The sequence below is a fragment of the Chiloscyllium plagiosum genome, unplaced genomic scaffold (assembly GCF_037043375.1).
Source record: "Chiloscyllium plagiosum isolate Xiang-an unplaced genomic scaffold, Cpla_swu_hap1 HiC_scaffold_38, whole genome shotgun sequence".
NCBI lineage: Eukaryota > Metazoa > Chordata > Chondrichthyes > Orectolobiformes > Hemiscylliidae > Chiloscyllium > Chiloscyllium plagiosum.
This window is the reverse complement of record NW_028270176.1, coordinates 34,509,340-34,653,518: the sequence shown is the minus strand read 5'-3', so window position 1 is coordinate 34,653,518 and position 144,179 is coordinate 34,509,340.

Sequence of the window (144,179 nt, the reverse complement as noted above, 5' to 3'; positions counted from 1 at the left end):
TGCTGTTATACACACTGATATAGATGCTATTATAGACACTGATATAGATGCTGTTAAGACACTGATTTCGATGCTGTTACAGACACTGATATAGATTCTGTTACAGACACTGACATAGATTCTGTTACAGACACTGATATAGATGCTGTTATAGACACCGATATAGATGCTGTTATAGACACCGATATAGATGCTGTTACAGACACTGATATAGATTCTGTTACAGACACTGACATAGATGCTGTTATACACACTGATATAGATGCTGTTATACACACTGATATAGATGCTGTTATAGACACCGATATAGATGCTGTTATAGACACTGATATACCTGCTGCTACAGACACCGATATAGATGCTGTTACAGACATTGACATAGATGCTGTTTCAGACACTGTTATAGATGCTGTTATACACACTGATATAGATGCTGTTATAGACACTGATACAGGTGCTGTTCCGGACACTGATATAGATGCTATTATACACACTGATATAGATGCTGTTACAGACACTGATATAGATACTGTTACAGACACTGATATAGATGCTGTTACAGACACTGATATAGATTCTGTTACAGACACTGACATAGATTCTGTTACAGACACTGATATAGATGCTGTTATACACACTGATATAGGTGCTGTTATAGACACCGATATAGATGCTGTTATAGACACTGATATAGATGCTGTTACAGACACTGATATAGATTCTGTTACAGACACTGACATAGATGCTGTTATACACACTGATATAGATGCTGTTATACACACTGATATAGATGCTGTTATAGACACCGATATAGATGCTGTTATAGACACTGATATACCTGCTGCTACAGACACCGATATAGATGCTGTTACAGACATTGACATAGATGCTGTTTCAGACATTGTTATAGATGCTGTTATACACACTGATATAGATGCTGTTATAGACACTGATACAGGTGCTGTTCCGGACACTGATATAGATGCTATTATACACACTGATATAGATGCTGTTACAGACACTGATATAGATACTGTTATCGACACTGATATAGATGCTATTATACACACTGATATAGATGCTGTTACAGACACTGATATAGATACTGTTACAGACACTGATATAGATGCTGTTGTAGACACTGATATAGATGCTGCTTTAGACACTGATATAAATGCTGTTTTCCACACTGATATATTGCTGTTATAGACACGGATATAGATACTGTTATAGACACGGATATAGATGCTGTTATAGACAAGGATATAGATGCTATTATACACACTGATATAGATACTGTTATACACACTGATATAGATGCTGTTACAGACACTGATATAGATTCTGTTACAGTCACTGATATAGATGCTGTTATAGATACTGATATAGATGCTGTTATAGACACGGATATAGATACTGTTATAGACACGGATATAGATGCTGTTATAGACAAGGATATAGATGCTATTATACATACTGATATAGGTACTGTTATACACACTGATATAGATGCTGTTACAGACACTGATATAGATTCTGTTACAGACACTGATATAGATGCTGTTATACACACTGATATAGATGTTGTTATACACACTGATATAGATGTTGTTATACACACTGATATAGATGCTGTTACAGACACTGATATAGATTCTGTTACAGACACTGATATAGATGCTGTTATACACACTGATATAGATACTGTTATACACACTGATATAGATGCTGTTACAGACACTGATATAGATTCTGTTACAGACACTGATATAGATGCTGTTATACACACTGATATAGATGCTGTTATACACACTGATATAGATGCTATTATAGACACTGATATAGATGCTGTTAAGACACTGATTTCGATGCTGTTACAGACACTGATATAGATTCTGTTACAGACACTGACATAGATTCTGTTACAGACACTGATATAGATGCTGTTATACACACTGATATAGGTGCTGTTATAGACACCGATATAGATGCTGTTATAGACACCGATATAGATGCTGTTACAGACACTGATATAGATTCTGTTACAGACACTGACATAGATGCTGTTATACACACTGATATAGATGCTGTTATACACACTGATATAGATGCTGTTATAGACACCGATATAGATGCTGTTATAGACACTGATATACCTGCTGCTACAGACACCGATATAGATGCTGTTACAGACATTGACATAGATGCTGTTTCAGACACTGTTATAGATGCTGTTATACACACTGATATAGATGCTGTTATAGACACATATACAGGTGCTCATACGGACACTGATATAGATGCTGTTGTAGACACTGATATAGATGCTGTTACAGACATTGACATAGATGCTGTTTCAGACACTGTTATAGATGCTGTTATACACACTGATATAGATGCTGTTATAGACACTGATACAGGTGCTGTTACAGACACTGATAGAGATACTGTTATCGACACTGATATAGATGCTGTTGTAGACACTGATATAGATGCTGCTTTAGACACTGATATAAATGCTGTTTTCCACACTGATATAGATGCTGTTATAGACACGGATATAGATACTGTTATAGACACGGATATAGATGCTGTTATAGACAAGGATATAGATGCTATTATACACACTGATATAGATACTGTTATACACACTGATATAGATGCTGTTACAGACACTGATATAGATTCTGTTACAGTCACTGATATAGATGCTGTTATAGATACTGATATAGATGCTGTTATAGACACGGATATAGATACTGTTATAGACACCGATATAGATGCTGTTATAGACAAGGATATAGATGCTATTATACACACTGATATAGATACTGTTATACACACTGATATAGATGCTGTTACAGACACTGATATAGATTCTGTTACAGACACTGATATAGATGCTGTTATACACACTGATATAGATGTTGTTATACACACTGATATATATGCTCTTACAGACACTGATATAGATACTGTTACAATCACTGATATCGATGCTGTTTCAGTCACTGATATAGATGCTGTTATAGACACTGATATAGATACTGTTACACACACTGATATAGATGCTGTTACAGACACTGATATAGATTCTGTTACAGACACTGATATAGATTCTGTTACAGACACTGATATAGATGCTGTTATACACACTGATATAGGTGCTGTTATAGACACCGATATAGATGCTGTTATAGACACCGATATAGATGCTGTTACAGACACTGATATAGATTCTGTTACAGACACTGACATAGATGCTGTTATACACACTGATATAGATGCTGTTATACACACTGATATAGATGCTGTTATAGACACTGATATACCTGCTGCTACAGACACCGATATAGATGCTGTTACAGACATTGACATAGATGCTGTTTCAGACACTGTTATAGATGCTGTTATACACACTGATATAGATGCTGTTATAGACACTGATACAGGTGCTGTTCCGGACACTGATATAGATGCTATTATACACACTGATATAGATGCTGTTACAGACACTGATATAGATACTGTTACAGACACTGATATAGATGCTGTTACAGACACTGATATAGATTCTGTTACAGACACTGACATAGATTCTGTTACAGACACTGATATAGATGCTGTTATACACACTGATATAGGTGCTGTTATAGACACCGATATAGATGCTGTTATAGACACTGATATAGATGCTGTTACAGACACTGATATAGATTCTGTTACAGACACTGACATAGATGCTGTTATACACACTGATATAGATGCTGTTATACACACTGATATAGATGCTGTTATAGACACCGATATAGATGCTGTTATAGACACTGATATACCTGCTGCTACAGACACCGATATAGATGCTGTTACAGACATTGACATAGATGCTGTTTCAGACATTGTTATAGATGCTGTTATACACACTGATATAGATGCTGTTATAGACACTGATACAGGTGCTGTTCCGGACACTGATATAGATGCTATTATACACACTGATATAGATGCTGTTACAGACACTGATATAGATACTGTTATCGACACTGATATAGATGCTATTATACACACTGATATAGATGCTGTTACAGACACTGATATAGATACTGTTACAGACACTGATATAGATGCTGTTGTAGACACTGATATAGATGCTGCTTTAGACACTGATATAAATGCTGTTTTCCACACTGATATATTGCTGTTATAGACACGGATATAGATACTGTTATAGACACGGATATAGATGCTGTTATAGACAAGGATATAGATGCTATTATACACACTGATATAGATACTGTTATACACACTGATATAGATGCTGTTACAGACACTGATATAGATTCTGTTACAGTCACTGATATAGATGCTGTTATAGATACTGATATAGATGCTGTTATAGACACGGATATAGATACTGTTATAGACACGGATATAGATGCTGTTATAGACAAGGATATAGATGCTATTATACATACTGATATAGGTACTGTTATACACACTGATATAGATGCTGTTACAGACACTGATATAGATTCTGTTACAGACACTGATATAGATGCTGTTATACACACTGATATAGATGTTGTTATACACACTGATATAGATGTTGTTATACACACTGATATAGATGCTGTTGCAGACACTGATATAGATTCTGTTACAGACACTGATATAGATGCTGTTATACACACTGATATAGATGTTGTTATACACACTGATATAGATACTGTTATACACACTGATATAGATGCTGTTACAGACACTGATATAGATTCTGTTACAGACACTGATATAGATGCTGTTATACACACTGATATAGATGCTGTTATACACACTGATATAGATGCTATTATAGACACTGATATAGATGCTGTTAAGACACTGATTTCGATGCTGTTACAGACACTGATATAGATTCTGTTACAGACACTGATATAGATGCTGTTATACACACTGATATAGATGCTGTTATACACACTGATATAGGTGCTGTTGTAGACACCGATATAGATGCTGTTATAGACACCGATATAGATGCTGTTACAGACACTGATATAGATTCTGTTACAGACACTGACATAGATGCTGTTATACACACTGATATAGATGCTGTTATACACACTGATATAGATGCTGTTATAGACACCGATATACCTGCTGCTACAGACACCGATATAGATGCTGTTACAGACATTGACATAGATGCTGTTTCAGACACTGTTATAGATGCTGTTATACACACTGATATAGATGCTGTTATAGACACATATACAGGTGCTCATACGGACACTGATATAGATGCTGTTGTAGACACTGATATAGATGCTGTTACAGACATTGACATAGATGCTGTTTCAGACACTGTTATAGATGCTGTTATACACACTGATATAGATGCTGTTATAGACACTGATACAGGTGCTGTTCCGGACACTGATATAGATGCTATTATGCACACTGATATAGATGCTGTTACAGACACTGATAGAGATACTGTTATCGACACTGATATAGATGCTATTATACACACTGATATAGATGCTGTTACAGACACTGATATAGATACTGTTACAGACACTGATATAGATGCTGTTGTAGACACTGATATAGATGCTGCTTTAGACACTGATATAAATGCTGTTTTCCACACTGATATAGATGCTGTTATAGACACGGATATAGATACTGTTATAGACACGGATATAGATGCTGTTATAGACAAGGATATAGATGCTATTATACACACTGATATAGATACTGTTATACACACTGATATAGATGCTGTTACAGACACTGATATAGATTCTGTTACAGTCACTGATATAGATGCTGTTATAGATACTGATATAGATGCTGTTATAGACACGGATATAGATACTGTTATAGACACGGATATAGATGCTGTTATAGACAAGGATATAGATGCTATTATACACACTGATATAGATACTGTTATACACACTGATATAGATGCTGTTACAGACACTGATATAGATTCTGTTACAGACACTGATATAGATGCTGTTATACACACTGATATAGATGTTGTTATACACACTGATATATATGCTCTTACAGACACTGATGTAGATACTGTTACAATCACTGATATCGTTGCTGTTTCAGTCACTGATATAGATGCTGTTATAGACACTGATAGAGATACTGTTACACACACTGATATAGATGCTGTTACAGACACTGATATAGATTCTGTTACAGACACTGATATAGGTGCTGTTATACACACTGATATCGATGCTGTTACAGACACTGATATAGATTCTGTTACAGACACTGACATAGATGCTGTTATACACACTGATTTCGATGCTGTTACAGACACTGATATAGATTCTGTTACAGACACTGACATAGATTCTGTTACAGACACTGATATAGATGCTGTTATACACACTGATATAGGTGCTGTTATAGACACCGATATAGATGCTGTTATAGACACCGATATAGATGCTGTTACAGACACTGATATAGATTCTGTTACAGACACTGACATAGATGCTGTTATACACACTGATATAGATGCTGTTATACACACTGATATAGATGCTGTTATAGACACCGATATAGATGCTGTTATAGACACCGATATAGATGCTGTTACAGACACTGACATAGATGCTGTTATACACACTGATATAGATGCTGTTATACACACTGATATAGATGCTGTTATAGACACCGATATAGATGCTGTTATAGACACCGATATAAATGCTGTTACAGACACTGATATAGATTCTGTTACAGACACTGACATAGATGCTGTTATACACACTGATATAGATGCTGTTATACACACTGATATAGATGCTGTTATAGACACCGATATAGATGCTGTTATAGACACTGATATAGATGCTGTTATAGACACCGATATAGATGCTGTTATAGACACTGATATAGATGCTGTTATAGACACTGATATAGATGCTGTTATCGACACCGATATAGATGCTGTTATAGACACTGATATAGATGCTGTTATAGACACCGATATAGATGCTGTTATAGACACTGATATAGATGCTGTTACAGACACTGATATAGATTCTGTTACAGACACTGATATAGATGCTGTTATACACACTGATATAGATGCTGTTATACACACTGATATAGATGCTGTTATAGACACCAATATAGATGCTGTTATACACACTGATATAGATGCTGTTACAGACACTGATATAGATGCTGTTATACACACTGATATAGATGCTGTTATACACACTGATATAGATGCTGTTATAGACACCAATATAGATGCTGTTATACACACTGATATAGATGCTGTTATAGACACTGATATAGATGCTGTTACAGACACTGATATACATGCTGTTATAGACACTGATATAAATGCTGTTATACACACTGATAAAGATGCTGTTGTAGACACTGATATAGATGCTGTTACAGACACTGATATAGATGCTGTTACAGACACTGTTATACATGCTGTTATAGACACTGATATAAGTGCTGTTATTCACACTGATAAAGATGCTGTTGTAGTCACTGATATAGATACTGTTACAGACACTGATATAGATGCTGTTATACACGCTGATACAAATGCTGTTATAGACACTGATATAGATGCTGATTTAGTCACTGATATAGATCCTGTTACAGACACTGATATAGATGCTGTTACAGACACTGATATAGATCCTGTTACAGACACTGATATTGATGCTGCTTTAGCACTGATATAGATGCTGTTATACACACTGATATAGATGCTGCTTTAGACACTGATATAGATGCTGCTATACACACTGATATAGCTGCTGATATAGATGCTGTTATAGACACTGATACACACACTGATATAGATGCTGATATACACACTGATATAGATGCTGTTATAGACACTGTTATACACACTGATATACACACTGATGTACACATTGATATAGCTGCTGATATAGATGCTGTTATAGACACTGATATAGATGCTGTTATAAACACTGATATAGATGCTGTTACAGACACTGATATAGATGCTGTTATACACACTGATATAGATGCTGTTATGCACACTGATATAGCTGCTGATATAGATGCTGTTACAGACACTGATACACACTCTGATATAGATGCTGATATAGACACTGTTATACACAATGTTAGAGATGCTGATATACACAATGTTAGAGATGCTGATATACACACTGATATAGATGCTGATATAGATGGTGTTATAGAAACTGTTATACACACTGATATACACACTGTTATGCACACTGATATAGATGCTGATATACACACTGCTATACACACTGATATACACACTGATATACACGCTGTTATTGACGCTGATATTGATGCTGATATACACACTGATATACACGCTGATATAGACATTGATGTACACGCTGATATACACACTGATATACAGGCTGTTATACACACTGATATAGACATTGATATATACGCTGATATACACGCTGGTATACACACTGATATACACGCTGATATACACGCTGTTATACACGCTGATATACACGCTGATATACACGCTGATATACACACTGATATACACACTGATATACACACTGTTATACACACTGATATACACGCTGATATACACGTTGATATACACACTGATATACACACTGATATACACACTGTTATACACGCTGATATACACGCTGATATACATGCTGATATACACACTGATATACACACTGATATACACACTGTTATACACACTGATATACACCCTGATAGACACACTGATATACACACTGATATACACACTGTTATACACACTGATATACACACTGATATACACACTGTTATACACACTGATATACACCCTGATAGACACACTGATATACACACTGATATACACACTGTTATACACACTGATATACATACTGCTATACACACTGCTATACACACTGATATACACACTGATATACACCCTGATATACACACTGATATACACACTGATATAGGCTGAACCATCTGTTGCTGTTGAAAACATAATGGTGAAAATTCAGGATAAGGAAGACGTTCCCCCACTATGTGCTGGAAAACAGTTGGAGGACGGCCATACATTCTCTGATTATAATATCCACAAGGAATCAACTTTGCTCTTGTATTGAGACTCCCTATGTTGGAAGAGAAGAGAAAGAAGTCATCTTATGCTACACCAAAGAAAAACCAGCATAAGAGGAAGAAGGTCAAATTTGCTGTTCCTAAATATTACAAGGTCAATGAGCATGGAGAAATCTCCAACCTGAGACATGAATATCCTTCTGAAGATTGTGGTGCTGGTGTCTTCATGACCAGTCACTTCAGTAGACAATTTTGTGGCATGTGCTGTCTGACACACTGTTATGGGAATGAAGATACACAATTGTAGAAATGCAATGAACTATAGAAAATGATATAGAGACTGATATAGAAACTAGTACAGGTACACATAGTTGCTCTTGTAGATACTGATATTTAAATAGACACAGTTCTGGATGTAGGTTTGCTCGCTGAGCTGGAAGGTTCATCTCCAGACGTTTCGTCACCCAACTAGGTAACATCTTCAGTGGGCCTCCAGGTGAAGTACTGTTCATCATTCCTGCTTTCTATTGATATGTTTGAGTTTCTTTGGGTTGGTGATTTCCTGTGGTGATGTCATTTCCCTGTTCTTTTTCTGAAGGGGTGATACATGGGGTCTAACACGATGTGCTGTTACATCTAGAACCTCAACCTGAGCTACAAATCTTCTCAAAACGCACATAGACACAGTTATAGACTGTGTATTAACTGATATATTAACTGAGAAAGAAACTGATATGGTCACTGTTTTAGGTTCTGTCACATGCCCTTATTGTCTCTGATATATGCACTGACCCAAACACTATAATAGACTGTGTTAGAGACAGTGATATAGTCACCATTATAGCTACTGCTATTGTCAATGAAATAGACACTGTTTTAGATACTGTAGTAAATATTGATGTAGTCACTAATATAGACAGTTTTACACACTGTTAGAGATAGACATGTGACTGATACAAACACTGATACATTCACTGTTATTGTCATTGATCTCAACACTGTTATAGACATGGTTATTGTCATTGATACAGACAATGCTAAATGTACTGTTATAGTCACTGACGCAGATACTGTTATGGTCACTGGTATAGACAGAGTTATCATTACTGTGCGAGACTCTGTTATGGACACTGTGAGATACAATGTTATTGACACTGTTATAGACACTGTTAGATACAATGTTACAGTCACCGATACAGACAGGATTACATACACTGTTACAGTCATAGTTATAGTCATTGATATAGATAATGTTATAATTGCTGATATAAATGTTATAACCATTACTATAGGCACAGTTACTGACAGTTTTACAGACGTTATGGTGGAGTCACTATTACAGACAGTATTACAGTCCCTGTTACAGACACTGTTACATCCCTGGGCACTATGGAACAATTTAGCATGGCCATTCCACCCTAATCTACACATCCCTGGACATTATGGAACAATTTAGCACAGCCAATCCACCTTAACCTACACATCCCTGGGCACTATGGGACAATTTAGCATGGCCAATCCACCCTAACTTACACATCCCTGAACACTATGGGACAATTTAGCATGGTCAATCCACCCTAACCTGCACATCCCTGGGCACTATGGGACAATTTAGCGTGACCAATCCACCCTAACCTCCACATCCCTGGGCACTATAGGACAATTTAGCATGGCCAATCCACCCTAACCTGCACATCCCTGGACACTATGGGACAATTTAGCATGGTCAATCCACCCTAACCTCCACATCCCTGAACACTAAGGGACAATTTAGCATGGCCAATCCACCCTAACCTGCACATCCCTGGGCACTGTGGGACAATTTAGTATGGCCAATCCACCCTAACCTGCACATCCCTGGGCACTATGGGACAATTTAGCATGGCCAATCCACTCTAACCTGCACATCGCTGGGCACTATGGGACAATTTAGCACGGCCAATCCGCCCTAACCTGCACATCCCTGGGCACTATGGGACAATTTAGCATGGCCAATCCACCCTAACCTGCACATCCCTGGGCACTATGGGACAATTTAGCAAGGCCAATCCACTCTAACCTGCACATCCCTGGGCACTATGGGACAATTTAGCACAGCCAATCTGCCCTAACCTGCACATCCCTGGGCACTATGGGACAATTTAGCATGGCCAATCCACTCTAACCTGCACATCCCTGGGCACTATGGGACAATTTAGCATGGCCAATCCACCCTTACCTGCACATCCCTGAACACTACGGGACAATTTAGCATGGCCAATCCACCCTAACCTGCACATCCCTGGACAGTATGGGACAATTTAGCATGGCCAATCCACTCTAACCTGCACATCCCTGGGCACTATGGGACAATTTAGCACAGCCAATCTGCCCTAACCTGCACATCCCTGGGCACTATGGGACAATTTAGCATGGCCAATCCACTCTAACCTGCACATCCCTGGGCACTATGGGAAAATTTAGCACGGCCAATCCACCCTAACCTGCACATCCCTGAACACTACGGGACAATTTAGCACGGCCAATCCACCCTAACCTGCACATCCCTGAACACTACGGGACAATTTAGCATGGCCAATCCACCCTAACCTGCACATCCCTGGGCACTATGGGACAATTTAGCATGACCAATCCACCCTAACCTGCACATCCCTGAACACTACGGGACAATTTAGCATGGCCAATCCACCCTAACCTGCACATCCCTGGACATTTTGCGGTAATTTAGATTAGATTACTTACAGTGTGGAAACAGGCCCTTCGGCCCAACAAGTCCACACCAACCCTCCGAAGAGCAACCCATCCAGAGCCATTCCCCTACATTTACCCTTTCCACTAACACTTTGGGCAATTTAGCGTGGCCAATCCATCTAACCTGCACATTTCTGGACTGTGGGAGGAAACCGGAGCACCCGGAGGAAACCCACACAAACACGGGAAGAATGTGCAAACTCCACACAGACAGTAACCCGAGGCTGGAATCAAACCCGTATCCCTGGCGCCGTTATAGTCACTGATCTAGATACTGATATAGTTACTGATATAGATGCTGATGCATTCACTGATCTAGAAGCTGTTATAGACCTGTTATAGATGTTGTTATAGGCACTGACATTGACACCATTATAGTCACTGGTACAGACACTGTTATAGACTCAGTTATAGTTTCTAATATAGACACGAACAGACAGACTGCTTTAGTCACTGAAACAGATGGTGTTCTCGATAATGTTGTAGACATTGTTATAGTCACTCATATAGACAGCATTATAGTTGCTGATATGGTCACTGCTGCAGTCATTGTTAGTGGCTCTGTTACAGGTAATGTTACAGCCACTGATATAGAAAATGATAGAGACATTGTTTACAGCTATGGCTGTAATCACTGCCATAAACACGAATAAATTAGACACTGTTGTAGAGAATGTAATGAACACCATTACAGTCACTGAGAAAGACACTGATATAGTCACTACTTTAGACACTGTTACATACTGTTATCGTCACTAATATATCACTGATACAAAGTCAATGATAGACACTTATATATAAGGTTATCGTCAGTGTAGGGTATGGGCTTGTAGTGCAAATGTAGCATGTCTGACTCCAGATCAGAATGTTACGTGCTCAAATCATGTCAGGTTCATGGTGCTTTATGAAAGTTTAACTCCCTGAGGTTTTGGGATGGCACAGTGGCTCAGTGGTCAGCACTGCTGCCTCACAGCACCAGGGTCCCAGGTTTGGCCTACTGTCTCTGTGTGGAGTTTGCACATTCGCCCCGTGTCTGTGTGGGTTTCCTCCCACAATCCAAAACATGTGCAGGTTAGGTGAGTTGGCCGTTAGGCTAAATTGTCCATAGTGTCCAGGGATGCGCAGGCGAGGGTGGATTAGTTAGGGGAATGGTTCAGGGCGGGTTACTCTTTGGAGGGTTGGTGTGGACTTGCTTGGCTGAATAGCCTGTTTCCACTGTGTAAGGATTCTCTTCTATAATACTGCTAAAGTCAGTCTTATGGTCAATGATATCGTCACTGTCCTAGATACTGATATGGCCACTGTTTTAGATTCCAAAAGCATAGTTACAGTCACTGATATAGCAAATGATACAGACACTGATACAGTCCATATTGTAAACACTGATTATTTACCATTATGGACACTATTACAGATACTGTCACAAGCACCATCAGGTGGACATGAATGTAGTTAAAAATCACACAACATCAGGTTATAGTCCAACAGTTTTAATTGGAAGGACAAATCTCTATCTTCCAAAAGCACACAATCTGTCGGCAGTCAGTCCACACGACATTTTATAAATTCCTACTTTGGAAATAGAACCAGGCTGACTCAAGTTTGGGATACAGGCAGACTCTAACCTTTCACTTTTTTTGCATTGTCTGAGCTGAGATGGCACCTTTTTCCATAAAACCTCAAGTTATCTCAGGACTATGACTTGAAAGAGGTTCTGGGATTTACAAATTAATGAATTGAAACCTGCAACCCCAGTCTAAGTGATTAAAGACTTAACAGCAATCTAGGCTTGTTCAATACATCGCATTGATGTTTGATCTTTTAATATAAATTCTGTGTCCTATGATTCTGCCCCACTAGCTATCTGAAGGAGCAGTGCTCCTGTTGGACTATAAACCTGTTGGACTATAACCTGGTGTTGAGTGATTTTAACATTGCCCACCCCAGTCCAACACCAGCACCTTCACATAATGACACAGATATAGACTGTGCTATATTCACTCATATAGACACTGTTATAGACAAACAATGTTACAGATAGTGTCATAGTCACTTGTATAGGTAGTATGACAGACAATGTTACAAAGTTATTATAGTCATTGTTATAGTCACTGTTATAATCACTGATCTGCTTATTGTCATTTCACTGATTGAGACACTGTTATAGTCAATGATAAAGATACGCAAAGTGGCCAAGCAGAGGCTGATAGCCAAGTTCAGTACCTATGGGGATGGCTTCAACCAGGACCTTGGCTTATTGTCACAGTGCAGGTGACTGCACTGCACTATATATATATATATTTATTATATATATATATATATATATATATATATATATATATATATAAAATATATATATATACACACACACTCACGCAGGCCCTCTCTCATACACAGTTCTTTCTCATACGCTCACATATACACAGCCCCCACACTCACACCCACCCTTTCGCAGACTTATACCCCTTTACACTCACATTCACACGCACACACACACTCCCTTATAGACACTCACACCCCTCCCCCCTACTCTCACATACACATACACACACACGTTTGTGGGGTGAATTTGTACTTGCAGAATTACATCTTATTTTGCTTAGAAACTGCATAAATCATGTAAAATTCTGTAAATCCCTTTTTTAGATTAGAATCAATCTGAACATTGTGACACAGACAGCCTCACACAGGACACCTCACCCCTTCAATGTATTATCAGGGCTGACATGGCATCTATTGTTAAAGGTCACGTGAGAATGTAACTTTTAAAAAAGTTCTGTGATTGACATATGAAAGAACTGAAACCAACATGGTCATTCTAAAAGACTTAACAGACTTAAGAGACTTAACAGACAATCCAGGTCTTTTTCATTATATAATTTCAGTTACTTCACACTGTAAACTTTTGCTATAAATTCTGTGCCTTATTCTCCATAACCACCTGATGAAGGAGCAGCGCTCCGAAAGCTAGCGCTTCCAAATAAACCTGTTGGACTATAACCTGGTGTTGTGTGATTTTATTTAACTTTGTACACCCCAGTCCAGCACCAGCATCTCCAAATCATGATATCGATACTGATTTAGTCACTAATATAGAAACTGATATAGATGCTGAGACACATATCAATACAAACATTAATACAGCCATTTATAGAGAGACAGAAACTGTTTTAGAACTGTTATAGTCACGCTAATAGTTACTGTTTTGGCACTGATCTAGACACTGTTATAGTCAGTGACATAAACACTGTATTAGACACTGATATTGACACTGTTAGAGTCACTGACATTTACACTGCTATAGTCATTAATATAGACATTGTATACACAATATATAGACTGATAATAATCACTGTTGTAGCACTGTTACAGTCAATGGTACAGTCAGTATTATTGCCACTGAAGTAGACACCGATAAATACACTGCTACAGATATCAATATAGAGGCCTGGTTAAGGTTAATGTGGCATTTTGAATGGAAATATCACCCTACCAACAATCTTGCTCTGAGTAAGTTTGCTATGAAATCAGTATTATATTGTGATGTAATGTTCTCCCTCCTTTTTCCATTTCATGCACTGTTATAGCCACTGATGTAGATACTATTACTGACACTGTTGAGAATGTTGTTATAGACACATTTGTAGTGACTCAGAGAGAGACACTGTTATAATTATTGATGTAGAAACTGTGGTATTCATTGTTATATGCACTGTTACAGACAATGTTAGTCCCAGATGTATTTATGGGTATAGGCACCATTACAGTCACTAATCCAGACACTGATATATTCACACGTATAGATATTGATACACACATTGATATAGGAGAAAGTGAGGACTGCAGATGCTGGAGGTCAGAGCTGAAAATGTGGTGCTGGAAAAGCGCAGCAGGTCAGGCAGCATCCAAGGAGCAGGAGAATCAACGTTTCGGGCATAAGCCCTTCCTCATTCCTGAAGAAGGGCTCATGCCCGAAACGTCGATTCTCCTGCTCCTTGGATGCTGCCTGACCTGCTGCGCTTTTCCAGCAACACATTTTCAACACACATTGATATAGACATGTAAAGAAATGTGGCAAATGGAGCTTAAGGTGGATAAGTGTGAGGTCAGGCGTTTGGGTCAGAAAAACAGGAAGTCAACCTGTTGTCTAAGCGGGGAGAGATTTCGGGGTGCTACAGTGCAGAGGGATCTGGGTGTCCTCGCTCATGAGTCACAGAAGACTAGCACGCAGATGCAGCAGATAATAAAGGAAGCAAATGGAATGTTGGCTTTTATAGCTAAAGGAATAGAATATAAAGGTAAGAAAGTAAGGGCGGTACAGTGGCTCAGTGGGTTATCACTGCTGCCTTACAGCGTCAGGGACTCGGGTTCGATTCCAGCCTCGGGTGAATGTCTGTGTGGAGTTTGCACATTCTCCCTGTGTCTGCTTGGGTTTCCTCTGGGTGCTCCAGTTTCCTCCCACAGTCCAAAGATGTGCAGGTCAGGCGAATTGGTCATGCTAAATTACTCATTGAGTTGGGTGCATTTGTCATGGGTAAATATGGGGAATGGGTCTGGTTGGGTTACTCTTCGGAAGGTCGGTGTGGACTAGTTGGGCCGAAGGGCCTGTTTCCACACTGTTGGGAATGTAATCTAATCTATTGTTGCAATAAACAAGGCATTGGTGAGACAGTTTGCACATGGGGTATTGTGCACAGTTTTGGTCCCCGTATTTGAGGAAAGATGTAAGTGGTATTGGAAGCAGTTCACAGGAGGTTCACTAGATTGGTCCCAGAGATGAGAGGTTTTTCATATGAAGAGAGATGGAACAGGTTAGGCCTACACTCTCTGGAATTTAGGACAAATGAGGGGAGATCAAATGGAAGTATTCAAGATGATAAAAGCTATGGGTAAAATTGGCGCGGAGCGGTTGCTTCCTCTTGTGGGGAATTTTAGGACGAGAGGTCATAGTCTTAGGAGAAGGAATAGCGAATTTAAAACAGAGTCTAGATTAGAGCGGTGCTGGAAAAGCGCAGCAGGTCAAGCAGCATCCGAGGAGCAGGAAAATCAATGCTTCGGGCAAAAGCCCTTCGTCAGAATCATCATTCCCGATGAAGGGCTTTTACCTGAAATGTCGATTTCCCTGCTCCTCGGATGCTGCCTGACCTGCCGTGCTTTTCCAGCACCGCTCTAATCCGGACTCTGATTCCCAGCATCTGCAGTCCTCACTTTTGAATTTAAATCAGAGTTCAGGAGAAAGGACCACTTCCAAAGGGTTGTGAATCTGTGGAACTCGCTACCCCAAAGTCCTTGGACAGTGAGTTAATTTATGGAGAATTTATACAGATTTTTAATGGGTAATGGGTTGAAGGGTTATGGGGTGAAGGCAGGAAAATGGGAGTGAGGAGCATATCAGCCGTGATTGAATGGCGGAGCAGACATGATGGGCTGAATGGTCTAATTCCGCTCCTCTATCTGATGAAGTTATGAACTACATAGGTGCCAGATGCACCACAGAAAGCATTTTATCCGGGTGCATAATGGCCTGGTACATCAACTGCTCTGCCCAAGACCCGAAGAAACTACAGAAGGCTGTGTGAACAGCCCAGACCATCACAGAAGCCAACCTCCCATCCATTTACACTTCTCGTTGCTGAGAAAAGGCTGCCAACATCATCAAAGACCCCTCCCACCCCGGTAACGCTCTCGTACAACAACCCCCACCCCCCCCAAAATCAGGCAGAAGATACAGAAAAGCTTGAATACACACACCAACAGATTCAAGCACAGCTTCTTCCCTGCTGTTACTAGACTGCTGAATGGGCCTCTGTAACTTCAAATAACTGCTGATCTTGCTTTGTGAATCTCCTGTGCAGTGTGAACTTGTATACCTCGCTCTGTCTAAGAACCCTACGATCTCTATGTCCTCGTTTGCTATGATCTGCTTGTACTGCTCGCAAAACAAAGTTTTTCACTGCACTTAGGTACACGTGACTGCAATAAATCAAATCAAATCAGATGTTATATCAGACACTGTTATAGTCAATGAAGTAGATGCTATTATAGACACTGTTGTAGTCACTGATATGGACACTGTTACAGTCACTGCTATAGATACTAATAAAGACATCGAAATAGATACTTATGGACATTATAAAATCACTCAGAAAGACCCGGATATAGACATAGATATGGACACAGTTATAGTCACTGATATAGACACAGTTCTGGACACTGTTACAGATACTGTCATAGACACAGTTATAAAGACACAGATATAGATACTGTCATAGTCACTTATTTGGACAGTGTCCACAACTGCTCATATATACACTGATCAATATACACTGGCATAGATATTGTGATAGTCACTATTATAGTCACTGAAAGAGTGACTGATATAAACATTGTTATAGTGACTGATACAGATACTATTAATGATACAGTTACCACCACTGTTATAGTTACTGAAATAGACATTATTACAGATACTGATACAGTTGCATATATAGATTCTGCTATAATCACAACATATACACTGTTCTTGTCACTAATGCATATACTGATATATTCACTGTCTTGGATGCTGATATGGACATTGTTGCAATCATTGATATAGACAGCATAATAGTCATTGATATCAACACTTTTGTAGTCACTGTTATAGGCACAGTTACTGACAATGTTGGAGACACTGGTATATTCGCAGTTATAGCCACTGTTAGAGACACTGATCTAGATACTGTTATTTGCAATTATAGAAGTTACAGGCACTTACATAGACACTGATGTATCCACAGACATATATGCTGTTACAGTCACTGATATAAACACTGTTAAAAACATTTTTATAGATATTATGTGGAGGTGCCAGTGTTGGACTGGGGTGGACAAAGTTAAAAATCACACAACTCCAGGTTATAGTCCAACAGGTTTATTTGGAAGCACTAGCTTTCGGAGCGCTGCTCCTTCATCAGGTAGCAGTGCTCTGAAAGCTTGTTCTTCCAAATAAACCTGTTGGACTATAACCTGGAGTTATCGATCACTGTGTATAGACACAGTCACTATTTTATAGACACAGAGACACTGGCATAGTCGCTGAAAGAGGTACTATTATAGTCACTGATCTCAACACTCATATAGTCATTGATATATGCACTGAAACAGACACTGATGTAGACATGAGCTGAAAATGTGTTGCTGGAAAAGTGCAGCAGGTCAGGCAGCATCCAAGGAACAGGAGAATCGACGTTTCGGGCATAAGCCCTTATTCCTGAAGAAGGGCTTATGCCCGAAACGTCGATTCTCTTGTTCCTTGGATGCTGCCTGACCTGCTGCACTTTTCCAGCACCACATTTTCAGCTCTGATCTCCAGCATCTGCAGTTCTCACTTTCTCCTCACTGATGTAGACATGAATACTTTTCAAGACACTGTTATATTCATTGATCTAGACAGTGCTAAAGTTGTTGATGTAGACATTGCTGTAGTCAATGCTACAGGCAATGTTACAGACAATGAGAAAGTCACTATTATTATCACTGTAAAAGACACTGCCATAGACACTGATCAAAACATTATTATCATCACAGATCTAGATACTGATACATACATTGAAATAGACACAGATACGGACATTATTCTAGACAATGTATTCAGTGCTGTTGTAGGCATTAATATAGAGACCATTATGGTCATTGTAATAGACTGTTATCCTCAGTGATCTGATCACTGTTAATATCATTGTTATAGACAATGATTAGATTAGATTAGATTAGATTAGATTAGATTAGATTAGATTAGATTAGATTCCCTACAGTGTGGAAACAGGCCCTTCGGCCCAACAGCATAAACAATGTTACAGACGTTATAATAGATACTGTTATAGAGGCTGATAAAGATACTGTTACAGTCACTGATATAGACACTGTTAAATTGACTGTTATAGTCAAAGACATTGATACTGAAATCAATACTGTTTTGTCACTGTCTTAGGCACTGTTAAAATCACTTTTTTAGGCAATGGCATAGGCCCTGTTATGGACACTGTTGTAGATTTTGACATCATTAATGATGTCCACACTGTTTTCGGTACTGCAAGGTTTGTGAAGGTTTGTAGCTGTAGGTATAGGGTGTAGGTTTGCTCGCTGAGCTGTAGGTTTGATATCCAGATGTTTCATTACCTGGCTAGGTAACATCATCAATGGCGACCTCCAAGTGAAGCGAAGCTGTTGTCTCCTGCTTTCTATTTATATGTTTGTCCTGGATGGGGTTCCTGGGGTTTGTGGTGATGTCATTTCCTGTTCATTTTCTGAGGGGCTGATAGATGGTATCTATATGTATGTGTTTGTTTATGGCGTTGCGTTTGGAGTGCCAGGCCTCTAGGAATTCTCTGGCATGTCTTTGCTTAGCCTGTCTCAGGATAGATGTATTTTTTCATCTGTGTGTAGGGCTACGAGGGAGAGAGGGTCGTGTCTTTTTGCGGCTGGCTGGTGTTCGTGTATCCTGGTGGCTAACTTTCTTCCTGTTTGTCCTACGTAGTGTTGGTGGCAGTCCTTGCATGGAATTTTTGTCGATGACGTTGGTTTTGTCCATGGGATGCACTGGGTCTTATAAGTTTGTTAGTTTTTGTTTGAGAGTGTTGGTGGGTTTGTTTGCGACTAGGATTCCAAGGGGTCTTGGTAGTCTGGCTGTCATTTCTGAAACCTCTTTGATGTATGGTAAGGTGGTTAGGGTTTCTGGCTGTGTTTGGTCTGCTTGTTGTGGTTTGTTCCTGAGGAATCTGTGGACTGTATTTTTTGAGTATTAGGTACTGTTATGGAGTTACTGTCATAGAGACTTATGTAAACACTGATGTACATCATGTTACTGATGCTGTTATATAGACAGTTAATAGTCACTGTTGTAGACACAATTATATCCAATGTCACAGCATTGGTACAAATATTGGTATAAACACTGTTACAGACAGTGTTACTGTCAATGATAGATGCTGTTAGGGACACTGTGAAAGACAGTTATTGTCTCTGTTACAAAACTGATATAGAAACTGATGTAAACACTGATATAGAAAATGATATAGACACTGTTTTATGTACTGCTATAAACATTGACATATTCATTGTTATAGAGGCTGATACAGACACTGAATTCATCAACTTCACCAACACATTCCACCCTGACCTTAAATTTACCTGACCATCTCTGACACCTCCCTCCCCTTCCTGGACCTCTCCATCTCCATTAATGACGACCGACTTGACACTGACATTTTTTACAAACCCACCGACTCCCACAGCTACCTGGATTACACCTCGTCCCACCCTACCTCCTGCAAAAATGCCATCCCGCATTCCCAATTCCTCCGCCTCCGTCGCATCTGCTCCCAGGTGGACCAGTTCCACCACAGAACATACCAGATGGCCTCCTTCTTTAGAGACCGCAATTTCCCTTCCCATGTGGTTAAAGATGCACTCCAACGCATCTCGTCCACATCCCGCACCTCCGCCCTCAGACCCCACCCCTCCAACCGTAACAAGGACAGAACGCCCCTGGTGCTCACCTTCCACCCTACCAACCTTCGCATAAACCAAATCATCCGCCGACATTTCCGCCACCTCCAAACAGAGCCCACCACCAGGGATATAATTCCCTCCCCACCCCTTTCCGCCTTCCGCAAAGACCGTGCCTACCTGGTCAGGTCCACGCCCCCCTACGACCCACCCTCCCATCCTGGCACTTTCCCCTGCCACCGCAGGAACTGTAAAACCTGTGCCCACACCTCCTCCCTCACCTCTATCCAAGGCCCCAAAGGAGCTTTCTACATCCATCAAAGTTTTACCTGCACATCCACTAATATCATTTATTGTATCCATTGCTCCCAATGCGGTCTCCTCTACATTGGGGAGACTGGGCACCTCCCAGCAGGCGCTTTAGGGAACATCTCTGGGACACCCGCACCAATCAACCACACCGCCCCGTGGCCCAACATTTCAACTCCCCCTCCCACTCTGCCGAGGACATGGAGGTCCTGGGCCTCCTTCACCGCCGCTCCCTCACCACCAGACACCTGGAGGAAGAATGCCTCATCTTCCGCCTCGGAACACTACAACCCCAGGGCATCAATGTGGACTTCAACAGTTTCCTCATTTCCCCTTCCCCACCTCACCCTAGTTCCAAACTTCCAGCTCAGCACTGTCCCCATGACTTGTCCTACCTGCCTATCTCCTTTTCCACCTATCCACTCCACCCTCTCCTCCCTGACCTATCACCTTCATCCCCTCCCCCACTCACCCATTGTACTCTATGCTACTCTCTCCCCACCCCCACCCTCCTCTAGCTCATTTCTCCACACTTCAGGCTCACTGCCTTTATTCCTGATGAAGGGCTTTTGCCCGAAACGTCGATTTCGCTGCTCCTTGGATGCTGCCTGAACTGCTGTGCTCTTCCAGCACCACTAATCCAGAAACTGACATAGATATGTTAGGTTTTTTATAGAGACGAATGGCGATACTGTTATGGCTGCTGTTATAGACACAATTATACACAATGCTGCAATCACTGATATAGATACTGTTACAACCACTGTTAGAGACAATTTACAGTCACTGTCATAGATACATATTGAAACTGATATAAACAGTGTTATGGACACTGTTAAAAACTGTTATAGACAAAGAAAAAGACAACGTTATATAGACTGTTATAGTCACTAATATATTCACTGATAGGGACACTGTTATAGCCACTGACAGAGATATTAGCATAGCTATTGTCATAGACACTGTTCATATCACTGATAAAGTCAATATTTTAGTCAATATAGATACTTGTTTGACACTGTTGTAGACATTGATATTATTACTCATGTAGACACTGTTTTAGACACTGAAGCAGATGCTATTATAGACACTGATATAGATATTGACACTGATATTGCTATAGACACTTATTGACACTGCTGTAGTTAATGATGGAGACATTGCTGTAGACACTGTTACAGACAATGTTACAGTCACTTATATGGACACTGTTATGGACACTGTTACAGATGCTGATAGAAACTGATATAGACAGTGTTATAGACAGAATTATAGTTAGAGATGTGGTCACTGTTATAGATACGGTTAGAGGCACAGAACTGGATACTGTTCCAGTCACTGATATGAACAGTGTTATCATCACAGATGTGGTTGCTGACATTGTTACTGATATCAACTCTGCCATTTATCATTGAGAAATGCTTTTACAGATACTATTTTATGCGCTGTTATATACACTGCTAATATCACAGTTAAAGTCACAGTTATGAGTCCATGACATATGTCAGAAAGTTATAGGCATTGCTATAATCAATGTTATGGAGACTGATAGGCACTGACATAGATATTATTATTAACACATAGTCACTGATATAGACACTTACAAAACAGGTTAGACACTGTTATAGACACCATTATAGATAATTTTATAGTCACTGTAGATCCAGTAAAGACACTCCATAAGTGATATAGAGTGTGTTGCAGTCACTCATATGCATAGTCAATGATCTGGACACTGGCATGAACACTGTTACAATGACAGATGCTGTTTCAGATATTATTACACATACAGATAAAAACACTGCATTTGTCATTGAAAGAGGCTCTATTACTGAAACTATTAATATAAGAAAAACTGTTATAGACAGTGATACAGATACTATTAGAAGTACTGATATAAACACTGATATAGGTACCATTAAAGATATGATATAGACACTATTTTAGTCACTTATGTGGACATGTTATAGATACAGTAAAGACACTTATAGACCCAGATATAGACAGTGTTACAGTCACCACGTATGTATACAGTCATGGATATAGTCATTGATTCCAACAAATATATTGTCCCTGTTACAGTCACTGATATGGACACTGTTATAAATATTGTTGCAGACACTGACATAATCACTTACATCGACAAAGATACTGTTACTATTATAGTCACTGACAGAGTTACTGTTAACAATACTGTTATAGACACTGCCATAGATACAGATTTAAACACTGTTGTCACCACTGATGTAGAGCTGTATCAGACACTGATGTAGTCACTGATATCAACACTGTTATAGTCCATGTAATCATCACTGTTACTAATACAAGATGGTGTTACAGCCATCATTTGAGATATGGTCATACACAGAGTTATAGTTATTGAAAGGTGCTGTTACAGACACTGTCACAGATTCTGTTACATTTACTGATATACAGACTGCCACTGATCATGTTACGAATGTTGTAGTCTGTTGCAGAGAGTGTCATAGCAACTGATATAGTCAGTGAGAAATAAATTGTTGTAGATTCTGTTATAGACACTGATATACAGACTGTTTTTGACACTGATATAGACACTTATAGACATTGAGGAGGAAACTTTTAAAAATACTGTGTAGACACTGTTATAGACTGTTGTCTATTATAGGCATTATTTGGAGATGCCAGTGTTGGACTGGGGTTATAGACACTGTTATAATCACTGACATAGACAATGTCTATCAATGACAAATGCAGTGTTTTTATCTGTATGTGTAATAATATCTGAAACAGCATCTGTCATTGTAACAGTGTTCATGACAGTGTCTCGATCATTGACTATGCATATGAGTGACTGCAACACACTCTATATCACTTATAGAGTGTCTTTACTGTATCTACAGTGACTATAAAATTATCTATAATGGTGTCTATAACAGTGTCTAACCTGTTTTGTAAGCCTGCATCCACTGATGTAGACACCGATATAGGCTTTGACATTGTTACAGTTTCTGTTATGTACACCATTATAGAGACTGTTATGGATTTTGATATAGACACTATTATAAATGCTTTTACAAGCAGTATTGTATACTTATAAATACACAGAAATGGACATTGTTATAGGTTATGATATGGACACTGTTATAGACACAATTATAGTCACTGCTATGCACACTGCTAAAGACATTGTCATAGACTATTTTATGCACTTATACATAATGTTATAGACACTGATAAAGTAACTCCTATAAACACTGACGTAGATATTGTTATATACACTGCTCTTAATACTGTTACAGCCATAGACAATGATAAATACACTTTTATAGATACAGTTCTAGTCACCGTTAAAGACACTGTTATAGTTAGTGTTATAGACATTGTTACAGAGAGCATTATAGATAATATTACAGATGCTGATATAAACACTGTCAGCAGCACTGTTATAGTCCATAAGATAGACACCGTTAGAGACATTGATATAGTAACTGTATTAAATGTTTTTATACACAGTTTTATAACTACTGTTATAGACAATGATAATACGCACTGTTATAATGGGTAGGAGGCACTGATAGAGCTTCTGTCGACACTGTCATACAGACAGATTGAGAAACTGCTTTAGACTCTGTAATAGACAATGCTAAAGACTCTATTATCAACCCTGTTCTAGTTACTGTTACAGACACTGTTATAGTGATAGTGATAGAAACTGTTCTGTTACTGCTATAGATAATACTAATGACACTGATATCATCACTGTTATAGTTATTGTTACAGACACTGTCATAGATATGAATATAGGGATTGCTACAGATTCTGATATCAATACTGTTATAATCACTGTCATAGATATTGTTATAGTCACTGATATAGTCACTAGTATAGACACTGTTATAGAGATTGTTACATTCACTGATATAGAGAATGTTACAGACTGCTAATGGAATTGCTAAGGATACGTTAATACACACTGCTATAGACAATGTTATGGAGACTGTGATGGAAACCATTCTGGTTTCTGATAAAGGTATTGTTATCAACACTGATTTGGCCACTGATATCATCACTGTCAGAAACATTGTTAAAGCTACTTATACAACTACTAATTATAGACACTGATATAGACCATCATATTGACTCTTTTATAGACACCATTATATCCATATTTATAGACACTGTTTCAATCTCTGATATAAACAGTGATATAGTCACTGATGTAGACTCTGATATAGGCACTGGTATAGATACTATTATAGATATGGTAAGTGTCACTATTATAGATATTGTTACGGTCGCTGATATAGACAATTGCCAATGATATCATCACAATTATAATTACCGAAGTAGACATCTTATAGATACCATTAAAGTCATTGTTATAGCTTCTTCTACAGAATGTTATAGATGTTATAACAATAATACATAATGATACTGTTATGTAGACTTATTTAGATAAATATACTATTACAGACACTGGTATATTCACAGTTATAGACACTGTTCTAGATATTGTTATAGGCACAGTTATGGACAATGTTACTGACATTGTTTTGGACACTTATTAATAATGTTATAGCTGTTAATATAGACACTGATATTTACACTACCAAAGTCACTTGCAGACAATGTTATAGGTACTTTCATAGGCAATGACATGGAATTGTTATGAACATTATCATAGATGATGTTATAGATACTGTTGTAGACAGCATTATAGAAACTGTTATAGACAATGTTAAAATCACTGATATAGATCCTGTGATAGACAATATTATTGTCACTTTTATCACTGATAGAAATGATATCACAAACACTAATAGAAACTGTTATCAACACTGTTAGTGATACTTTTATAGATATTTTAAGAAAGACTTTTATAGAAGTTGTTACTAACACTGTAATAGACATTTTTATAGAGACAGTGATAAACACAGTTGTCATTACTGGTATAGATACCAGTTGTCAGTCCTATATCAACACTGTTGTTGACACTGTAATAGACATGTTTGAGTTTACTTTCCTGTTGTCGCATGTACTGAGATACAGTGAAAAGTGCTGTTTTGAGTGCTATACAGGGAGATTGTACCATACAAAATGCATCAAGGCAGCAGAACAGAGAGCAGAATACTGTGTTACAGCCTTAGTTTTATAGCTGCTGTGATAGATACTCCTTTTGTCAACAACGTTTTGACCATTGATATCATCGCTGTCATATTTACTGTTGTAGACAATCTTACAAATCCCACTATCGATATCGTTATACTCTCTTCTATAGATAATGTTATAGACACTGTTATATTCATCGATAATGACACTGTGATAGACAATTGTACAGGCTTATAGTGACACTGTTATAGGCACTGTTGTAGATGCTTTTATCAGCATGGTTATAGACAATATTATACAGAATGCTATAGGTATATTATAGACAATGATGTAAGCACTGGCATAGGCATTTCTATAGACACTCATATAGACAATTTTGTAGATAATGTTACAGACACTGTAACAAACACTGTGAAAGTTTATGATATACCGGTAAATATTGTCATAGACACTGTTATAGAAACTGTTATACACTGTCTTAGTCAACGTTACAGACTCTGTTATAGACATGGATAGAGTCAGTGTCAATGGGTTCTGTATATACATTAAAACACATATGAATGTATAGACACTGACAGAGTTACATTTGTCAACACTATTATATATGCTGTTATAAATTCTGATGCTTTTACACTGTTAGAGGTGCTATTATGGTCACTATTAACACTGTTGTAAACATTAAAATAGGCACTGTCAGAGTCATAACTACATTCACTGGTATAGATACTGTTGAAGGCCTTGTTACAGATATTGCTAGAGACTATGTTATATAAATTGTTAAAGACCATGTCATATACATTATTATAACCACTGTTATGGATAACATTATATATACTGTTATAGACACTGTCATCGACACTGCTTTAGTCACTGACATAGACACTGATACAATGATTGATATAGGCACTGATATGATATTGTTCCAGTCACTTAATATAGACACTGATATAATCATGATGATAGACAATAATGTAGATTCTGTTATAGGCAATAATATACACACTACAAATGCTGAAAGATAATGTTATAACACTGATGTAGATATTGTTATAGACATTTGAAAAGACACTATTATAATCATTGTCACAGATACCATTACAGACAATGATAAAGCCACCATTACAGATAATGTTATAGACACTGCCATAGATACAGCTGTAGACACTGACAGAAACACTATTAACAGTCACTGATATGAACACTGTTATAGTCACTGTTATACACACTGCTTTAGATTCCATTACAGATACTGTCATGAAGGTAGATATAGAGACTGTTTTAGCTACTGATATAGATACTGTTTTGACACTGTGAAAGAAACTATTATCGACACTGACATGGATGTTGTTTTAGATGGTGTGACAGACATTGTTGCAGTCACCATTACAGACACTACTTTAAACTGTGTCACTGTGCTAGACACTCACATAGTTACTGATATAAATACTCTTATAGACAGTTAAAGCCAAAATGTAATCACTGTTATAGAAAGTGATAAAATCACTGCCCATAGTTACTGATTCTAACTCTGTTATTGACACTAGTTACTATTATAGACACTGATAAAGGCATTGCCCTATCCTGTGATAGTCACATTGCTAGATACTGAAATAGTTAGGCGTTAACACTGTTATAGATACTGAACTGTTATTAACACACTTATTAAGACTGTTATAATCACTATTATAGACCCTGAAATAGACATTATGAAATTAGTTGACTTTGACATTGCTGTAGTCTCTGATATAGACACTGGTGCAGACACTGATACATTCACTGATTTAGACACAACGGTATCACTGTGATAGATACTGACATACTCACTGTTACAGACAATGTTACTTTACTGTCTGCTTTGGATGCTAATATAGATAGTGCTACAGTCACTGACAAACACTGACATAGATATTGTGCTAGACACTGTTGTAGACACTCTGATAGACAGTCACTGCAATGGAAAATGTTATAAATACTGTGATAGAAACTATTAAAGTCATGAGTATTGTTGCTATCATAATCTCTGGTATTGATACTGATGTAGATACTGTTGTACTCACTGACATTGACACTGTTGTAGACACTGTCATTTAGCCACTGTGAGAAACAGTTATAGGCACTGACATAGAAACAGCTATTGACACTGAAATAAAGACTTTTATCAACATTGTTACAGACATTGACACAGAACCTGTTAGAATCACTGACATCGACACTTTATAACATTGTTATCCTCACTGTTATAGTCGCTATTATAGACAGTGATACAAACAAATTTCTAGTCACTGTTATACGCACTCATAAATAATGTCATAAACTTTGTTACAGACACTGTTGTAGAAACTTGTATAGAGGCTGTTATGACAACATTATACTCACTAGTATAGATACGGTTGTAGGAGCGGTCTGCAGATGATGGAGATCAGAGTTGAGAGTGTGTTGCTGGAAAAACACAGCAGGTCAGGCAGCATCCGAGGAGCAGGAAAATCCATGTTCCAGGCTGGAGCCCTGATTCCTGATGAAACGCTCTGGCCTGAAACATCGAATTTCCTGCTCCTCGGATGCTGCCTGATCTGCTGTGCTTTTCCAGCAACACAATCTAGACATGCTTGTAGCCTGTCTTATAGATATTGTTATAAAAACTGTTACAAATACTATTACAGACACAGTAGTGGTCACTGTAATCAACCCTGATGTAATCACTGACAAAGACACTGCTACAGAGACTGATAGAGACAGAGATACAGAAAATGTTAGAGTCTCCATTATCAATACTGATAGAGGCGTCACTCATGTGCACACTGCTATGGACACTATTATAGTCACCATTATAACAAAGCACAATACAGCACAGCAACTGGCCCTTTGGCCCACCAAGACTGTGCTGACACATGATGACTTTCTAAACTAATTTTATTTTTTGCCTCTACATCGTCCATGTCCCTTTATTCCTTACATATTCATCTGGCAAGATGGCTCGTAAATGTTGCTCTCATAATCGCCTCCACCTCCTCATCTGACAGCACATTCCAGGCACTTAACACCCACTGTGTCAAATACTTGCCTCAGGCATCTTCAAACATACTCCCCTTTACCCTAACCCTAGATCCCCCGGTAAGATTTCTATCCTGGGTAAAAGACTCCGACTATTCATTCTATCCATGCCTCTTATAATTTTGTGAACTTCTATCAGGGTTGCCCCTCATCCTTTGATGTTCAAGTCAAAACAAATCAGGTTTGTTCCATCTCTCCTCATAGCTAACACCCTCCAAACCAGGCAACATTCTGGTAAACAGTTTCTGCACTGTCTCCATAGTCTCCTAATCCTTCTGGTAGTGTGACAACCAGAACTGTACACAGTATTCCAAATGTGGCTGAACTCAAGCTCTGTACAGCTGCAACATGACTCTATGCCCCAACTGATGAAGGCAAGCATGCTGTATGCCTTCTTGACCACCTTATCCACGTTTGTTTCCACTTTCAGGGAATTATGGACTTGTACATCCATGTCCCTCTGCATCTTCATGCTTCTAAGGGTTCTGCATGTACAGTATCCCTTCCTCCTGCATTTGGCCTTCCAAAATGTATCACCTCAAGGATTTACAAGGATTACATTTTAGATTACATTACAGTGTGGAAACAGGCCCTTCGGCCCAACAAGTCCACACCGACCCGCCGAAGCGCAACCCACCCATACCTCGACATTTACCCCTTACCTAACACTATGGGCAATTTAGCATGGCCAATTCACCTGACCCTGCACATTGTTGGACTGTGGGAGGAAACCGGAGCACCCGGAGGAAACCCACGCAGACACGGGGAGAATGTGCAAACTCCACACAGTCAGTCGCCTGAGGCGGGAATTGAACCCGGGTCTCAGGCGCTGTGAGGCAGCAGTGCTAACCACTGTGCCACCGTGCCGCCCACTGATGTTGCCAGGGTTGGAGGATTTGAGCTATAGGGAGAGGCTGAACAGGCTGGGGCTGTTTTCCCTGGAGTGTCGGAGGCTGAGGGGTGACCTTATAGAGGTTTACAAAATTATGAGGGGCATGGATAGGATAAATAAACAAAGTCTTTTCCCTGGGGTGGGGGAGTCCAGAACTAGAGGGCATAGGTTTAGGGTGAGAGAGGAAAGATATAAAAGAGACCTAAGGGGCAACTTTTTCTTGCAAAGGGTGGTACGTGTATGGAATGAGCTGCCAGAGGATGTGGTGGAGGCTGGTACAATTGCAACATTTAAGAGGCACTTGGATGGATATATGAATAGGAAGGATTTGGAGGGATATGGGCCAGGTGCTGGCAGGTGGGACTAGATTGGGTTGAGATATCTGGTCAGCATGGACGGGTTGGACCGAAGGGTCTGTACATCACTATAACTCTATGACCTCAAAAAATGTGTATCTGCCATTTCTCCACCCAATTTTCTAGCCTATCCATATCCTGCTGCATCCTCTGGTAACCCTCCTCACTACCTGCAGTTCCTCCAACCTTTGTGTCCTCTGCAAACTTACTAATCAGGCCATATACTATCTCATCCAAATCATTTGTATATATCACAAACAATAGGAGACTCAGTACAGACTGCGGAACACCACTGGGTATCGACAATGTTATAGACACAGTTATAGTCACTTATATAGACACTATTAGAATTCAGTTACAGTCACAGATATAGACACTGATATATTCACTGTCATTGACACAGTTATAACCACTGATATAGACATTGTTAAATACCCTGACTTAAAGATGTTTATAGACACTGTTAGACTCACTACGTAGACATTGTTACAGAACTATCATAGTCAGTGTTACAGGCACATTTGTAGTTACTTTTATGAACAATATTATAATTACTGTTTAACAGCAGCTGTTAAAGAAACTGTAATAGAAACTGTTATCAAAACTATTATAGATAAACTTCTATACACAGCTATTGATACTGTTTTAGTTATAGTTACAGGCAGTGAATATAATCACTGACAATGACACTGCTGTACACATTGATAGATACACTGTTAAAGATACTGTTTTAGTCTCTGTAATAGACACTAACATAGACACTATTATCGTCATTCATATAGACAATGTTCTAAACACTGTCATGTTAACTCACTGCTGTAAACACTTATATTCAGTATGAAAGACCCTGCTCTCGAAATGTTATCAACACTGATACAGACACTGTTATAGGCGCAGTTATGGCCACTAATGTAGTAATTATTATAGAAACTAATATAAACTGCTACCAACATTGTTGTAGACACTGTATTGTCAATTTTGCAGACACTGTATGATACTGCAATGGTCATTGTGCTGGACACTGAGATATGAAAAGGCATCAAGACTATTACAGACACTCGAACCATGTTAGAGATATGGTTATATTCACCAATATGTTTTAGATATTGTTACAGAAACTGTTTGGTAGATATTGTTGTAGACCTTATCATATACATTGTTATAGTCTCCGTGATATACTCTAACATAGTCACTAATATAGGTATGGTCATATAAAATGTTTAAAAAAACTGTTATACATACTGCTATGTACTGTGTTAGACACTGAAATAGTTACTGATATCAACACTGTCATAGACACTGAACTAGACACTCTCACAGATATTGTTATCAAATCTATTATAGTCTCTGTAATCAACACAGTTTTAACCAGACACTGGTATAGTCATTGATATACACACTATCTGGGACAATGTTATTGACAATGCTATAGTCACTGTTATAGACACTGTCAGATACACTGTTATACACTGTTATAGATACAGATAGCTATATTGATATAGTCATTGATATACACACTATCTGGGACAATGTTATTGACAATGCTATAGTCACTGTTATAGACACTATCAGATACACTGTTATACACTGTTATAGATACAGATAGCTATATTGATATAGTCATTGATATACACACTATCTGGGACAATGTTATTGACAATGCTATAGTCACTGTTATAGACACTGTCAGATACACTGTTATACACTGTTATAGATACAGATAGCTATATTGATATAGTCATTGATATACACACTATCTGGGACAATGTTATTGACAATGCTATAGTCACTGTTATAGACACTGTCAGATACACTGTTATATACACTGTTATAGACACCGATAGCCATATTGATATAGTCATTGATATACACACTATCTGGGACAATGTTATTGACAATGCTATAGTCACTGTTATAGACACTGTCAGATACACTGTTATATACACTGTTATAGACACCATTAGCCATATTGATATAGTCATTGATATACACACTATCTGGGAGAATGTTATTGACAATGCTATAGTCACTGTTATAGACACTGTCAGATACACTGTTATATACACTGTTATAGACACCGTTAGCCATATTGATATAGTCATTGATATACACACGGAACATAACAGCATAGGAACAGGCCCTTCAGCTCACCATGTCTGTGCCAATCATGACACCATTCTAAGCTCATCCCACTAGCCTGCATATAGTCTGTATCCCTATAATCCTTTCCTGTTCACATATCTGTCTAACTATCTCTCAAACAACGTAATTTGTCAGGGAGGTGTAGAAGCAGATACAATTGCAATGTTTAAGAGGCGGCACAGTGGATCATGGTTAGCACTGCTGCCTCATACCGCTGGGGACCCAGGTTTGATCCCAGCCTCAGGCAACAGCCTGTGTGGAGTCTGCGCATTCTCCTCCATGTCTGCATGGGTTTGCTCCGGCTTCCTCCCACAATTGGCCATGCTAAGTTGTGCCATAGTGTTCAGGGATGTGTAGATTAGGTGCATTAGTCAGGGGAAAATGTAGGGCAGGGGTATGGGTCTGGGTGGGTTACTGTTTGGAGGGTCAGTGTGGGCTTAGAGTCATCGAGATGTACAGCACGGAAACAGACCCTTTGATTCAACTCATCCATGCCAACCAGATATCCTAACCTAATCCAGTCCTTGTTGAGTCGAAGGGCCTGTTTCCACTCTGTAGGGATTCTAATTTGATATACTGCCATCAGGTGGGCCCTCAGCCTCTTACCTTTTAGTGGAAACAATCCATATTTGTCCAACCCTTCCTTATAGCTACTGCACTCCAATCCAGGCAACATCCTGGGAAACCTCTTTTGCACCCTCTCTAAAGAACTCCACATCCTTCCTACAGAGTGGTGACCAGACCTACACACTCCAAATGTGGCCTAACTAAAGTCTTGTACAGATGCAACGTGACTCATCAACGTCTATTCTCAATGCTGCATGCCTTCTTTACCACCTTCTCCACTTCTGTTGCTACTTTCAGGGAGCGATAGACTTGCATGCGAAGGTCCCTCTGCACATCAACGGTCCAGAGAATGCTGTCACTCACCATCTACCTTTCTCTTGCATTTGACCTCCTAAGGTGTGTCCCCTCACACTTGTCCAGATCAAACTCCATCTGCCCTTCTCTTCACAACATTCAATTCTGTTGTATCCTTTGATAACATAGAACATAGAAAAGTACAGCACAGAACAGGCCCTTTGGCCCACGATGTTGTGCCGAGACCTAATCCTAATGTAAAATATAATAACTTAACCTACGCACCCCTCAACTCACTGCTCTCCATGTGCATGTCTAGCAGTAGCTTAAGTGTCCCCAATGACTCTGCTTCCACCACCACCACTGGCAATGCATTCCATGCGTTCACAACTCTCTGCATAAAGAACCTACCTCTGACGTCTCCTCTATACCTTTCCCTTAATATCTTCAAACTATGACCCCCTCATACCCGTCAATCCTGCCCTGGGGAAAAGTCTCTGGCTATCTATCCAAGTCTCTGCCTTGCTTTCTGTAACTTTTACCCTTTTGGTGCTATCTGCAAACTTACAAATACTTACAGTTTCAAACAAATCATTTGCATTTATTACCCCCAGCAGAGGTCCCAGCACTGATCCATGCAGAACACCACTGCTCACAGACCTCCTGTCTGAAAAACACCCCTCTGCCGTTTCTGAATAAGTCAATTTTGTACCCAATTCACCATGGATCCCAGGTGGCTTGATCATCTGGACCAGACAAACGTGAGGGAGCTTGTCAAATGCTTTAGTAAAGTCCACGTAGACAGTATCCACTGCTGTCCCCTCGACAATCATCTTCACCAGAGAAAAACACAATTGAGTTTGTGAGACAACATCTCCTCCACATAAAGTAACACTAGCTATCTCTGATAAATCTATTCTTCTTCAAATGTGAGTGCACCCTTAATCAAAAAATATTCTCCAATAATTTCTCACTACTTTTGCTCACTGGCCTATAATTTCCTGATGTAGACTGTCATAAATGCAGATACAGCTACTGATATAGGCAGTGTACATAGGCTGATATAGACACTAACATAGAAACAGATATGGCAGGAATAAAAACCGACAGAGATGCTGTCATCGTCTCTATTATACACACTGAGAGTGACACAGTTCATTACCATTTATATACAGACACAGTTATAGGCATTGATCCAGTTACTGATATAGACACTTTTATAAACAGTGTTATGGAGACTTAAACAGACACAGTCACAGACACTGCTATAATCACTGTTATACGTTCTGTTGCTGTTATAGACACTGAAAGACATATTCATTATCATCATTATAGTCACCATTATTAACATTGTTATAGGTAATATTATGTCACTGATATGGAGACAGTTATAGGCACTGATATAGACATTTATATAGTTATCGGCAGAAATACTTTTTGACATTTGTAGATATTGACACTATTATAGACACCGCTATAGTCAATGCTGTAGTTACTGAAACATGTACTTTTATATGAATTATTCAAGTCCTTGGCATAGTCTCTGATATAGGCACAATTATAGATACTATTATAAACACAGATTACTGACATTGATTATAAACACTATTACAGATGTTGATAAAGTGAGTGTTATATTCCCCATTATAGATAATGAGATAGGCACCTTTACAGTTACTGTTACAGACATTCGATATACTCTGGTATAATGTGGAGGTGCCAGTGTGGGACTGGGGTGGACAAGGTCAAAAGTCACAGGACACCATGTTATAGTCCAACAGGCTTATTTGAAATCACACGCTTTCGGAGAGCTGCTCCTTCATCAGGTGATGGTCTGATTAGATTAGATTAGATTCCCTGTAGTGTGGAAACAGGCCCTTCGGCCCAACAAGTCCACACTGACCCTCCGAAGAGTAACCCATTCAGACCCATTTCCCTACCCTATATTTATCCCTGACTAATGCATCTAACACTATAGGTAATTAAGCATGGCCAATCCACCCTAACCTGCGCATCTTTGGACTGTGAGAGGAAACCCCACACAGACACAGGGAGAACGTATTAACTCCACACAGACAGTCATCTGAGGCTGGAATCAAACCCGGGTCCCTGGCGCTGTGAGGCAGCAGTGCTAACCACTGTGCCATCATGCCTAGGCATCATGGTAGCCCACAAACCTACCACCACACTGAAACAGTTCTTGATGAATCTAAAGGACCCCGTACCAACAAACAGAAGAACAAACGTCACATACAAAATACCAAGAAGGACTGCAACAAGCATTACATTGGACAGACGGGCAGGAAACTAGCCACTAGGACATGTGAGCACCAACTAGCCACCAAAAGACACCACCAACTATTACTGGTATCCACACACACAGACAAAGAGGGACACCAGTTCGACTGGGACAACACATCCATCCTGGGGACAGGCTAAACAAAGACACACAAGGGAATTCCTAGAGGCCTGGCATTCAGACCGGAACTCCATTAAAAACACATCGATTTGGACCCCATTTACCAACCTCTCAGAAAAAGAACTGGAAGTGATATCACCCACCGCAACAGACCAAGACACAGAAGTAGCGAGCGTGTCAGAACACTAGTGCTGCTTCACCAGAGGCTCACTGATGATATTACCTAGCATGGTGACGAAACGTCTGAAAACAAACCTGCCAGCTCAATGAGCAAACTTATAAGCTGACTTTTAGGTATCATTATATTCTCTGACATAGACAATATTGTAGATGTTGAGGGTGTGGTGCTGGAAAAGCACAGCAGGTCAGGCAGTATCCGAGGAGCAAGAGAATCGACGTTTCGGGCATAATCAGGATTCCGGATGAAGAGTTTATGCCTGAAACGTCGATTTCCCTGCTCCTTGGATGCTGCCTGACCTGCTGTGCTTTTCCAGCACCACACTCTCAATTCTGATCTCCAGCATCTGCAGTCCTCACTTTCTCCCAATATTATAGATACTGTTGCAGTCACTGTTATAGACAATATTATACACAATGTTACAGACATGATTATAGACAATGTTATAGAAACTCTTATCAACATGCTATAGTCAAAGATATCGACAATTTTATAATCACTATAATAGTCACAGAGAGAAACATTGTAATGGGCAATGATACAGGTATTGATATTGATATAGACAACTTTATTAATACTGATCGAGACTGTTATAGTCACTGATATAGAAACTGATATAACCATTGACTGTTATAGATAATGATATGGACACAGTTATACTCATTGCTGTAGTCTCTGATATAGCTACAGTTATAATCGCTGTTATGTACACTGTTATAGCCATTGATATTGACAATGTTATAGACAGGGTTACAGATATTTTTGTAATCACTGTTATAGATACCAATATAGACAATGACTTGGAGGTGCCGGTGTTGGACTGGGGTGGACAAAGTTAAAAATCACACGACACCAGGTTACAGTCCAACAGGTTTGTCTGGAAGCACTAGCTTTCGGAGCACTGCTCCTTCATCAGGTGGTTGTGGAGAATAAGATTATATATGGGGATGCAGGAGCAGCGCTCCGAAAGCTAGTGCTTCCAAATGACCCTGTTGGACTATAACCTGATATAGACAATGTTATAGACACTGATTTAGTATTGTAGATAAAGTACAGTCACTGCTGTAGACTCTGGTACCATGACATTGCCATAGTCACTGATATAGATACTGTTTTGGTCATTGATAAAGGTACTGTTATCAGCATTATTTTGGTCCCTGATAATCACAACCGTGTACTGTTATTATCATAAACACCCTTACAGATAGCATTATAGTCACTCTTACAAGGTACTGTTATAGTTTATTATATCAACAATGCTATTGATACTGTTATCAACATTGATGTCTTCACTGTTCTAGGCACTGCTATAGACCATGGAATAGACACCTTTATAGTCACTGATTTAGACACTGTAAATAAAATTGATATATATCTCATTATGCATACTGATGTATTCACTAATTCAGACACTGTTATAAACACTGTTACGGACAATGATTATCAAGGATAATGGCACTGTTATAGACTTTGATATAGACTCTGTTATAGACATTGTGATAGACATTAATAAAGACACTGATGCTAATATAGTCAGTGACATAGAAATTGGTACAGACACTGTTATAATCTCTGTGATAAACACCACTATATACACTGTTAGAAACACTGATGTGGACACTGTTGAAGTCACTCTAGACACTAATGTATCCATTGATATAGACACTGTTGAAGAGATTGGTATAGTTATTGTTATGGACACAGATGGAGAGACTGTTATGATCACTGTTATACAAACTGTTGCTAACAATGTTATTGTCTGTCATAGACAGTGTTATCAACATTGGCATAGCCACTGTTATAGACAGTGGTATATAGGGACTGTTACACTCATTGACATAGCCACTGTTATAGACAGTGGTATATAGGAGGAGAAAGTGAGGTCTGCAGATGCTGGAGATCAGAGCTGAAAATGTGTTGCTGGAAAAGCGCAGCAGGTCAGGCAACATCCAAGGAACAGGAGAATCGACATTTCGGGCATAAGCCCTTCTTCAGGAATGAGGAAAGTGTGTCCAGCAGGCTAAGATAAAAGGTAGGGAGGAGGGACTTGGGGGAGGGGCGTCGGAAATGCGATAGGTGGAAAGAGGTCAAGGTGAGGGTGATAGGTCAGACTGGGATGGGGGCGGAGAGGTCAGGAAGAAGATTGCAGGTTAGGAAGGCGGTGCTGAGTTCGAGGGATTTGACTGAGACAAGGTGGGGGGAGGGGAAATGAGGAAACTGGTGAAATCCGAGTTCATCCCTTGTGGTTGGAGGGTTCCTAGGCGGAAGATGAGGCGCTCTTCCTCCAACCGTCGTGTTGTTGTGGTCTGGCGATGGAGGAGTCCAAGGACCTGCATATCCTTGGTGGAGTGGGAGGGGGAGTTGAAGTGTTGAGCCACAGGGTGGTTGGGTTGGTTGGTCCGGGTGTCCCAGAGGTGTTCTCTGAAACGCTCCACAAGTCGGCGGCCTGTCTCCCCAATATAGAGGAGGCCACATCGGGTGCAGAGGATGCAATAGATGATGTGTGTGGAGATGCAGGTGAATTTGTGGCGGATATGGAAGTTTCCTTTGGGGCCTTGGAGGGAGGTGAGGGGGGAGGTGTGGGCGCAAGTCTTGCACCTCCTGCGGTTGCAGGGGAAGTTGCCGGGAGTGGAGGTTGGGCTGGTGGGGGGTGTGGATCTGACGAAGGAGTCACGGAGGGAGTGGTCTTTACGGAATGCTGATAGGGGAGGGGAGGGAAATATATCCTTGGTGGTGGGGTCCGTTTGGAGATGGCGGAAATGACGGCGGATGATGCGCTGTACATGGAGATTGGTGGGGTGGTAGGTGAGGACCAGTGGGGTTCTGTCCTGGTGGTGGTTGGAGGGGCGGGACTGTTACACTCATTGACATAGCCACTGTTATAGACAGTGGTATATAGGGACTGTTACACTCATTGATTTGGACACTACTGGAGCAACTGATAAAGGTATAATTATAGTCCATAATATAGACACTGAATCAACACTGCTATGGGCTGAAACAGATAGTATTTTCAACTGATACAGATGCAGAAATAGTCACTGTTACTGTCATTGCTACAGACTCATTTTTCGACACTGATATAGACAGTGTTATAGACAGTCTTATAGCCAATAACATAGACAGTGAAGTATACACTGTTTTTGATACTGATATAGTACATCGATACAGGCGATACTATAGTCAGGGATATAGACCAGTTACAGATACATAGTGATATAAACACTTACGAAGTCTCTGTTTTAGACACTAAGAAAGACACCATTACAGACATTGGCAGAGTCACTGACATAGACATTGGTATAAATACTCATGTAGTCACCAACTAAATCACTGTTATACACACTGTTACAGGCACTATTATAAACACTGAAATAGACACTGTAATGAACACTCATAGACATTGATGTATTCACTGAGATAGTTAAAAATCACACAACACCAGGTTATAGTCCAACAGGTTTAATTGGAAGCACACTAGCTTTCGGAGTGACACTCCTTCATCAGGTGATTGTGGAGGGCTCGATTGTAACACAGAATTTAGAGCAAAAATTTGCAGTGTGATGTAACTGAAATTATACATTGAAAAATTGATTGTCTGTTAAGCCTTTCATCTGTTAGAATACGTGATAGTTTCACTTCTTTCATGTGTAAATCACAAAACCCTTTTTTTTAAAGTTGTATTCTCGGGTTAGCTGTTAACAATGGTGATAGCTAGACAATATGTTGAAGGTTTTGGATTAGTGGTGCTGGAAGAGCACAGCAGTTCAGGCAGCATCCAAGGAGCAGCGAAATCGACGTTTCGGGCAAAAGCCCTTCATCAGGAATAAAGGCAGTGAGCCTGAAGTGTGGAGAGGTGAGCTAGAGGAGGGTGGGGGTGGGGAGAAAGTAGCATAGAGTACAATGGGTGAGTGGGGGAGGGGATGAAGATGATAGGTCAGGGAGGAGAGGGTGGAGTGGATAGGTGGAAAAGGAGATAGGCAGGTAGGACAAGTCCAGACAAGTCATGGGGACAGTGCTGAGCTGGAAGTTTGGAACTAGGGTGAGGTGGGGGAAGGGGAATTGAGGAAACTGTTTAAGTCCACATCGATGCCCTGGGGTTGAAGTGTTCCGAGGCAGAAGATGAGGCGTTCTTCCTCCAGGCGTCTGGTGGTGAGGGAGCGGCGGTGAAGGAGGCCCAGGACCTCCATGTCCTCGGCAGAGTGGGAGGGGGAGTTGAAATGTTGGGCCACGGGGCGGTGTGGTTGATTGGTGCGGGTGTCCCGGAGATGTTCCCTAAAGCGCTCTGCTAGGAGGCGCCCAGTCTCCTCAGTGTAGAGGAGACCGCATCGGGAGCAATGGATACAATAAATGATATTAGTGGATGTGCAGGTAAAACTTTGATGGATGTGGAAGGCTCCTTTAGGGCCTTGGATGGAGATGAGGGAGGAGGTGTGGGCGCAGGTTTTACAGTTCCTGCGGTAGCAGGGGAAAGTGCCAGGATGGGAGGGTGGGTTGTAGGGGGGCGTGGACCTGACCAGGTAGTCACGGAGGGAATGGTCTTTGCGGAAGGCGGAAAGGGGTGGGGAGGGAAATATATCCCTGGTGGTGGGGTCTGTTTAAAGGTGGTGGAAATGTCGGCGGATGATTTGGTTTATGCGAAGGTTGGTAGGGTGGAAGGTGAGCACCAGGGGCGTTCTGTCCTTGTTGCGGTTGGAGGGGTTGGGTCTGAGGGCGGAGGTGCGGGATGTAGACAAGATGCGTTGGAGGGCATCTTTAACCACGTGGGAAGGGAAATTGCGGTCTCTAAAGAAGGAGGCCATCTGGTGTGTTAGCCCCCTGTGTTCTCTGTCTATGACCTGATGTTTAGATTGATTCTAATCTAAAAAGTGAGATAACAGAGTTTTACATAAATTCATGCAGTTTTTGAGCTCAGAGTTCTACATGAATGTATGCAGTTTTTGAGCAAAGTGCAATGTAACTCTGCAAGTACAAATTCACCCCACAAAATATATGTGTGCATGTGGGTCTTCAGCTGTCTGTGTGAGTGTGAGTGTGTGTGTGTGTTTGTGTAGTGAGTGCAGAGTGTCTTAAGTCTGTGAGGGGGTGCATGTGTGAGTGTGGGAGAGTGTGTGTCTCTTAGGGTGTGTGTGGGTGTCTGTGTGTGCGTCTGTGTGTACCTGTGTCCATGTGTATGTGAGAGTGTGTGTGTGTGTGTAGGAATATCTGTGTGTGTAGTGCAATGGTGATCACCTGTGACATGAACCCAAGGTCCCAGTTGAGGCCCTCCCTATGGCTACCGAACAATTAAACCTGTTGGACTATAACCTGGTGTTGTGTGATTGTGTTACACATACTTTTATAGTCACTGCTTTGTACACTCTTATAGATACTGATGTTGACACTATTAGAGCCATGGCATTGACATGATTATAGACACTGATATAATCATTGTTATAATATTAAAATCCCTGCTATAGTCATTGTCAGAGACAATGGTTTTATCACTGTAACAGACACTTTTATAATCACTGATACTGACATATTATTCTTATTGATATAGATATTGTTACTGATGCTGTTTTGTGCAGTGATATCATAACTGTTATGTTACAAACACCCTTATAGATACCATTATAGTCAATTATATTATTATACTCTCTTATGTAAACAATGTTATAGATACTGTTATAGAATCTCAAATAGATAGTGATATCAACAATGTTATAGTGACTGATATAACCAATAGTTATAGACACTGATGCATACACTGTTTATAACACAGTGTTATAGATATCATTATGGAATCTCATTTAGATAGTGACATCAACTATGTCATGGAAACTGATAGAGACAATGTTATATGTACTATTATCATCATCCTTTTATGATCACTCTTAAACGTACTGTTATAGTCTGTTATATAAACAATGATATAGATACTGATATTGGCTCTGATATAGATAGTGATATCAACAAAGATATAGAGACAGATAGAGACAATGTTACACTAATATAATCTCTGTTATAGACACTGCCAAAGACACTGATATAGAGACTGCTATGGACATTGCTTTAGTCACTGAAACAGATGCTTATTACAGTGATATAGATGCCAATATAGTCACTGGTATTGTCATTGGTATAGAAACTATTATGAACACTTATACTGTTGTGAACTCTGGTTTACCAGTGTTATAGACACTGATACCAACACTGCTATGGATATTGTTATAAATAATGTTCCAGATACTATTATAGTCACTGTATATACAGTATTATAGAGACTGATATAGATCTATGTGTTAAACGCTGATATAGAGATTGTTATAATCACTGATCTAGACAGTGTTAAAGATCCCTGCGATAGTCACTGACAGAGTCACTGTTACAGCAATGTTTACAGTCACTGACACTGACACTGATATTGTTCTTGATGCAGGTGCTGGTTTGTTCACTGATACCATAACTGCTTTGGTTACTGTTATAGCTGCCCTATAGACACCATTAAAGTCACCACTATCGATATTGTTACAGGCTTTTAATTAAACAATGTTATAATCACTGATTTAGCAACTGAGATAGGCACTGTTGTAGCCACTTTTGTACACACTGATCCATAAACTGTCAGAATCTCTGTAATGAATACTGGTGTTGGGGTCACTGTTAGAAACATTGAGATGTATAGTGTCATAGACATTGTATTCACTGATACCAATACTATTATAGTCACGAATGTCAACACTGTTAAATCACTGTTATACACACTGACATAGATGCTGTAATTGACATTGTCATAAGCAATGTTCTAGATATATTTATAGCAACAGACACTGGCATAGAGACTGTTATAGTCACTGATATATACACTGTTCTACATAATCTCATTGTCAGTGACCAGAGCAGGGACTATGTTTTTGGCACTGTTTCAGACACTTTTATAGGTAATGATACAGACACTATCATTGTTCTTGATTCTGGTATTGTTATTTATGTTGTTTTAGTCACTGACATCTTAACTGTTCTGGTTACTGTCATCAACATGCTTATAGATGCCTTCCTAGTCACTCTTACATGTATGTTACAGTCTCTTATATAAGCAATATTTCAGTACTGTTATGGAATCTTCTATATACAGTGATATCAACAATGTTGTAGAGACTAATAAAGACAATGTTACAGGTACCATTATACTCTCTGTTAGACACCATTATAGGCACCAGTATAGACACTGATACAGTCACTGATATGGACACTGTGATAGTGACTGCTAAAGATATTGTTATAGACTCTATTATAGCCACTGATATAGATAAGTCTATAATCACTGTTCTAGACACTGCTAAGGCTATTGTTATATTCCCTGATGTAGAGACTGATGTGGACATTTTTGTAGTCACTGCTATAGACACTGATATAGAAACAGTTATAGATACTGCGACATACACACTGTTAAAGACATGACATTATTATAGACATTGATATAGATGGTGTTACTGAAATTGATTTATACACTGTTATAGAGACTGATCTCGATTTTGATACACACACTGGTATAGAGATTGTTATAGTCTCTGATTTAGACATGCTTTTAGAAACTGAGAGATACTTTGTTATTAACATTGACATAGTCATTGATAGCGACACTGATATAGGCACTACATTTATGTTCTGTTATATATTCAGTTACATACAATGTTATAGTCACTTTTATAAATGCTATAGTCAGTATTATGGACACTGATACAGATATGGCTACAGACATTATTATAAACAATTGAATAGACAATGTTATAATCTATGATATAGAACTTAACATTGACACTTCTATAGACCTGCTACATTCATTTATTTAAGCATTGTTATTGTCACTGTCATAAGGTGCAGTTATAGGTACTGTTATACACCTTGATATAAACTTTGATATGCACACTTTTAACGTCACTGACAATAAATACTGTTATAGACACTGATATAGCCTGCATTATAGACAGTTATAGATACTGATACAAACAATTATACAAACATTGATATCGATGCTGATATACACAATATTACAAAAATTGCTGACAAAGATGCTGGTATAGACATTATATAAAACAGGTATAGACAATGATATAGACTGATATAGACACTATTACAGATACAGTCATAAACAATATTATAGAGATTGATAGAGACAATGATGTAGACTCTTTTGCAGTTACAGATATTGGTATAGATGCCAATAATCTAATCTAAACACTGTTATAGCCATTGCTATAGACAGTGATTGACATGATGTTCTTGACACAGTTATAGTCACTGACATAGACACTTATGGACACAGTTATAGTCACTGACATAGACACTTATGGACACAGTTATAGACACTGATGTAGATGCTGATATAGACAATATTATAACACATGGAGAGACTGACACAGATACCATTATAGATACTTTTATCAATTATATTGACAAAATGTTGTTATAGACACTGATATAGACTGTTAAAGACAGTTATAGACATTGATGTAAATGTTGATATCGATAATTATATAAACGCTGACATAGATGCTGATATAGACAATATTACAAATATTGATGATAAAGGTGCTGATGTAGGCAGTTATAAAAACAAGTATGGGCAATGATATAGACAATGTTACTGAAATTGCTATATATACTGACACAGGCACTGGTATAGTCACTGATACAATAGAACATAGAACATAGAACAATACAGCACAGAACAGGCCCTTCGGCCCACGATGTTGTGCCGAACATTTGTCCTAGCTTAAGCACCCATCCATGTACCTATCCAATTGCCGCTTAAAGGTCACCAAAGATTCCGACTCTGCCACTCCCACAGGCAGCGCATTCCATGCCCCCACCACTCTCTGGGTAAAGAACCTACCCCTGACATCCCCCCTATACCATCCACCCTTCACCTTAAATTTATGTCCCCTTGTAACACTCTGTTGTACCCGGGGAAAAAGTTTCTGACTGTCTACTCTATCTATTCCCCTGATCATCTTATAAACCTCTATCAAGTCACCCCTCATCCTTCGCTGTTCCAATGAGAAAATGCCTAGCACTCTCAACCTATCCTCGTACGACCTATTCTCCATTCCAGGCAACATCCTGGTAAATCTCCTCTGCACCCTCTCCAAAGCTTCCACATCTTTCCTAAAGTGAGGCGACCAGAACTGCACACAGTACTCCAAATGTGGCCTTACCAAGGTCCTGTACAGCTGTAACATCACCTCAAGACTCTTGAATTCAATCCCTCTGCTAATGAACGCTAATACACCATAGGCCTTCTTACAAGCTCTATCCACCTGAGTGGCAACTTTCAAAGATCTATGAACATAGACCCCAAGATCCCTCTGCTCCTCCACCTTACTAAGATCCCTACCGTTAATCCTGTATTCCGCATTCTTATTTGTCCTTCCAAAATGGACAACCTCACACTTGACAGGGTTGAACTCCATCTGCCACTCCTCAGCCCAGCTCTGCATCATATCTAAGTCCCTTTGCAGCCGATAACAGCCCTCTTCACTATCCACAACTCCACCAATCTTCCTATCGTCTGCAAATTTACTGACCCACCCTTCGACTCCCTCTTCCAAGTCATTAATAAAAATTACAAACAGCAGAGGACCCAGAACTGATCCCTGCAGAACTCCACTTGTAACTGGGCTCCAGGCTGAATATTTACCATCTACCACTACTCTCTGACTTCGACCGGTTAGCCAGTTTTCTATCCAATTGGCCAAATTTCCCTCTATCCCATGCCTCCTGACTTTCCGCATAAGCCTACCATGGGGAACCTTATCAAATGCCTTACTAAAATCCATGTATACTACATCCACTGCTCTACCCTCATCCACATGCTTGGTCACCTCCTCACAGAATTCAGTAAGACTTGTAAGGCAAGACCTACCCCTCACAAATCTGTGCTGGCTGTCCCTAATCAAGCAGTGTCTTTCCAGATACTCATAAATCCTATCCCTCAGTACCCTTTCCATTACTTTGCCTACCACCGAAGTAAGACTAACTGGCCTGTAATTCCCGGGGTTATCCCGATTCCCTTTTTTGAACATGGGCACAACATTCGCCACTCTCCAGTCCCCTGGTACCACCCCCGTTGACAGTGAAGACGAAAAGATCATTGCTAATGGTACTGCAATTTCCTCTCTTGCTTCCCACATAATTCTAGGATATATCCCGTCAGGCCCGGGGGACTTGTCTATCCTCAAGTTTTTCAAAATGTCCAACACATCTTCCTTCCTAACAAGTATCTCCTCGAGCTTACCAGTCCGTTTCACACTCTCCTCTTCAACAATACGGTCCCTCTCATTTGTAAATACTGAAGAAAAGTACTCATTCAAGACCTCTCCTATCTCTTCCGACTCAATACGCAGTCTCCCACTACTGTCCTTGATAGGACCTACCCTCATTCTCGTCATTCTCATGTTTCTCACATACGCATAAAATGCCTTGGTGTTATCCTTGATCCTATCCGCCAAAGATTTTTCATGCCCTCTCTTAGCTCTCCTAATCCCTTTCTTCAGGTCCCTTCTGGCTATCCTGTATCCCTCCAATGCTCTGTCTGAACCTTGTTTCCTCAACCTTATGTAAGCCTCCTTCTTCCTCTTTACAAGACATTCAACCTCCCTCGTCAACCAAGGTTCCCTCACACGACCATCTCTTTCCTGCCTGACAGGTACATACATATCAAGGACACGTCGTATCTGTTCCTTGAAAAAGTTCCACATTTCCACGACATCCTTCCCTGACAGCCTATGCTCCCAATTTATGCTCCTCAGATCCTGTCTTGCAGCATCATATTTACCCTTCCCCCAATTGTAAAACCTACCCTGTTGCATGCGCCTATCTCTCTCTCCATAACCAAGGTGAAAGTCACAGAATTGTGGTCACCATCACCAAAATGCTCACCCATTAACAAGCCCATCACTTGTCCCGGTTTGTTACCGAGTACCAAATCCAATATGGCCTTCCCTCTGGTCGGATAATCTACATACTGAGTTAGAAAAGCTTCCTGTACACACTGCACAAACACTGCCCCGTCCAATCTACTTGATCTAAAGAGCTTCCAATCAATATTTGGGAAGTTGAAATCGCCCATGACTACGACCCTGTGGCTTCTGCACCTTTCCAAAATCTGTTTCCCAATCTGTTTCTCCACATCTCTGCTGCTATTGGGGGGCCTATAGTAAACACCCAACAAGGTGACTGCACCTTTCCTATTTCTGACTTCAGCCCATACTACCTCCAAAGGCAGATCCCCCTCGAACTGCCTTTCTGCAGCCGTTATACCATTTCTAATTAGCAACGCCACCCCCCCTCCTTTTTTACCACCCTCCCTAATCTTACTGAAACATCTGTAACCAGGAACCTCCAACAACCATTCCTGTCCCTCTTCTATCCACGTTTCCGTGATGGCCACAACATCGTAGTCCCAGGTACCGATCCACGCCTTAAGTTCACCCACCTTATTTCTGATACTCCTTGCGTTGAAGTATACGCACTTGAACCCATCTCTGTGTCCGCAAGTATTCCCTGTCAGTGCTACCTTCTCCACAGCCTCCCTACATTCTTGGACATCCTGAAAAACAGCTAACCTACTTGCTGGACTACAAGTCCGGATCCCATCCCCCTGCCAAATTAGTTTAAACCCCCCCGAAGAGTGCTAGCAAATCTACCCCCCAGGATATTGGTGCCCTTCTGGTTCAGGTGCAACCCGTCCTGCTTGTACAGGTCCCACCTTCCCCAGAATGCAGTCCGATTGTCCAAATACCTGAAGCCCTCCCTCCTACACCATCCTTGCAGCCACGTGTTCAACTGCACTCTCTCCCTATTCCTTGCCTCACTGTCACGTGGCACTGGCAACAACCCAGAGATGACGACTCTGTCCATCCTAGCTTTTAGCTTCCAGCCTAACTCCCTGAGCTCCTGAATGACCTCCCCACCCCCTTCCTACCTATGTCGTTGGTGCCAATGTGCACCACAACTTCTGGCTGCACATCCTCCCCCTTAAGGATTCTGAAGACACGGTCCGAGACGTCTCGGACCCTGGCACCCGGGAGGCAACAAACCATCCGAGAGTCTCGCCCATGTCCACAGAATCGCCTGTCCGTCCCTCTAACTAGAGAGTCCCCTATAACTAGCGCTCTCCTCCTCTCCTCCTTTCCCTTCTGGGCCTCAGAGCAGGACCTCACGCCACAGACCCGGTCACTGCAGCTTACCCCTGCTAGGCCGTCCCCCCCCACCAGTATCCAAAGCGGTATACTTATTGTTGAGGGGAACGACCACAGGGGATCCCTGCACTACCTGCTTCCTCCCCTTCCCACCTCTAACTGTTACCCAGCTACCTCTGTTCTCTGGCGTAACTATGTCCCTGTAGCTTCTATCTATCACCCTCTCAGCCTCTCGAATAATCCTCAGTTCATCCAACTCCAGCTCCAGTTCCCTCAGTCTGTGAGGAGCTGGAGCTGGCTGCACTTCCTGCAGATGGAGTCGGCAGGAGTATCAGTGGTCACCCCTACCTCAAACATCCAGCAGGAGGAACATTCCACTGCCTGCACTGCCATAACTCTACACCTCGTCTCCAAAGCAAGAACACTGAGTAGCTTACCTGTTCAGCCTTTTTTTAGGTTAGAGGAGGAGGGAGGATGGGAGACACTACACGTGTAGTGTCTCGGGTTCCTTCTCCACTCAATCTTATAGATACTGTTAGAGACACTGATATAAATGCTGTTATGTACTATATTATAGACAGTCATAGACATTGTTGTATAAACACTTATATAGGCACTTTTAGCTACTGATACGGGCAAATATAGAAACTAATATACTCACAGGTATAGACACCATTGTATTCTCTAATATGGACACTGTCATAGACATCTTTGCAGTCACTGTTACAGACACTATAATAAACACTGATATAGACTCTATTGTAGACATTGACATAGGCACTGATACAGACACTATTATAAACACTGATATAGACTCTATTGTAGACATTGACATAGGCACTGATACAGACACTACTGTGGACCTTGATATAGACAATATTATAGGAACAGTTATAGTCACTGATACAGTGACTGTGGAAGACTCTGTTACAGACACTGATATACCAACAGTTATCAGCACTGATATAGACACTATTATAGACACAGATGTAGCCACTATTATCAATACTGTCATAGGTAGTGTTATAGACACGGATATAGATACTCCTTTAGACAGTGTTAATGTCACTGATGTATGCACTGTGCTAGATATAATTGCATCCACTGTTCTAGCCAGAGATATAAACACTATTATATTCGTGTTGTAGATACTATCACAGACACTATTATAGATACAATAACAGTCACTGTTACAGTCACTGATGCAGACATTGTTATGGATTCTGTTTTGGATACTATTGTAGTCACTGTGACAGGCACTGTTATTGCTATTCATATTGTCACTATTATAGACATTACAATAGATGTTTATAGACACTGATATAAATGCTATTATGGTGACTGACATACACATTATTTATAGGCACTGTTGTAGACACTGATGTAGTCACTATTACAGACACTAATATAGAAACTAATATATTATTGTGAAAGACCCTATTATAGACACTGTTATAGATACTGCTCTCGATGCAGTTTTAGTCACTGACATAAGCATTGCATTAGACACTGTTATAAACATTGATATTGATCCACTGATAGGCACTGATACAGACTGTGGTACAGAGAATGTTATAGTCACTGATATGGGTAATGTTATAGACACCGTTACAAACACTATCATAGATACCAATACAGTCACTGCTACAGACACCGTTACAAACACTGTGATACTCACTGATATAGTCACTGCTATAGACACTGTTACAAACACTGTGATACTCACTGATATAGTCACTGCTATAGACACTGTTACAAACACTGTGATACTCACTGATATAGTCACTGCTATAGACACCGTTACAAACACTGTGATACTCACTGCTATAGTCACTGCTACAGACACTGTTACAAACACTGTGATACTCACTGCTATAGTCACTGCTACAGACACTGTTACAAACACTGTGACACTCACTGATATAGTCACTGCTATAGACACTGTTACAAACACTGTGATACTCACTGATATAGTCACTGCTACAGACACTGTTACAAACACTGTGATACTCACTGATATAGTCACTGCTATAGACACTGTTACAAACACTGTGATACTCACTGCTATAGTCACTGCTACAGACACTGTTACAAACACTGTGATACTCACTGATATAGTCACTGCTACAGACACTGTTACAAACACTGTGATACTCACTGATATAGTCACTGCTATAGACACTGTTACAAACACTGCGACACTCACTGATATAGTCACTGCTATAGACACTGTTACAAACACTGTGACACTCACTGATATAGTCACTCCTATAGACACCGTTACAAACACTGTGATACTCACTGATATAGTCACTGCTACAGACACTGTTACAAACACTGTGATACTCACTGCTATAGTCACTGCTATAGACACTGTTTACAAACACTATGATACTCACTGATATAGTCACTGATATAGAAACTGTTACAAACACTGTGATACTCACTGATATAGTCACTGCAATAGACACCGTTACAAACACTGTGATACTCACTGCTATAGTCACTGCTATAGACACTGTTACAAACACTGTGATACTCACTGATATAGTCACTGCTATAGACACCGTTACAAACACTGTGATACTCACTGATATAGTCACTGCTACAGACATCGTTACAAACACTGTGACACTCACTGATATAGTCACTGTTATAGACACTGTTACAAACACTGTGATACTCACTGATATAGTCACTGCTATAGACACCGTTACAAACACTGTGATACTCACTGATATAGTCACTGCTACAGACACCGTTACAAACACTGTGATACTCACTGATATAGTCACTGCCATAGACACTGTTACAAACACTGTGATACTCACTGTATAGTCACTGCTACAGACACAGTTACAAACACTGTGATACTCACTGATATAGTCACTGTTATCGTGACTGATGCATATACCATTGTAGACATTACCATAGAAACTGTTATAGCCACAGATATAGACAATGTTACATCCTCTGTTATAGAATCTGTTATAGTCATAGACACTATTATTGACATTGATACTACATTAATAGATTCTGACACAGACACTATTGGAAACATTTTTATATTCACTGACATAGTCACTGCTATAGACACCGTTACAAACACTGTGATACTCACTGATACAGTCACTGCTACAGGCACCATTACAAACATTGTTATACTCACTGATATAGTCACTGCTACAGACACGGTTACAAATACTGTGATACTCACTGATATAGTCACTGCTACAGACACTGTTACAAACACTGTGATACTCACTGATATAGTCACTGCTACAGACACCGTTACAAACACTGTGATACTCACTGCTATAGACACTGCTAAAGACACCGTCACAAACACTGTGATACTCACTGATATAGTCACTGCTATAGACACCGTCACAAACACTGTGATACTCACTGATATAGTCACTGCTACAGACAATGTTACAAACACTGTGATACTCACCAATATAGTCACTGCTATGGACACTGTTACAAACACTGTGATACTCACTGATATAGTCACTGCTACAGACAGTGATACAAATACTGTGATACTCACTGATATAGACACCGTTACAAACACTGTGATACTCACTGATATAGTCACTGCTATAGACACCGTTACAAACACTGTGATACTCACTGATATAGTCACTGCTATAGACATCGTTACAAACACTGTGATACTCACTGATATAATCATTGCTATAGACAATGTTACAAACACTGTGATACTCACTGATATAGTCACTGCTATGGACACTGTTACAAACACTGTGATACTCACTGATATAGTCACTGCTACAGACACCATTACAAACACTGTGATACTCACTGCTATAGACACCGTTACAAACACTGTGGTACTCACTGATATAGTCACTGCTATAGACATCGTTACAAACACTGTGATACTCACTGATATAATCATTGCTATAGACAATGTTACAAACACTGTGATACTCACTGATATAGTCACTGCTATGGACACTGTTACAAACACTGTGATACTCACTGATATAGTCACTGCTACAGACACCATTACAAACACTGTGATACTCACTGCTATAGACACCATTACAAACACTGTGGTACTCACTGATATAGTCACTGCTATAGACACAGTTACAAACACTGTGATACTCACTGATATCGTCACTGCTATAGACACTGTTACAAACACAGTGACACTCACTGATATAGTCACTGCTATAGACACTGTTATAAACACTGTGACACTCACTGCTATGGACACCGTTACAAACACTGTGATACTCACTGCTATAGTCACTGCTACAGACACTGTTACAAACACTGTGATACTCACCGATATAGTCACTGCTACAGACAGTGTTACAAACACTGTGATACTCACTGATATAGACACCGTTACAAACACTGTGATACTCACTGATATAGTCACTGCTATAGACACCGTTACAAACACTGTGATACTCACTGATATAGTCACTGCTATAGACATCGTTACAAACACTGTGATACTCACTGATATAATCATTGCTATAGACAATGTTACAAACACTGTGATACTCACCGATGTAGTCACTGCTACAGACACTGTTACAAACACTGTGATACTCACTGATAAAGTCACTGCTATGGACACCGTGACAAACACTGTGATACTCACTGATATAGTCACTGCTACAGACACCATTACAAACACTGTGATACTCACTGCTATAGACACCGTTACAAACACTGTGGTACTCACTGATATAGTCACTGCTATAGACACAGTTACAAACACTGTGATACTCACTGCTATAGTCACTGCTACAGACACTGTTACAAACACTGTGATACTCACCGATATAGTCACTGCTACAGACAGTGTTACAAACACTGTGATACTCACTGCTATAGACACTGTTACAAACACTATGATACTCACTAATATAGTCACTGCTATAGACACCGTTACAAACACTGTGATACTCACAAATATAGTCACTGCTATAGACACTATTACAAACACTGTGATACTCACTGATATTGTCACTGCTACAGACACCGTTACAAACACTGTGATACTCACTGATATAATCACTGCTACAGACACCATTACAAACACTGTGATACTCACTGATATAGTCACTGCTACAGACACTGTTACAAACACTGTGATACTCACTGCTATAGACACCGTTACAAACACTGTGATACTAACTGATATAGTCACTGCTATAGACACTGTTACAAACACTGTGACACTCACTGATATAGTCACTGCTATAGACACTGTTACAAACACTATGATACTCACTAATATAGTCACTGCTATAGACACCGTTACAAACACTGTGATACTCACAAATATAGTCACTGCTATAGACACTGTTACAAACACTGTGATACTCACTGATATAGTCACTGCTATAGACACCGTTACAAACACTGTGATACTCACTGCTATAGTCACTGCTATAGACACCGTTACAAACACTGTGATACTCATTGATATAGTCACTGCTGTAGCCACCGTTACAAACACTGTGATATTCACTGATATAGTCACTGCCATAGACACTGTTACAAACACTGTGATACTCACTGTATAGTCACTGCTACAGACACTGTTACAAACACTGTGATACTCACCGATATAGTCACTGCTACAGACAGTGTTACAAACACTGTGATACTCACTGCTATAGACACTGTTACAAACACTATGATACTCACTAATATAGTCACTGCTATAGACACCGTTACAAACACTGTGATACTCACAAATATAGTCACTGCTATAGACACTGTTACAAACACTGTGATACTCACTGATATAGTCACTGCTATAGACACTGTTACAAACACTGTGATACTCACTGCTATAGTCACTGCTACAGACACTGTTACAAACACTGTGATACTCACCGATATAGTCACTGCTACAGACAGTGTTACAAACACTGTGATACTCACTGGTATAGTCACTGCTATAGACACTGTTACAAACACTATGATACTCACTAATATAGTCACTGCTATAGACACCGTTACAAACACTGTGATACTCACAAATATAGTCACTGCTATAGACACTGTTACAAACACTGTGATACTCACTGATATTGTCACTGCTACAGACACCGTTACAAACACTGTGATACTCACTGGTATAGTCACTGCTACAGACACTGTTACAAACACTGTGATACTCACTGATATTGTCACTGCTACAGACACCATTACAAACACTGTGATACTCACTGATATAGTCACTGCTTTAGACACCGTTACAAACACTGTGATACTCATTGATATAGTCACTGCTGTAGCCACCGTTACAAACACTGTGATACTCACTGATATAGTCACTGCCATAGACACTGTTACAAACACTGTGATACTCACTGTATAGTCACTGCTACAGACACTGTTACAAACACTGCGATACTCACTGATATAGTCACTGTTATCGTGACTGATGCATATACCATTGCAGACATTACCATAGAAACTGTTATAGCCACAGATATAGACAATGTTACATCCTCTGTTATAGAATCTGTTATAGTCATAGACACTATTATTGACATTGATACTACATTAATAGATTCTGACACAGACACTATTGGAAACATTTTTATATTCACTGATATAGTCACTGCTATAGACACTGTTACAAACACTGTGATACTCACTGATATAGTCACTGCTATAGACACTGTTACAAACACTGTGATACTCACTGATATAGTCACTGCTATAGACACCGTTACAAACACTGTGATACTCACTGATATAATCACTGCTACAGACACTGTTACAAACACTGTGATACTCACTGATATAGTCACTGCTACAGACACTGTTACAAACACTGCGATACTCACTGATATAATCACTGCTATAGACACTGTTACAAACACTGTGACACTCACTGATATAGTCACTCCTATAGACACCGTTACAAACACTGTGACACTCACTGATACAGTCACTGCTATAGACACTATTACAAACACTGCGACACTCACTGATATAATCACTGCTATAGACACTGTTACAAACACTGTGACACTCACTGATATAGTCACTCCTATAGACACCGTTACAAACACTGTGATACTCACTGATATAGTCACTGCTATAGACAATGTTTACAAACACTATGATACTCACTGATGTAGTCACTGATATAGAAACTGTTACAAACACTGTGATTCTCACTGATATAGTCACTGCTATAGACACTGTTTACAAACACTGTGATACTCACTGCTATAGTCACTGCTATAGACACTGTTACAAACACTGTGATACTCACTGATATAGTCACTGCTATAGACACCGTTACAAACACTGTGATACTCACTGATATAGTCACTGCCATAGACACTGTTACAAACACTGTGATACTCACTGTATAGTCACTGCTACAGACACTGTTACAAACACTGTGATACTCACTGATATAGTCACTGTTATCGTGACTGATGCATATACCATTGTAGACATTACCATAGAAACTGTTATAGCCACAGATATAGACAATGTTACATCCTCTGTTATAGAATCTGTTATAGTCATAGACACTATTATTGACATTGATACTACATTAATAGATTCTGACACAGACACTATTGGAAACATTTTTATATTCACTGATATAGTCACTGCTACAGACACCGTTACAAACACTGTGATACTCACTGATATAGTCACTGCTATAGACACCGTCACAAACACTGTGATACTCACTGATATAGTCACTGCTATAGACACTGTTACAAACACTGTGATATTCACTGATATAATCACTGCTATGGACACTGTTACAAACACTGTGATACTCACTGATATAGTCACTGCTACAGACAGTGTTACAAATACTGTGATACTCACTGATACAGACACCGTTACAAACACTGTGATACTCACTGATATAGTCACTGCTATAGACACCGTTACAAACACTGTGATACTCACTGATATAGTCACTACTATCGACATCGTTACAAACACTGTGATACTCACTGATATAATCATTGCTATAGACAATGTTACAAACACTGTGATAGTCACCGATGTAGTCACTGCTACAGACACTGTTACAAACACTGTGATACTCACTGATATAGTCACTGCTATGGACACTGTTACAAACACTGTGATACTCACTGATATAGTCACTGCTACAGACACCATTACAAACACTGTGATACTCACTGCTATAGACACCATTACAAACACTGTGATACTCACTGATATAGTCACTGCTATAGACACAGTTACAAACACTGTGATACTCACTGATATAGTCACTGCTATAGACACCGTTACAAACACTGTGACACTCACTGATATAGTCACTGCTATAGACACTGTTATAAACACTGTGACACTCACTGATATAGTCACTGCTATAGACACTGTTATAAACACTGTGACACTCACTGATATAGTCACTGCTACAGACACTGTTACAAACACTGTGATACTCACCGATATAGTCACTGCTACAGACAGTGTTACAAACACTGTGATACTCACTGATATAGACACCGTTACAAACACTGTGATACTCACTGATATAGTCACTGCTATAGACATCGTTACAAACACTGTGATACTCACCCATATAGTCACTGCTACAGACACTGTTACAAACACTGTGATACTCACTGATATAGTCACTGCTATAGACACCGTTACAAACACTGTGATACTCACTGATATAGTCACTGCTACAGACACTGTTACAAACACTGTGATACTCACTGATATTGTCACTGCTACAGACACCGTTACAAACACTGTGATACTCACTGATATAATCACTGCTACAGACACCATTACAAACACTGTGATACTCACTGATATAGTCACTGCTACAGACACTGTTACAAACACTGTGATACTCACTGATATAGTCACTGTTATCGTGACTGATGCATATACCATTGTAGACATTACCATAGAAACTGTTATAGCCACAGATATAGACAATGTTACATCCTCTGTTATAGAATCTGTTATAGTCATAGACACTATTATTGACATTGAGACTACATTAATAGATTCTGACACAGACACTATTGGAAACATTTTTATATTCACTGATATAGTCACTGCCACAGACACCGTTACAAACACTGTGATACTCACTGATATAGTCACTGCTATAGACACTGTTTACAAACACTATGATACTCACTGATGTAGTCACTGATATAGAAACTGTTACAAACACTGTGATACTCACTGATATAGTCACTGCTATAGACACCGTTACAAACACTGTGATACTCACTGCTATAGTCACTGCTATAGACACTGTTACAAACACTGTGATACTCACTGATATAGTCACTGCTATAGACACCGTTACAAACACTGTGATACTCACTGATATAGTCACTGCCATAGACACTGTTACAAACACTGTGATACTCACTGTATAGTCACTGCTACAGACACTGTTACAAACACTGTGATACTCACTGATATAGTCACTGTTATCGTGACTGATGCATATACCATTGTAGACATTACCATAGAAACTGTTATAGCCACAGATATAGACAATGTTACATCCTCTGTTATAGAATCTGTTATAGTCAGAGACACTATTATTGACATTGATACTACATTAATAGATTCTGACACAGACACTATTGGAAACATTTTTATATTCACTGATATAGTCACTGCTACAGACACCGTTACAAACACTGTGATACTCACTGATATAGTCACTGCTATAGACACCGTCACAAACACTGTGATACTCACTGATATAGTCACTGCTATAGACACCATCACAAACACTGTGATACTCACCAATATAGTCACTGCTATGGACACTGTTACAAACACTGTGATACTCACTGATATAGTCACTGCTACAGACAGTGTTACAAATACTGTGATAGTCACCGATGTAGTCACTGCTACAGACACTGTTACAAACACTGTGATACTCACCAATATAGTCACTGCTACAGACACCGTTACAAACACTGTGATACTCACTGATATAGTCACTGCTATGGACACTGTTACAAACACTGTGATACTCACTGATATAGTCACTGCTATAGACACCATCACAAACACTGTGATACTCACCAATATAGTCACTGCTATGGACACTGTTACAAACACTGTGATACTAACTGATATAGTCACTGCTACAGACAGTGTTACAAATACTGTGATAGTCACCGATGTAGTCACTGCTACAGACACTGTTACAAACACTGTGATACTCACCAATATAGTCACTGCTATAGACACCGTTACAAACACTGTGATACTCACTGATATAGTCACTGCTATGGACACTGTTACAAACACTGTGATACTCACTGATATAGTCACTGCTACAGACACCATTACAAACACTGTGATACTCACTGCTATAGACACCGTTACAAACACTGTGATATTCACTGATATAGTCACTGCTATAGACACAGTTACAAACACTGTGATACTCACTGATATAGTCACTGCTATAGACACCGTTACAAACACTGTGACACTCACTGATATAGTCACTGCTATAGACACTGTTATAAACACTGTGACACTCACTGCTAGAGACACCGTTACAAACACTGTGATACTCACTGCTATAGTCACTGCTACAGACACTGTTACAAACACTGTGATACTCACCGATATAGTCACTGCTACAGACAGTGTTACAAACACTGTGATACTCACTGATATAGACACCGTTACAAACACTGTGATACTCACTGATATAGTCACTGCTATGGACATCGTTACAAACACTGTGATACTCACCCATATAGTCACTGCTACAGACACTGTTACAAACACTGTGATACTCACTGATATTGTCACTGCTACAGACACCGTTACAAACACTGTGATACTCACTGATATAATCACTGCTACAGACACCATTACAAACACTGTGATACTCACTGATATAGTCACTGCTACAGACACTGTTACAAACACTGTGATACTCACTGCTATAGACACCGTTACAAACACTGTGATACTCACCGATATAGTCACTGCTATAGACACTGTTACAAACACTGTGACACTCACTGATATAGTCACTGCTATAGACACTGTTACAAACACTATGATACTCACTGATATAGTCACTGCTATAGACACCGTTACAAACACTGTGATACTCACAAATATAGTCACTGCTATAGACACTGTTACAAACACTGTGATACACGCTGATATAGTCACTGCTATAGACACCGTTACAAACACTGTGATACTCACTGATATAGTCACTGCTATAGACACCGTTACAAACACTGTGATACTCACAAATATAGTCACTGCTATAGACACTGTTACAAACACTGTGATACACACTGATATAGTCACTGCTATAGACACCGTTACAAACACTGTGATACTCACTGATATAGTCACTGCTATAGACACCGTTACAAACACTGTGATACTCATTGATATAGTCACTGCTGTAGCCACCGTTACAAACACTGTGATACTCACTGATATAGTCACTGCCATAGACACTGTTACAAACACTGTGATACTCACTGTATAGTCACTGCTACAGACAGTGTTACAAACACTGCGATACTCACTGATATAGTCACTGTTATCGTGACCGATGCATATACCATTGCAGACATTACCATAGAAACTGTTATAGCCACAGATATAGACAATGTTACATCCTCTGTTATAGAATCTGTTATAGACATAGACACTATTATTGACATTGATACTACATTAATAGATTCTGACACAGACACTATTGGAAACATTTTTATATTTACTGATATAGTCACTGCTATAGACACTGTTACAAACACTGTGATACTCACTGATATAGTCACTGCTATAGACACCGTTACAAACATTGTTATACTCACTGATATAGTCACTGCTATAGACACTGTTACAAACACTGTGATACTCACTGATATAGTCACTGCTATAGACACCGTTACAAACATTGTTATACTCACTGATATAGTCACTGCTATAGACACCATTACAAACACTGTGATACTCACTGCTATAGACACTGTTACAAACACTGTGGTACTCACTGATATAGTCACTGCTACAGACACTGTTACAAACACTGTGATACTCACTGATATAGTCACTGCTATAGACACTGTTACAAACACTGTGATACTCACTGATATAGTCACTGCTATGGACACTGTTACAAACACTGTGATACTCACCAATATAGTCACTGCTATAGACACTGTTACAAACACTGTGATACTCACTGATATATTCACTGCTATAGACACCGTTACAAACATTGTGATACTCACTGCTATAGTCACTGCTACAGACACCATTACAAACACTGTGATACTCACTGATATAGTCACTGCTATAGACACTGTTACAAACACTGTGATACTCACTGATATATTCACTGCTATAGACACCGTTACAAACATTGTGATACTCACTGCTATAGTCACTGCTACACACACTGTTACAAACACTGTGATACTCACTGATATAGTCACTACTACAGACACTGTTACAAACACTGTGATACTCACCGATATAGTCACTGCTATAGACACCGTTACAAACACTGTGATACTCCCTGATATAGTCACTGCTACACACACTGTTACAAACACTGTGATACTCACTGATATAGTCACTGCTACAGACACTGTTACAAACACTGTGATACTCACCGATATAGTCACTGTTACAGACACCGTTACAAACACTGTGATACTCACTGGTATAGTCACTGCTATAGACACCGTTACAAACACTGTGATACTCCCTGATATAGTCACTGCTACACACACTGTTACAAACACTGTGATACTCACTGATATAGTCACTGCTACACACACTGTTACAAACACTGTGATACTCACCGATATAGTCACTGCTACAGACACCGTTACAAACACTGTGATACTCACTGGTATAGTCACTGCTATAGACACAGTTACAAACACTGTGATACTCCCTGATATAGTCACTGCTACAGACACTGTTACAAACACTGTGATACTCACTGGTATAGTCACTGCTATAGACACTGTTACAAACACTGTGATACTCCCTGATATAGTCACTGCTACAGACACTGTTACAAATACTGTGATACTCACTGGTATAGTCACTGCTATAGACACTGTTACAAACACTGTGATACTCACTGATATAGTCACTGCTACAGACACCGTTACAAACACTGTGATACTCACTGATATAGTCACTGCAATAGACACCATTACAAACACTGTGATACTCACTGATATAGTCACTGCTATAGACACTGTTACAAACACTGTGATACTCACCGATATAGTCACTGTTACAGACACCGTTACAAACACTGTGACACTCACTGATGTAGTCACTGCTATAGACACCGTTACAAACACTGTGATACTCACTGATATAGTCACTGCTATAGACACCGTTACAAACACTGTGATACTCACTGATATAGTCACTGCTATAGACACCGTTACAAACACTGTGATATTCACTGATATAATCACTGCTATAGACACCATTACAAACACTGTGATACTCACTGATATTGTCACTGCTACAGACACCGTTACAAACACTGTGATACTCACTGATATAATCACTGCCATAGACACTGTTACAAACACTGTGATACTCACTGATATAGTCACTGTTATCGTGACTGATGCATATACCATTGTAGACATGACCATAGAAACTGTTATAGCCACAGATATAGACAATGTTACATCCTCTGTTATAGAATCTGTAATAGTCATAGACACTATTATTGACATTGATACTACATTAATAGATTCTGACACAGACACTACTGGAAACATTTTTATCTTCACTGATATCGTCACTGCTATAGACACTGTTAAAAACACTGTGATACTCACTGATATAGTCACTGCTATAGACACCGTTACAAACACTGTGACACACACTGATGTATTCACTGCTGTAGACACTGTTACAAACACTGTGATACTGACTGATATAGTCACTGCTATAGACACTGTTACAAACACTGTGATACTCACTGATATAGTCACTGCTATAGACACCGTTACAAACACTGTGATACTCACTGATATAGTCACTGTTATAGACACCGTTACAAACACTGTGATACTCACTGATATAGTCACTGCTATAGACACCGTTACAAACACTGTAATACTCACTGATATAGTCACTGCTATAGACACCATTACAAACACTGTGATACTCACTGATATAGTCACTGTTATAGACACCGTTACAAACACTGTGATACTCACTGATATAGTCACTGCTATAGACACCGTTACAAACACTGTGATACTCACTGATATAGTCACTGCTATAGACACCGTTACAAACACTGTGATACTCACTGATATAGTCACTGCTATAGACACCGTTACAAACACTGTGATACTCACTGATATAGTCACTGCTATAGACACCGTTACAAACACTGTGATACTCACAAATATAGTCACTGCTATAGACACCGTTACAAACACTGTGATATTCACTGATATAATCACTGCTATCGACACTGTTACAAACACTGTGATACTCACCGATATAGTCACTGCTATAGACACCATTACAAACACTGTGATACTCACTGCTATAGTCACTGCTATAGACACTGTTACAAACACTGTGGTACTCACTGTATAGTCACTGCTATAGACACTCTTACAAACACTGTGATACTCACTGCTATAGTCACTGCTCTCGACACCGTTACAAACACTGTGATACTCACTGATATAGTCACTGCTATAGACACTGTTACAAACACTGTGACACTCACTGATATAGTCACTGCTATAGACACTGTTACAAACACTGTGACACTCACTGATATAGTCACTGCTATAGACACCGTTACAAACACTGTGATACTCACTGATATAGCCACTGCTATAGACACTGTTACAAACACTGTGACACTCACTGATATAGTCACTGCTATAGACACCGTTACAAACACTGTGATACTCACTGATATAGTCACTGCCATAGACACCGTTACAAACACTGTGATACTCACTGATATAGTCACTGCCATAGACACCGTTACAAACACTGTGATACTCACTGATATAGTCACTGCTACAGACACTGTTACAAACACTGTGATACTCAATGATATAGTCACTGTTATCGTGACTGATGCATATACCATTGCAGACATTACCATAGAAACTGTTATAGCCACAGACATAGACAATGTTACATCCTCTGTTATAGAATCTGTTATAGTCATAGACACTATTATTGACATTGATACTACATTAATAGATTCTGACACAGACACTATTGGAAACATTTTTATATTCACTGATACAAGCACTGTTACAGATTGTCTGAGACAACATTACAGGTATAGTTATAGAAACTTATATAGTCACTCATACAGAGACTGTGTTAGATACTGCTGTAGGCCCTATTATCGTCGCTGATGTTGACACTGTCATACACACAGATGACAACGTTGTTACAGATGTTGTTATATTCACTGGTACAGATTCTGATACAATCACGCTCTTACATTCTATGATAGCCACTGATATAGACACGATTACAGACATTGCTATCACACTGATTATAGACTATTATAGACACTGATAGATACTGTGGGAGACACTGTTGTAGCCACTGACATGCATACTGTTATAAACACTGTTACTGAGAACATTATAGATGTAGTTGCAGCCATTGTCATAGATTCTGCTATAGTCATTGATGCAGACACTGATATAGACAAAGTTATAGTTACAATTATAGATACCATTACAGAAATTATTATAACCACTTAGATATCCTGTTGGAGACAATGTTGTAGATATGGTGAGAATCGCTGATAAAGACATCGACATTGTGGGAGACAGTGTTATATATAACTGTTTCCATACTGTTATAGGGACTGTTATAAACACTCTTACCAACACTGAATTCGGTTTGATTACGACAGTGTTATGTACTGACATAATATTGAGTGACTGATATAGTCACTGCTACGAACTCTATTCAGTGACACAGACACTGTCATAAACATTGTTATGTTGATGGTGTGGGAGGATAATCAGACTACATTTCTCCTTCTCACTTGTTCTCTCTCTCACTGCTGTCTCGCTATGTTTTCCCTCTCACTTTTCTTTCTCCACCCCCCCCTGACCTGCTCCCTCTCGCACTCTCCTGCCTTCACTCTCACTCCCTTTCTCCTTCTGACCCCCTCTCCTCCTTGCCCTTGCATGTCTCTCGTTTTCTTTATTTCTCACCGATTTCCCTCTCTTTCTCCTTCATTTTCCTCACTCGCCCTCTTCCTTGCTTCCTCGCACGTTTTCTCTTCCCGCATGTGTCTCCCTCTCACCCCCTCCTTAAGCTACCTCCCTCCCCTCTTCCCCACTCCCCCTAATCCCTCCTGCTCTGTCTGCCGTCATTAAAATGTTTCTTTCACTGATTCTTTCGAACGGTTTTATGACACACAAATAGGCAGGGCGAGATAATTATTCTCTTTGCAAACATCAATCCGGCCCGAGCTCTACAAAGAAGTCAACGCCTCTAGCAAACACTGTCTTTGGTTTTAAAATCGGAAGAAAGTCAGTTTCTCTCGCTGAGAGGAGTGTCAATACCTGGGGTCCAGAGAGTCGGCAGAGGGGGGGTAAGGAGCAGATCAGAGACACAGTTACAATCCATGGCGAAAAACGAGCGGCAACCTGCAGAGAAGAATAAAAGAGAGGTTATTCAATAATGCAAGCCAAGTAAATACATTCACCCAAAAAAAATACGTATTTTAAATCCACTGGCTGCACCAAATAAATTTACTTAAAATTGAAACATGTGCAAGAAACTCACTGCAAACCTGCCCGGGTTGTCATGAGTTGAAAAAAAAAAGAACTTTGATTAAATATCGTGACATTTCTCAAACATAACATGCCCATTTTTGACAAAATGTTTGTGAAGGGTTTGTTTTCTCACACACACAAAAAAAGGACATGCACAGACAAAAGTTGGCTCTCATCGATTTTTATACGAGGGAAAGATCTGTAAAAGTTAGCGTACAAAAATATGTGCTGTGAAACAGTATATCTAAAGACAGTTAAACGGCCGTGTGCAGAAGCAAAAATGTTTGCAGAACAGAAAAAAAATTAGCAAGATCATATGTAAAAGTGAAATGTATTTGTCAGAAATATATCTACGTGAAATAGCTTCCCTGTTTACAGCTAAATATCTGTGTAGATGCATACATATCTATCACAAATGTGTGTATGCAAATTGTTTCCTATTTTACTGTTAAATGCAAATAATGTTTATCACAAAGTTGTATATTTGCAATATATGCTCAATATTGAATGGTAAATATGTTGTAAAGATGTACGAATATTTATCACAAATGTTTATAAAATATTTCCCATGCATTAATGCAAACAGCATATATAAAATAACATTATTCAGAGTAAATGTATGCATTTTTATAAAATAATGTTCATGCTTCAATGCAAATATCTAAAAATTAGGGCAAATGTGTGCATGTTTTTAATGCAATATTCCATGTTTGAATGTAAACATTAAAATAATGTTCCATGCTTTAATGAAAACATCACATATAAAGATACAATATTTAGAGCAAATCCATGTGTATTTATAAAACAATGTTGCATGCTTTAATGTAATCATATGTTAAAGTTAAAATAATTCAAACAAATCTGTGTGAACTTATAAATGTTTTAATGCAACATCATATATAAAAATTACAATATTTAGAACTAATTTAAAAAAATAATTGCCATGTTTTGGTATAAACATCACTTATAAAGTGCAAATGTGTGTGCATTTATAGAACAATTTTCCATGCTTAAATATAAACATCATATATAAAAGTTAAATTATTTAGAGCAAATGTATATTTTCATAAAATAACATTCCATGTTTTAATAGAAGCAGCATATGTAAAAGTTACAAAAATTGAGGGCAAATGTGTATCTGTCCTTATGACATAATGTTCCATGTTTTAATGTAAATATTATATATAAAAGTTACAAAAATTAGAGAAAGTGTATGAATGTATACACATATGTATATTTGTAAAAAATGTCCATGCTTCCCTGTAAACATCAACTATCGAGTAATATATTTATAGCAAACATGGGTATTTATAAAATAATGTTCCATACTTTAATGTAAAACTCAAATATCAAAGTTAAATATTTAAACAAAATGAATGTGTATTTATAAGTAATATTCCATGCATTAATTTAAACACATTTAAAAGTTACAATGTTTAGTGTATATGAATGTATATCTGCAAAACAATGTACCATAACTTAATGTAAAAAATCATAGAGCAAATTTACAATATGTAGAATAAATGTGAGTGCATTTGAATAATGTTCCATGCATTAATGTAAACATTATATTTAAAAATTACACTATTTAGAGAAAATGTGAATGTATTTTTAAATAATGTAACTTCATACATAAAATTCAAAATATTGAGCTAATGTATGAATATTTATAAAATAATTTCCATGCTTACACGTAAATATATATGTTACACTATTTACAGCAAAGAAATGTTTATTTATAGGAATGTCCCATGTTTTAATTTAAAATCACATATCAAAGTTAAAATAGAGAAAATATGTGCATATTTTAATAAAATACCATCCATGTTTTAATGTAAATATCATATTTAAAATTATAATATTTAGTGCAAATGTGTATGTGTTTATAAAATAATGTCCATGTTTAATATAAACATCATAAATAAAAGTTACAATATTCAGAACAATTGTGGACATAATTATAAAATAAAATTTCATGCTTCAATGTAAACCATTATATATAAATGTTATAATATTTAGAGTAAATGTATCCATATTTATAAAACAACATTCCATTCTTAAATGTAATCATATCTATGTTAAAATATTTAGACTAAATGTGTAAGCATTTATAAATAATATTCCATGCATTAATTATAGTTAAAAGTACAATATTTAGAGAAAATGTATGTGGATTTACAAAACAATTCTGTAATGTAAATATTGTATGTATAAAGGTTACAATATTTAGTAGAAATGTACGTGTATTTATAAAATAATGCTCTAAGCTTTAGTGTAAAAATCTAAATCGAAGTTACAATATTTAGAGCAAATGTGCGTTTATAAAATAATATCCATGTTATAAACTAAACATCATAATTAAAAGGTTTAACATTCAGAACACTTGTATACGTACTTATAAAATATCTCATGCTTCCAATGTGAACCATTATAAATAAATGTTATATATTATAAATCCCATAATATTTAGAGTAAATCTATTCATAATTAGAAAATAATGTTTAATTCTTTAATGTAAATGTCATATATATGTTCAAATATTTAGCCCAAATGTGTGTACATTTATAAACAACATTCCATGCATTAATGTAAACATTATATTTAAAAATTACAGTATTGAGAGAAAATGTGTGTGGATTTATAAAACAATTCCATACACTGTAATATGAGCATCAAATGTATAAAGGTTACCATATTTAGTAGAAAGGTATGTGTATTTATAAAACAATATTCCATGTTTTAATGTAAAAATCTATTTCAAAGATACAATATTTAGTAGAAATTTATGTGTATTTATAAAACCATGTTCCATACTTTAATGCAAATTCTATATCAAACTTATAATATTTAGAACAAATGTATTTATAAAATGATATTCCATGTTTCAATGTAAACAAAACTAAAAATCACAATATTTAAAGCTAATGTATGATTATGTATAATGACCATTTTTTATGTAACCACCGTATTAAAAAGTGAAAATATCTAGGACAAATGTATTCATTTTTATAAAATAATGTCCATGTTGTAATAAAAACATCACACAGAAGATATGTAATACAAATGTATGTGTAGTTATAAAATGTCGTGCTTTATTGCAAACATTGTGTATAATAAAATATTTAGAGTGAAAAATATGTATGTTTATAATATGATGGTCCATGCTCTAATGTAAACATTGGTACAAAGTTACAATAATTAGAGCAAATGTATGTGTATTTATAAAATCATGTCCACGCTTTAATGTAAGCTCCGTAAAAAGTTGCAACATTTTGAGCAAATGCATGGAAATTTGTAAAGTATTTTAAAAGCATTAACAGAAATACTTCAAAACATGCATGCAACGCTGAAACTTGCGACTTCTAAAATAAATGATGCATATCCTCAAATCATATTGGCATGTAAAACGTTAAAAATATGTAATATTGAAATCGTAAAGGCTCTGTACTGTATAAAATAAATGTTTTATGTCGGTAAAGGATTATAAATAAAACAAACTTTGTGTGGAAATTGAACGCTTTGCCTGAGGAACACAGCCAGATGCATGTGGAGACGAAGCATCTGGGAGGATATGAAATAGTTAGTTCCGTTCAGTCCCGGGATTCGGTTGACAATTATATCCAGGCGTCTTCCTGTAATTGCAGCTGCTAGATGGATGCCCTCTCTCCCTTCCCTTTCACAGTTTGAAAAAAAAAGGAAAGGTCTCCCCCCGCTACTCCGACCCTCAGCACTCTCCTCTCTGACTGAGTGCAGTATCCAATTTACCATTACATGGGAAAACAAAATCTCCCAGCCAGTCAAAAATAAAACAACCCCTTTTCACCTGTCTGAAGGGATCCTTCCAAATGAGTTCAGGAGAATGTTGGAGGAGGAGAGGGAATGAATTTCCAGGTCCGAAAACACACACACACAGATCTTGTTAATAACAACAATAATCAAAAAAGAAAAATCAACAAAATGAAACTTTACTCTTGGGTCGCAGAGAAGGAACGGCTGTTGGTGGGACTCGGAGCCGTGCCTGAGTACTCTTGTCTCTGGCTGGAGCAGAACTCTGAACGCTAATCCGAATTCCATGCCAGCTAACAAGCCCACTCGAGTGTCTCGACTCTGCAACATTGGAGCCCAAGGGCGAATTTTACCCGAGTGACAGGCACTGTCATCCGTCATCATTTATTCAGTTACCTTCCAGAGTCGTTTGTACAAAACCCTTTACTTTGGTTTTTATTCTCTCTCTCTCTCTCTGTGGCTCTCAAGTTCAAATCTCTCTAGGGCAGAAACACTTGAAGCTGTTTGAATCTAAAAAGGATCAGGACTGAGGGAAAGATGAGTTAAGCTAATAACTAAGGGCCAGAGATCTGGAGTACAGGCAGTGGTGAGATTCGATTCAAATTAAACACGGAACTGTTACTACGCCCAAGTTAGTGCCCAGAGAGTGCATATACTGCACTGAGCACTCCCAGAGACTGTGTACACTGCACAGGCAAATCCAGAGACTGTGTATACTGCAATGAGCACATCCAGGGACTGTGTATACCGCACAGGTACACCCAGAGACTGTGTATACTGCATAGGCACACCCAGAGCCTGTGTATACTCACCAAGCACACCCAGAGACTGTGTATACTGTGCCGATCACACACAGAGACTGTGTATACTGCACCGAGCACACCCAGAGACTGTATATACTGCACAATCACACCCAGAGACTATGTAAGCTGCACCAAGCACATCCAGAGACTGTGTATACTGAACCAAGCACACACACAGACAGTGTATACTGCACAGTCACACCCAGAGACTGTGTAAACTGCTTCCAGCACAACCAGAGATTGTCTATACTGTACCAAACACACCCAGAGACTGTGTATACTCCACAGGCACACCCAGAGACTGTGTATACTGCACCAAGCACACCCAGAGACTTTGTATACTGCACTGAGCACACCTAGAGACTGTGTATACCGCACAGGTACACCCAGAGACTGTGTATACTGCATAGGCACACCCAGAGCCTGTGTATACTCACCAAGCACACCCAGAGACTGTGTATACTGTACCAAACACACCCAGAGACTGTGTATACTCCACAGGCACACCCAGAGACTGTGTATACTGCACCAAGCACACCCAGAGACTTTGTATACTGCACTGAGCACACCTAGAGACTGTGTATACCGCACAGGTACACCCAGAGACTGTGTCTACTCACCAAGCACACCCAGAGACTGTGTATACTGCACTGAGCACACCCAGAGACTGTATACTACACCAAGCACACCCAGAGACTGTGTATACTGCACCAATCATACCCAAAGACAGTGTATGCTGCACAAAGCTCCTCACAGACTGTGTAAACTGCACCGAGCATACCCAGAGACTGTGTAAACGGCACTTACCACACCCAGAGACTGTGTAAACTGCACCGAGCACACCCACAGAATGTATATTGCACTTAGCACTTCCAGAGATGGTGTATACTGCACCAATCAACTCAGAGACTGTGTACACTGCACCAAGCTCACCCAGACACTGTGTAACCTGCACCGAGCACACCCAGAGACAGTATATTTGCACCGAGCACACACAGACACAGTGTATACTGCACCGAGCAGACCCAGAGACTGTGTATACTACACAGGCACATCCAGAGACTGTGTATACTGCACCGAGCACATCCAGAGACAGTGTATACTGCACAGGCACATCAAGAGACTGTGTATACTGCAATGAGCACATCCAGGGACTGTGTATACCGCACAGGTACACCCAGAGACTGTGTATACTGCATAGGCACACCCAGAGCCTGTGTCTACTCACCAAGCACACCCAGAGACTGTGTATACTGTGCCGATCACACACAGAGACTGTGGATACTGCACCGAGCACACCCAGAGACTGTATATACTGCACAATCACACCCAGAGACTATGTAAGCTGCACCGAGCACATCCAGAGACTGTGTATACTGAACCAAGCACATACACAGACAGTGTATACTGCATAGTCACAACCAGAGACTGTGTAAACTGCTTCCAGCACAACCAGAGATTGTCTATACTGTACTAAACACACCCAGAGACTGTGTATACTCCACAGGCACACCCAGAGACTGTGTAAACTGCACCAAGCACACCCAGAGACTTTGTATACTGCACTGAGCACACCTAGAGACTGTGTATACCGCACAGGTACACCCAGAGACTGTGTATACTGCATAGGCACACCCAGAGCCTGTGTATACTCACCAAGCACACCCAGAGACTGTGTATACTGTGCCGATCACACACAGAGACTGTGGATACTGCACCGAGCACACCCAGAGACTGTATATACTGCACAATCACACCCAGAGACTATGTAAGCTGCACCGAGCACATCCAGAGACTGTGTATACTGAACCAAGCACATACACAGACAGTGTATACTGCATAGTCACAACCAGAGACTGTGTAAACTGCTTCCAGCACAACCAGAGATTGTCTATACTGTACCAAACACACCCAGAGACTGTGTATACTCCACAGGCACACCCAGAGACTGTGTAAACTGCACCAAGCACACCCAGAGACTTTGTATACTTCACTGAGCACACCTAGAGACTGTGTATACTGCACTGAGCACACCCAGAGACTGTATACTACACCAAGCACACCCAGAGACTGTGTATACTGTACCAATCATACCCAAAGACAGTATATGCTGCACAAAGCTCCTCACAGACTGTGTAAACTGCACCGAGCATACCCAGAGACTGTGTAAACGGCACTTACCACACCCAGAGACTGTGTATACTGCACCGAGCACACCCACAGAATGTATATTGCACTGAGCACTCAGAGACTGTGTACACTGCACCAAGCTCACCCAGACACTGTGTAACTTGCACCGATCACACCCAGAGACAGTATATATTGCATCGAGCACACACAGACACAGTGTATACTTCACCGAGCAGACCTAGAGGCTGTCTATACTCCACAGGCACATCCAAGAGACTGTGTACATTGTACCGAACACATCCAGTAACTGTGTATACTGCCGTGAACACACCCAGAGACTGTGTATATTGTACCAAGCCGACCCAGAGACTGTGTATACTACACAGGCACATCCAGAGACTGTGTATACTGCACCGAGCATATCCAGACAGTGTATACTGCACAGGCACATCAAGAGACTGTGTATCCGCACTGATCACAAACAGAGACTGTGTATACTGCACCAAGCACACCCAGAGACTGTGTATATTGCTCCGAGCACACTCAGAAACTGCATATACTGCTCAGGCACACCCAGAGACTGTGTTTATTGCAATGAGCATAACCAGAGACTCTATACTGCACCAAACACAGCTAGAGACCGTGTATACTGCAAAGAGCTCACCCAGAGACTGTGTATAATGCATCGAGCATACCTAGAGACTGCGTATACTGCATTGAGCACACCCACAGGCTGTGTATACTGCACAATCACACCCAGTATGCTGCTCAGAGCACAAGCACAGTCTGTGTATACTGCACAGGCACATTCAGAGACTGTGTATACTGCACTGAGCACACCCAGAGATTGTATGCTGCATACGGACAGCTAAAGAGTGTGTATAATGCACCGAGCACAGTTAGAGACTGTGTATAATGCACCAAGCACACCCAGAGACTGTGTATACTGTACCGAGTGGACCCAGAGGCTGTGTATACTCCACAGGCCCATCCAAGAGACTGTGTACATTGCACCGAACACATCCAGTAACTGTGTATACCGCACTGGACACACCCAGAGACTGTGTAAACTGAACCAAACAACCAGAGACTGTGTATACTGCACCGAGCACATCCATAGACAGTGTATACTCCTCAGCCACATCAAGAGACTGCGTATACCACACTGAGCATGCAGAGAGACTGTGTATACTGCAACGAGCATGCTCCCAGACTGTGTATACTGTTCTAAGCATACCAGAGACTGTGTATACTGCACCGAGCAGAACCAGAGACTGTGTGTACTGCACAGGCACACCCAGAAACTGTGCACACTGCACTGACCACATCCAGAGACTGTGTATACTGCACCGAGCACTCCCAGAGACTGTGTATGCTGCACTGAGCAGACTCAGAGACTGTGTATATTGTACCAAGCCGACCCAGAGACTGTGTATACTACACAGGCACATCCAGAGACTGTGTATACTGCACCGAGCATATCCAGACAGTGTATACTGCACAGGCACATCAAGAGACTGTGTATCCGCACTGATCACAAACAGAGACTGTGTATACTGCACCAAGCACACCCAGAGACTGTGTATATTGCTCCGAGCACACTCAGAAACTTCATATACTGCTCAGGCACACCCAGAGACTGTGTTTATTGCAATGAGCATAACCAGAGACTCTGTATACTGCACCGAACACAGCTAGAGACCGTGTATACTGCAAAGAGCTCACCCAGAGACTGTGTATACTGCACCGAGCATACCTAAAGACTGCGTATACTGCATTGAGCACACCCACAGGCTGTATATACTGCACAATCACACCCAGTATGCTGCTCAGAGCACAAGCACAGTCTGTGTATACTGCACAGGCACACTCAGAGACTGTGTATACTGCACTGAGCACACCCAGAGATTGTATGCTGCATACGCACAGCTAAAGAGTGTGTATAATGCACCGAGAACAGTTAGAGACTGTGTATAATGCACCAAGCACACCCAGAGACTGTGTATACTGCACCGAGTGGACCCAGAGGCTATGTATACTCCACAGGCACATCCAAGAGACTGTGTACATTGCACCGAACACATCCAGTAACTGTGTATACTGCACTGGACACACCCAGAGACTGTGTAAACTGAACCAAACACACCAGAGACTGTGTATAGTGCACTGAGCACATCCATAGACAATGCATACTGCACAGGCACATCAAGTGACTGTGTATACTGCACTGAGAACACCTAGAGACTGTGTGTACGGCACCGAGCACAGCTAGAGACTGTGTATAATGCTCCAAGCACTCCCAGAGTCTGTGTATACTGCACGAAGCACTTCAGAGACTGTGTATACTGCACCGAGCACACCCAGAAACTGTGTATACTGCACAGGTACGTTCAGAGACTGTGCATACTGCACTAAGCACACCTAGAGTTTGTGTATACTGCACAGGCACAACCAGAGACTGTATACTGCACCGAGCATACCGAGGGACAATGTATACTACACTGAGCTCAGCCAGAGACTGTGTATACTGCAGCAAACACACCCAGAGACGGTGTATACTGCACTGATCACAACCAGAGGTTGTGCATACTGCACCGAGCACACCCACAAACTGTGTATACATGCAGAGGCTGTGTATACTACCCTGAACACCACCAGAGACTGTGTATGCTGCACGGGAACACCAGGAGACTATGTATACTGCACCGAACACACCCAGAGATTGTGTCTACTGCACCGAGCTCAACCAGAGACTGTGTATACTGCAACATGCACACCCAGAAACTGTGTATACTGCACAGATACATGCAGAGGCTGTGTATACTGCACTGAGCACAACCAGCGACTGTGTATACTGCACCGAACACACCCAGAGACTGTATACTGAGAAGGCACACCCAGAGAATTTGCACACTGCACCGAGCATTCCCAGGGACTGTGTACACTGTGCCGAGCAGAACCAGAGACCGTGTATACTGCACAGGCACACCTAGAGACTGTGCACACTGCACCAAGCACATCCAGAGACTGTGTATACTGCACCGAGCATTCCCAGAGACTGTGTATAGTCCACCGAGCACTCCCAGAGACTGTGTATACTGCACTGAGCAGATCCAGAGTCTGTGTATACTGAGAAGTCACACACAGAGACGGTGCATACTGCACTGAGTACACCCAGAGACTGTGTATACTGCACATGTACATGCAGAGACTATGTATACTGCATGAAGCACACCCAGAGACTGTGTATACTGCAACATACACACCCAGAAACTGTGTATACTGCACAGGTACATGCAGAGGCTGTGTATACTGCACTAAACACACCCAGAGACTGTGTATACTGCGAAGGCACACCCAGAGAATTTGCACACTGCACCGAGCATTCCCGGGGACTGTGCACACTGCACCAAGCACATCCAGAGACTGTGTATACTGCACTGAGCACTCCCAGAGACTGTGTATACTCCGCCGAGCACTCCCAAAGACTGTGTATACTGCACTGAGCAGATCCAGAGTTGGTGTATACTGAGAAGTCACACACAGAGACGGTGCATACTGCACCAAGCACACCCAGAGACTGTGTATACTGCACTGAGCATATTCAGAGTTTGTGTAATCTGCACCAAGCATACCCTGGGACTGTGTATACTGCACTGAGCTTACCCAATGACTGTGCATACTGCATCGAGCACATGCAGAGACTGTGTATACAGCTCCGAGCACCCCCAGAGATGGTGTATGTTGCACTGAGCACATCCACAGACTGTGTAAACTGCACTGAACACACTCAGAGACTGGGTATACTACACCAAGCAGAACCAGAGACTGTGTATACTTCACTGAGCACACTCAGAGACTTTGCACACAGCACTGAGCACATCCAGAGACTGTGTATACTGCACTGAGCACACCCAGAGACTGTGTAAGCTGCAATGAACACACCCAGAGACTGCATACTGCACTGAGCACAACCAGATACTGTGTATACTGCTAGAGCACACTCGGAGACTGTGTAAACAGCACCGAACACACCCAGAGACTGTGTACATTGCACCGAGTGCATCCAAACACTGTATACTGCACTGAGCATGCCCAGAGACAGTGTATACTGCACCGAGCACACTCAGAGACAGTGTATACTGCACTGAGCACACCCAGAGACTGTGTAAGCTGCAATGAACACACCCAGAGACTGCATACTGCACTGAGCACAACCAGATACTGTGTATACTGCTAGAGCACACTCGGAGACTGTGTAAACAGCACCGAACACACCCAGAGACTGTGTACATTGCACCGAGCGCAATGTGTATACTGTGTATACTGCACTGAGCATACCCAGAGACAGTGTATACTGCACTGAGCACACCCTGAGACTGGGTATACTGCCCCGAGCACATCCAGAGACTGTGTATACTGCACAGGCACACCCAGCGACTGTGTATTATGCATTAAGCACACCCAGAGACTGTGGATACTGCACCGAGCAGACTCAGAGACTGTGTATACTGCACTGAGCACAACTTGAGACGGTGTATACTGCACTGAGCACACCCAGTGACTGCGTATACTGCACCATGCACACCCAGAGACTGTATACTGCACCGAGCACATGCCTGTGTACACTGCACTGAGCACACCCAGAGACTGTGTAATCTGCACCAAGCATACCCAGAGACCGTGTATATAGCAACAAGCAGACCGAGAGACTGTGTATACTGCACCGAGAACACATAGAGACTGTGTATACTACACTGAGCAGAACCAGAGACTGTGTATACTACACAGGTACACCCAGAAACTGTGAATACTGCACTGAGCACATCCAGAGACTGTGTACACTGCACCGAGCATTCCCAGAGGCTGTGTATACTGCACTGAGCAGACCCAGAGACTGTGTATACTGCTCCGAGCACACACAGAGACTGTGTTTAATGCTCTAAGCACACTCAGGGACTGTGTGTACTGCACAGGCACACCCAGAGATTGTGCACAGTGCACCGAGCACATTCAGAGACTGTGTATACTGCACCAAGCACACCCAGAGACTGTGTATACTGCACTGAGGACGCCAAGAGACTGTGTATGCTGCACAGAGATGGTGTATACAGACACAGGCTCACTCACAGACTGTATAAACTGCTCCAAGCACACCGCAAGACTGTGGATACTGCATCATGCACACCCAGAGTCAGTGTAAACTGCACAGGCACACCCTGAGACTGTGTTTAATGCACTGAGCAGACCCAGAGACTGTGTATACTGCACTAAGCACAACCAGAGACTATGTAATCTGCACCATGCATACCCAGAGACTATGCATACAGCAACGAGCAGACCCAGAGACTGTGTATACTGCACAGGCGCACCCAGAGACTGTGCACACTTCACTGAGCACATCCAGAGACTGTGTATATTGCACCGAGCACTCACATAGACGATGTATTCTGCACTGAGCACACCCAGAGACTGTGTATACTGCTCTGAGCACACCCAGAGACTGTGTTCAATGCACCGAGCAGATCTAGAGACTGTGTATACTGCACAGGCACACCCAGAAATTGTGCACACTGCACTGAGCACATTCAGAGACTGTGCATACTGCACCGAGCACACCCAGAGTTTGTATACTACAATTAGCACATCCAAAGACAATGGAAAGTGCAACAATGACACCCACAGACTGTGTATACTGCACTGAGCACACCCAGGGACTGCGTATCCTGCTCTGAGCAAACTCAGAGACAGTGTATAATGCACAGGCCCAGCTGGAGACTGTGTATATTGCAACGAGCACCCCCAGAGACTGTGTATACTGCACTGAGCACATCCAGAGACTGTATACTGCCCTCAGCACAACCAGAGACTGTGTATACTGCACCAAGCACACCCAGAAACTGTGTATACTGCACAGGCTCACCCAGAGACTGCGTATGCTGCACGATGCACACCCAGAGACTGTGCATACTGCACTGAGCACATGCACAGACAGTGTATACTGCACTGAGGACGCCAAGAGACTGTGTATGCTGCACCAATCACACCTAAAGACTGTATATACTGCATGAAGCACGCCCAGAGATGGTGTATACAGACACAGGCTCACTCAGAGACTGTATAAACTGTTCCAAGCACACCGCAAGACTGTGGATACTGTATCATGCACACCCAGAGTCAGTGTATACTGCACAGGCACACCCTGAGACTGCGGTTAATGCACCGAGCAGACCTAGAGACTGTGTATACTGCACTGAGCACAACCAGAGCCTGTGTATACTGCACTGAGCACAACCAGAGCCTGTGTATACTGCACTGAGCACACCCAGAGACTGTGTAATCTGCACCAAGCATACCCAGAGACTGTGCATACAGCAACGAGCAGACCCAGAGACTGTGTATACTGCACCGAGCAGAACCAGAGACTGTGTATACTGCACAGGCACACCCAGAGATTGTGCACACTGCACTGAGCACATTCAGAGATTGTATGTACTGCACCGAGCTCTCCCATAGACTATGTATACTGCACTGAGCAGACCCTGAGACAGTGTATACTGCACAGGCACACCCAGAAACTGTGCATATTGGACCGAGCACACCCAGAGACTGTGTATACTGCTCTGAGCACACCCAGAGACTGTGCATACTGCACTGAGCACACCCAGAGATTGTATACTGCAATTAGCACACCCCGAGACAAAGGAAACTGCAACAATGACACCCACAAACTATGTATACTGCACTGAGCACATCCAGAGATTGTATACTGCAATTAGCACACCCCGAGACAAAGGAAACTGCAACAATGACACCCACAAACTATGTATACTGCACTGAGCACATCCAGAGACTGCGTATACTGCTCTGAGCAAACCCAGAGATAGTGTATAATGCACAGGCCCAGCCAGAGACTGTTTATACTGCACTGAGCACATCCAGAGACTGTATACTGCCCTCAGCACAACCAGAGACTGTGTATACTGCACCAAGCACACCCAGAGACTGTGTATACAGCACCTGCTCACCCAGAGACTGTGTATGCTGCATGATGCACACCCAGAGTCTGTGTATACTGCACAGGCTCACACAGAGACAGTGTATGCTGCATGAGGCACACCCAGAAACTGTGCATACTGCACCGAGCACACATAGAGATAGTTTATATTGCACTGAACACACCCAGAGACTGTGTATCCTGTATCGAGTGCATGCAGAGACTGTGTATACTGCACTGAACACACCCAGAGACAGTGTATACTGCATCGAGCACACCCCAAGACTGTGTATACTGCACCGAGCACACACAGAGACAGTGTATACTGCACAGGTACACACAGAGACTGTGTATGCTGCACCAAGCATACCCAGAGACCATGTATACTGCACCGAGTACAACCAGAGACTGTGCATACTACACCGAGAACATGCACAGACTTTATGTATACTGTACAGGCACATGCAGACACTGTGTATACTGCACTGAGCACCCCAGAGACTGTGTATACTGCACCGTGCACACAAAGAGACTGTGTATACTGCAACGAGCACATGCACAGACTGTGTATATTGCACCGAGCACAACCACAGACTGTATATACTGCTCTGAGCACACCCAGAGACTGTGTTTAATGCACCGAGAAGATCCAGAGACTGTGTATCCTGTGAAGGCACACCCAGAGATTGTGCACACTGCACTGAGCACATTCAGAGACTGTGCATACTGCACCGAGCGCACCCAGAGATTGTATACTGCAATTAGCACACCCAGAGACAATGGAAAGTGCAACAATGACACCCACAGACTGTATATACTGCACTGAGCAGACCCAGGGACTGCGTATACTGCTCCGAGCAAACCCAGAGACTATGTATAAAGCACAGGCCCAGCCAGAGACTGTGTATACTGCACCAAGTGCACCCAGAGACTGTGTATACTGCACTGAGCACATCCAGCGACTGTATACAGCCCTCAGCACAACCAGAGACTATGTATACTGCACAGGCTCACCCAGAGACTGCTTATGCTGCACGTTGCACTCCAGAAACTGTGTATACTGCACAGGCTCACACAGACTGTGTATACTGCACTGAACACACCCAGAGACTGTGCATACTGCACCGAGCACATGCAGAGACTGTATACTGCACCGAGCACATTCAAAGACTGTGTATACTGCACTGAGCACACCTAGAGACTGTGAATACTGCACTGGGCACACCCAGAGACAGTGTATACTGCATAGGTATACACAGAGACTGTGTATGCTGCACCAAGCACACCCAGAGACTGTGTATACTGCACCGGGTATAACCAGAGACTGGTCATACTGCACTGAGCACATGCACAGACTGTGTATATTGCACCAAGCACAACCAGAGACTGTGTAAACTGCACCAAGCTCACCCAGAGACTGTATATACTGCACAGGCACATTCAGACACTGTATATACTGCTCCTGGCACACCCAGACACTGTGCATACTGCACCAAGCACACCCAGATAATGTGTATACTGCACAGGCATATCCAGAGACTGTGTATACTGCTCCTGGCACACCCAGATAATGTGTATACTGCACAGGTACATCCAGAGACTGTGTATACTGCACACGCACACCCAGAGACTCTGTATCCTGCACCAAGCACACCCAGATAATGTGTATACTGCAATGAGCAACGCAGAGACTGCGTATACTGCATGAAGCACACACCATGACTGTGTATACTACACTGCGCACACCCAGACACTGTGTATACTGCACTGTGCAAATGCAGAGACTGTGCATACTGCACCGAGCATGTCCAGAGACGGGGAATACTGCACAGGCTCATCCAGAGACTGTGCAAACTATACCAAGCACAACCAGAGACTGTGTATACTGCACCACACAGACCCAGAGTCTGTGTATACGGTACAGGCACACACAAACACTGTGCATACTGCACTGTGCGCACCCAGAGTCTGTAGACACAGCACAGGCACGCCCAGAGCCTGTGTATACTGCACTAAGCTCACCCAGAGACTGTGTATACTGCACTGGGCAAACCTGGAGATTGTGTAAACTCCAACAAGCATACCCAGAGACTGTATATACCGCACCGAGAAAACTCACAGTGTATACAGGACCGAGCACACACGGAGAATGTGCATACAGCATCAAGTGCACTAGAGATTGTGTACACTGCACAGGCTCACCCAGAGACGGCGTAAACTGCACCCAGCAATCACAGAGACTGTGTATACTGCACTGAACACACCCAAAGACTGTGTATACTGCACTGAGCACACCAAGAGACTGTGTATACAGCACAGGCACACCCAGAGATTGTGCTTACTGCATCGAGTGCACCCAGAGACTGTGCATACCATACTGAGAACTTGCACAGACTGTGTATACTGCACAGGCACACCCAGAGACTGTGTACACAGCACAGGCACATCCAGAGATTGTGCTCACTGCATCAAGTGCATCCAGAGACTGTGTATACCGCACTAAGAACTTGCACAGACTGTGTATACTGCACTGAGCACAACCAGAGACTGTGTATACTGCACCGAGCACAACCAGAGACTGTGTATACTGCACCGAGCAGACCCAGAGACTGTGTAAACTGCACTAAGCTCACCTAGAGACTGTGTATACTGCACCAGGCAAACCCAGAGACTGCGTATACTGCACTGAGCACAACCAAAGATTGCATATACTGCACTAAGCTCACCCAGACACTGTGTATACTGCACTGGGCAAACCCAGAGCCTGCGTATACTGCAACAAGCGTAGCCAGAGACTGTGTATATGGCACTGAGAACACACAGACTGGATATACAGCACCGAGCACACACAGAAAATGTGCATTCAGCATCGAGTGCACTAGAGATTGTGTATACTACACAGGCTCACCCAGAGACGACGTAAACTACACTAAGCACTCACAGAGACTGTGTATACTGCACCGAACACATCCAAAGACTGTGTACACGGCAGAGGCACACCGTGAGATTGTGCGTACTGCATTGAGTGCACCCAGAGACTGTGTATACCGCACTGAAAACTTGCACAGACTGTCTATACTGCACAGGCACACCCAGAGACTGTGTATACTGCACTGAGCACAACCAAAGAATGCATATACCGCACTGAGCACAACCAGAGACTGTGTATACTGCACTGAGCAGACCCAGAGACTGTGTAAACTGCACTAAGCTCACCCAGACACTGTATATACTGCACTGGGCAAACCCAGAGACTGCGTATACTGCAACAAGCATAGCCAGAGACTGTGTATACGGCACCGAGAACACACAGAGACTGTGTATACAGCACTGAACACACACAAAGAAGGTGCATACAGTACCGAGTGCCAGACACTGTGTATACTGCACAGGCTCACCCAGAGATGGCGTAAACTGCACTAAGCACTCACAGAGACTGTGTATACTGCACCGAACACACCCAGAGACTGTGTACACAGCGCAGGCACACCCAGAGATTGTGCGTACTGCATCGAGTGCACCCAGAGACTGTGTATACCGCACTGAGAACTTGCACAGACTGTGTATACTGCACAGGCACACCCAGAAACTGTGTATACTGCACTGAGCACAACCAGAGAATGTGTATACTGCACCGAGCACAACCAGAGACTGTGTATACTGCACCGAGCAGACCCAGAGACTGTGTAAACTGCACTAAGCTCACCCAGAGACTGTGTATACTGCACCAGGCAAACCCAGAGACTGCGTATACTGCAACTAGCATAGCCAGAGACTGTGTATACGGCACCGAACACACAGAGAATGTGCATACAGCACCGAGTGCACCTAGAGATTGTGTATACAACACAGGCTCACCCAGAGATGGTGTAAACTGCACCAAGCACTCACAGAAACTGTGTATACTGCACTGAGCACACCCAGAGATTGTGCATACTGCATCAAGTGCACCCAGAGACTGTGTATACTGCACTGAGCACATGCACAGACTTTGTATACTGCACAGACACACCCAGAGACTGTATATACTGCACTGAGCACAACCAGAGACTGTGTATACTGCACCAAGGACAACCAGAGACTTTGTATACTGCACTGAGTGCACACAGTGTCTGTGTATACTGCACAGGCACACCCAGAATCTGTGCATACCGCATCAACACACCCAGAGACTGTGTATACTGCACCAAGCACACACACAGACTGTGTATACTGCACTGAGCACACCAAGAGACTGTGTACAGATCACCGATCACACTCAGAGATTGTGTAAGTTGCACCAAGCATACCCAGAGACTGTGTAAACTGCACTGAGCACACCCAGAGACTGCGTATACGGCACCACGCAGATCCAGAGACTGTGCATACTGCACAGGCACACCCAGAGATTGTGCATGCTGCACAGGCTCACCTAGAGACTCTGTATGCTGCACCAAGAACACCAAGAGACTGTGTATACTACACTGAGCACAACCAGAGACTGTGTATACTGCACTGAGCACAACCAGACATGGTGTGTACTCTGCACAGGCACACCCTGTGACTGTGTATACTGCACTAAGCACATCCAGAGACTGTGTATACGACACCGCACACATCCAGAGACTATGTATTCTGCACCAAGCACACCCAGAGACTGTGTACACTGCATTGCGCAGACCCAGAGACTATGTATATTGCACCGAGCACACCCAGAGATTGTGTATACTGCATCAAGCACACCCAGAGACTGTGCAAACTGTACGAAGAACACTCAGAGACTATGTATACTGCACCAAGCATACCCAGAGATTGTGAAAACTGTACCAAGAACACCCAGAGACTGTATGTACTGCATACGCACACCCAGAGACTGTGTAAATTGCACTGAGCACACCCAGAGACTGTATATACTGCACAGGCACACTCAGAGACTGTGTATGCTGCACTGAGCAAACCCAGAGACTGTGTACTGCATACGCACACCCAGAGACTGTGTATACTGCACCAAGCACACGCAGATGCTGTGTATACTGCACAGGCACACCCAGAGACTGTATATACTGCACAGGCACACCCAGAGGCTGTGTATACTGCACAGGCTCACCCAGAGACTGTGCGTGCTGCACCGTGCACACCCAGAAACTGTGTATACTGCACAGGCTCACCCAGAGACTCTGTATGCTGCACCAAGCACACCCAGAGACTGTGTATACTGCACAGGCTCACCCAGAGACTGTGCAAACTGGACCAAGCACACCCAGAGACTGTGTATACTGCACCAAGCATACCCAGACACTGTGCAAACTGTACGAAGAACACTCAGAGACTGTGTATACTGCACCAAGCATACCCAGAGATTGTGAAAACTGTACCAAGAACACCCAGAGACTGTATGTACTGCATACGCACACCCAGAGACTGTGTAAATTGCACTGAGCACACCCAGAGACCGTGCAAACTGTATCAAGCACACCCAGAGACTGTGTATACTGCACCAAGCACACGCAGATGCTGTGTATACTGCACAGGCTCACCCAGAGACTGTATATACTGCACAGGCACACTCAGAGACTCTGTATGCTGCACTGAGCAAACCCAGAGACTGTGTACTGCATACGCACACCCAGAGACTGTGTAAGCTGCACCAAGCACATCCAGAGACTGTGTAAACAGCACTGAGCACACTCAGAGACTGTGCAAACTGTACCAAGCACACCCAGAGACTGTCTATACTGCACCGCACAGACACAGAGAACGTGTATACTGCACAGGCTCACCCAGAGACTGTGCAAACTGGACCAAGCACACCCAGAGACTGTGTATACTGCACCAAGCATACCCAGACACTGTGCAAACTGTACGAAGAACACTCAGAGACTGTGTATACTGCACCAAGCATACCCAGAGATTGTGAAAATGTACCAAGAACACCCAGAGACTGTATGTACTGCATACGCACACCCAGAGACTGTGTAAATTGCACTGAGCACACCCAGAGACCGTGCAAACTGTATCAAGCACACCCAGAGACTGTGTATACTGCACCAAGCACACGCAGATGCTGTGTATACTGCACAGGCTCACCCAGAGACTGTATATACTGCACAGGCACACTCAGAGACTCTGTATGCTGCACTGAGCAAACCCAGAGACTGTGTACTGCATACACACACCCAGAGACTGTGTAAGCTGCACCAAGCACATCCAGAGACTGTGTAAACAGCACTGAGCACACTCAGAGACTGTGCAAACTGTACCAAGCACACCCAGAGACTGTCTATACTGCACCGCACAGACACAGAGAACGTGTATACTGCACAGGCTCACCCAGAGACTCTGCATGCTGCACCAAGCACACCCAGAGACTGTGTATATTGCACCGAGCGCAACCAGAGACTGCGTACACTGCTCTGAGCACACGCAGAGACTGTGTATACTACACGGAGCATAGCCAGAGACTGTGTATACTGCACCGAGCACAACTAGAGACTGCGTACACTGCACCGAGCACACGCAGAGGCTAGGTATACTGCACTGAGCACAGCCAGAGACTGTGTATTCTGCAACCAGCAGACACCGAGACTATGTATACTGCACCGAGCACAACTAGAGACTGCGTACATTGCACTGAGCACACGCAGAGACTGTGTATACTGCACTGAGCATAGCCAGAGACTGTGTATACTGCACAGGCACACCCAGAGATTGTGCGTACTGCATCGAGTACACCCAGAGACTGTGTATACTGAACTGAGCACAACCAGAGACTGTGTATACTGCACCGAGCACAACCAGACATGGTGTATAATGCACAGGCACACCCAGTGACTGTGTATACTGCACTAAACACACCCAGAGACATTGTATGCAGCAAAGGCGCACCCAGAGACTGTGCATACTGCACCGTGCACACCCAGAGGCTGTGTATACTGAACAAGAACACCCAGAGACTGCGCATACTGCACAGGCTCACCCGGAGACTGTGTATGCTGCACCGAGCACATTCAGAGACTGTGTATACAGCCCTGAGCACACCCAGAGATGGTGTATACTGCACAGGCACATCCAGAGACTGTGTCTACTGCTCCGAGCAAACCCAGAGACTGTGTATACTGCACTCAGCCCATGCAGAGACTGTGTATACTGCACAGGCACTCCCAGAGACTCCGTCCGCTGCACCAAACACACCCAGAGACTGTGTATACTGCCCTGACCACAATCAGAGATGGTGTATACTGCACAGACACACCCAGTGACTGTGTACACTGCACTGAGCACAATCAGAGACATTGTACACAGCAAAGGCACACCCAGAGACTGTCTATACTGCACCGCACAGATACAGAGAATGCGTATACTGCACAGGCTCACCCAGAGACTCTGTATGCTGCACCAAGCACACCCAGAGACTGTGTATACTGCACCGAGCATAACTAGAGACTGCGTACACTGCACTGAGCACACGCAGAGACTGTGTATACTGCACTGAGCATAACCAGAGACTGTGTATACTGCACCGAGCACAACTAGAGACTGCGTACACTGCGCCGAGCACACGCAGAGGCTAGGTATACTGCACTGAGCATAGCCAGAGACTGTGTATACTGCACAGGCACATCCAGAGATTGTGCGTACTGCATCGAGTACACCCAGAGACTGTGTATACTGAACTGAGCACAACCAGAGACTGTGTATACTGCACCGAGCACAACCAGACATGGTGTATAATGCACAGGCACATCCAGGGACTGTGTCTACTGCTCCGAGCAAACCCAGAGACTGTGTATACTGCACTCAGCCCACGCAGAGACTGTGTATACTGCACAGGCACTCCCAGAGACTCCGTCTGCTGCACCAAACACACCCAGAGACTGTGTATACTGCCCTGAGCACAATCAGAGATGGTGTATACTGCACAGAAACACCCAGTGACTGTGTACACTGCACTGAGCACAATCAGAGACATTGTACGCAGCAAAGGCACCCCCAGAGACTGTCTATACTGCACCGAGCAGACCCAGAGACTGTGTAAGCTGCAGTAAGCTCACCCAGAGACTGTGTATACTGCAACAAGCATACCCAGAGACTGGGTAAACTGCACAGGCAGACCCAGAGATTGTGTATACTGCCCTGAGAACACCCAGAGATTGTGTATAATGCACCAAGCACACACACAGACTGTGTAAACAGCACTGAGCACACCCAAAGACTGTGCATACTGCACCGAGCAGACCCAGAGACTCTGTATACTGCACAGGCTCACCCAGAGACTCTGTATGCTGGACCAAGCACACCCAGAGACTGTGTACACTGCACCGAGCACACGCAGAGACTGCGTATACTGCACAGGCACACCCAGGGACTGTGTATACTGCATAGTAACAACCAGAGACTGTCTATACTGTACCAAGCACATGCAGAGACTGTGTATACTGTCCCGAGCACACCCAGAGACTGTGTATACTGTCCCGAGCACAACCAGAGACTGTGTATACTGCACCGAGCACAACCAGACATGGTGTATAATGCACAGGCACACCCAGTGACTGTGTATACTGCACTAAACACACCCAGAGACATTGTATGCAGCAAAGGCGCACCCAGAGACTGTGCATACTGCACCGTGCACACCCAGAGGCTGTGTATACTGAACAAGAACACCCAGAGACTGCGCATACTGCACAGGCTCACCCGGAGACTGTGTATGCTGCACCGAGCACATTCAGAGACTGTGTATACAGCCCTGAGCACACCCAGAGATGGTGTATACTGCACAGGCACATCCAGAGACTGTGTCTACTGCTCCGAGCAAACCCAGAGACTGTGTATACTGCACTCAGCCCATGCAGAGACTGTGTATACTGCACAGGCACTCCCAGAGACTCCGTCTGCTGCATCAAACACACCCAGAGACTGTGTATACTGCCCTGATCACAATCAGAGATGGTGTATACTGCACAGACACACCCAGTGACTGTGTACACTGCACTGAGCACAATCAGAGACATTGTACGCAGCAAAGGCACACCCAGAGACTGTCTATACTGCACCGCACAGACACAGAGAATGCGTATACTGCACAGGCTCACCCAGAGACTCTGTATGCTGCACTGAGCATAACCAGAGACTGTGTATACTGCACCGAGCACAACTAGAGACTGCGTACACTGCACCGAGCACACGCAGAGGCTAGGTATACTGCACTGAGCACAGCCAGAGACTGTGTATTCTGCAACCAGCAGACACAGAGACTATGTATACTGCACCGAGCACAACTAGAGACTGCGTACACTGCACTGAGCACACGCAGAGACTGTGTATACTGCACTGAGCATAGCCAGAGACTGTGTATACTGCACAGGCACATCCAGAGATTGTGCGTACTGCATCGAGTACACCCAGAGACTGTGTATACTGAACTGAGCACAACCAGAGACTGTGTATACTGCACCGAGCACAACCAGACATGGTGTATAATGCACAGGCACATCCAGGGACTGTGTCTACTGCTCCGAGCAAACCCAGAGACTGTGTATACTGCACTCAGCCCACGCAGAGACTGTGTATACTGCACAGGCACTCCCAGAGACTCCGTCTGCTGCACCAAACACACCCAGAGACTGTGTATGCTGCCCTGAGCACAATCAGAGATGGTGTATACTGCACAGAAACACCCAGTGACTGTGTACACTGCACTGAGCACAATCAGAGACATTGTACGCAGCAAAGGCACACCCAGAGACTGTCTATACTGCACCGCACAGACACAGAGAATGTGTATACTGCACAGGCTCACCCAGAGACTCTGTATACTGCACAGGCTCACCCAGAGACTCTGTATGCTGCACCAAGCATACCCAGAGACTGTGTATACTGCACCAAGCATAACTAGAGACTGCGTACACTGCACTGAGCACACGCAGAGACTGTGTATACTGCACTGAGCACACGCAGAGACAGTGTATACTGCACTGAGCATAACCAGAGACTGTGTATACTGCACCGAGCACAACTAGAGACTGCGTACACTGCACCGAGCACACGCAGAGGCTAGGTATACTGCACTGAGCATAGCCAGAGACTGTGTATTCTGCAACCAGCAGACACAGAGACTATGTATACTGCACCGAGCACAACTAGAGACTGCGTACACTGCACTGAGCACACGCGGAGACTGTGTATACTGCACTGAGCATAGCCAGAGATTGTGTATACTGCACAGGCACATCCAGAGATTGTGCGTACTGCATCGAGTACACCCAGAGACTGTGTATACTGAACTGAGCACAACCAGAGACTGTGTATACTGCACCGAGCACAACCAGACATGGTGTATAATGCACAGGCACATCCAGGGACTGTGTCTACTGCTCCGAGCAAACCCAGAGACTGTGTATACTGCACTCAGCCCACGCAGAGACTGTGTATACTGCACAGGCACTCCCAGAGACTCCGTCTGCTGCACCAAACACACCCAGAGACTGTGTATGCTGCCCTGAGCACAATCAGAGATGGTGTATACTGCACAGAAACACCCAGTGACTGTGTACACTGCACTGAGCACAATCAGAGACATTGTACGCAGCAAAGGCACACCCAGAGACTGTCTATACTGCACCGAGCAGACCCAGAGACTGTGTAAGCTGCAGTAAGCTCACCCAGAGACTGTGTATACTGCAACAAGCATACCCAGAGACTGGGTAAACTGCACAGGCAGACCCAGAGATTGTGTATACTGCCCTGAGAACACCCAGAGATTGTGTATAATGCACCAAGCACACACACAGACTGTGTAAACAGCACTGAGCACACCCAGAGACTGTGCATACTGCACCGAGCAGACCCAGAGACTGTGTATACTGCACCGAGCACACCCAGAGACTGTGAACACTGTACCAAGCACACCCAGAGACTGTGTAAACTGTACCAAGCACACCCAGAGACATTGTATACTGCACAGGCTCACCCAGAGACTCTGTATGCTGGACCAAGCACACCCAGAGACTGTGTACACTGCACCGAGCACACGCAGAGACTGCGTATACTGCACAGGCACACCCAGGGACTGTGTATACTGCATAGTAACAACCAGAGACTGTCTATACTGCACCAAGCACATGCAGAGACTGTGTATACTGTCCCGAGCACACCCAGAGACTGTGTATACTGTCCCGAGCACACCCAGAGACTGTGTATACTGCACCGAGCACAACCAGAGACTGTGCATACTGCAACGAACACTCCCAGAGACTGTGTAAACTGCACTAAACTCATCCAGAGACTGTGTATACTGCAACAAGCATACCCAGAGACTGTGTATACCACATCATGAACACACAGAGATTGTGTATACTGCATCACGCAGACACATAGAATGTGCATACAACACCGAGTGCACCTAGAGATTGTGTATACTGCACAGGCACACCCAGAGACTGTGTATACTGCCCTGAGAACACCCAGAGACTGTGTATACTGCACCAAACACTCACAGAGACTGTGTATACTGCATCGAGCACACCCAGAGACTGTGTATACTGCACTGAGCACATGCAGAGACTGTATATATTGCACAGGCACACTCAGAGACTGTGTATACTGCACTGAGCACACCCAGAGACTGTGTATACTGCACCAAGGACAACCAGAGATTTTGTATACTGCACTAAGCACATCCATAATGTGTATCATGCACAAGCACACCCAGAGTCTGTGTATACTGCACAGGCACACCCAGAGACTGTGTGTACTGCACAGGCTCACCCAGAGACTGTGTGTACTGCACTGAGCGCACACAGTGTCTGCATATACTGCACAGGCACACCCAGAGTCTGTGCATACCGCACTGAGCAGACCCTGATACTGCGTATACTGGGCCAGCACATCGAGAGTCTGTGTATACTGCACCGAGCACACCCCAAGACTGTCGATACTGTACAGGCACACCCAGTGACTGTGTATACTGCACTGAGCATATTCAGAGACATTGTGTACTGCACATGCACAAAAAGGCACTGTGTATACTGCATAGGCACAACCAGAGACTGTCTATACTGCACTGAGCACAACCAGAGACTGTGTATACTGCATAGGCACAACCAGAGACTGTGTATACTGCACTGAGCACAATCCAGAGACTGTATATACTGCACCAAGGACAACCAGAGACTTTGTGTACTGCACTGAGCACACTCAGAAACTGTGTATACTGCACCAAGGACAAACAGAGACTTTGTATACTGCATCAAGCACACCCAGATACTGTGTATACTGCACAGGCACACCCAGAGACTGTGTATACTGCACAGACACACCCAGAGATTCTGTGTACTGCACCAAGCGCACACAGAATTAGTGTATACTGCACAGGCACACCCAGAGACTGGGTAAACTGCACTGAGCACACCCAGAAACTATGTATACTGCACCAAGTACACCCAGAGACTGTGTATACTGCACTGAGCACACACAGAGACTGTGTATACTGCACTGAGCACACACAGAGACTATGTATACTGCACAGGCAAACCCAAAGACTGTGCATACTGCACCGAGCACACCCAGAGACTGGGTATACTGCACTGAGCACACCCAGAGACTATGTATACTGCACCCAGTACACCCAGAGACTGTCTATACTGCACTGAGCACACCCATAGACTCTGTATACTGCCCTGAGACCACCCAGAGATTGTGCATACTGCACCGAGCACACCCAGAGACTAGGTTTACTGTAGTGAGCACACCCAGAGACTATGTATACTGCACAAAGCACACCCAGAGACTCCGTATACTGCACTGAGAACAACCAGAGACTGTGTATACTGCACTGAGCACACCCACAGACTGAGTATACTGCACCAAGCTCACCCAGGGACTGTATATACTGCACTGGGCACACCCAGAGATTGTGTAAACTGCAACAAGCATAGCCAGCGACTGTGTATACCACACCAAGAACACACAGAGACTGTGTAAACTGCACTGAGCAAACCCAGAGAATATATACTTCATACGCATACCCAGAAACTGTCTATACTGCACTGAGCATACCCATAGACTATGTATACTGCACAAAGCACACCCAGGGACTGTGTATACGGCAGCGAGCACAACCAGAGATTGTGTATACTGCAACAAGCATAGACAGCGACTGTGTATACCGCACCAAGAACACACAGAGACTGTCTATACTGCACTGAGCACACCCATAGACTCTGTATACTGCCCTGAGACCACCCAGAGACTGTGTATACTGCACCAAGCACACCCAGAGACTGGGTATACTGCACTGAGCACACCCAGAAACTATGTATACTGCACCAAGTACACCCAGAGACTGTGTATACTGCACCGAGCACACGCAGAGACTGTGTATACTGCACTGAGCACACCCAGAGACTATGTATACTGCACAGGCACACCCAAAGACTGTGCATACTGCACCGAGCACACCCAGAGACTGGGTATATTGCACTGAGCACACCCAGCGACTCTGTATACTGCACCAAGTACACCCAGAGACTGTGTATACTGCACTGAGCACACACAGAGACTGTGTATACTGCACTGAGCACACTCAGAGACTATGTATACTGCACCAAGCTCACCCAGGGACTGTATATACTGCACTGGGCACACCTAGAGATTGTGTAAACTGCAACAAGCATAGGCAGCGACTGTGTATACCACACCAAGAACAAACAGAGACTATGTATACTGCACTGAGCAAACCCAGAGACTATATACTGCATACGCATACCCAGAGACTGTCTATACTGCACTGAGCACACCCAGAGACTGTGTATTCAGCAACAAGCAGACACAGAGACTATGTATACTGAACAGGCACTCCCAGAGATGGTGTATACAGCCGTGAGCACATCCAGAGACTGGGTATACTGCCTTGAGACCACCCAGAGACTGTGTATACAGCACCAAGCACACGCAGAGACTGTGTCTTCTACACCGATCATGCCCAGAGACTGTATAAGCTGCACCAAACACAACCAGAGACTGTGCACACTGTACCAAGTGCATCCAGAGACTGTGTATACGGCATTGCACAGATCCAAAGACTGTGTATACTGCACAGGAACGCCCAGAGACTGTGCATGCTGCAACGTGCACACCCAGAGGCTGTGTATACTGCACACACTCACCCAGAGACTCTGTATTCTGTACCAAGCACACTCAGAGACTGTGTAAATTACACTGAGCACACCCAGAGAGTGTGCATACTGCACCAAGCAGACCTAGAGATTGTGTATACTCCAGCGAGCACACCCAGAGACTGTGTATACTGCAGAAGCTCACCCAGAGATGGTGTAAACTGCACCAAGCACACCCAGAGAATGTGTATTCTGCACTGAGCACACCAGAGACTGTGTACCCTGCACCAAGCACAACCTGAGACTGTGTATACTGCACCGAGCCCACCCAGAGACTGTGTAAAGTGTACCAAGCACTCCCAGAGACTGTATATACTGCACTAAGCACACCCAAAGACTGTGCAAAGTGTACCAAGCACTCCCAGAGACTGTGTATACTGCACTGCGGAGACACAGAGACTGTGTATACTGCACAGGCACACCCAAAGACTGTGTATACTGCACAGGCCCACCCAGAGACTCTGTATGCTGCACCAAGCACAATTAGAGACTGTGCATACTGCACTGAGAGCATACACAGACTGCGTACACTGCATCGAGCACAACCAGAGAATGTGTATACTGCACCGAGCACACCCACAGACTGACTATACTGCACCAAACTCACCCAGAAACTGTGTAAACTGCACCAAGCTCACCCAGAGACTATGTATACTGCACTGGTCAAACCCAGAGACTGCATAAACTGCAACAAGCATACCCTGCGACCGTGTATACCACACCAAGAACAAACAGAGACTGTGTATCCTGCACCGAGCACAATCAGAGACTGTGTATACTACACTGAGCACACACAGAAACTGTGTATACTGCACCAAGAACAACCAGAGACTTTGTATACTGCACGGAGCACACCCAGATACTGTGTATATAGAACATAGAACATAGAACATTACAGTGCAGTACAGGCCCTTCGGCCCTCGATGTTGCACCACCCTGTCATACTAACCTGAAGCCCATCCCACCTACACTATTCTGTGTACATCCATTTGCCCGCCCAATGACGACTTAAATGCACTTAAACTTGGCGAATCTACCACCGTTGCAGGCAAAGCATTCCATACCCTTACTACTCTCTGTGTAAAGAAACTACCTCTGACATCTGTCTTATACCTATCTCCCCTCACTTTAAAGTTGTGTCCCCTCGTGTTTGCCGTCCCCGTACTTGGAAAAAGGCTCTCCCTGTCCACCCTATCTAACCTCTGATTATCTTGTATGTCTCTATTAAGTCACCTCTCAACCTTCTTCTCTCTAACGAGAACAGCCTCAAGGCCCTCAGCCTTTCCTCGTAAGACATTCCTTCCATACCAGGCAACATCCTAGTAAGTCTCCTCTGCACCCTTTCCAAAGCTTCCACATCCTTCTTATAATGCGGTGACCAGAACTGTACACTACACTGAGCACACCCAGAGACTGTGTATAGTGCACCGAGTGCTCACAGAGTCTGTGGATACTGCACAGGCACACCCAGAGACTGTGTATTCTGCACAGGCAGACCCAGAGACATTGCATACTGCACAGGCACACCCAGTGACTACATATACTGCATTGAGCACACCCTGAGACTTTGTATACTGTATTGAGCACACCCAGAGACTGTGTATACTGCATCAAGCACAGCCAGAGTCTGTCTAAATTGCACAGACACACAGAGAAACTGTGTATAATTCATAGGCACAACCAGAAACAGTGTATACTGCAAAGAGCACACCCAGAGACTGTGTATCCTGCACAGGCAGACCCAGAGACTGTGTATACTGCACAGGCAGACCCAGAGACTGTGTATCCTGCACAGGCAGACCCAGAGACTGTGTATACTGCACCAAGCACATGCAAAGACTGTGTATAGTGCACTGAGCACACCCAGAGACTGTGTAAACTGTACCAAGCACACCCAGAGACTGTGTATACTGCACTGAGCACACCCAGAGACTGTGTAAACTGTACCAAGCACACCCAGAGACTGTGTATACTGCACTGAGCACACCCAGAGACTGTGTAAACTGTACCAAGCACACCCAGAGACTGTGTAAACTGTACCAAGCACACCCAGAGACTGTGTATACTGCACCAAGCACATGCAAAGACTGTGTATACTGCACTGAGCACACCCAGAGACTGTGTAAACTGTACCAAGCACACCCAGAGACTGTGTAAACTGTACCAAGCACACCCAGAGACTGTGTATACTGCACTGAGCACACCCAGAGACTGTGTAAACTGCACTGAGCACACCCAGAGACTGTGTATAGTGCACTGAGCACACCCAGAGACTGTGTAAACTGTACCAAGCACACCCAGAGACTGTGTATACTGCACTAAGCACACCCAGAGACTGTGTAAAATGTACCAAGCACACCCAGAGACTGTGTAAACTGTACCAAGCACACCCAGAGACTGTGTATACTGCACCAAGCACATGCAAAGACTGTGTATAGTGCACTGAGCACACCCAGAGACTGTGTAAACTGTACCAAGCACACCCAGAGACTGTGTATACTGCACTGAGCACACCCAGAGACTGTGTAAACTGCACTGAGCACACCCAGAGACTGTGTATAGTGCACTGAGCACACCCAGAGACTGTGTAAACTGTACCAAGCACACCCAGAGACTGTGTATACTGCACTAAGCACACCCAGAGACTGTGTAAACTGTACCAAGCACACCCAGAGACTGTGTATACTGCACCAAGCACATGCAAAGACTGTGTATAGTGCACTGAGCACACCCAGAGACTGTGTAAACTGTACCAAGCACACCCAGAGACTGTGTAAACTGCACCAAGCACACCCAGAGACTGTGTAAACTGCACTGAGCACACCCAGCGACTGTGTAAACTGCACTGAGCACACCCAGAGACTGTGTATACTGCACTGAGCACACCCAGAGACTGTGTAAACTGTACCAAGCACACCCAGAGACTGTGTAAACTGTACCAAGCACACCCAGAGACTGTGTATACTGCACTGAGCACACCCAGAGACTGTGTAAACTGTACCAAGCACACCCAGAGACTGTGTAAACTGTACCAAGCACACCCAGAGACTGTGTAAACTGCACTGAGCACACCCAGAGACTGTGTATACTGCACCGAGCACACCCAGAGACTGTGTATACTGTACCAAGCACACCCAGAGACTGTGTATACTGCACTGAGCACACCCAGAGACTGTGTATACTGTACCAAGCACACCCAGAGACTGTGTAAACTGCACTGAGCACACCCAGAGACTGTGTATACTGTACCAAGCACACCCAGAGACTGTGTAAACTGCACTGAGCACACCCAGAGACTGTGTATACTGCACTGAGCACACCCAGAAACTGTGTAAACTGCACTGAGCACACCCAGAGACTGTGTATACTGCACTGAGCACACCCAGAAACTGTGTAAACTGCACTGAGCACACCCAGAGACTGTGTATACTGCACTGAGCACACCCAGAGACTGTGTAAACTGTACCAAGCACACCCAGAGACTGTGTATACTGCACTGAGCACACCCAGAAACTGTGTATACTGCACTGAGCACACGCAGAGACTGTGTATACTGCACTGAGCACACCCAGAGACTGTGTATACTGCACCAAGCACACCCAGAGACTGTGTAAACTGTACCAAGCACACGCAGAGACTGTGTAAACTGCACTGAGCACACCCAGAAACTGTGTAAACTGTACCAAGCACACCCAGAGACTATGTATAGTGCACTGAGCACACCCAGAGACTGTGTAAACTGCACTGAGCACACCCAGAGACTGTGTAAACTGCACTGAGCACACCCAGAGACTGTGTAAACTGCACCAAGCACACCCAGAGACTGTGTAAACTGTACCAAGCACACCCAGAGACTGTGTAAACTGTACCAAGCACACGCAGAGACTGTGTAAACTGCACTGAGCACACCCAGAGACTGTGTATACTGCACTAAGCACACCCAGAGACTGTGTAAACTGTACCAAGCACACCCAGAGACTGTGTATACTGCACTGAGCACACCCAGAGACTGTGTATAGTGCACTAAGCACACCCAGAAACTGTGTAAACTGCACTGAGCACACCCAGAGACTGTGTAAACTGCACTGAGCACACCCAGAGACTGTGTATACTGCACTGAGCACACCCAGAGACTGTGTATACTGCACCAAGCACACCCAGAGACTGTGTAAACTGCACTAAGCACACCCAGAGACTGTGTATACTGCACTGAGCACACCCAGAGACTGTGTAAACTGTACCAAGCACACCCAGAGACTGTGTATACTGCACTGAGCACACCCAGAAACTGTGTAAACTGCACTGAGCACACCCAGAGACTGTGTAAACTGCACCAAGCACACCCAGAGACTGTGTATACTGCACCGCGCACACCCAGAGACTGTGTAAACTGTACCAAGCACACCCAGAGACTGTGTATACTGCACTGAGCACACCCAGAAACTGTGTAAACTGTACCAAGCACACCCAGAGACTGTGTATACTGCACCAAGCACACCCAGAGACTGTGTATACTGCACTGAGCACACCCAGAGACTGTGTATACTGCACTGAGCACACCCAGAGACTGTGTATACTGCACTGAGCACACCCAGAGACTGTGTAAACTGCACTGAGCACACCCAGAGACTGTGTATACTGCACTGAGCACACCCAGAGACTGTGTAAACTGTACCAAGCAAACCCAGAGACTGTGTAAACTGCACTGAGCACACCCAGAGACTGTGTAAACTGTACCAAGCACACCCAGAGACTGTGTATACTGCACTGAGCACACCCAGAGACTGTGTATACTGCACCAAGCACACCCAGAGACTGTGTAAACTGCACTGAGCACACCCAGAGACTGTGTAAACTGTACCAAGCACACCCAGAGACTGTGTATACTGCACTGAGCACACCCAGAGACTGTGTAAACTGCACCAAGCACACCCAGAGACTGTGTATACTGCACTGAGCACACCCAGAGACTGTGTAAACTGTACCAAGCACACCCAGAGACTGTGTATACTGCACCAAGCACACCCAGAGACTGTGTAAACTGCACTGAGCACAGCCAGAGACTGTGTAAACTGCACTGAGCACACCCAGAAACTGTGTAAACTGCACTGAGCACACCCAGAGACTGTGTAAACTGCACTGAGCACACCCAGAGACTGTGTAAACTGTACCAAGCACACCCAGAAACTGTGTAAACTGCACTGAGCACACCCAGAGACTGTGTATACTGCACCAAGCACACCCAGAGACTGTGTATACTGCACTAAGCACACCCAGAGACTGTGTATACTGCACCAAGCACACCCAGAGACTGTGTATACTGCACTAAGCACACCCAGAGACTGTGTATACTGCACTGAGCACACCCAGAGACTGTGTAAACTGTACCAAGCACACCCAGAGACTGTGTATACTGCACCAAGCACACCCAGAGACTGTGTATACTGCACCAAGCACACCCAGAGACTGTGTATACTGCACTAAGCACACCCAGAGACTGTGTATACTGCACTAAGCACACCCAGAGACTGTGTATACTGCACTGAGCACACCCAGAGACTGTGTAAACTGTACCAAGCACACCCAGAGACTGTGTATACTGCACTAAGCACACCCAGAGACTGTGTATACTGCACTAAGCACACCCAGAGACTGTGTATACTGCACTAAGCACACCCAGAGACTGTGTAAACTGTACCAAGCACACCCAGAGACTGTGTAAACTGCACCAAGCACACCCAGAGACTGTGTAAACTGTACCAAGCACACCCAGAGACTGTGTATACTGCACTGAGCACACCCAGAGACTGTGTATACTGCACCAAGCACACCCAGAGACTGTGTAAACTGCACCAAGCACACCCAGAGACTGTGTAAACTGTACCAAGCACACCCAGAGACTGTGTATACTGCACTGAGCACACCCAGAGACTGTGTAAACTGTACCAAGCACACCCAGAGACTGTGTATACTGCACTAAGCACACCCAGAGACTGTGTAAACTGTACCAAGCACACCCAGAGACTGTGTAAACTGTACCAAGCACACCCAGAGACTGTGTATACTGCACTAAGCACACCCAGAGACTGTGTAAACTGTACCAAGCACACCCAGAGACTGTGTATACTGCACTGAGCACACCCAGAGACTGTGTAAACTGTACCAAGCACACCCAGAGACTGTGTATACTGCACCAAGCACACCCAGAGACTGTGTATACTGCACTGAGCACACCCAGAGACGGTGTATACTGCACTGAGCACACCCAGAAACTGTGTAAACTGTACCAAGCACACCCAGAGACTGTGTATACTGCACCAAGCACACCCAGAGACTGTGTATACTGCACTGAGCACACCCAGAGACTGTGTATACTGCACTGAGCACACCCAGAGACTGTGTATACTGCACTGAGCACACCCAGAGACTGTGTAAACTGCACTGAGCACACCCAGAGACTGTGTATACTGCACTGAGCACACCCAGAAACTGTGTAAACTGCACTGAGCACACCCAGAGACTGTGTAAACTGTACCAAGCACACCCAGAGACTGTGTATACTGCACCAAGCACACTCAGAGACTGTGTAAACTGCACCAAGCACACCCAGAGACTGTGTATACTGCACTGAGCACACCCAGAGACTGTGTAAACTGTACCAAGCACACCCAGAGACTGTGTATACTGCACCAAGCACACCCAGAGACTGTGTATACTGCACTGAGCACACCCAGAGACTGTGTATACTGCACTAAGCACACCCAGAGACTGTGTATACTGCACCAAGCACACCCAGAGACTGTGTATACTGCACTGAGCACACCCAGAGACTGTGTATACTGCACTAAGCACACCCAGAGACTGTGTATACTGCACTGAGCACACCCAGAGACTGTGTATACTGCACTAAGCACACCCAGAGACTGTGTAAACTGCACTGAGCACACCCAGAGACTGTGTAAACTGTACCAAGCACACCCAGAGACTGTGTAAACTGCACCAAGCACACCCAGAGACTGTGTATACTGCACTGAGCACACCCAGAGACTGTGTAAACTGTACCAAGCACACCCAGAGACTGTGTATACTGCACCAAGCACACCCAGAGACTGTGTATACTGCACTAAGCACACCCAGAGACTGTGTAAACTGCACTGAGCACACCCAGAGACTGTGTAAACTGCACTGAGCACACCCAGAAACTGTGTAAACTGCACTGAGCACACCCAGAGACTGTGTAAACTGCACTGAGCACACCCAGAGACTGTGTAAACTGCACTGAGCACACCCAGAAACTGTGTAAACTGCACTGAGCACACCCAGAGACTGTGTATACTGCACTGAGCACACCCAGAGACTGTGTAAACTGCACTGAGCACACCCAGAGACTGTGTAAACTGCACTGAGCACACCCAGAGACTGTGTAAACTGCACTGAGCACACCCAGAGACTGTGTAAACTGTACCAAGCACACCCAGAGACTGTGTAAACTGTACCAAGCACACCCAGAGACTGTGTATACTGCACTGAGCACACCCAGAGACTGTGTAAACTGTACCAAGCACACCCAGAGACTGTGTAAACTGCACCAAGCACACCCAGAGACTGTGTATACTGCACTGAGCACACCCAGAGACTGTGTAAACTGTACCAAGCACACCCAGAGACTGTGTATACTGCACCAAGCACACCCAGAGACTGTGTAAACTGCACTGAGCACACCCAGAGACTGTGTATACTGCACTGAGCACACCCAGAAACTGTGTAAACTGCACTGAGCACACCCAGAGACTGTGTATACTGCACTGAACACACCCAGAGACTGTGTAAACTGTACCAAGCACACCCAGAGACTGTGTATACTGCACCAAGCACACCCAGAGACTGTGTAAACTGCACTGAGCACACCCAGAGACTGTGTATACTGCACTGAGCACACCCAGAAACTGTGTAAACTGCACTGAGCACACCCAGAGACTGTGTAAACTGTACCAAGCACACCCAGAGACTGTGTATACTGCACCAAGCACACCCAGAGACTGTGTAAACTGCACTGAGCACACCCAGAAACTGTGTAAACTGCACTGAGCACACCCAGAGACTGTGTAAACTGCACTGAGCACACCCAGAGACTGTGTAAACTGTACCAAGCACACCCAGAAACTGTGTAAACTGCACTGAGCACACCCAGAGACTGTGTATACTGCACCAAGCACACCCAGAGACTGTGTATACTGCACTAAGCACACCCAGAAACTGTGTAAACTGCACTGAGCACACCCAGAGACTGTGTATACTGCACTGAGCACACCCAGAGACTGTGTATACTGCACCAAGCACACCCAGAGACTGTGTATACTGCACCAAGCACACCCAGAGACTGTGTATACTGCACTAAGCACACCCAGAGACTGTGTATACTGCACTGAGCACACCCAGAGACTGTGTAAACTGTACCAAGCACACCCAGAGACTGTGTAAACTGCACTGAGCACACCCAGAGACTGTGTAAACTGTACCAAGCATACCCAGAGACTGTGTAAACTGCACCAAGCACACCCAGAGACTGTGTAAACTGCACTGAGCACACCCAGAGACTGTGTATACTGCACCAAGCACACCCAGAGACTGTGTATACTGCACCAAGCACACCCAGAGACTGTGTATACTGCACTAAGCACACCCAGAGACTGTGTATACTGCACTAAGAACACCCAGAGACTGTGTATACTGCACTGAGCACACCCAGAGACTGTGTAAACTGTACCAAGCACACCCAGAGACTGTGTATACTGCACTAAGCACACCCAGAGACTGTGTATACTGCACTAAGCACACCCAGAGACTGTGTATACTGCACCAAGCACACCCAGAGACTGTGTATACTGCACTAAGCACACCCAGAGACTGTGTATACTGCACTGAGCACACCCAGAGACTGTGTAAACTGCACCATGCACACCCAGAGACTGTGTATACTGCACTGAACACACCCAGAGACTGTGTAAACTGTACCAAGCACACCCAGAGACTGTGTAAACTGCACTGAGCACACCCAGAGACTGTGTAAACTGTACCAAGCACACCCAGAGACTCTGTATACTGCACTGAGCACACCCAGAGACTGTGTAAACTGCACCATGCACACCCAGAGACTGTGTATACTGCACTGAACACACCCAGAGACTGTGTAAACTGTACCAAGCACACCCAGAGACTGTGTAAACTGTACCAAGCACACCCAGAGACTGTGTATACTGCACTGAGCACACCCAGAGACTGTGTAAACTGTACCAAGCACACCCAGAGACTGTGTATACTGCACTAAGCACACCCAGAGACTGTGTAAACTGCACCAAGCACACCCAGAGACTGTGTAAACTGTACCAAGCACACCCAGAGACTGTGTATACTGCACTAAGCACACCCAGAGACTGTGTAAACTGTACCAAGCACACCCAGAGACTGTGTAAACTGTACCAAGCACACCCAGAGACTGTGTATACTGCACTAAGCACACCCAGAGACTGTGTAAACTGTACCAAGCACACCCAGAGACTGTGTAAACTGTACCAAGCACACCCAGAGACTGTGTACACTGCTCTGCGCAGACCCAGAGACTGTGTATACTGCACCAAGCACACCCAGAGACTGTGTATACTGCACCAAGCACACCCAGAGACTGTGTATACTGCACTAAGCACACCCAGAGACTGTGTAAACTGTACCAAGCACACCCAGAGACTGTGTAAACTGTACCAAGCACACCCAGAGACTGTGTAAACTGTACCAAGCACACCCAGAGACTGTGTAAACTGTACCAAGCACACCCAGAGACTGTGTACACTGCACTGCGCAGACCCAGAGACTGTGTATACTGCACCAAGCACACCCAGAGACTGTGTATACTGCACCAAGCACACCCAGAGACTGTGTAAACTGCACCAAGCACACCCAGAGACTGTGTAAACTGTACCAAGCACACCCAGAGACTGTGTATACTGCACTAAGCACACCCAGAGACTGTGTATACTGCACTGAGCACACCCAGAGACTGTGTATACTGCACCAAGCACACCCAGAGACTGTGTATGCTGCACCAAGTACACGCAGAGACTGTGTAAACTGTACCAAGCACACCCAGAGACTGTGTATGCTGCACCAAGTACACCCAGAGACTGTGTATACTGCACCAAGCACACCCAGAGACTGTGTAAACTGTACCAAGCACACCCAGAGACTGTGTATACTGCACTAAGCACACCCAGAGACTGTGTATGCTGCACCAAGCACACCCAGAGACTGTGTATGCTGCACCAAGTACACCCAGAGACTGTGTATACTGCACCAAGCACACCCAGAGACTGTGTAAACTGTACCAAGCACACCCAGAGACTGTGTATACTGTACCAAGCACACCCAGAGACTGTGTAAACTGTACCAAGCACACCCAGAGACTGTGTATACTGCACTGAGCACACCCAGAGACTGTGTAAACTGCACCATGCACACCCAGAGACTATGTATACTGCACTGAACACACCCAGAGACTGTGTAAACTGTACCAAGCACACCCAGAGACTGTGTAAACTGTACCAAGCACACCCAGAGACTGTGTATACTGCACTGAGCACACCCAGAGACTGTGTAAACTGTACCAAGCACACCCAGAGACTGTGTATACTGCACTAAGCACACCCAGAGACTGTGTAAACTGCACCAAGCACACCCAGAGACTGTGTAAACTGTACCAAGCACACCCAGAGACTGTGTATACTGCACTAAGCACACCCAGAGACTGTGTAAACTGTACCAAGCACACCCAGAGACTGTGTAAACTGTACCAAGCACACCCAGAGACTGTGTATACTGCACTAAGCACACCCAGAGACTGTGTAAACTGTACCAAGCACACCCAGAGACTGTGTAAACTGTACCAAGCACACCCAGAGACTGTGTACACTGCACTGCGCAGACCCAGAGACTGTGTATACTGCACCAAGCACACCCAGAGACTGTGTATACTGCACCAAGCACACCCAGAGACTGTGTATACTGCACTAAGCACACCCAGAGACTGTGTAAACTGTACCAAGCACACCCAGAGACTGTGTAAACTGTACCAAGCACACCCAGAGACTGTGTAAACTGTACCAAGCACACCCAGAGACTGTGTAAACTGTACCAAGCACACCCAGAGACTGTGTACACTGCACTGCGCAGACCCAGAGACTGTGTATACTGCACCAAGCACACCCAGAGACTGTGTATACTGCACCAAGCACACCCAGAGACTGTGTAAACTGCACCAAGCACACCCAGAGACTGTGTAAACTGTACCAAGCACACCCAGAGACTGTGTATACTGCACTAAGCACACCCAGAGACTGTGTATACTGCACTGAGCACACCCAGAGACTGTGTATACTGCACCAAGCACACCCAGAGACTGTGTATGCTGCACCAAGTACACGCAGAGACTGTGTAAACTGTACCAAGCACACCCAGAGACTGTGTATGCTGCACCAAGTACACCCAGAGACTGTGTATACTGCACCAAGCACACCCAGAGACTGTGTAAACTGTACCAAGCACACCCAGAGACTGTGTATACTGCACTAAGCACACCCAGAGACTGTGTAAACTGTACCAAGCACACCCAGAGACTGTGTATACTGCACTAAGCACACCCAGAGACTGTGTATACTGCACTGAGCACACCCAGAGACTGTGTATACTGCACCAAGCACACCCAGAGACTGTGTATGCTGCACCAAGCACACCCAGAGACTGTGTATGCTGCACCAAGTACACCCAGAGACTGTGTATACTGCACCAAGCACACCCAGAGACTGTGTAAACTGTACCAAGCACACCCAGAGACTGTGTATACTGCACTAAGCACACCCAGAGACTGTGTAAACTGTACCAAGCACACCCAGAGACTGTGTATACTGCACTAAGCACACCCAGAGACTGTGTATACTGCACTGAGCACACCCAGAGACTGTGTATACTGCACCAAGCACACCCAGAGACTGTGTATGCTGCACCAAGTACACGCAGAGACTGTGTAAGCTGCACCGAGCATACGCAGAGACTGTGTATACTGTACCAAGCACACCCAGAGACTGTGTATGCTGCACCAAGTACACGCAGAGACTGTGTATACTGCACCAAGTATACGCAGAGACTGTGTAAGCTGCACCGAGCATACGCAGAGACTGTGTATACTGTACCAAGCACACCCAGAGACTGTGTATACTGCACCGAGCACACGCAGAGACTGTGCAAACTGTATCAAACACACCCAGAGACTGTGTATACTGCACCGCGAAGATCCAGAGACTGTGTATACTGCACCGAGCACACCCAGAGATTGTGTATAGTGCACAGGCTCACCCAGAGACTGTGTATCCTGCACTGGGCACACCCAGAGACTGCGTATACTGCACCGAGAACACACAGAGACTGTTTGTACTGCAACGAGCACACCCAGAGAGTGTGCATACTGCACCGAGCGCACCTAGAGATTGTGTATACTGCACCGAGCACACCCAAAGATTGTGTATACTGCACAGAGGACACCCAGAGACTGTATATACTGCACTGCGCACACCCAGACATTGTGTATACTGCACAGGCACACCCGGAGACTGTATGTACTGCACAGAACACACCCACACACTACGTAAACTACATCATATATATAGGAATAAAAACACACACACACACACACACACACACACACACACACACACACACACACACACACACACACACACACACACACACACACACACACACACACACACACACACACACACACACACACACACACACACACACACACACACACACACACACACCAGTGTCAGCCTTCCCAACCACAGGAGCCCTGGAGCTGTGAATTCAACCGAGATCGACTTTGTCTTAATTTTTATTTCATTCTTTGAAAAGAAAATGCATTAAAACGGCCCCAGCGTACGGCGACCTAAACCTCTTTCACTTTTTTTTTCTTAAAAATAGATGTGACAATAAATAACTGTTCTACCATTCTGTTCCACACACAGGTTCTGTCACCTAGGTCAGGTACGTCAGCAGACACTGGAGAGTGCATTAGCTACGTGAGTAAACAGTACTGGGAAACTGGTCAGTCTGAACACATAAACTACATCCATTAGCAGCAAGTCCATGTCTATTTGGGCATTTTCATCATTGGATCTCCCACTACCAACACCATAGTGCTTACCATTGACGATAATTGGACCAGCAATGTGAATAAGGGCACATCAGAGTTGGGTAATAAGTATCTCAATTCCTGACCCCCACTCCGTCCCCCCCTTCCCAAAGCCTGTCCCACCATCTACAAGGCATAGGTCAGGAGGGTGAGGGAATACCCCCCCACTTGCCCCTGGATGGGGGCAGCTCCAACAACACTCAAGAATCTCGACACCATCCAGGGACAAAGCAGCCCCCGCTTGATTGGCCCCACATCCACAAACACCCACTCCCAACAACCTTCCAAATCCACGACCACTTCCATCTAGAAGGACGAGGGAAGGAGATACATGGGAACACCACCCCCTTGCAAGTTCCCCTCTGAGCCCCTCACCATCCTGACTTGGAAATCTATCACCGTTCCTTCACTGTCACTGGGTCGAAATCCTGGAAATCCCTCCCCAAGGGCATTGTGGGCCTGTCCACAGCACATGGACTGCAGTGGTACAAGATGGCAGCTCACCCCCACCTTCACAAGAGGGCAAATAGGGAAGGGGTAATAAATGATGGGCACAGCTCTTGGTCCCCCCACATTCCATAAGTTAACAGGAAGTGAATATACAAACAGTTAACATTTGCCAGAATCGATCTCTGATGGTTTGCACTCCTGAGCGTTGTGTGATCAAGCTATAAATGTCACTCCCACCTCTCTCTCTGTCCCCACCTCTCTCTCTGTCCCCACCTCTCTCTCTGTCCTCACCTCTCTCTCTGTCCTCACCTCTCTCTCTCTGTCCCCACCTCTCTCTCTGTCCCCACCTCTCTCTCTGTCCCCACCTCTCTCTCTCTGTCCCCACCTCTCTATCTCTCTGTCCCCACCTCTCTCTCTCTGTCCCCACCTCTCTTTCTCTGTCCCCACCTCTCTCTCTCTCTCTGTCCCCACCTCTCTCTCTCTGTCCCCACCTCTCTCTCTCTCTCTGTCCCCACTTCTCTCTCTCTGTCCCCACCTCTCTCTCTCTGTCCCCACCTCTCTCTCTCTCTCTGTCCCCACCTCTTTCTCTCTGTCCCCACCTCTCTCTCTCTGTCCCCACCTCTTTCTCTCTGTCCCCACCTCTCTCTCTCTCTCTGTCCCCACCTCTCTCTCTCTGTCCCCACCTCTCTCTCTGTCCCCACCTCTCTCTCTCTCTCTGTCCCACCTCTCTCTCTCTGTCCCCACCTCTCTCTCTCTGTCCCCACCTCTCTCTATCTCTCTGTCCCCACCTCTCTCTCTCTCTCTCTCTGTCCCCACCTCTCTTTCTCTCTGTCCCTGCCTCTCTCTTTGTCCCCACCTCTCTCTCTCTCTTTCTCTGTCCCCACCTCTCTCTCTCTGTCCCCACCTCTCTCTCTCTCTCTGTCCCCACTTCTCTCTCTCTCCCCACCCCTCTCTCTCTGTCCCCACCCCTCTTTCTCTCTCTGTCCCCACCTCTTTCTCTCTGTCCCCACCTCTCTCTCTCTCTGTCCCCACCCCCCTCTCTCTCTCTGTCCCACCTCTCTCTCTCTCTCTGTCCCACCTCTCTCTCTCACTCTGTCCCCATCTCTCTCACTCTCTCTGTCCCCACCTCTCTCTCTCTCTCCACCTCTCTCTCTCTCTGTCCCCACCTCTCTCTCTCTGTCCCCACCTCTCTCTCTGTCCCCACCTCTCTCTCTGTGTCCCCACCTCTCTCTCTGATCCCACCTCTCTCTCTCTGTCCCCACCTCTCTCTCTCTCTGTCCCCACCTTTCTCTCTGTCCCCACCTCTCTCTCTCTCTGTCCCACCTCTCTCTCTCTCTCTGTCCCATCTCTCTCTCTCTCTCTGTGCCCACCTCTCTCTCTCTGTCCCCACCTTTCTCTCTGTCCCACCTCTCTCTCTCTCTCTCTCTGTCCCCACCTCTCTCTCTGTCCCCACCTCTCTCTCTCTGTCCCCACCTCTCTCTCTGTCCCCACCTCTCTCTCTCTGTCCCCACCTCTCTCTCTGTCCCCACCTCTCTCTCTCTGTCCCCACCTCTCTCTCTCTGTCCCCACCTCTCTCTATCTCTCTGTCCCCACCTCTCTCTCTCTCTCTCTCTGTCCCCACCTCTCTTTCTCTCTGTCCCTGCCTCTCTCTCTGTCCCCACCTCTCTCTCTCTCTCTGTCCCCACTTCTCTCTCTCTCCCCACCTCTCTCTCTCTGTCCCCACCCCTCTTTCTCTCTTTGTCCCCACCTCTCTCTCCCTCCCCACCTCTCTCTCTCTGTCCCCACCCCTCTTTCTCTCTTTGTCCCCACCTCTCTCTCTGTCCCCATCTCTCTCTCTCTCTCTGTCCCCACCTCTCTCTCTCTGTCCCCACCTCTCTGTCTGTCCCCATCTCTCTCTCCCTGTCCCCACCTCTCTCTCTGTCCCACCTCTCTCGCTCTCTCTCTGTCCCCACCTCTTTCTCTCTGTCCCCACCTCTCTCTCTCTGTCCCCACCCCCCTCTCTCTTTCTGTCCCCACCTCTCTCTCTCTCTGTCCCACCTCTCTCTCTCTCTCTGTCCCCACCTCTCTCACTCTGTCCCCATCTCTCTCACTCTCTCTGTCCCCACCTCTCTCTCTGTCCCCACCTCTCTCTCTCTCTGTCCCCATCTCTCTTTCTATCTGTCCCCACCTCTCTCTCTCTCTCTGTGCCCACCTCTCTCTCTCTGTCCCCACCTCTCTCTCTGTCCCCACCTCTCTCTCTCTCCACCTCTCTCTCTCTCTGTCCCCACCTCTCTCTCTCTGTCCCCACCTCTCTCTCTGTCCCCACCTCTCTCTCTGTGTCCCCACCTCTCTCTCTGATCCCACCTCTCTCTCTCTGTCCCCACCTCTCTCTCTCTCTCTGTCCCCACCTTTCTCTCTGTCCCCACCTCTCTCTCTCTCTGTCCCATCTCTCTCTCTCTCTCTGTCCCCACCTCTCTCTCTGTCCCCACCTCTCTCTCTGTCCCCACCTCTCTCTCTCTCTCTGTCCCCACCTTTCTCTCTGTCCCCACCTCTCTCTCTCTCTGTCCCATCTCTCTCTCTCTCTCTGTCCCCACCTCTCTCTCTGTCCCCACCTCTCTCTCTGTCCCCACCTCTCTCTCTGTCCCCACCTCTCTCTCTCTGTCCCCACCTCTCTCTCTCTCTCTGTCCCCACCTCTCTCTCTGTCCCCACCTCTCTCTCTGTCCCCACCTCTCTCTCTCTGTCCCCACCTCTCTCTCTTTGTCCCCATCTCTCTCTCTCTCTGTCCCCTCCTCTCTCTCTGTCCCCATATCTCTCTCTCTCTCCCTGTCCCCAACTCTCTCTCTGTCCCCATCTCTCTCTCTCTCTCTCTGTCCCACCTCTCTCTCTCTCTCTCTCTCTCTATCCCCACCTCTCTCTCTGTCCCCACCTCTCTCTCTCTCTCTCTGTCCCCACCTCTCTCTCTCTCTGTGCCACCTCTCTCTCTCTGTCCCCACCTCTCTCTCTGTCCCACCTCTCTCTCTCTCTCTCTCTCTATACCCACCTCTCTCTCTGTCCCCACGTCTCTCTCTGTCCCACCTCTCTCTCTCTCTGTCCCACCTCTCTCTCTCTCTGTCCCACCTCTCTCTCTCTCTATACCCACCTCTCTCTCTCTCTGTCCCCACGTCTCTCTCTGTCCCACCTCTCTCTCTCTCTGTCCCACCTCTCTCTCTCTCTGTCCCACCTCTCTCTCTCTCTGACCCACCTCCTCTCTGTCCCCACCTCTCTCTCTCTCTCTCTCTGTCCCCACCTCTCTCTCTCTCTGTCCCACTTCTCTCTCTCTGTCCCCACCTTTCTCTCTGTCCCCACCTCTCTCTCTGTCCCACCTCTCTCTCTCTGTCCCCACCTCTCTCTCTCTCTCTCTCTCTGTCCCACCTCTCTCTCTCTCTGTCCCCATCACTCTCTCTGACCCACCTCTCTCTCTGTCCCCACCTCTCTCTCTCTCTCTCTGTCCCACCTCTCTCTCTCTCTGTCCCACCTCTCTCTCTCTCTCTCTCTCTCTGTCCCACCTCTCTCTCTCTCTGTCCCCATCACTCTCTCTGTCCCACCTCTCTCTCTCTGTCCCCACCTCTCTCTCTCTCTCTCTCTCTCTGTCCCACCTCTCTCTCTCTCTGTCCCCATCACTCTCTCTGACCCACCTCTCTCTCTGTCCCCACCTCTCTCTCTCTCTCTCTCTGTCCCCACCTCTCTCTCTCTCTCTCTCTGTCCCACCTCTCTCTCTCTCTGTCCCCATCACTCTCTCTGACCCACCTCTCTCTCTGTCCCCACCTCTCTCTCTCTCTCTCTCTGACCCACCTCTCTCTCTGTCCCCACCTCTCTCTCTGTCCCCACCTCTCTCTCTGTGTCCCCACCTCTCTCTCTGATCCCACCTCTCTCTCTCTGTCCCCACCTCTCTCTCTCTCTCTGTCCCCACCTTTCTCTCTGTCCCCACCTCTCTCTCTCTCTGTCCCATCTCTCTCTCTCTCTCTGTCCCCACCTCTCTCTCTGTCCCCACCTCTCTCTCTGTCCCCACCTCTCTCTCTCTCTCTGTCCCCACCTTTCTCTCTGTCCCCACCTCTCTCTCTCTCTGTCCCATCTCTCTCTCTCTCTCTGTCCCCACCTCTCTCTCTGTCCCCACCTCTCTCTCTGTCCCCACCTCTCTCTCTGTCCCCACCTCTCTCTCTCTGTCCCCACCTCTCTCTCTCTCTCTGTCCCCACCTCTCTCTCTGTCCCCACCTCTCTCTCTGTCCCCACCTCTCTCTCTCTGTCCCCACCTCTCTCTCTTTGTCCCCATCTCTCTCTCTCTCTGTCCCCTCCTCTCTCTCTGTCCCCATCTCTCTCTCTCTCTCCCTGTCCCCAACTCTCTCTCTGTCCCCATCTCTCTCTCTCTCTCTCTGTCCCACCTCTCTCTCTCTCTCTCTCTCTCTATCCCCACCTCTCTCTCTGTCCCCACCTCTCTCTCTCTCTCTCTGTCCCCACCTCTCTCTCTCTCTGTGCCACCTCTCTCTCTCTGTCCCCACCTCTCTCTCTGTCCCACCTCTCTCTCTCTCTCTCTCTCTATACCCACCTCTCTCTCTGTCCCCACGTCTCTCTCTGTCCCACCTCTCTCTCTCTCTGTCCCACCTCTCTCTCTCTCTGTCCCACCTCTCTCTCTCTCTATACCCACCTCTCTCTCTCTCTGTCCCCACGTCTCTCTCTGTCCCACCTCTCTCTCTCTCTGTCCCACCTCTCTCTCTCTCTGTCCCACCTCTCTCTCTCTCTGACCCACCTCCTCTCTGTCCCCACCTCTCTCTCTCTCTCTCTCTGTCCCCACCTCTCTCTCTCTCTGTCCCACTTCTCTCTCTCTGTCCCCACCTTTCTCTCTGTCCCCACCTCTCTCTCTGTCCCACCTCTCTCTCTCTGTCCCCACCTCTCTCTCTCTCTCTCTCTCTGTCCCACCTCTCTCTCTCTCTGTCCCCATCACTCTCTCTGACCCACCTCTCTCTCTGTCCCCACCTCTCTCTCTCTCTCTCTGTCCCACCTCTCTCTCTCTCTGTCCCACCTCTCTCTCTCTCTCTCTCTCTCTGTCCCACCTCTCTCTCTCTCTGTCCCCATCACTCTCTCTGTCCCACCTCTCTCTCTCTGTCCCCACCTCTCTCTCTCTCTCTCTCTCTCTGTCCCACCTCTCTCTCTCTCTGTCCCCATCACTCTCTCTGACCCACCTCTCTCTCTGTCCCCACCTCTCTCTCTCTCTCTCTCTGTCCCCACCTCTCTCTCTCTCTCTCTCTGTCCCACCTCTCTCTCTCTCTGTCCCCATCACTCTCTCTGACCCACCTCTCTCTCTGTCCCCACCTCTCTCTCTCTCTCTCTCTGACCCACCTCTCTCTCTGTCCCCACCTCTCTCTCTCTGTCCCATCTCTCTCTCTCTCTCTCTCTCTGTCCCCACCTCTCTCTCTCTCGCTCTCTGTCCCACCTCTCTCTCTCTCTCTGTCCCACCTCTCTCTCTCTCTCTCTCTGTCCCCACCTCTCTCTCTGTCCCCACCTCTCTCTCTGTCCCACCTCTCTCTCTCTGTCCCCACCTCTCTCTCTCTCTCTCTCTCTCTCTGTCCCCACCTCTCTCTCTCTCTCTCTCTGTCCCACCTCTCTCTCTCTCTGTCCCCATCACTCTCTCTGACCCACCTCTCTCTCTGTCCCCACCTCTCTCTCTCTCTCTCTCTGTCCCACCACTCTCTCTCTCTGTCCCACCTCTCTCTCTCTCTCTCTCTCTCTGTCCCCATCTCTCTCTCTGACCCACCTCTCTCTCTGTCCCCACCACTCTCTCTCTCTGTCCTACCTCTCTCTCTCTCTGTCCCATCTCTCTCTCTCTCTCTCTCTCTGTCCCCACCTCTCTCTCTCTCGCTCTCTGTCCCACCTCTCTCTCTCTCTCTCTGTCCCACCTCTCTCTCTCTCTCTCTGTCCCCATCTCTCTCTCTGACCCACCTCTCTCTCTGTCCCACCTCTCTCTCTCTGTCCCACCTCTCTCTCTCTGTCCCACCTCTCTCTCTGTCCCCACCTCTCTCTCTCTCTCTGTCCCCACCTCTCTCTCTCTCTGTCCCCACCTCTCTCTCTCTCTCTCTGTGCCCACCTCTCTCTCTGTGCCCACCTCTCTCTCTCTGTCCCCACCTTTCTCTTTGTCCCACCTCTCTCTCTCTGTCCCACCTCTCTCTCTCTCTCTCTCTCTCTCTGTCCCACCTCTCTCTCTCTGTCCCACCTCTCTCTCTCTCTCTCTGTCCCCATCCCTCTCTCTGACCCACCTCTCTCTCTGTCCCACCTCTCTCACTCTGTCCCCACCTCTCTCTCTCTGTCCCCATCTCTCTCTTTGACCCACCTCTCTCTCTGTCCCCACCTCTCTCTCTCTGTCCCACCTCTCTCTCTCTCTCTGTCCCACCTCTCTCTCTCTCTCTCTCTGTCCCACCTCTCTCTCTCTCTCTCTGCCCCACCTCTCTCTCTCTCTCTCTCTGTCCCCACCTCTCTCTCTCTCTCTCTCTCTGTCCCACCTCTCTCTCTGTCCCCAGCTCTCTCTGTCCCCACCTCTCTCTCTCTGTCCCACCTCTCTCTCTCTCTCTCTCAGTCCCACCTCTCTCTCTCTCTCTGTCCCCACCTCTCTCTCTCTCTGTCCCACCTCTCTCTCTCTCTCTGTCCCACCTCTCTCTCTCTCTCTCAGTCCCACCTCTCTCTCTCTCTCTGTCCCCACCTCTCTCTCTCTCTGTCCCACCTCTCTCTCTCTCTCTGTCCCCACCTCTCTCTCTCTCTCTGTCCCCACCTCTCTCTCTCTCTGTCCCCACCTCTCTCTCTCTCTCTGTCCCCACCTCTCTCTCTCTCTCTGTCCCACCTCTCTCTCTCTCTGTCCCCACCTCTCTCTCTGTCCCCACCTCTCTCTCTCTCTCTGTCCCCACCTCTCTCTCTCTCTCTGTCCCCACCTCTCTCCTTCTCTCTGTCCCACCTCTCTCTCTCTCTCTCTGTCCCCACCTCTCTCTCTCTCTCTGTCCCCACCTCTCTCTCTCTCTCTGTCCCACCTCTCTCTCTCTCTGTCCCCACCTCTTTCTCTCTGTCCCACCTCTCTCTCTCTCTCTCTCTCTGTCCCACCTCTCTCTCTGTCCCCACCTCTCTCTCTCTGTCCCCACCTCTCTCTATCTCTCTGTCCCCACCTCTCTCTCTCTCTCTCTGTCCCCACCTCTCTTTCTCTCTGTCCCTGCCTCTCTCTCTGTCCCCACCTCTCTCTCTCTGTCCCCACCTCTCTCTCTCTCTCTCTCTGTCCCCACCTCTCTCTCTCTCTGTCCCCACCTCTCTCTCTCTCTCTCTGTGCCCACCTCTCTCTCTGTGCCCACCTCTCTCTCTCTGTCCCCACCTCTCTCTCTGTCCCACCTCTCTCTCTCTGTCCCCACCTCTCTCTCTCTCTCTCTCTCTCTCTGTCCCACCTCTCTCTCTCTGTCCCACCTCTCTCTCTCTCTCTCTCTGTCCCCATCCCTCTCTCTGACCCACCTCTCTCTCTGTCCCACCTCTCTCACTCTGTCCCCACCTCTCTCTCTCTGTCCCCATCTCTCTCTTTGACCCACCTCTCTCTCTGTCCCCACCTCTCTCTCTCTGTCCCACCTCTCTCTCTCTCTCTCTCTGTCCCACCTCTCTCTCTCTCTCTCTGCCCCACCTCTCTCTCTCTCTCTCTCTGTCCCCACCTCTCTCTCTCTCTCTCTGTCCCCATCCCTCTCTCTGACCCACCTCTCTCTCTGACCCACCTCTCTCTCTGTCCCCACCTCTCTCTCTCTGTCCCCACCTCTCTCTCTCTCTCTCTGTCCCCATCCCTCTCTCTGACCCACCTCTCTCTCTGACCCACCTCTCTCTCTGTCCCCACCTCTCTCTCTCTGTCCCACCTCTCTCTCTCTCTCTGTCCCACCTCTCTCTCTGTCCCCAGCTCTCTCTGTCCCCACCTCTCTCTCTCTGTCCCACCTCTCTCTCTCTCTCAGTCCCACCTCTCTCTCTCTCTGTCCCCACCTCTCTCTCTCTCTGTCCCACCTCTCTCTCTCTCTCTGTCCCACCTCTCTCTCTCTCTCTCAGTCCCACCTCTCTCTCTCTCTCTGTCCCCACCTCTCTCTCTCTCTGTCCCACCTCTCTCTCTCTCTCTGTCCCCACCTCTCTCTCTCTCTCTGTCCCCACCTCTCTCTCTCTCTGTCCCACCTCTCTCTCTCTCTGTCCCCACCTCTCTCTCTGTCCCCACCTCTCTCTTTCTCTCTGTCCCACCTCTCTCTCTCTCTCTCTCTGTCCCCACCTCTCTCCTTCTCTCTGTCCCACCTCTCTCTCTCTCTCTCTCTGTCCCCACCTCTCTCTCTCTCTCTCTCTGTCCCCACCTCTCTCTCTCTCTCTGTCCCACCTCTCTCTCTCTCTGTCCCCACCTCTTTCTCTCTGTCCCACCTCTCTCTCTCTCTCTCTCTCTGTCCCACCTCTCTCTCTGTCCCCACCTCTCTCTCTGTCCCCACCTCTCTCTCTCTGTCCCCACCTCTCTCTATCTCTCTGTCCCCACCTCTCTCTCTCTCTCTCTGTCCCCACCTCTCTTTCTCTCTGTCCCTGCCTCTCTCTCTGTCCCCACCTCTCTCTCTCTGTCCCCACCTCTCTCTATCTCTCTGTCCCCACCTCTCTCTCTCTCTCTCTGTCCCCATCTCTCTCTCTGACCCACCTCTCTCTCTGTCCCCACCTCTCTCTCTCTCTCTCTGTCCCCACCTCTCTTTCTCTCTGTCCCTGCCTCTCTCTCTGTCCCCACCTCTCTCTCTTTGTCCCCACCTCTCTCTCTCTCTTTCTCTGTCCCCACCTCTTTCTCTCTGTCCCCACCTCTCTCTCTCTCTGTCCCCACCTCTCTCTCTGTCCCCACCTCTCTCTCTCTCTGTCCCCACCTCTCTCTCTCTCTCTGTCCCACCTCTCTCTCTCTCTGTCCCCACCTCTCTCTCTCTCTCTGTCCCACCTCTCTCTCTCTCTCTGTCCCACCCCTCTCTCTCTCTCTCTGTCCCACCCCTCTCTCTCTCTGTCCCCACCTCTCTCTCTCTCTCTCTGACCCACCTCTCTCTCTCTCTCTGTCCCCACCTCTCTCTCTCTCTCTGTCCCACCCCTCTCTCTCTCTCTCTGTCCCACCCCTCTCTCTCTCTCTGTCCCACCCCTCTCTCTCTCTCTCTCTGTCCCACCCCTCTCTCTCTCTCTCTCTCTGACCCACCTCTCTCTCTCTCTCTCTGTCCCACCTCTCTCTCTCTGTCCCACCTCTCTCTCTCTCTCTGTCCCACCTCTCTCTCTCTCTCTGTCCCCACCTCTCTCTCTCTCTGTCCCCACCTCTCTCTCTCTCTGTCCCACCTCTCTCTCTCTCTCTGTCCCCACCTCTCTCTCTCTCTCTGTCCCCACCTCTCTCTCTTTCTCTCTGTCCCACCTCTCTCTCTCTCTCTCTCTGTCCCACCTCTCTCTCTCTCTCTCTCTGTCCCCACCTCTCTCTCTGTCCCCATCTCTCTCTCTGACCCACCTCTCTCTCTGTCCCCACCTCTCTCTCTCTGTCCCCATCTCTCTCTCTGACCCCACCGCTCTCTCTCTGTCCCCACCTCTCTCTCTCTGTCCCACCTCTCTCTCTCTCTCTCTCTGTCCCCACCTCTCTCTCTGTCCCCATCTCTCTCTCTGACCCACCTCTCTCTCTGTCCCCACCTCTCTCTCTCTGTCCCCATCTCTCTCTCTGACCCACCTCTCTCTCTGTCCCCACCTCTCTCTCTCTCTCTCTCTGTCCCACCTCTTTCTCTCTCTCTGACCCACCTCTCTCTCTGTCCCCACCTCTCTCTCTCTCTCTGTCCCCACCTCTCTCTCTCTCTCTGTCCCACCTCTCTCTCTCTCTCACCCACCTCTCTCTCTCTCTCTGTCCCCACCTCTCTCTCTCTCTCTGTCCCACCTCTCTCTCTCTCTCACCCACCTCTCTCTCTCTCTCTCTGTCCCCACCTCTCTCTCTCTCTGTCCCACCTCTCTCTCTCTGTCCCCATCTCTCTCTCTGACCCACCTCTCTCTCTGTCCCCACCTCTCTCTCTCTCTCTGTCCCCACCTCTCTCTCTCTCTGTCCCACCTCTCTCTCTCTCTCACCCACCTCTCTCTCTCTCTGTCCCCACCTCTCTCTCTCTCTCTGACCCACCTCTCTCTCTCTCTCTCTCTGTCCCACCTCTCTCTCTCTCTCTGATCCACCTCTCTCTCTGTCCCCACCTCTCTCTCTCTCTCTCTCTGACCCACCTCTCTCTCTCTCTCTCTCTCACCCACCTCTCTCTCTCTCTCTCTGTCCCCACCTCTCTCTCTCTCTGTCCCACCTCTCTCTCTCTGTCCCCATCTCTCTCTCTGACCCACCTCTCTCTCTGTCCCCACCTCTCTCTCTCTCTCTGTCCCCACCTCTCTCTCTCTCTGTCCCACCTCTCTCTCTCTCTCACCCACCTCTCTCTCTCTCTCTGTCCCCACCTCTCTCTCTCTCTCTGTCCCACCTCTCTCTCTCTCTCTCTGTCCCACCTCTCTCTCTCTCTCTCTCTGTCCCCACCTCTCTCTCTCTCTCTCTCTGTCCCACCTCTCTCTCTCTCACCCACCTCTCTCTCTCTGTCCCCACCTCTCTCTCTGTCCCACCTCTCTCTCTCTTTCTGTCCCACCTCTCTCTCTCTCTCTGTCCCACCTCTCTCTCTCTCTGTCCCACCTCTCTCTCTCTCTCTCTGTCCCACCTCTCTCTCTCTCTCTCTCTGTCCCACCTCTCTCTCTCTCTGTCCCACCTCTCTCTCTCTCTCTGTCCCACCTCTCTCTCTCTCTGTCTCACCTCTCTCTCTCTCTCTCTCTGTCCCACCTCTCTCTCTCTCTGTCCCACCTCTCTCTCTCTCTCTGTCTGTCCCACCTCTCTCTCTCTCTCTGTCCCACCTCTCTCTCTCTCTCTCTCTCTGTCCCACCTCTCTCTCTCCCCTCTGTGTTTTTCTCCCCTCTGTCCCCCACTGACCTATAAGTCCTTCCATTATGTACCCATTTAACTACCTTGTTATCTCTCCTATTCCCTCTCCTTACCTTGCGATGTCTCTCTCTATCTCTTTCTCCCTCCCCTACATCATGTGCTCTCCACCTTCTATTTCTCTCTATCCTCCCTCACACTCAATCTCTCTCTCTCTCCATTTTTGTCCAACCTCTCTTCAGCTTTCCCTCTCATTTCCATCTCTGCCCAGCTCTCCATTTCTCGTTTACTTCCCCCTTCTCTATTTCTCACACTAGCTCGCTTTTTATCTCTACTTCACTCTCTGAATCCCACGCTACAATTCTCTGTCTCCCCTTTCTGACTTCTTCACTATCTTTCTCATTTCCTGCTACATCTAGGTCTCTACCTCCCTCTATCTGTGCCACTCCATCTCTCTGTCTCTCTGCAATCCTTTGTCTCTCCAGTCCATCTGACTCTCACTCTCTGTTCGTTACCTCTCTCTCTCTCTCTCTCTCTGTCTCTCACCGTGTTGCTCATTCTCTCCCTCACATACAATCGATCACTCATTCTGTCTCTGTTTTCTCGGTCTCCCTGTGAGCGTATATCTCTTCACACCTGGCTTGTCCATCTCACTCTCTGCTCTTTATGATTCAGAGATGCCGGTGTTGGACTGGGGTGGACAAAGTTAAAAATCACACCACACCAGGTTATAGTCCAACAGGTTTAATTGGAAGCACTAGCTTTCGGAGCCTCACTCCTTCATCAGGTGATAGTTGCTTCCAATTAAAACTGTTGGACTATAACCTAGTGTTGTGTGATTTTTAACTCTGCTTTTTATGTCTCTCTATCTCTCTCTCTCACACTCCATTTATCTTTCTCTCCCTCACACACATGAACACACCGTCTGTCACTCGTTCTATCTCTGTTTTATCTGTCCCTTTCTCTGTGAATCTGTACCTCTCTCTTCCTGGCTTGTTCCATTTCACCCTATTCATTTAGGAACTCTAGATAATTCCTTGAAAATAGACACATAGATAGGATAGTGAACAAGACGTTTGGTATGCTTGCCTTTATCGGTCAGTGCTTTAAGTTGGGAGGTCATGTTGCGGCTGTAGGACATTGGTTAGGCCACTTTGGGAATACTGCGTTCAATCCCGGCCTCCCTGCTACAGGAAGGATGTTGTTAAATTTGAAAGGGTTCAGAAAAGAACTACAAGAATGTTGCCAGGGTTGAGTTATAGGGACAGGCCGAGTCATGAATCTGGTGCTGGAAAAGCACAGCAGGTCAGGCAGCATCCGAGGAGCAGGAGAATTGACTTTTCGGGCAAAAGCCCTTCATTAGGAATTCTACAGGGAGAGGCTGAACAGGCTGGGGCTGTTTTCCTTGGAACGTCGGAGGTTGAGGGGTGACCTAAGAGAGGTTTACAAAATCATGAGACTCATGGATAGGATAAATAGACGAGGTCTTTTCCCTGGGGTGGGGGAGTCCAGAACTAAAGGGCATAGGTTTAGGGTGAGAGGGGAAAGACTTATAAGGGACGAAGGGGCTTGTATCTCTTGATCCCTGGCTTGGTCCATCTCGCTTTCTGCTTTTTATGTCTCTTTATCTCTCTCACCCTATTTATCTTTCCCTCCCTCACACGCACAAACACACTATCCATCACTCGTTCCGTCTCTGTTTTCACACCGAGGGTGGTACGTGTGTGGAATGAGATGCCAGAGGAAGTGGTGGAGGCTGGTACAATTACAGCATTTCAAAGGCATCTGGATGGGTATAGGAATAGGTAGGGTTTGGAGGGTCATGAATCAAGTGCTAGCAAATGGGACTCGATTAATTTGACATGTCTGATTGGCATGGATAGGCTGTTTCCCCGCTGTACATCTCTATGAGTCTATCTCTCGTTCCCTGTTTCTCTCTTGCTCTCACACATACACACACACACACACATACACCGACACAGATACACATACACACACACACACAGAAATGCACACGCACACATAGACACACACACATACACACACAGATATGCACACGCACACACACACACACACAGATATGCACACGCACACATACACACACAGAGACACACACACATACACAGACACACTCACAGATATGCACACGTGCACATACACACACAGAGACACACACATTCACACACACATGCACACATACACAGACACACACGCACAGATATGCACACGCGCACATTTACACACAGAGAGACACACAGATATGCACGCGCACACATACACACACACAGATATACACACGCGCACATACACACACAGACACACACACACGCGGACACATACACAGACACACACACAGATACACACATATACAGACACAGACACACATACACAGACACACAAACAGATACGCACACATACAAACACACACAGATATGCACATGTGCACATACATGGACACACACATACACAGACACACACACGGATACACACACACAGACACACATACACAGACACACATACGGACACACACATACACAGACGCACACACAGATACACACACACATATACACACAGATATGCACATGCGCACATACACACACACATACACGGAAACACACGTATACAGACACACACACACACATAGACAGACACACACACAGATATGCACATGCACACACAAACACACACACATACAACCACTCATTCTGTCTCTGGTTTCTCCTCTTTCTCTCTCTCATGCTCTGTTTCTCTTGCTTATTTTTCTGCCTGCCCCTCACTATCTGCCCCTTCTTTACCTCTGCCTTTAGAACACCTCACGTATTCTAAAGACAGCAACTCCCCTTCACTGATGTGTCTGTTTTGGTGGTGAGAGTGTGCAGACTCCAACATCCCATCATCTGACATCTTTACCCGGGAGGGTGAGGAGCGACTCGGGGGTGGATTCAGATCTTACAAGATGTACTTTGTGCTCAAACATGTGTTTCTTCTTCATAGAAACCAAAGCTGCAAATCATTTTCTGTGTGTGTTTTTATCCATCAGGAATCCTACTGTTTGAAGTGATTCTTACATATAGCCTCAGGATATGTGCTCTGCTCATCTCTGATACATGAATGAATATTTCAGGGTTTCTTTTCCTGGAGATGAAAGAGTTAAGGTCGTGTTCTCAGAATCTGAGGGAATAGTGGGAGGGAGGAGGGGAGGGAGTGTGTACGAACAGCAGCAGTACGAAGAATTGGGGGGGGGGAGTGTGGTGACCAGATGATACTAACCCCTTCTGGCTCCCCATTGCTGTTTCGTTTCATAAGGCCATGGCTTATTTAACATTCCACTGTCTTTTGTTTGCGGTCTTATCAATCTCCACCTTAAACGTACTCCAAAACCAAGCTCCCACAAGCCCTCTGTGGTCGAAAATTTCAAAGATTCACCACCCACTGATTAAACCAATTTCGTTTCATCTCTGACTTCAGTGGAGTTCCACTTATTTTGAAATTTTTGCCCCCTGGTTTTAGACTCCCCCAACCGGAGGAAATATCTTACCCTGTCAAAACGTATAAGCTGGGTTTCAATGAGGTCAACCCTCAGTCTCCGAAACTCTGGAGAGTACAGGGTTAGTTTCCTCTCCGTAGGACAGTCCCACTGTCCCAGGAACAAAGTCAAAACAAGGACTGTAAGTGCTGGAAACCAGATTCTGGATTAGAGCGGTGCTGGGAAAGCACAGCAGTCCAGGCAGCGTCCGAGGAGCAGGAAAATCGACGTTTCAGGCAAAAGCCCTTCATCAGGAATCCCAGGAACAAGTCTGGCACATTTTCAGTGAACTCTCTCTATGGCAATAATATCGCCCCTGAGATCAGAGACCAAACTGCCCTCCAAGTGTCGTCGAACCAACCTCTTGTGCAAGAGCTCATTATGCGTCAAATCCTCTTGCGATAAAGGCTAACCCTCCGTTAACCATCCTCAGAGTCTGCTGCTCCTGGCTGTTAACCTTCCAAGACTCATGATCAGAGAAACCTGGGTCCATCCGTACACCTACGTTTTACATATTAATGAACCGAAACCTGCGATCCATTCTAAAAGATGAAAGACTAAACAGAAATCTAGGTTTGTTCAATATATCGTTTCAGTTGCCTGACACTGATCTTTTGCGATAAATTTTGCGTCCTATGATCCTGCTCCACAACCACCTGATGAAGGAGCAGTGCTCCGAAAGCTAGTGCTTCCAAATAAACCTGTTGGACTATAACCTGGTGCTGTGTGAGTTTCCAAAACTCTTACCGCTTAAGAAATACTCTGCACATCTGTTCCCCCTGCCAAAGTGGGTCAGCTCACACTCTTCCACATTAAATTCTGTCTACTTTCTCATTCACTAATTTTCAAGCTATTTTACATCTTCCTCACAACGCAAACACATAGCCCCCTACCCCCCTCCCCCGCCCACCCCCGCCAGCTTAGCTTTGTATCAGCTACAGGTTTGGAAATGTAACATCCAAATCATTGCTGCGTATTGTGAATGGCTGAAGTGCAAACACTGATTCTCGTGCCCCCACCCCGACCCCCGACCCCTAGTCACAACCCACCAACACCAGAATGACCCATTTATCCCTAATCAGTATTTTAGGTCTGTTAGTCACTCATCAACCCATGCCAGTACATGACCTCCTTTCCTGCGTATTTCTGTTTTGCAAACCAACCTCCTCTGGGGGTCCTAATCAAAATCCAAATATATTCCATCCATTGACTCCCCTTTTGTCAACTTTTGTTAGTCACAAGAAGGTTTCCCATTTGAAAATCGATTCTGACAATGCCCAGTCAGACCATTATTATCGAAATCTTCATTTCCCTTTTTATTAAACCTTTTCTTACCCTTAATATAAGATAGACAGATATGTAGCTCTCCGTCTTGGTTTCATTTACCCTTGACTATGGGACAATTTAGCACGGCCAATCCACCCTAACCTGCACATCCCTGGGCACTATGGGACAATTTAGCATGGCCAATCCACCCTAACCTGCACATCCCTGGGCACTATGGGACAATTTAGCATGGCCAATCCACCCTAACCTGCACATCCCTGGGCACTATGGGACAATTTAGCATGGCCAATCCACCCTAACCTGCACATCCCTGGGCACTATGGGACAATTTAGCATGGACAATCCACCCGAACCTACACATCCCTGGGCACTATGGGACAATTTAGCATGGCCAATCCAACCTAACCTACACATCCCTGGGCACTATGGGACAATTTCCCATGGCCAATCCACCCTAACCTACACATCCCTGGGCACTATGGGACAATTTAGCATGGCCAATCCACCCTAACCCGCACATCCCAGGGCACTATGGGACAATTTAGCATGGCCAATCCACCCTAACCGACACATCCCTGGGCACTATGGGATAATTTAGCATGGCCAATCCACCCTAACCTGCACATCCCTGGGCACTATGGGACAATTTAGCACGGCCAATCCACCCTAACCTGCACATCCCTGGGCACTATGGGACAATTTAGCATGGCCAATCCACCCTAACCTGCACATCCCTGGGCACTATGGGACAATTTAGCATGGCCAATCCACCCTAACCTGCACATCCCTGGACACTATGGGACAATTTAGCATGGCCAATCCACCCTAACCTGCACATCCCTGGGCACTATGGGACAATTTAGCATGGCCAATCCACCCTAACCTGCACATCCCTGGGCACTATGGGACAATTTAGCATGGCCAATCCACCCTAACCTGCACATCCCTGGGCACTATGGGACAATTTAGCATGGCCAATCCACCCTAACCTGCACATCCCTGGGCACTATGGGACAATTTAGCATGGCCAATCCAACCTAACCTACACATCCCTGGGCACTATGGGACAATTTCCCATGGCCAATCCACCCTAACCTACACATCCCTGGGCACTATGGGACAATTTAGCATGGCCAATCCACCCTAACCCGCACATCCCTGGGCACTATGGGACAATTTAGCATGGCCAATCCACCCTAACCGACACATCCCTGGGCACTATGGGATAATTTAGCATGGCCAATCCCCCTAACCTACACATCCCTGGGCACTATGGGACAATTTCCCATGGCCAATCCACCCTAACCGACACATCCCTGGGCACTATGGGATAATTTCCCATGGCCAATCCACCCTAACCTGCACATCCCTGGGCACTATGGGACAATTTCCCATGGCCAATCCACCCTAACCTACACATCCCTGGGCATTATGGGACAATTTAGTATGGCCAATCCAACCTAACCTACACATCCCTGGGCACTATGGGACAATTTCCCATGGCCAATCCACCCTAACCGACACATCCCTGGGCACTATGGGACAACATAGCATGGCCAATCCACCCTAACCCGCACATCCCAGGGCACTATGGGACAATTTAGCATGGCCAATCCACCCTAACCGACACATCCCTGGGCACTATGGGACAATTTAGCATGGCCAATCCACCCTAACCTGCACATCCCTGGGCACTATGGGACAATTTAGCATGGCCAATCCACCCTAACCTGCACATCCCTGGGCACTATGGGACAATTTAGCATGGCCAATTCACCCTAACCTGCACATCCCTGGGCACTATGGGACAATTTAGCATGGCCAATCCACCCTAACCTGCACATCCCTGGGCACTATGGGACAATTTAGCATGGCCAATCCAACCTAACCTACACATCCCTGGGCACTATGGGACAATTTCCCATGGCCAATCCACCCTAACCTACACATCCCTGGGCACTATGGGACAATTTAGCATGGCCAATCCACCCTAACCGACACATCCCTGGGCACTATGGGATAATTTAGCATGGCCAATCCCCCTAACCTACACATCCCTGGGCACTATGGGACAATTTCCCATGGCCAATCCACCCTAACCTACACATCCCTGGGCATTATGGGACAATTTAGTATGGCCAATCCAACCTAACCTACACATCCCTGGGCACTATGGGACAATTTCCCATGGCCAATCCACCCTAACCGACACATCCCTGGGCACTATGGGACAACATAGCATGGCCAATCCACCCTAACCCGCACATCCCAGGGCACTATGGGACAATTTAGCATGGCCAATCCACCCTAACCGACACATCCCTGGGCACTATGGGATAATTTAGCATGGCCAATCCACCCTAACCTGCACATCCCTGGGCACTATGGGACAATTTAGCATGGCCAATCCACCCTAACCTGCACATCCCTGGGCACTATGGGACAATTTAGCATGGCCAATCCACCCTAACCTGCACATCCCTGGGCACTATGGGACAATTTAGCATGGCCAATCCACCCTAACCTGCACATCCCTGGGCACTATGGGACAATTTAGCATGGCCAATCCACCCTAACCTGCACATCCCTGGGCACTATGGGACAATTTAGCATGGCCAATCCACCCTAACCTGCACATCCCTGGGCACTATGGGACAATTTAGCATGGCCAATCCACCCTAACCTGCACATCCCTGGGCACTATGGGACAATTTAGCATGGCCAATCCAACCTAACCTACACATCCCTGGGCACTATGGGACAATTTCCCATGGCCAATCCACCCTAACCTACACATCCCTGGGCACTATGGGACAATTTAGCATGGCCAATCCACCCTAACCCGCACATCCCAGGGCACTATGGGACAATTTAGCATGGCCAATCCACCCTAACCGACACATCCCTGGGCACTATGGGATAATTTAGCATGGCCAATCCACCCTAACCTACACATCCCTGGGCACTATGGGACAATTTCCCATGGCCAATCCACCCTAACCTGCACATCCCTGGGCACTGTGGGACAATTTAGCACGGCCAATCCACCCTAACCTGCACATCCCTGGGCACTATGGGACAATTTAGCATGGCCAATCCACCCTAACCTGCACATCCCTGGGCACTGTGGGACAATTTAGCACGGCCAATCCACCCTAACCTACACATCCCTGGGCACTATGGGACAATTTAGCATGGCCAATCCACCCTAACCTGCACATCCCTGGGCACTATGGGACAATTTAGCATGGCCAATCCACCCTAACCTGCACATCCCTGGGCACTATGGGACAATTTAGCATGACCAATCCAATCCTAACCTGAACATCCCTCGGCACTATGGGACAATTTAGCATGGCCAATCCACCCTAACCTGCACATCCCTGGGCACTGTGGGACAATTTAGCACGGCCAATCCACCCTAACCTGCACATCCCTGGGCACTATGGGACAATTTCCCATGCCCAATCCACCCTAACCAGCACATCCCTGGGCACTATGTGACAATTTAGCATGGTCAATCCACCCTAACCTACACATCCCTGGACACTATGGGACAATTTAGCATGGCCAATCCACCCTAACCTACACATCCCTGGGCACTATGGGACAATTTAGCATGGGCAATCCACCCTAACCTGCACATCCCTGGGCACTATGGGACAATTTAGCATGGCCAATCCACCCTAACCTACACATCCCTGGGCACTATGGGACAATTTAGCATGGCCAATCCACCCTAACCTACACATCCCTGGGCACTATGGGACAATTTCCCATGGCCAATCCACCCTAACCTACACATCCCTGGGCACTATGGGACAATTTAGCATGGCCAATCCACCCTAACCCGCACATCCCTGGGCACTATGGGACAATTTAGCATGGCCAATCCACCCTAACCTACACATCCCTGGGCACTATGGGACAATTTAGCATGGGCAATCCACCCTAACCTGCACATCCCTGGGCACTATGGGACAATTTAGCATGGCCAATCCACCCTAACCTACACATCCCTGGGCACTATGGGACAATTTAGCATGGCCAATCCACCCTAACCTGCACATCCCTGGACACTATGGGACAATTCAGCACGGGCAATCCACCCTAACCTGCACATCCCTGGGCACTATGGGACAATTTAGCATGGCCAATCCACCCTAACCTACACATCCCTGGGCACTATGGGACAATTTAGCATGGCCAATCCACCCTAACCTACACATCCCTGGGCACTATGGGACAATTTAGTATGGCCAATCCACCCTAACCTGCACATCCCTGGGCACTATGGGACAATTTAGCATGGGCAATCCACCCTAACCTGCACATCCCTGGGCACTATGGGACAATTTAGCATGGCCAATCCACCCTAACCTACACATCCCTGGGCACTATGGGACAATTTAGCATGGGCAATCCACCCTAACCTGCACATCCCTGGGCACTATGGGACAATTTAGCATGGCCAATCCACCCTAACCTACACATCCCTGGGCACTATGGGACAATTTAGCATGGGCAAACCACCCTAACCTGCACATCCCTGGGCACTATGGGACAATCTAGCATGGTCAATCCACCCTAACCTACACATCCCTGGGCACTATGGGACAATTTAGCATGGCCAATCCACCCTAACCTGCACATCCCTGGGCACTATGGGACAATTTAGCATGGCCAATCCACCCTAACCTACACATCCCTGGGCACTATGGGACAATTTATCTTGGCCAATCCACCCTAACCTGCACATCCCTGGGCACTATAGGACAATTTAGCATGGCCAATCCACCCTAACCTGCACATCCCTGGGCCCTATGGGACAATTTAGCATGGCCAATCCACCCTAACCTGCACATCCCTGGGCCCTATGGGACAATTTAGCATGGCCAATCCACCCTAACCTACACACCCCTGGACACTATGGGACAATTTAGCATGGCCAATCCACCCTAACCTACACATCCCTGGGCACTATGGGACAATTTAGCATGGCCAATCCACCCTAACCTACACACCCCTGGGCACTATGGGACAATTTAACATGGCCAATCCACCCTAACCTGCACATCCCTGGGCACTATGGGACAATTTAGCCTGGCCAATCCACCCTAACCTGCACATCCCTGGGCACTATGGGACAATTTAGCATGGCCAATCCACCCTAACCTGCACATCCCTGGACACTATGGGACAATTTACCATGGCCAATCCACCGTAACCTGCACATCCCTGGGCAGTATGGGACGATTTAGCATGGCCAATCCACCCTAACCTGCACATCCCTGGGCACTATGGGACAATTTGGCATGGCCAATCCACCCTAACCTGCACATCCCTGGGCACTATGGGACGATTTAGCATGGCCAATCCACCCTAACCTGCACATCCCTGGGCACTATGGGGCAATTTAGCACGGCCAATCCACCCTAACCTGCACATCCCTGGGCACTATGGGACGATTTAGCACGGCCAATCCACCCTAACCTGCACATCCCTGGGCACTATGGGACAATTTGGCATGGTCAATCCACCCTGACCTGCACATCTTTGGACTGTTGGGAGGAAACCCACGCAGACACGGGGAGAATGGGCAAACTCCACACAGACAGTCACCTGAGGCTGGAATCGAACCCGGGTCCCTGGCTCTGGGAGGCAGCAGTGCTAACCCACTGAGCCACAATACTGGCCCTATAATTTATATAACTTATAATTATAATTCTGAGTTTCTCTCTTCCCTAATCCTGTTAATTTGGGCCTATCACTGGGCTGTTCATTTTGCTAAAAAGCTGCATCTCTGTATTATCGTGTGTTCCGTTCGTCAGTGCCTATGCCAGTGTTTGATTTGCACACCAGGTGCTGTATTTTCTTGTTCCTTGTCTCTGTTTTCCTCAGTGCTATGGGGTCGGTGCGTTAGTCTCTGTGTGTGGATGATTGGCCTGAATCCATTACAAATGGGCCGAGAGCACGGATCAAAGGAAATGTGCACATTCTGATACGAGACATCATTTTCAAGGAAAGATGATGCTTAAGAAGGACAGAAAGAAGGAGGAGGGGGAGCTCTCCTAGTTAAGGATGGGTCAGTACAAGTAATCCTGAAGATCAGAATTGTAATACCAGTTGAGATGGAAAATAGTAATGATGAGAAGTCAGTTGTGGGAATGGTTTACAGGGTCCCTAATAAAGTCATAGAGATGTATACAGCACGGAAACAGACCCTTCGGTCCAACCCGTCCATGCTGACCCAGATATCCCAACCCAATCTAGTCCCACCTGCCAGCACCCGGCCCATATCCCTCCAAACCCTTCCTATTCATATACCCATCCAGGTGCCTTTTAAATGTTGCAATTGTACCAGCCTCCACCACTTCCTCTGGCAGCTCATTCCACACACGCACCACCCTCTGGGTGAAAAAGTTGCCCCTTAGGTCTCTTTTATACCTTTCCCCATTCACCCTAAACCTATGTCCTCTAGTTCTGGACTCCCCGACCCCAGGGAAAAGACTTTGTCTATTTACCCTATCCATGCCCCTCATGATTTTATAAACCTCTATAAGGTCACCCCCTCAGCCTCCGACGCTCCAGGGAAAACAGCCCCAGCTTGTTCAGCCTCTCCCTGTAGCTCAGATCGTCCAACCCTGGCAACATCCTTGTAAATCTTTTCTGAACCCTTTCAAGTTTCACAACATCTTTCCGATAGGAAGGAGACCAGAATTGTGCGCAATATTCCAACAGTGGCTCAACCAATGTCCTGTACAGCTGCAACATGACCTCCCAACTCCTGTACTCAATACTCTGACCAATAAAGGAAAGCATACCAAACACCTTCTTCACTATCCTATCTACCTGCGATTCTACTTTCAAGGATCTATAAACCTGCACTCTAAGTTGATCAAGATCATGCTGTATTCCCGGATAACCTTCTTCACTGTCCACTATACCACCAATCTTGGTGTCATCTGCAGATTTACTAACCATACCTCCTAAATTCTCATCCAAATCTTTTATATAAATGATGCATAACAGTGGACCCAGCACCATTCCGTACAGCACACTGCTGGTCAAAAGCTTCCAGTCAGAAAAATAACCCTCTACTACCACCCTCTGTCTTCTACCGCCAAGCCAATTTCATATCTAATTGGCTAGCTCTCCCTGGATCCCGTGAGATTTAACCTTCCTCAACAACATTCCGTACAGTACTTTGTCAAAGGCCTTGCTAAAGTCCATGCAGACCACGTCAACCGCACTGACCCCTATCTATTTTATTCGTCATCCTTTCAAAAAACCTCAATCAAATCTGTGAGAGATAATTTCCCACGCACGCAGCCGTGCTGACTATCTTAATGAGTTCTTGCCTCTGCAAATGCTTATAGATCCTGTCTGTCAGAATCCCGCCTAACAACTTACCCACTGCTGACGTTAGGCCCAGCAGTGTAGTACCCAGGCGTTTCCCTGCAGCCTTTCTTAAATAATGGCACAGCATTAGCCACCCTCCAATCATCAGACATTTCACCTGTCGATGATACAAAGATCTTCACTCCCCGCAATTTCCTCCCTAGCCTCCCACAATATCCTGGTATACATTTCATCACATCCCAGAGATTTATCTACCGTAATGCATTTTAAGACTTCCAGCATCTCCTGTCCTGTAATGTGGACACTCTTGAAGACATCACTATTTAATTCCCAAAGTTCCCTCGCATTCATACCTTACTCGATGGTAAATACTGATGAGGATCATTCATTTAGGATCTCACCCATCTCTTGTGGCTCTGCATGCAGATGTGGGGCCTGTGTGTAGTCTGCATGGGGTTTGTGTATCAGTCTATATGGAGGTCTGTGTATTGGTTTCTGCAAGGAGTCTCTGTGTAAGTCTCATTTTGGGGTGCCTGTGCATCAGTCTATATGTGGTCTGTGTCTCAGTCTCTGTATGGGGTCTGTATATCAATCCCTGTATTGGCCTTTCTATCAGTCTGTATGGGATCTCTATGTTAGTGTATGTATGATCTCTGTGTATGAGCACTACGTATGGGCCCTGGGTATCAGTCTATAAGTGGGCACTGTGTGGCAGCTTCACTGTGGGATCTGTGTATCAATCTGTATGGGGTCTGTGTATCGATCTGTATGGGGTCTGTGTATCAATCTGTATGGGGTCTGTGTATCGATCTGTATGGGGTCTGTGTATCAATCTGTATGGGGTCTGTGTATCGATCTGTATGGGGTCTGTCTATCGATCTGTATGGGGTCTGTGTATCGATCTGTATGGGGTTTGTGTATCAATCTGTATGGGGTCTGTGTATCAATCTGTATGGGGTCTGTGTATCGATCTGTATGGGGTTTGTGTATCAATCTGTATGGGGTCTGTGTATCGATCTGTATGGGGTTTGTGTATCGATCTGTATGGGGTTTGTGTATCAATCTGTATGGGGTCTGTGTATCGATCTGTATGGGGTTTGTGTATCGATCTGTATGGGGTTTGTGTATCAATCTGTATGGGGTCTGTGTATCGATCTGTATGGGGTCTGTGTATCAATCTGTATGGGGTCTGTGTATCGATCTGTATGGGGTTTGTGTATCAATCTGTATGGGGTCTGTGTATCAATCTGTATGGGGTCTGTGTATCGATCTGTATGGGGTTTGTGTATCAATCTGTATGGGGTCTGTGTATCGATCTGTATGAGGTCTGTGTATCGATCTGTATGGGGTTTGTGTATCAATCTGTATGGGTCTGTGTCTCGATCTGTATGGGGTTTGTGTATCAATCTATATGGGGTCTGTGTATCAATCTGTATGGAGTCTGTGTAGCAATCTGTGTGGGGTCTGTGTATCAATCTGTATGGGGTCTGTGTATCAATCTGTATGGGGTCTGTGTATCGATCTGTATGGGGTTTGTGTATCAATCTGTATGGTTCTGTGTCTCGATCTGTATGGGGTCTGTGTATCAATCTGTATGGAGTCTGTGTAGCAATCTGTGTGGGGTCTGTGTAGCAATCTGTATGGGGTCTGTGTATCAATCTGTATGGGGTCAGTGTTTTTGTCTGTATGGGCACAGTGCCTCAGTCTCAAAAGGGTCTGTGCATCAAATTCTGAAAGGACACTATGTGTCAGTCTCTGTGTGAGGCCCGTGTTTTATATACTGTGTGTGGTCTGTGTTTCAATCTGTGTGTGAGGTCAATGTGTCAGTCTGTGTGTGGGGTTTGCATATCAGTCTCTGTGTGGTGTATGTGTATCTGTCTCTGTATAGGGCCTGCTTATCAGTCTGTGTGTGCAGTTCATGTATCAGTGTCTGTGTGGGACCTGTATATCAGTCTGTGTGTGTGGTCTGTGTATCAGTCTCTGTGTGGGATCTGTGTATTTGCCTGTGTGGGGGGTTTGTGTATCAGTCTCTGTGTGGGTCTGTGTATTAGTCTGTGTGTGGGGTTTGTGCATCAGTCTCTGCGTGGGGTCTGTGGTCAGTCTGTGTGTGGGGTCTGTGTATCAGTATCTGTAAGGGACTTGTGTATCAGTCTCGGTGTGTACTCTGTGTATCAGTCTGTATGTGGGACCTGTTTATCAGTCTGTGCGTGGGGTCTGTGTATCAGTCTCTATGTGGGGTCTGTGTATCAGTCTCTGTGTGGGGTCTGTGGTCAGTCTGTGCGTGGGGTCTGTGTATCAGTCTCTATGTGGGGTCTGTGTATCAGTCTCTGTGTGAGGTCTGTGGTCAGTCTGTGTATGGGGTTTGCGTATCAGTCTCTGTATGGGGTCTGTGTAACATTCTCTGTGTGGTGTCTGAGGATCAGTCTCTGTATGGGGTCTATGTATCAGTCTACATATGGGCACTGTGTATCAATCTGTGTATGTGCATTGTGTATCAATCTGTGTATCATCACTGTGTATTAGTTTGTGTATGGGCACAATGTATCATTCTGTGTATGGGTACTGTGTATCAGTTTGTGTGTGGGCACTGTGCATCAGTCTGTGTTTGGGCTCTGTGCATTAGTCTGTGTGGATACTGTGTATCAGTCTGCTTATAGGGTCTGTGTATCAGTTTCTCTGTGACATCTGTGTATTAGACTGTGTGTGAGGTCTGTGCATCAGTCTCTGTGTGGGACACGTGTGCCAGTCTGTGTGTGGGGTCTGTGTATCAGTCACTGTGTGTGGTCTGTGTATCACTCTCTTTATGGGGTCTATCAGTCTCGGTATGAGGTCTGTGTATGGGCACTGTTTATTGCTCTGTGTGTGGGGTCTGTGTATCAGTCTGTATTTGGGATGTGTGCATCAGTCTGTGTGGGGGCTGTGCATCAGTCTGTGTATGAGCATCAGTTTTACTGAGGTTGTCTCTATACCAGACTGTGCATGGGGTCTGTGACTCAGAGTCTGTGACAGGTCTGAAGGTGCATTTCAGTTTGAAGCGTGAATGGGCCTGTGTGTAAGTGTGTATTGGGTCTGTGTGTCAGTGTGAATGGGACCTGTGTATCATTGTGTATGGGACCTGTGTGTCAGTGAGTATGGACCTGTGTGACAGTGTGTATGGGACCTGTGTGTCAGCGTGTATGGGACCTGTGTATCAGCGTGTATGGAAATGTGTATCAGCGTGTATGGGACCTGTGTGTCAGTGTGTATGGGACCTGTGTATCAGTGTGTATGGGAACTGTGTGTCAGTGTGTATGGGACCTGTGTATCAGTGTGTATGGGACCTGTGTATCAGCGTGTATGGAAGCTGTGTATCAGTGTGCATAGGACCTGTGTGTCAGCGTGTATTGGACCTGTGCATCAGCGTGTATGGAAGCTGTGTATCAGCATGTATGGGACCTGTGTGTCAATGTGTATGGGACCTGTGTATCAGTATGTATCAGACCTGTGTATTAGTGTGTTTGGGACTTGTGTGTCAGTGTGTATGGGGGTTGTGTGTCAGTGTATATGGGACCTATGTATGAGTGTGTATGGGGCCTGTGTATCAGTGTGTATGTGACATGTGTGTCAGTGTGTATGGGACCTGTGTATCAGCGTGTATGGGACCTGTGTGTCAGTGTGTATGTGACCTGTGTATCAGTGTGTATGTGACCTGTATATCAGCATGTATGGAAGCTGTGTATCAATGTACATAGGACCTATGTGTCAGCGTGTATGGGACCTGTGTGTCAGCATGTATGGGACCTGTGTGTCAGTGTGTATGCGACCTGTGTATCAGTATGTATCAGACCTGTGTATTAGTGTGTTTGGGACTTGTGTGTCAGTGTGTATGGGGGCTGTGTGTCAGTGTATATGGGACCTATGTATGAGTGTGTATGGGACCTCTGTATCAGTGTGTATGTGACATGTGTGTCAGTGTGTATGAGACCTGTGTGTCAGTGTGTATGGGACCTGTGTGTCAGTATGTATGAGATCTGTGTATCAGTGTGTATGGGAATTGTGTGTCAGTGTGTATGGGACCTGTCTATCTGTGTGTATGGGACCTGTGTGTCAGTGTGTATGGGACCTGTGTGTCAGTGTGTATGGGACATGTGTATCAGTCTGTTGGGGACCTGTGTGTCAGTGTGTATGGGACCTGTGTATCAGTGGGTATGTGACCTGTGTGTCAGTGTGTATGTGACCAGTGTGTCTGTGTGTGTCATACCTGTGTATCAGCATGTATGTGACCTCTGTATCAGTGTGTATGGGAACTGTGTGTCTGTGTGTATGGGACCTGGATACCAATGTGTATTGGACCTGTGTATCAGTGTATATGGGACCTGTGTGTCATTGTGTATGGGATCTGTGTATCAGTCTCTATTGGACCTGTGTGTCAGTGTGTATGTGACCTGTGTATCAGTGTGTATGGTACCTGTGTGTCAGTGTGTATGGGACCTGTGTATCAGTCTGTTGGGGACCTGTGTGTCAGTGTGCATGGGAACAGTGTGTCAGTGTGTATGGGACCTGTGTATCAGTGGGTATATGACCTGTGTGTCAGTGTGTATGTGACCAGTGTATCAGTGTGTATGGGACCTGTGTGACAGTGTGTATGGGACCTGTGTATTTGCGTGTATGGGACCTATCTGTCAGTGTGTATGGGACCTGTGTATCAGTATGTATGGGACCTGTGTGTCCGTATGTATGGGATCTGTGTATCAGTGTGAATGGCTCTTGTGTGTCAGTGTGTATGGGACCTGTGTGTCAGTGTGTATGGGACCTGTATGTCAGTGAGTATTGGGCCTGTGTGTCAGTGTGCATGTGACCTGTGTGTCAGCATATATGGGACCTGTGTCAGTGTTTATGCGATCTGTGTATCAGTGTGTACGGGGAGCTGTGTGTCAGTGTGTATGGGACCTGTGTGTCAGTATGTATGGGACCTGTGTGTCAGTACGTATGGGATCTGTGTATCAGTGTGTATGGGACTTGTGTGTCAGTGTGTATGGGACCTGTCTATCAGTGTGTATGGGACCTGTGTGTCAGTGTGTATGGGACCTGTATGTCAGTATGTATGGGACCTGTGTGTCAGTACGTATGGGATCTGTGTATCAGTGTGTATGGGACTTGTGTGTCAGTGTGTATGGGACCTGTCTATCAGTGTGTATGGGACCTTTGTGTCAGTGTGTATGGGACCTGTATGTCAGTGAGTATTGGGCCTGTGTGTCAGTGTGCATGTGACCTGAGTGTCAGTGTGTATGGGTCCTGTGTATCATGGGTATGTGACCTGTGTGTCAGTGTGTATGTGACCTGTCTATCTGTGTGTATGGGACCTGTGTGTCAGTGTGTATGGGACCTGTGTGTCAGTATTAAGTGACCCGCCTATCAGCGCATATGGGACCTGTGTGTCAGTGTGTATGGGTCCTGTGTGTCAATGTGTATGGGACCTGTGTATCAGTGTATGGGACCTGTCTATCAGTGTGTATGGAACCTGTGTGTCAATGTGTATGCGTCCTGTGTGTCAGTGTGTAAGGGACCTGGGTACCAATGTGTATGGGACCTCTGTGCCAGTATGTATGGGACCTGTGTGTCAGTGTGTATGGGACCTGTTTGTCAGTGTATATGTGACCTGTGTATCAGCGTGTATGGGTCCTGTGTGTCAGTGTGTATCGGACCTGTGTATCAGTATGTATGGGACCTGTGTGTCATTGTGTATGGGATCTGTGTATCAGTCTCTATTGGACCTGTGTGTCAGTGTGCATGTGACCTGAGTGTCAGTGTGTATGGGACCTGTGTGTCAGTGTATATGTGACCTGTGTGTCTGTGTGTGTCATACCTGTGTATCAGCATGTATGTGACCTCTGTATCAGTGTGTATGGGAACTGTGTGTCTGTGTGTATGGGACCTGGATACAATGTGTATTGGACCTGTGTATCAGTGTATATGGGACCTGTGCATCAGTGTGTATGGGACCTGTGTGTCAGTGTGTATGGGACCTGTGAGTCAGTGCGTATGGGACCAGTGTGTCAGTGCGTATGGGATCTGTGTGTCACTGTGTATGGGATGTGTGTTTCACTGTGTATGGGACCTGAGTATCAGTGTGTATGTGACCTGTGTATCAGTGTGTATGGTACCTGTGTGTCAGTGTATATGTGACCTGTGTGTCTGTGTGTGTCAGACCTGTGTATCAGTGTGTATGGGATCTGTGTGTCATTGTGTATGGGACCTGTGTATCAGTCTCTATTGGACCTGTGTGTCAGTGTGTATGTGACCTGTGTATCAGTGTGTATGGTACCTGTGTGTCAGTGTATATGTGACCTCTGTGTCTCTGTGTGTCAGACCTGTGTATCAGTATGTATGGGACCTGTGTGTCATTGTGTATGGGATCTGTGTATCAGTCTCTATTGGACCTGTGTGTCAGTGTGTATGGGACCTGTGTATCAGTGGGTATGTGACCTGTGTGTCAGTGTATATGTGACCAGTGTGTCTGTGTGTGTCATACCTGTGTATCAGCATGTATGTGACCTCTGTATCAGTGTGTATGGGAACTGTGTGTCTGTGTGTATGGGACCTGGATACCAATGTGTATTGGACCTGTGTATTAGTGTATATGGGACCTGTGCATCAGTGTGTATGGGACCTGTGTGTCAGTGTGTATGGGACCTGTGAGTCAGTGCGTATGGGACCAGTGTGTCAGTGCGTATGGGATCTGTGTGTCACTGTGTATGGGATGTGTGTTTCACTGTGTATGGGACCTGAGTATCAGTGTGTATGTGACCTGTGTATCAGTGTGTATGGTACCTGTGTGTCAGTGTATATGTGACCTGTGTGTCTGTGTGTGTCAGACCTGTGTATCAGTGTGTATGGGATCTGTGTGTCATTGTGTATGGGACCTGTGTATCAGTCTCTATTGGACCTGTGTGTCAGTGTGTATGTGACCTGTGTATCAGTGTGTATGGTACCTGTGTGTCAGTGTATATGTGACCTCTGTGTCTGTGTGTGTCAGACCTGTGTTTCAGTGTGTATGGGACCTCTGTATCAGTGTGTATGGGTCCTGTGTGTCAGTGTGTATGGGGCCTGGGTACCAATGTGTATGGGACCTCTGTGCCAGTATGTATGGGACCTGTGTGTCAGTGTGTATGGGACCTCTGTGTCAGTGTGTATGGGACTTGTGTATCAGTGTGTATGTGCCCTGTGTATCAGCGTGTATGGGCCCTGTGTGTCAGTGTGTATGTGACCTGTGTATCAGTGTGTATGGGAACCTGCGTGTCATTGTGTATCGGACCTGTGTATCAGTCTCTATGGGACCATTGTTTCAGTGTGTATGTGACCTGTGTATCAGTGTGTATGGGATCTGTGTGTCAGTGTATATGTGACCTGTGTGTCTGTGTGTGTCAGACCTGTGTATCAGCATGTATGTGACCTCTGTATCAGTGTGTATGGGACCTGTGTGTCAGTGTGTATGGGACCTGTGTGTCAGTGTGTATGGGATCTGTGTATCATGTGTATGGGACCTGTGTTTCAATGTGTATGTGACCTGTGTGTCAGTGTGTATGTGACCTGTGTGTCAGTGTGTATGGTACCTGAGTATCAGTGTGTCTGGGACCTGTGTGTCAGTCTCTATGGGACCATTGTTTCAGTTTGTATGTGACCTGTGTATCAGTGTGTATGTGACCTGTGTGTCTGTGTGTGTCAGACCTGTGTATCAGCATGTATGTGACCTCTGTATCAGTGTGTATGGGACCTGTGTGTCAGTGTATATGTGACCTGTGTGTCTGTGTGTGTAAGACCTGTGTATCTGCATGTATGTGACCTCTAAAGCAGTGTGTATGGGACTTGTGTATCAGTGTGTATGTGCCCTGTGTATCAGTGTGCATGGGCCCCGTGTGTCAGTGTGTATCGGACCTGTGTATCAGTGTATATGGAACCTGTGTATCAGTGCGTATGGGATCTGTGTGTCACTGTGTATGGGATGTGTGTTTCACTGTGTATGGGACCTGTGTGTCAGTGTGTATGTGACCTGTGTATCAGTGTGTATGGTACCTGTGTGTCAGTGTATATGTGACCTGTGTGTCTGTGTGTGTCAGACCTGTGTATCAGTGTGTATGGGATCTGTGTGTCATTGTGTATGGGACCCGTGTATCAGTCTCTATTGGACCTGTGTGTCAGTGTGTATGTGACCTGTGTATCAGTGTGTATGGGATCTGTGTATCAGTCTCTATTGGACCTGTGTTTCAGTGTGTATGGTATCTGTGTGTCAGTGTATATGTGACCTGTGTGTCTGTGTGTGTCAGACCTGTGTATCAGCATGTATGTGACCTCTGTATCAGTGTGTATGGGACCTGTGTGTCAGTGTGTTTGGGACCTGTGTGTCAGTATGTATGGGACCTGTGTGTCAGTGCGTATGGGATCTGTGTATCATGTGTATGGGACCTGTGTTTCAATGTGTATGTGACCTGTGTATCAGTGTGTATGTGACCTGTGTGTCAGTGTGTATGGTACCTGAGTATCAGTGTGTCTGGGACCTGTGTGTCAGTCTCTATGGGACCATTGTTTCAGTTTGTATGTGACCTGTGTATCAGTGTGTATGGTACCTGTGTGTCAGTGTATATGTGACCTGTGTGTCTGTGTGTGTCAGACCTGTGTATCAGCATGTATGTGACCTCTGTATCAGTGTGTATGGGACCTGTGTGTCAGTGTATATGTGACCTGTGTGTCTGTGTGTGTAAGACCTGTGTATCTGCATGTATGTGCCCTCTATATCAGAGTGTATGGGACTTGTGTATCAGTGTGTATGTGCCCTGTGTATCAGTGTGCATGGGCCCCGTGTGTCAGTGTGTATCGGACCTGTGTATCAGTGTATATGGGACCTGTGTGTCAGTGTGTATGTGACCTGTGTATCAGTGTGTATGGTACCTGTGTGTCAGTGTATATGTGACCTGTGTGTCTGTGTGTGTCAGACCTGTGTATCAGTGTGTATGGGATCTGTGTGTCATTGTGTATGGGACCTGTGTATCAGTCTCTATTGGACCTGTGTGTCAGTGTGTATGTGACCTGTGTATCAGTGTGTATGGGATCTGTGTATCAGTCTCTATTGGACCTGTGTTTCAGTGTGTATGGTATCTGTGTGTCAGTGTATATGTGACCTGTGTGTCTGTGTGTGTCAGACCTGTGTATCAGCATGTATGTGACCTCTGTATCAGTGTGTATGGGACCTGTGTGTCAGTGTGTTTGGGACCTGTGTGTCAGTATGTATGGGACCTGTGTGTCAGTGCGTATGGGATCTGTGTATCATGTGTATGGGACCTGTGTTTCAATGTGTATGTGACCTGTGTATCAGTGTGTATGTGACCTGTGTGTCAGTGTGTATGTGACCTGTGTGTCAGTGTGTATGTGACCTGTGTGTCAGTGTGTATGGTACCTGAGTATCAGTGTGTCTGGGACCTGTGTGTCAGTCTCTATGGGACCATTGTTTCAGTTTGTATGTGACCTGTGTATCAGTGTGTATGGTACCTGTGTGTCAGTGTATATGTGACCTGTGTGTCTGTGTGTGTCAGACCTGTGTATCAGCATGTATGTGACCTCTGTATCAGTGTGAATGGGACCTGTGTGTCAGTGTGTATGGGACCTGTGTGTCTGTGTGTGTCAGACCTGTGTATCAGCATGTATGTGACCTCTGTATCAGTGTGTATGGGACCTGTGTATCAGTGTATATGGGACTTGTGTATCAGTGTGTATGGGATACGTGTATCAATGTGTATGGGACCTGTGTATCAGCATGTATATGACCTGTGTGTCAGTGCGTATGTGACCTGTATGTCAGTGTGTATGGGACCTGTGTATCAGTCTCTATGGGACCTGTGTTTCAGTTTTTATGTGACCTGTGTATCAGTGTGTATGGTACCTGTGTGTCAGTGTATATGTGACCTGTGTGTCTGTGTGTGTCAGACCTGTGTATCAGCATGTATGTGACCTCTGTATCAGTGTGTATGGGACCTGTGTATCAGTGTATATGTGCCCTGTTAATCAGCGTGTGTCAGTGTGTATGGGATATGTGTGCCAGTGAGTATTGTGCCTATGTGTCAGTGTGTATGGGACCTTTGTATCAGTGTGTATGGGACCTGTGTGTCAGTGTGTATGGGATCTGTGTATCAGTGGGTATGGGACCTGTGTGTCAGTGTGTATGGGACCTGTGTATCAGTCTGTATGGGATCTGTGTATCAGTGGGTATGTGACCTGTGTGTCAGTGTGTATGTGTCCAGTGTATCAGTGTGTATGGGATCTGTGTATCAGTATGTATGAGACCTGTGTGTCAGTATGTATGGGATCTGTGTATCACTGTGTATGGGACTTGTGTGTCAGTGTGAATGGGACCTGTCTATCAGTGTGTATGGTACCTGTGTGTCAGTGTGTATGGGACCTGTGTGTCAGTGTGTATGGGACCTGTGTATTTGCATGTATCGGACCTGTGTATCACTGTGTATGGGACTTGTGTGTCAGTGTGTATGGGACCTGTCTATCATTGTGTATGGGACCTGTGTGTCAGTGTGTATGGGACCTGTGTGTCAGTGTGTATGGGACCTGAGTATCAGTGTTTATGGGATGTGTGTGTCAGTGTGTATGGGACCTGTGTATTTGCATGTATGGGACCTGTGTATCAGTGTGTATGGGACCTGTGTGTCAGTGTGTCTGGGACCTGTGTGTCAATGTGTCTGGGTCCTGTGTGACAGTGTGTATGGGACCCGTGTATTTGCGTGTATGGGACCTATCTGTCAGTGTGTATGTGACCTGTGTATCAGTATGTATGGGACCTGTGCGTCAGTATGTATGGGATCTGTGTATTTGCGTGTATGGGACCTATCTGTCAGTGTGTATGTGACCTGAATAGCAGTACGTATGGGACCTTTGTGTCAGTGTGTATGGGACCCGTGTATCAGTGTGTATGGGACTTGTGTGTCAGTGTGTATGGGACCTGTCTATCAGTGTGTATGGGACCTGTGTGTCAGTGTGTATGGGACCTGTATGTCAGTGTGTATGTGACCTGAGTGTCAGTGAGTATTTGGCCTGTGTGTCAGTGTGCATGTGACCTGTGTGTCAGCGTGTATGGGACCTGTGTCAGTGTGTATGCGATCTTTGTATCAGTGTATATGGGGAGCTGTGTGCCAATGTGTATGGGACCTGTGTATCAGCCTGTATGGGACCTGTGTGTCAGTGTGTAATGGAACTGTGTGTCAGTGTGTGTGGGATCTGTGTATCAGCGTGTATGGGACCTGTGTGTCAGTGTGTATGGGATCTGTGTATCAGTGAGTATGGAATCTGCATATCAGTGTGTGTGGGATCTGTGTGTCAGTGTGTATGGGACCTGTCTATCAGTGTGTATGGGACCTGTGTGTCAGTGTGTATGGGACCTGTATGTCAGTGAGTATTTGGCCTGTGTGTCAGTGTGCATGTGACCTGTGTGTCAGCGTGTATGGGACCTGTGTGTCAGTGTGTATGCGATCTTTGTATCAGTGTATATGGGGAGCTGTGTGCCAATGTGTATGGGACCTGTGTATCAGCCTGTATGGGATCTGTGTATCAGTATGTTTGGGATCTGTGTATCAGTGTGTATGGGATCTGTGTGTCATTGTGTATGGGACCTGTGTGTCAGTATGTTTGGGATCTGTGTATCAGTGTGTATGGGAACTGTGTGTCAGTGTGTGTGGGATCTGTGTATCAGCGTGTATGGGACCTGTGTGTCAGTGTGTATGGGATCTGTGTATCAGCGTGTATGGGACCTGTGTGTCAGTGTGTATGGGATCTGTGTGTCAGTGAGTATGGAATCTGCGTATCAGTGTGTATGGGATCTGTGTGTCAGTGTGTATGGGACCTGTGTATTAGTCTGTATGGGACCTGTGTGTCAGTGTGCATGGGAACTTTGTGTCAGTGTGTATGGGACCTGTGTATCAGTGGGTATGTGACCTGTGTGTCAGTGTGTATGTGACCAGTGTATCAGTGTGTATGGGACCTGTCTGACAGTGTGTGGGACCTGTGTATTTGCGTGTATGGGACCTATTTGTCAGTGTGTATGGGACCTGTGTATCAGTATGCATGAGACCTGTGTGTCAGTATGTATGGGATCTATGTATCACTGTGTATTGGACTTGTGTGTCAGTGTGAATGGGACCTGTCTATCAGCGTGTATGGGACCTGTGTGTCAGTGTGTATGCGACCTGTATGTCAGTGTGTATGGGACCCGAGTGTCAGTGTGTATGGGACCTGTGTATTTGCATGTATGGGACCTGTGTATCAGTGTGTATGGGACCTGTGTATCAGAGTGTATGGGACCTGTACATCAGTGTGTATGGGACCTGTGTATCAGTGGGTATGTGATCTGTGTGTCAGTGTGTATGTGACCTGTGTATCAGTCTGTATGGGACCTGTGTATCACTGTGTATGGGACTTGTGTGTCAGTGTGAATGGGACCTGTCTATCAGTGTGTATGGTACCTGTGTGTCAGTGTGTATGTGACCTGTGTGTCAGTGTGTATGGGACCAGTGTATCAGTGGGTATGTGACCTGTGTGTCAGTGTGTATGTGACCAGTGTATCAGTGTGTATGGGACCTGTGTGACAGTGTGTATGAGACCTGTGTATTTGCATGTATGGGACCTATCTGTCAGTGTGTATGGGATCTGTGTATCAGTATGTATGAGACCTGTGTGTCAGTATGTATGGGATCTGTGTATCACTGTGTATGGGACTTGTGTGTCAGTGTGAATGGGACCTGTCTATCATTGCGTATGGGACCTGTGTGTCAGTGTGTATGGGACCTGTGTGTCAGTGTGTATGGGACCTGAGTATCAGTGTTTATGGGATGTGTGTGTCAGTGTGTATGGGACCTGTGTGTCAGTGTGTCTGGGACCTGTGTGTCAATGTGTCTGGGACCTGTGTGACAGTGTGTATGGGACCTGTGTATTTGTGTGTATGGGACCTATCTGTCAGTGTGTATGTGACCTGTGTATCAGTACGTTTGGGACCTGTGCGTCAGTATGTATGGGATCTGTGTATTTGCGTGTATGGGACCTATCTGTCAGTGTGTATGTGACCTGAATATCAGTACGTATGGGACCTTTGTGTCAGTGTGTATGGGACCCGTGTATCAGTGTGTATGGGACTTGTGTGTCAGTGTGTATGGGACCTGTCTATCAGTGTGTATGGGACCTGTGTGTCAGTGTGTATGGGACCTGTATGTCAGTGAGTATTTGGCCTGTGTGTCAGTGTGCATGTGACCTGTGTGTCAGCGTGTATGGGACCTGTGTCAGTGTGTATGCGATCTTTGTATCAGTGTATATGGGGAGCTGTGTGCCAATGTGTATGGGACCTGTGTATCAGCCTGTATGGGACCTGTGTGTCAGTATGTATGGGATCTGTGTATCAGTGTGTAATGGAACTGTGTGTCAGTGTGTGTGGGATCTGTGTATCAGCGTGTATGGGACCTGTGTGTCAGTGTGTATGGGATCTGTGTGTCAGTGAGTATGGAATCTGCGTATCACTGTGTATGGGATCTGTGTGTCAGTGTGTATGGGACCTGTGTATTAGTCTGTATGGGACCTGTGTGTCAGTGTGCATGGGAACTTTGTGTCAGTGTGTATGGGACCTGTGTATCAGTGGGTATGTGACCTGTGTGTCAGTGTGTATGTGACCAGTGTATCAGTGTGTATGGGACCTGTCTGACAGTGTGTGGGACCTGTGTATTTGCGTGTATGGGACCTATTTGTCAGTGTGTATGGGACCTGTGTATCAGTATGCATGAGACCTGTGTGTCAGTATGTATGGGATCTATGTATCACTGTGTATTGGACTTGTGTGTCAGTGT